General features: G+C 32.6%; 3 protein-coding genes across 14 annotated transcripts; 2 read left to right on the top strand and 1 right to left on the bottom strand.

Moving 5' to 3' along the window:
- Positions 1 to 35,042: 35,042 nt before the first annotated feature.
- LOC126779157 (translation machinery-associated protein 7 homolog) lies at positions 35,043 to 37,471 on the top strand. The gene is made up of 3 exons (XM_050503031.1): positions 35,043 to 35,153; positions 35,878 to 36,000; positions 37,172 to 37,471. Exons 2-3 carry the CDS (start codon positions 35,878 to 35,880, stop codon positions 37,241 to 37,243), a joined length of 195 nt encoding a protein of 64 aa, XP_050358988.1. The 5' UTR covers positions 35,043 to 35,153; the 3' UTR covers positions 37,244 to 37,471.
- A 9,205-nt stretch (positions 37,472 to 46,676) lies between these two features.
- LOC126779062 (PC4 and SFRS1-interacting protein) lies at positions 46,677 to 60,686 on the bottom strand. Its single transcript, XM_050502864.1, has 17 exons — positions 60,639 to 60,686; positions 60,364 to 60,511; positions 59,823 to 59,878; positions 57,635 to 57,794; positions 57,142 to 57,243; positions 56,595 to 56,675; positions 56,326 to 56,498; positions 55,052 to 55,223; positions 54,555 to 54,591; positions 51,743 to 51,907; positions 51,520 to 51,621; positions 50,499 to 50,633; positions 49,880 to 50,061; positions 49,505 to 49,631; positions 48,807 to 48,911; positions 48,074 to 48,615; positions 46,677 to 46,734 (listed from the first exon to the last, which is right to left on the bottom strand). The coding sequence occupies exons 2-17, from the start codon at positions 60,448 to 60,450 to the stop codon at positions 46,678 to 46,680; spliced, it is 2,283 nt and encodes a 760-aa protein (XP_050358821.1). The 5' UTR covers positions 60,451 to 60,511; positions 60,639 to 60,686; the 3' UTR covers position 46,677.
- Positions 60,687 to 61,214: 528 nt separating this feature from the next.
- On the top strand, positions 61,215 to 136,783 carry LOC126779056 (phosphatidylinositol 4-phosphate 5-kinase type-1 alpha). Of its 12 annotated transcripts, none has more exons than XM_050502842.1 (20): positions 61,215 to 61,483; positions 61,606 to 61,649; positions 77,900 to 78,038; positions 102,725 to 102,936; positions 104,237 to 104,401; positions 105,346 to 105,498; positions 106,376 to 106,528; positions 107,511 to 107,656; positions 108,849 to 108,896; positions 110,834 to 110,926; positions 111,747 to 111,879; positions 113,839 to 113,926; positions 114,898 to 114,960; positions 116,922 to 116,996; positions 120,616 to 120,648; positions 122,827 to 123,066; positions 124,740 to 124,959; positions 125,190 to 125,284; positions 125,716 to 125,825; positions 136,712 to 136,783. In XM_050502842.1, the coding sequence occupies exons 1-20, from the start codon at positions 61,387 to 61,389 to the stop codon at positions 136,721 to 136,723; spliced, it is 2,319 nt and encodes a 772-aa protein (XP_050358799.1). In that variant the 5' UTR covers positions 61,215 to 61,386; the 3' UTR covers positions 136,724 to 136,783. The 12 variants fall into 12 exon arrangements, with proteins under 12 accessions (XP_050358799.1, XP_050358798.1, XP_050358801.1 ...); XM_050502841.1 differs by lacking the exon at positions 136,712 to 136,783 and adding an exon at positions 131,932 to 132,490; XM_050502844.1 differs by lacking the exons at positions 120,616 to 120,648; positions 122,827 to 123,066; positions 136,712 to 136,783 and adding an exon at positions 131,932 to 132,489 and having other exon boundaries at positions 124,743 to 124,959.
- Positions 136,784 to 144,179: the final 7,396 nt, after the last annotated feature.

Genomic DNA, 144,179 nt, shown 5'->3' with positions numbered 1-144,179 from the left:
GACATTTGTGTGCATGAACATGTCTGTTTGGCCTGAGTCTGGGTGTAATTATCTGTATAAGTATGTATTTACAAAAGGAAAGTAGTATATGTAGTATCAGTTGTCTGATTTCCATAGCACAAGCTTTGTACAAGCTTAATCTGGGATCAGATGGCCGTGTGTGAAAAATGTCCCAGGATATTATTTCAAATCAAAATATACTTTATACAATTAAAATCTGTGTCAATTGTTGTATAGAAACGTACGGAATAACGTCTTTCCGGATTATCTATTCTTTATGTATATAAATATAGATAAATGTTTAGAAAAAAACAAAACAATAACAAAGCCTGTTTATTTTAAGCAACTACTACTTCCTTGTTAGGCTTGTATTATAAATGGAGACAACAATGATCGAATCTGAATCTGCGACTTGAACATCGCTAGTAAACTATTCTGCTACTCAAATCAAAATATACTTTATTCAAGTAGACAGTTGAGAGCCCTTTGAATCTTTTTTTTATAAAATAGGTAGACGGTCACGTATATGGGCCACCTGATGGTAAGTGGTCACCACCGCCCATAGACATTGGTATTGTAAGAAATGTTATCCATCGCTTACATCACCAATACTTCACCAACCTTGAAAACTAAGATGTCTCTTGTGCCTTTAATAACACTGTCTCACTCAGCCTTCAAACCGGAACATTAAAATACCAAGTACTGCTGTTTTGCGTTAGCATATCTGATGAGTGGTGGTGGTACCTACCCAGAGGAGCTTGCACAAAGCCCTACCACAAATAGAATCGTCATTAAAATAAATTAAATGTAAAGCTATCACCGTTTTGGAATGTAGAACCGGCAAGAAACTCATTAGTTACTCATTTTCGACAATCAAGCTATATATAATTAAATACAAATTAATTATTATTTATACGACATGGAAATCAACCAATACTAACTCGACATTTTTTATCATCTATATAAGCCTTTTAAGGTAATATTAATTTAAGTTTTCATTACATGCGGTTTAACTTATTAATTGCCAAAGCTAATCGTATATTGACGCTAATGTTTCAGAAATGTTTATGCATGTCTGGGTGTATTATCTATATAAGTATGTATTTAATATATATTTTTTTACTTTGGATGGATGGATGGACGGACCGGTTGGCGTGGTTGGCAGATAGGCCTTTCACGCCGAAGGTTGTGGGTTCGATTCCCACCCAGGACAGACATTTGTGTCCATGAACATCTCTGTCAAAATTTAGTTATTTATTTTTTTATTTAAATAAAAGATATATTTTTTTTGTTCTTCGTCAATTACATAATATTTTATTTGAATGTTAAGTAAGCCTATAATTGATATATATTCTGTTACACAAATGGTACGTGGTCACCCAACGCCCATCGACATTGGCATTGTAAGAAATGTTAACCATCGCTAAAATCACCAATGCGCCATCAACCTTGGGAACTGTTATGTTTCTTGTGCCTGTAATTACACTGTCTCACTCACCCTTCAAACCGGAACACAACAATACCCAATATCTGATGAGTGGGTGGTACCTACCCAGATGAGCTTGCAAAAAGCTCTACCACCAGTATTTTTATATAAGCAATAAGAAAATGTTTTTCTTAATATATAAAGTCGGCTCCAGCCACAGTAGGGGCTGAAACTTCGAGCGTCAGCCTAGTAAGCGTAAGATTTCGCGCGTCAAGTGACGTCAGCGTAAGATTTGTTATTTCCACATCAATTCTCGTGAACTCACTCACACACTCACTCCATTTTTTGTGTCCTTTGCATTCCTGAACTATTCGTCCGATTGAAGCGAAAGTTAGTAAAACTTAAGTGAAATTTCCGTCACACAAATATATAACACATTTACAATGAATAATTAAAACAAGTGCAATACATATTATTTATTTGTTAAGTCTTTAAATTATATTATTTTTATATTATGTATAAAAGGGCAAGTATATAAAGTACGCAAAGGCGACCTTATCAGTGACAGTGATCTCTTCCAGGCAACCTCTATAAAAAGAAACATATTTTTGTTTTTCTAACTTAGCAACTACGCAGGAGATATTATAGCGCACAAGTGTGTGCGCAAACTCAGCCGCACTCTCTATTCCCTAGCTCTCGTAATCCGAGGGGACGGCAATCCGACACGACCGGAAAGAGTTCAGGCGCAGGACCAACGGCTTTTACGTGCTTTCCGAGGCACGGTAGTGTACACACTTCCAACTTCCCAACTCCGGGCTGCCACTAAGAATTTTCTGACAGAGAAACCCAATAAATTTTTATTAGCCCGACCTGGGAATTTAACCCAGGACCTCCGGGTCTGCGGCGTAGACCACTAAACCAACGAGGCATAAAAACATATATTATTATTAATAGATAATTTTAATTGTTATTTGGTTTTAATAATGTTTTTTTATTTACACATTCGTTAATACTTGATTGGCTTATGATTTTATTTTTTTAATTTCATAATTAGTTTGTAACTATTTGTCTTCCTAATAATAAATAAATAAATATCGATGCTAGAAAATACACAAATACGTCTAAGCGTTAACAAAAAGAGAACTACCAGTATTAATGCTAGAAGTTCTCGCTCGACGTTCGAATCGTACATTTGATGATGTCTAATCTAATTCAGAATTCCTGAACGATAAACATAAACAGAAACCGACTGAGCCCTTTAAACGTAAACTCATTTAAAAGCCCTTTACCACAGAGTAAACAAATAAAACAATTTCAATAGAAAACGTTCGAGACTTACTTGTCGCTAGACCCCTCATAATGGTCAAGCTTAGGTTTATCGACTACCGAATACAGTGCTAGGCTATGCTTATATATATGGGCCGACATGGCCCAGTGGTTAGAACGCGTGAATCTTAACCGATGATCGTGGATTCGAACCCGGGCAAGCACAAATGAATATTCATTTGCTTAATTTGTGTTGATAATTCATCTCGTGCTCGACGGTGATGGAAAACATCGTGAGGAAACCTGCATGTGTCAAATTTCACGGAAATTCTGCCACATGTGTATTCCACTAAACCGCATTGGACCAGCGTGGTGGAATAAGCTCCAAACTTTTTCCTCAAAAAAAAAGAGAGAAAGCCTTAGCCCAGCAGTGAGACATTCACAGGCTGTTCTATGCTTATAGCTTGTTTGTAGTGTTCATCAGATATTCTACCGCTAAACAGCAATGCTTAGTATTGTTGTGTTTCAGTTTTATCGGTGAGTAAGACAATATAACTACAGGCACAAGGGACATAACATCTTAGTTTCCAAAGTTGGTGCCGCATTGGCGATGTTAGGAATATTTCTTACTTCGCCAATGTATAAGTGGTGGGGGACCACTTACCATTAAATGGCTCATTTGCAACAACCTACCTATATTATACATTAAAAAAAAACATATTTCTGTTTCACAACACCTTCCACTTTTGTCTTCAATCCTTTCATCATTAGAAAGCAATTTTATCCAGAAATAGCATAGACTATATACATAGATTTAAAAATCATTACATGTTTTGTGGTAAACGAAGACCCTGTATAGAATTATGTCAGTTTTATACCAACCAACCCGGACTGAAATAGCATGGCGTATACGCTCTTTAGATTGTACAATTTGGTAAAGAGACCTTGGCACGTGAATACAGCATTACTAAGTACACAACTCTAATTTATAGTTAAAAGTTACGTAACAGCCTGTAAATGTTCTACGGCTGGGTTGCTTTTGCTCGCTGTTCCAATGCGGATTGGTGGATACATGTGTGGTGGAATTAGATATATGCAAGTTCCCTCACGATGTTTTCCATCAGAGCTGATTGTTATTGAATTACTGGTGGTAGAGCTTTGTGCAAGCTCGTCTGGGTAGATACCACCCACTCATCAGATATTCTACCGCAAAACAGCAGTACTTCGTATTGTTGTGTTCCGGTTTGAAGGGTGAGTGAGCCAGTGTAATTACAGGCACAAGGGACATAACATCTTAGTTCCCAAGGTTGGTGGCGCATTGGTGATGTAAGCGATGGTTAACATTTCTTACAATGCCAATGTCTAAGGGCGTTTGGTGACCACTTACCATCAGGTGGCCCATATGCTTGTCCGCCTTCCTATTCTATTAAAAAAAAAAAACTACAAACACAAATTCAGCACAAGAAAATTTAGTGATGCTTGCCTAGGCTTAAACCCGCAGTTTACGGTTAAGTGCCACGCGTTCTTACCACTGGGCTACCTCTGCTCTTTTACTTAAAATCAATCAAGTACAATATTTTTAGCAACATGACGCGCTATATCGTGCTAACATCAAGTGGAAAGCCAACCTTAATAGTAGCGAACAGTAATGAATTTAAACGTTATATTTTAGTATTTATTTCCATAGCAATAAAGTCTTAAGATTTTTGTTAGTGAAACTATTGTGCTTGAATATGAAATGACCTAAAGTCTACCCCATGTAATTGAGCATAGACAATGAACAATTATTTTTTTTCTAGAGCAAGCACTGGCCGTCCGAGCTAATAAAAATCTTTTTTATAATGATCATTCGAATTTAGAATAGAACTGTCACTTTTGAATTTAATCATTATCGTTCCGTAAAGCAATATGTCTTCGTATTGATTGAAGAAGTACAAGAAATAATATAATTAGAAGCAACTTTAATATGTCAAATTATAAAAGAAAGATTAAATATAAATGACTGACTACTAAGTTTCTTTCGGTGTTAACTCGGTATAATCTAAATTGCAAATAATTCTTATCAATATCGATTTACAAGTGCGTAAAACGCAACTTGAATAACATTTTGTTGTTTTTTATAAAAATTTAAGGAAACGTTATTTAATAGCAATTTACACACACAAATGCAAATTTTATTTATACACACACGTTTTTTTAATATATCTTTACAAATTTAAAGAGTTTTCGCCTTGGTTGTTATATGCCTTTTTTGAAATGTCTATATTATTTGATAGGTTATTTAAAATAAATTAATATTTAGAAATTTGAAATTGGAACTTTCGAACATCAAAACTGGACACAAGGGATTTTATTTTATTTTAGGCATTAATCTGTATTAAAATTTCTCTGATTTTTATCTAATCTATGGCGAGCCGGACCTCAAACAAGCTAGGGGTAAGAAAATTAATTATTAAAACACTCATATGTACTATAGAGGGTACTTTATGATATACTCATTCACTGGACGCAGCTGCCATTAAAAATCACATGATAAATAACCTAGGACAATGTTTTGAAAAGAATTACCTAGGTTTTATAAATAAAATAGCCTTTACTAGAATCTGTTCTGTATTGTAACTACTCTATATACAGCAAATATGTGTGTACTTACATAATAATGACAAACTGCAACACACTACAACGATAGATGTGTGTGTGAATTGATATCGAAGGAGTTTCATAAGAAATAGATTTTATATATTTTTCTATTTGTGATATGTTATGTTTAAAACTGTATTGGGCATTGGTATTACACATAAAACGTTATACTCAAATTAGCTTTGAAAATCGGTCTTATACTGTTATAAGAATTTTTACTTCAAACTTGTGCTTATGTTATTATAAAATTAGATTTAATAATGTACTACAGACCGATTTCGCCCACGGCGGCCAATCTCAAGAGAGATTAGCCAACTACGCAGGAGTTATTGTAGTGCACAGACTCCGGGCTGCTATTGAGAATTTTCTGACAGAGAAACCCAATAACTTTTTATTGGCCCAACCTGTGAATTGAACCCAGGACCTCCGGGTCTGCGGCCTTACATCAAGCCACTAGACCAACGAGGCAGTCAAAGTTAGATTTATTGCCATAACAAATTATACATATATTTATAAATACATATATATGTATGTATACTAGCTGTAGCAGCTTATGGGCGGCTTGCGTTGCAATAGCCATTTAAATTTGCGTGTGAACTAGTATCCAATACATATTTACACATTTTTAATAAAGTCACCTACTGGTAACCTTCATAGACATTGGCGCTGTAGAAATATTAACCATTTCTTACATCTACAATGCGCCATTGGGAACTAAGATGTCAAATCCCTTTTTGTCTGTGGTTGTCCTGGCTCGCTGTCCATCTCCAAATCCGGAACACAACAATACTAAGTATTACTGTTTGGCGGTAGAATATGTAATGAGTAGGTGGTACCTACCCATGAAATTACAGAAAGATAGGTGATAGGATCACCAAGTAAACTTGAGCTAAAATATTCTCCGTGCTCATTATATATCAAGTCATGGCGATCGGTTGATCATGCGGATGTGGTGCAGCGCTACCGAATGGTGAGTCACTACAAAATGGTTAATAGAAATGACTTATCAAATATGTTCCAACTTTCATAGTGATAAAGGCTATTCTGTAAGAGCAAACTCGAAACTCACCGCAGAAAACGGTCGTGAAAGTCAAAAAGTGATACGCGATATTGACCAATATAATCATATTATTTCAAGAATACACGCATCAAAATAGTATATCATCATAAGTCGGTTGTCAACATTTCACGGGTGCTTAATTATGTTATTACAGAATCGCACTGCTGTCGTATATTACAATCAATGTATATACGTCCAATCTTGATAAAATTTTATATTAAAATATTATCATTTAAAAATTTGAAAAACCCACTTCACCGTAAACTAACTTGTTTTATAAGCAAGCAAATGACGCCAAATAATTCAACACCACGCGAGTTTGAAACACGCAACCCTCGTCCAAGTAAAACAGAAATAACTTATAAAAAAAACATGTGTAAATACATATTTTGTGTACATAACAATAATTTACATTGACGCCTTAAATTATATAAATTAAAATTAAAAATATCTACAGTAAAAATCATGACTGCGTTGAATGACACGAAAGCTAGCTTAGTTCTCCTTTGAATCGGGTAAGGTTACATTAAAAAGTATACAGTAACAGCCTGTGAATGTCCCACTGCTGGGCTAAGGCCTCCTCTCCTTTTTTGAGGAGAAGGTATGGAGCTTATTCCACCACGCTGCTCCAATGCAGGTTGGCGGAATACACATGTGGCAGAATTTCAGTGAAATTAGACACATGCAGGTTTCCTCACCATGTTTTCCTTCACCGTCAAGCACGAGATGAATTATAATCACAAATTAAGCACATGAAAATTAAGTGGTGCTTGCCCGGGTTTGAACCTACGATTATCGGTTAAGAATCACGCGTTTTTACCACTGGACCATCTCAGTTTAAGAAGTATAATAAGTAAATATAAGTAAAAATTAAGTTTACATTGCATAGTAACTAGATAGTCTAGAAATTGGTTGAGTACAATCAATTGCCTCGGAAAGCCTGTGCAAGCGGTTGGTCATGCGCCTGAACTCTCCGATTGGATTGCCGTTCCATTGGACTATGAGAGTAATAGAGAGTGCATCTATATTTACGCACACACTTGTACACTATAATATGTCCTGCGCACTGGCTAATCACACTTGTGATTGGCCGCCGTGGCCAAAATAGATATAACTTCAATATAAAGTGAACTAATATCCTTCAAATGTCCCATAGTAGGGCAACGCCTTTTTTTAACGCTGAAAAAACGCGTTACGCGTTTCCCCCATGGGAATAGTGGGGTGGTATGGAGGGCTCGCCGGTGTCCTAGGCGCCGAGTGCGCCCTGAAAATCTGAGTACCCTTTCCGTCTTAACGGTGCATGCTACCGTGACGCTCTGACGAGCTGGGCAACGCCTGATGCAGTCTCATGCAATACATGCAGGTTTCCCGGCATGTACCTTCATCGCCAAGCACGAAATGAATAATAAACAAAATTAAGTACAAGTTTGTAATGTTTGCTTAACGGAAATCGGAATGAATCGGAAATGGTAGATTCTGAGCTTAACAAATTGACTATTTAACTTTACACATTATGTATAACATATGTATTGTATATTACAAGTACTTAGTGTTCAACTTCAAGATAATGATTTTGTGTGTCTTTATGTTTTTTTACGGTATTAGGTGGGCAAACTAGCAAAGGTACTCTCAGTGTAAGAAATAATAGTACCATCCCAGACGGCCTTGCAATAAGCGCTACTACCAATTATGTATGTATGTATTTTACTTGTATACTTACTTGTATTTTATAGTCTGTATTTTAATAATTGAGCATCAAAATTTGACGTACCTACTCATAACTTAATCGAAACTCGTGTTATTAAAATATACTCGGACAATATTTAATTAAAAAAAAAATGATAACGGGAAGCCTAGCAGTTGTGAAATTTCGAAATTAATGGTTATGAGAAGAATTTATAATTAAAAAAATAATAATATTTAAATTGAGAATTAACTGAATAAAAGGATGTCGTGCTTGACGGTGAAGGAAAACATCGTGAGGAAACCTACATGTGTCTAATTTCACTGAAATTCTGCCTCGTGTGAATTCTACCAACCCGCATTAGATCAGCGTGGTGGAATAAGTTCCAAGCCTTCTCCTCAAATAGGCAGAGGAGGCCTTAGCCCAGCAGTGGGCTTTTCACAGTATCTGAATAAAAGCATGGAATTTCGCATATAATTTATGTTGTGCTGCGGTGAAGGAAAACATTGTAAGGAAACCTGCATGTATCGAATAAAAATCTGTCTCATTGCATTTGAGCATCGTGGTGGAATAAGATCTAAGTCTTCTCCAAAGGAGACAATAACAGGCTAACAGACTGATATATTTTTTATTATTATAGCTAATATATAGCAATGAAAGCACATACATAGTAAACAAAACACGCACGGAAATGGAAACGTGACGGCGGAGTGTTACGGGATTAGAGAGTGTGATGACGCTGACCGTCACGGCATACGAAGCGGGTACACTGGAGGAGCGCTTATAGATGTTGCGCGTTAATATATATTATTTATATATTATTAATAATAATATCCTGGGACATTATTCACACATAGCCATCTGATCCCAAACTAAACAGAGTTTGTACTATGGAAACCAGACAACTGATATGCTACTTGTCTTGTGTAAATACATACTTATACAGATAATTACACCCACACACACCCAAACAGATATGTGCAACAAAAATGTCTGTCCTGGGTGGGAAACGAACCCACAACCTTCGGCGTGAAAGGCAAGTATCTACCAACCACGTCAACCGGGCCGTCAATACCGTCATCATATTATATATACATCGCTGTCATATTATTTAAAAATATTGTTCGACTTGATTATAATAAAAAATATATTTAAATATTGCATTGTAGCCGTTAGCCACAAATATTGACAGCTATGGATTACCATCATCATAAGTTCCACGATCAATCAACTATTTGTATTGCGAAGTTCCAATATAAAGGGTTGGTGAGCCAATGGCAGGCGCAAGATAAGTGTATTTCATCAAATATACAATTTCGAGAGGATTCAAGCGTTATAAGGATTCGTTTTACACCTTCATTCATCAAATGATCATTTTCATTCATTCCTTTATTGATATATATGTTTCATTCATTCCTGTTAATTAAGAAATTATACATACTGTTGATACTTACTGTTGATAAAAAATAACAATTTTAATATCACCTTCAACGGGTTCGATACATTAATAATAAAATCTATGTGTGATTTTAATTATATTACAAGTAGATTAACCAAATAGATATTATTAATACTTTTTAAATAATGTATTATTTTATCTGTGGTTTGATTTATGACAAGAACATTTCACGAAATAAAAAAAAAAAACGTTTCTGTTGTTGGTAGTTAACATTCATTAATTTACCATCTAAAACTACTTCAACACCTACACCTATGGAAAATGTTTTACACCCTACGTTTCTTCCCACAGCACCGCCATTTTACATAGAAACTGTCATTTAATAAGACCGGTACATAGATACTATAGGACTTAAGCTATGAACATACTTTAAAAATGTAAGAATTCATACTTTAATTATTATTTTATAAGATACTTATAAGATACTTCACGTTTAAGTTAAGCTAACAGCAAATATAGTCAAATGGAAAGAAATTCTATGTATAATAAAATAGTTTTTACTACTGCCTAATAATTTAATATTATTAATAAAATAAAATATACAACCTTCTTTCTACGGTAAAGTTTTTTTTTTTTAATTTTCTACGATTTTAATTGCAAAATATATTCCTTTAACAATAATACTTTTTGCATTTACATTTATAATAAGCATTGGGATATTAAAAATAAAATAAAATATTATATATAGACAATGATTAATATCTTTACTTCCTACCAATTAAAAAAAAAACTGACATTCCAATAGTCTATATCTACCTTAAAATCCCACACACGAGTTAACCATATAAAAAAATCGGAAAACATCTTTCAAAGTAGGGTAAAAAGTTCAATAACCTTTTATACATAGGAAGTTATACATAGGGGATGGGGTCGCTTCACTAATGTATTGTATGACAGTATTGTTCTAGCCTAGAACCTAGCTCTGAATAGGTGAAATGTCTTTAATCTAGGCATTCAAAACGGTGTGAATGTGCGAAGATAGATGAATAGACATTGGGTATAAAGGTCTAATGATTTTGAAAGAATTTTTATTTGTTGTTTTTAATTAATGTTACGCGATATAATATTAATAGACAAAATGATTACGTGATTTTATTCCGTTCAAAAATAAATCTATGATAAAAAAGTTTTGACTAATACAAAGCTTTTTTATTTTTTATTTTGAAGGAGTTTTTTATCGTAAATTATTAATATACACATATATTTACTTGGTGGTAGCCCGTTTGTGCAAGCCCGTTCAGATGATCTATCCTTCCATACACTCATCAAAAATTCTACAAACAACAATATTTAGTATTGTTGTTCCAGTTTAAGGGTATGTGAGCAAGCCTATGTGGCGATTGGTTTTGTAAGAGGATACTATTCCTTACAGTACACTCTATGGGCTGTCGTGACCACTTACCATCAGGTGGCACATTTGCTAGCTGCCTAGCTATCTTTTTTTTTTAATATAAAAAAACAATTGCTATTTTTTTTAAATAATATAATCGACTTGTAACACTTGATATACGGAAAGCTAGCGGTCCCGATGGAATACCAGCCATAGTGCTGAAGAAGTGTGCGGCGGAGCTGTCTCCTGTGTTAACGCGCCTATTCCAACTTTCTGTCTCTTCGGGATGTGTGCCGGAGGCTTGGAGAAGAGCTGATGTGCAAGCGGTCCCCAAAAAAGGGGATCGGTCTGACCCGGCAAATTATCGACCAAAAGCTATCACCTCAGTACTTTGTATGGTGATGGAACGGATTCTAAACAACCAACTGATCCATTACCTAGAAGATCACTTCGTGTTTTAGTAGATGGTTGCGCTTTACAATTCTATGTAGTGAATGCTGGGGTCCCCCAGGGATCTGTGCTATCTCCCACACTCTTTCTTTTGCATATCAATTATATGCTCTCTCTTGGGAACATACATTGCTATGCAGACGATAGTATAGTGCATGGTGGATACCACGGACGCGCAGTAGCTGGGCGGGCGGAAACTGAGGAGAGAAAATCAACCACATGGAAACTCATTCATACTGACCAGGGTTCAAGCCCGATCTATGATTGTCCGTCTATACAATGGTTCAAACAGAATGAGTCTTAATTATCTTTAGTGACATATATTTTCTTTATCTGTGAAAAATAACTTAAGCTCAAAGACTCTAAGAACTTACATCATTTTCTATAATTTTCTGTGTGTACTGTCTGAGAATGTATGCAAAATTACAAGACGACCGGTTGTGTAGTTTAGTTTAAACGTGAAAGCGTACCAAACAAACTCACTTTCAGATTTATATTATTAGTGAGGATAGAAACATTACACTTATTGATTGTCAACTTAAAAACTACTACCGGCTTGGAAAATAAACCTGACCTGAGAAGAACCGCCGAAACAGTGACATCAATTCCATCGCGAACAAAGAAATTTGGCAACTCCTTTCTTTGTCGCACTTCCAAAAAATGGAATTCCTTACCAGCTCACGTGTTCCCCTCCTCTTACAACCCGGGTTCCTTCAAACGAGGCGTGAAGAGGCATCTTGCGGGCCGGCAAGGCAAAGGCGGCTAGTGCAGAACATTTTTCCCGTCTGTACTGGCCGTCGTCACGTTTGAACTCTACTACCACTTATCATCAGGTGGACTAGAGTCATTTGCCCTCCCGGCAAATATAAAAAAAAAAAAAAATCTGAAGAAGAGCGGAGCTGTTTTTAATCAGATTTTGTAGTTGCTAAGAATTTTCAATACAACAAAGAAATATCCCAAAGTCGATCGTTTCGTTTCGAAGATATATCAATCAATCAATCAACAACCAATCATTGTCCACTGCTGAACATAGGCCTCTCCCAAGGTGCGCCAAAGCTCCCTGTCCTCCGTTCGAAGATATATATCATTCATGAACTCACTAATTATAATACTAAATAATAACTAATATATTAATTTAATATTTAAAATTAACCTTTTGCACATAAACCTTCTTTAATATTCTTTTTAATTTGACTTAAAAAAATAGTATGTTTGCTACTGGCTAGGTATTCTAGAACATGAAATGCGTTCTCCAAGACTCGCCAAATTAATCTGTAACGTGAGAATAATCTGCCTCAATGATGCAGCAATTCCAGAGTTGTCATTAATTTACTAGAAACTGGCAACAGCAAAATTAATGATCCTTCAGACGGCACTACCAGTGTGACTATATTAGAAAATGAGTACGTGTTACAGGAAAATGTTATATATATAATATGTATATATAAGCACTATAAATAATAACTATAGGTATAATTAGTAACAGACTGATAGAGCTACTTTTATATGAGTAATATATATTATTTTAATTTTTTTATAAATGTTGATAAAGATCGCTGCTTTTATTTGTTTTTTATTACAAAAGTAATAAATAGATGGGAATACAATTAATTACCAAATAAAAGTTAGTATGTAAATCGATTTCTTTATATATATTTTTTTCTTAATTCGTAAATAAAAGATGTTTTGTTGAATGCAGAAATATTATATATATTTTACTTTTTATTTTATTATTTTAATTTTTTGTTATTTATAATTTATTTTATACTTTTTAAAATAAGAACAATAAGTTCTTATCTTAATGTCTTTTTTAGGATCGGATAATATTCGGTATCAATATATATGATTGTTTATATAAATGAATTCCATCATATGGAGTTTATGTATTAAAAAAATACTGCCCCGTCGGTCTAGTGGCTAAAATTATATATAAGGCCACATCCCGATCTTAGCTTCAAGCCCCAGGTTGAGCCAATAAAAAAGTTATTGGGTTTGGAAGTTGGAAGTGTGTACACTCCCGTCCCTCAAAAAGGACATAGAGCTGTTGGTCCTGAGTCTGTAATCTTTCCTGTTGCGTCGGTTTTACCGTCCCATCCGGATTATGAGAGATTGGTCATAGAGAGTGCACCTGTGTTTGCGCACACACTTGTGCACTATAATATCTCCTGCGCAGTTCGCTAATCTCTTTTAAGTTTGACCGCCATGGCAGAAAGAGGACATCACGTGTGAAATTTTTTTGAATGTTGACTTATTTTATTGTTGTACTGCCATTATGTATTTCTAATTAACCTTTCGCTTGACTTTAATAGAATATCCCACTGCTGGGCTAAAGCCTCTTCTCCTTATTTAAAAAGAAGATTTGGGGCTTATTTCACCACGCTGCTCCAATGCGGGATGGTGGATAACTTAGGTGGCAGAATTTTAGTAAAATAGGACACATACAGGTTTTGTCACGATGTTTTCCTTCACCGTTAAGCGCGCGATGAATTATAAACACAAAACTTCACATAAAGATCTAAAATAAATTATTAAATAAATTAATTATTATTATTAGTAAAAACTATTTCATTATTCATAGAATTTCTTTACACAAATATTTCTGTATCTTAATTATAATTTTATTATTATTAAAAATAAAACAACCGTTGATATATAAAAAGAAAGTAGGAAGCTCTTTAATGTATTATAAATAATAAATGTTTTTTTTTTTAATTATAAAATTAAACCGTAATTTAAATACTATCAACCCACATTCCCTTAAGAGTTTTTAAAAAACATACATTTTTAATATTATTCAGTCAGTATTTCCTTAAAGAGGTTTTAATGTCCTTCCGAAACCACTTGTACTGGAGATCCTGCGACCGCCATCTTGACCTTTTTAGTCTGTGAACATTAAAAAAAATATAAAGAGTTCTTCACTAGAAAATGTCGCCCTTTTTCCGTCGAGGACTGTGAAGGGAATGCGTGAATTAAGTAAAATATATATAATATTTCTGCATTCAACAAAACATCTTTTATTTACGAATTAAGAAAAAAATATATATAAAGAAATCGATTTACATACTAACTTTTATTTGGTAATTAATTGTATTCCCATCTATTTATTACTTTTGTAATAAAAAACAAATAAAAGCAGCGATCTTTATCAACATTTATAAAAAAATCGTGCGACATTATTTTGGGCGTAAAAAAACTAAGACCTTTGTCAGTAAATAAATAAATAAAAAAGAGAATTTCATGCTTAATTTGGATAAAGCCTAAAAATTAAGTCTTATAGCTAAACGCCAAAAAAAGAAGAAAAGGTTTAAATTGTAAGCAAAAAGTATTAACCATGTTAACATAATTATTTAATAAATCAAGACACATGACACAGATAATATTAATTTAATAATGTAATACATTCAAATTGAAGAGTACACAAATGACATCTACGCACTATGGGTTATTGCGTTCACACTAAAGCGTCGTGTTCTATCGTAAAATATTATTTCATATTCCAATAATTCTAAACGTAAGCTGCATGCGTTTCTACATAATTATTTATTATCAGACGAAGCTAGGAAATACATCTGATGCACTTATTGTAAAATTCATAGTCGAGTATCGTGTAAAAAAAAACTTTTTCTTTTTTGATTAGTGGTATTAATCATTGGCAGTATTTTTACATTTATTAAACGGATTATTTACACTTGGTGATAGGGATTTGTAAGCCCGTCTAGCTAAACACATAAAGTTAATATACACACACTTATATAAAATCTGATTGCCTTATATATATATATATATATATAAGGCAATATATATATATACTAACTATATATATATATATATATATATATATATATATATATATATATATATATATATATATATATATATATACTATAACTATATATATATATATATATATATATATATATATATATATATATATAGTTAGTTTACTCACACATCAGATATTCTACCGCTAACAGCTAATATTTTATTGTTGTGTTCCGGTTTGAAGGGTGAGTTAACCAGCGTAACTACAGACACAGGGGACATAACATCTTAGTTCCCAAGTTTCGTGGCCTTTGGCGACGTAAGGAATGATTGACATTTCTTACAGCACAAAATTTGTGTTCGTAACTAATACTCTTATTAATAATATTTAATAAAGTTCACTTCTGAAACACCAGGAGTTCTATAGTGGTGACGTTCGTCTTGCAACTTGCGCGCACAATGGTCACGTGTTCGTGGAATTATATGGTCAAATTATACCACCATTGCGCACCCAACCTGATGGGCGTTCTCTCAAGAGCTCTTACTGTCACTGTGGGCGCCGGCGTCGATGATGAGAAGTCAGTATACTATAACTTATATACTATATATAATTAGCATATAATTTTATCAATCGTTTAATTGTCATCCTAATTAATATATACCCATGAGTTTGTTTGTTACGTCTAAACTATTCGACCGCTCATCATGACATTTACGTTACCAGGGGTACATAAAGTTAGATAAAACCTGGCTCAATTTATATATTTACAAGGTCTACCGTACCGTAACCGTAACAGCCTGTGACTGTCCCACTGCTGGGCTTTAGCCCTCCTTAGGTTTAGGCCTCTTCTCCTCTTTTTGAGGAGAAGGTTTGGAGCTTATTCCACCACGCTGCTCCTATGCGGGTTGGTAGAATACACATGTGGCAGAATTTCAGTGAAATTGTAATAATAATTTCAGTGATATTTTCCTTCACTGTCAAGCACGTGATGAATTATAATAACAAATTAAGCACATGAAAATTCAGTGGCGCTTGCCCGGGCTTGAACCCACGATTATCGGTTAAGATTCACGCGTTCTTACCACTGGGCCATCTTGGCTCTTACTGACTATATACAATAGAATGATCGTTTTTCATCTTATATACATTCTAATTGATTTCTTGTCTCATGAAGAAGAACTCAGTCGATTATAGCGTAATTTAAAGTAATTTATTTTGCCGTCGCGATGAATTGTGGTATACTTAAAAATGGCTTCATAGATTTCGACCAGTGACCTTATGATTATGTAGTTATTTAAAAAAACAACTATATCGCCCCGATTTTGTACTACCCTAACATGAGATTTAAAGAGCATATTTTATTTCACATTATTTATTTTCGATGTAATTAAATGTAAGACTTAAAAAATTAATCAAAGTACTTTTTTTAATTAAAATTAAATTTAATTAAAAAATATTAAACTAGTACTGAATGCATTTCACTATTTGTCGCTCTAAGCACTTAATAATTAAAAAAAAAGAAACGTGTCAAAGATTTTTCTAGTGTTTAATGATTTTTCATTCCGCCCTATAAATAGAGGCGTGTTTTTTACATCACGAGGTGCTGGGCTGCTCTTTGACAGCACCCCTGTTCGATACTAGCTCAGGGTTGGTACAAATACGCACGTTTTCGGTTGAATATATTTTATTAAAAAAGAATTTTGTCAGCTACATCTTAATTGATCCTGTGTTGAAACCCAAGATCAGTCCAGTAAAAATTAATGAGTTTTTCTGTCGAAGATCCTGAGTAGCAGTCCGGAGTCTATAAGTTGTAAGTTTGTACACTCCCGTGCCTCGGAAAAGCCGTATTCTACTGTAAAGCCGTTGCTCCTGCGCCTGAACTCATGGTATGGTCAGGTTGTTGTCCTAACGAATTATGAGAGTGCTTATGTTTGCGTACATACCTGTACACTATAATTTGTCCTGCTCCGTTGGCTAATCTTTCTTTATATAGCCCGCCGTGGTTGAAATCGGTCAGGAGGACATCAAAATTGATTTAAATATATAACAAATGTTCTCAATTATACAAGACACAACATTCAATCATTCACAAAGAAATTAAACTAAAAATCATCAAAATATTCTCGTCGTATTCAATTCCATGTAATAATCATTATGTACTTACATATTCAATCATATTCTATTTATGAATCTTATTTTTTTTATTCAAGATACGTATGACAAAGAGACAATAAATTACATTCGTGTTTAAAAAAAATAGACGTTATATCTTAGAATTACTAAGTACTGTATTACTAACATTAACTATATGGTATATAATAGAGCAGACCTTGTTTTGACTAAAAAATTAACTTCAGTTAAATATAAGAAAATATGTATATTTATGAATTTAAATTAATTATTTGAAATATTAAAAAATAGGATAGAACATAAAAATCTTAATAAATGAAATCTAATCATATGACACAGCCCTAGAACTAGATTCCCCTAGGGCTGTACAACAATAGCGCCGTGGGGTAGTAATTAAAAAAAAACGCGAAACCGTGCTAGGGCGTGAATTTTCACGCGCACTCGACACATGTAGGCACGCATTTCATCACGAACCTCCATTTTATAACATAACAACCCAGATTTAATGGAGTCAATGCGATGGGTCTTATAATTTTTTTTTTTATATCTGTCATTTCATTTGAACATTAATTGCGGGCTGTGGGTTAGAGGACCTTTGCCAAGTAGGTGTAACTTAAAATTAATATTATTATTTTTTATTATTATGAGTTAGGCATATGCTTGACAACTGCCACATAACATGTTGCCAGGTCAATGAAGAAGTCGTAAATATATAAAAAAAAAACACCAATAAAGTCCTACAGCCAACTTTGGCCTACAAGATTAGAGAGTCCAAATAATATTTGCATAATCATTAGTAATGTTTAGATTGTGATGCTGCATGAAAATAAAAACATGGAGATACAACAAAATTAACATTAGGTAATCCAAACAATAGATAATACGCCAAAGACAACACGTCCGTGGAGATAAATGATGATGCGATGCGATGTATGATTAAAGACATTTTTTTAATCTTTCTTCAATGATAACACAAAGACACGAAAGATTTATCATCACCAAACAAATATCTCCGAAAGGGTTTCACTTGAAAAACGTTTTCAAGCTAATGTGTGTTTACATGTAACAGCTTAGCAGCTGTTTAGATAAACACAGATTTCTCTCTTTCTGTCATTATCAATTTGACATTCGAAAGAAGAAGACACAGAATTGTTTAATTAATAAGTTTCAATGTCTTTACATGGATAGAAGAGACACATTTACTAGGTGGTAGGGCTTTGTGCAAGCCCTTCTGGGTAGGTACTACCCACTCATCAGATAATCTACCACCAAACAGCAATATAAATAACTATTATTGTGTTCTGATTTAAAGGGTGAGTGAGCCAGTGTAACTACAGGCACAAGGGACATAACATCTTAGTTTCCAAGGTTGGTGGCGCGTTGGCGATGTGAGGAATGGTAAATACTTCTTACATCACCAATGTCCATGGGCGTTGGTGACCACTTAACATCAGGTGTCCCGTTTGCTCATCCACTACTAATAACATAAAAAATAATAATAAGCAATGATTCCGAGTTCCAGCTCTGGCAAGCATACGTGTACCACTTAATTTTCATCTGCTTAATTTATTTTTGTTATTCGTGCTCAGTGTTGAAGGCGTACTTAAATGAATAGACTTATAATTGTTATTTACCAAATCAAAAACAAAGAAACACAATATTCTTTTTAAATATCAACGTTTTTCTTGATGGACGGAAAGACGTTTATAGTAATATAAAATAGAAAAATAATATTATAACAGGACTTTGGTTATATATTATTAGTGACAAAAAACATTACAAAAAATATATAGTATATATTTTTTGTAATGTTTTTTGTCACTAATAAGTACCCAATTACTGTATATCATAATTATTTTTAATTGAATTTCATTGTAAGTTATATAATAGATCAAATAAAAAAAGATCATTCAATATTACTTTTTATAAAATATATAAAGAACAAAGGCACTCAATATTACAATATTCGTATTTCAAAATTCTTTTATATATAAAAATACGCTATAAAAATACTAAATTAAATAAAGCGAAATAATATATAATATTATAATATTATAACGATATTTACATAAATACATATATAATTAACACCATAACCAGGTTAAGTATAAAACTGAGAAGGTTTTTTAAAAAAATATAACATATGTCCCCTCGGGGTAATGCCCTGTTAAGCTAAGTTCCATTTAGTACGCAAATAAAAAAAACACTACTTTTTTAATTATGTTGAAATTAAACTAAATGTTGCCTGCATCTTTGCTCATGGAATTAGCTTATTAATCCTAATAATATAAAAATAAAAATGCTAAAATGTGTTTTTTTTTCTTTTTCAGTAATAGTTGGCTGCCTTTGTGACTTACGACGAAAGTCACAAAGGCTATATTATTCGTTTAGGAAAATGTAAGGGAGCCAAACTGCGATTTATAACTTTCTTTGTTATTTATTGAGCCGATTGGCGTGGTTGGTAGATACTTGCCTTTCACGCCGAAGGTTGTGGGTTCGATTCCCACCCAGGACAGACATTTGTGTGCATGAACATGTCTGTTTGTCCTGAGTCTGGGTGTAATTATCTATATAAGTATGTATTTACAAAAGAAGAGTAGTATATGTAGTATATCAGTCGTCTGGTTTCCATAGCACAAGCTTTGTACAAGCTTAATTTGGGATCAGATGGCCGTGTGTCAAAAATGTCCCAGAATATTATTATTATTATTATTAATTGAATTTTCACAGGCAGTTTATAACATTAACAACAATAAGTAATATTATAAACTAACGCTTTATCTTGAATGAATTTTAACCGTACGAAATCAGGACGGGCTACTGGTATGTTTATAAGGATCGAACACTAATTGTAAGAATATAATATATATTTATATATTATATCTATGTATTCGTTGTTGTGTGTATAGCAACAAGGATCTTTTGGCAATCCAAATTGACTTATGGTTTAAGGATGAGCAGCTTAGAAAATTTCCTTGCATTTAGGGAACTAATCAACGCTTATTAACAGACGGCATTCATGTATAAAAAATGAGTATAAGAATTAAAAAGAGGCCATAACTTATCATCATTCTTAATATTTCATTTTATTTCATTTGCCTACCAAACCAAATATCTTTAACTATTGTTAAAGTTTTAAAATGTATACTCATATGTCATAACGCTCCGATTTTATTGGAATATAGTATTTTGCTTACAGTAACTATTATGTCTAGGCAAAAGTTCATATATATACAACAAATAAATAATATACACACAAAAAAACCACAATATGTATTTATTTTTTTATAGAATAGGAAGACGGACGAGCATATGCGCCACCTGATGGTAAGTGGTCACCAACGCCCATAGACATTGTCATTGTAAGAAATGTTAACCATCGCTTACATCACCAATGCGCCACCAACCTTGGGAACTAAGATGTTGTGCCTGTAATTACACTGGCTCACTCATCCTACAAACCGGAACACAACAATACCAAGTACTGCTGTTTTTCGGTAGAATATCTGATGAATGGGTGGTACCTATAGCACAAGTGTAAATTTAGGTTATTCTACTGTAATTACATTCTGCAATAATTAAACGAAATTATCGCATGACGAAGTCATCATTCGCATCATCTTCCCCATAATCTCCGTCACTATACTATATATCGATATCATAATTCCAACAAAAGTTTGCCTTCTTTTTTTTTATTCTTTCCTGGCACAAAATTTTTACTGTATGACGTTTTAGCCATTTTTAAGAATAAGCAAATACCCGAAGAACAAAAAATATACCTACTGTATAATATTTCCAATTACATATGTCATCAGTTATCTGTTGCAGCGGCTGTCAAAATATGACACTTGACAAGATGTCGATATTAATTTCCATTTTGACAACGCGTCAAAATATCCTTGTCTGACTGTGTGTGCACGAGTAAACGTGGTTTCTGTGAACTCTGTATATCATATTTATTTTAAATTGAATTTCACTATAAGGTATATAATAGATCAAATAAAAAAAGATCATTCAATATTACTTTTTATAAAATATATAAAGAACAAAGATATAAAGAAAAAAATCGTTTGCAAACCAACCTTAAGTGCACGTGAAAATTCTGTGATGAACGGTATGTCCACGTATCCGCATTGGGTCGTGGTGAGCTATGCTATGAACACTTGACTGGAGAGAAAATCCCTTATAAATTATACGAATATTGTAACTATCGTTTTTGATCTGAATTCTCAATTTCATTCAAAATTTTCTATTTTATATTTCATTCATAACAAAAGCCGATTTTAGAATATTAAAAGCCAAAATAAAATTGGTCGATTCAATCGCGAAACGCTAAAAGTTAGTATAATAGTTCTATGCAAAAATATGAAACAGTTTTGACATGAATGAATAAAAAATGAAGAGAAAAAAAAATGAATATATTTTTTTTAAAGTGGGCTCTAACGATACTCGCTTCCTCTATTAAGAATATACACACACGCCATCATAGAAAAAGCGAATGTTTTATATGGCTTAGGCGCAATAATTATTGTTTTAATAACAATATAATATGTATACTTTTTAAGCTGGCCACTGACCTGCAGTGCTATTCTGTAAGAACTAACCTTATTCGTGAAATATTAAAATACCTTTTTACGGTGATAGGAGGTTTCGACACGTATAAATGTGCTTTAAATATTATAATTATAAATGTCAATATCGCATATTTCTTTAACAAGTTTAAGACTCAGCCCTTTAAATGAAACCTTAAAACCGTTTCGCTTAGATAATAGAAGATTGGAGAATAGATGAATTGTTGTTACCCATCAGTGTACCCAGGTAGGGCCAAAGGGCCTCCCAGGGCAAGCCAGGGCTATACGCAAATAAAATCAATCTACGATTTATATATAACAAATAATATTAAGTAATAATGAAAAAACATTCATTAAATATATAACAATTCGGTTCAATTTTCGGATCGGAATCCAGGGGATCGGAATTGCTATTCAAAAGGGAAATGGTGCTGTTCCACGCAGTCGTGATTTGTACAGTAGTTATTTTTAATTTTTATTTTTATATATTTAAGACTAGTGTAAACCAATTCTATGTATATAAAAATATTTTTTTTGTTATTTAATTATGACTTAAATAAGGCTCTTTTTCTAAATAAATAATTAGTATATAAAGAAATACTTTATCGTGTTATTATTTTCATTTTGGCTTAAAAAGAATATGGTGATCATTTTTGTGTTAATATTCGAGTTCTTTTCCGACCTCTTTCGAATTATCCGTGATTACCTTTCCGTGGATAATCGGAAGTGTACTCTTGTAAAATTAATTTTAATTTAATTAAAATTAATTAAATTAACAATTAATTGTGTTTAAAGTTATTTCAATTAATACGAAATGTTACATAATTTTCGACTTACATTTTGAAATGTCTCGTCAATTCTGATGTTAATAATTGTTGGAATTTCAATTACACGAATAACAAGAATCGGGATCAGTGTTACCAACATCGAAAACGGCGTCAAAATTATCAGAGGCGAAATGATATCATGTTTGTATTGCGTAAAAATTGACACAAAACTAAATATTGTGAAAAGAGTATTGAATACTATTGTAGGCTTGTAATTTATTGCGTGGAATGATTTCAGTGGCGTGAAAAATGGCGGATTTGAAAATGGATTTACATTTGTACAAATTATTTATTTACACATATGTATATTAATATATTTGCCGGAAAGGCAAATAACTACTCCACCTGATGGTAAGTGGTAATAGAGTCCAAACGCGACGACGGCCAGTTTCGGGAAGAATGTTCTGCACTAGCGGCCCCCGCTTTGCCGGCTCGCAAGATGCCTCTCACTATATACCAGGCTGTTAGCACTGAATGATTTTTTCCTGACCGATTACGGTCACGGCGACCATTCTCGACATAAAACAAAACAAACAGAAGGATACATTAAAGTGCGCGCAAAAATAGAAGCAATCACTCTCATCATCTGTTGGGACGGCAATTTGAAACGACGGGGGAGACTTCAGGCGCAGGACCAACAGTTTTACGTGCTTTCGAAAACACGGAAATGATATACTCAAATTATTATCATACTAATAAAGGTTAACAATTATGCACAGCTTAATTTTCATAGTATTATTTAATTACCAATATGCGTCTAAACAATTTTATCGCCTTAATCACTAAAATTTTCAAATACTAATTATTCATTACTTATATAGAATTATGCTATTCTTGTTTTGTTCTCTAAAATAATATGTAAGCTTATATAAATATTCAATCGTTAATTTAATAATAATTTCACAATATTTTAATGATGTTAATGTATTTATATTTTTATGGACTTGTAATTGATAACGATTTATTTATTTAAAGACTATGTATAATGTGACGCTTTTACGAATAATGTGATAACCTATAATTAGTAAAACATTTATCAAAAAACCTTTCAACCTCTGTTTAACTGTCTATCTAATGCTACTGGTTGGTTATCCAATATAAATAAATAAAAATAACAATGGGTAAGTACTTATGTTTAAATAACATCATAAAGTTATACAGTGATAATTATATGTTTATAATACTTAACAGTTTTTTTTATAGAATCCGCCTACCTGGCGGAGCATATCGGCCACCTGATGGTAAGTGGTCACCAACGCCCACAAACATTATCACTGTAAGAAATGGTAACCATCGCTTACATCGCAAATCGCAAACCTTGGGAATTTAAGATGTTATGTCCCTTGTGCTTGTAATTACACTGGCTCACTCACCCTTAAAAGCAGAACACACACTGATTTACCTCGTGTTACGAGCCTTTACCTTTCCTTCAACCAATTTCAATGATTATTACCTATTAATATATAGCAGCAACGGTAAGGTAAAACTTATCTCTCATAGATCCTAAAACATAAACAGCAACGTCCAATATAATATATATTTTATATATAAACCACATTAAATATACATAGTTAAAAAGATATTTTTTTTATGTATTCGGGAAACAAACAGTACAATTGTTCTTAAAACTATAATATTAACATTACACAGCACACATACCTGACAAGTTTCCACTTACAACTAAAACACAATTAGAACAGAAGAAGCTAATAATAATTAAAAAAAAACCATGAGAAAAGGGGAAATATAAACTAATGAATTAGGTTTAGGTATAGGCTTCCTGAAGTTTGCGATTGATTCCGTAAATATATCTATAGACTGCCTCGTTGATCTAGTGGCTTGATGTAAGGCCGCAAACCCGGAGGTCCTGGTTTCAATTCCCATGTCGGGCCAATAAAAAGTTATTGGGTTTTTCTGTCAGAAAATTCTTAGTAGCAGCCCGGAGTCTGGAAGTTGGGAGTGTGTACACTCCCGTGCCTCGGAAAGCACGTAAAGCCGTTGGTCCTGCGCCTGAACTCTTTCCGGTCGTGTCGGATTGCCGTCTCATCGGATTATGAGAGTTAGGGAATAGAGTGCACCTGCATTTGCGCACACACTTCTGCACTATAATATGTCCTGCGCAGTTGGCTAATCTCTCTTGAGATTGGCCGCTGTGGCCGAAATCGGTCTGGATGACATTATTATATCTATACTAGAAAATTTTGTGTTATATTATTGATAATGAACACCTAGTACATAATTTATTGATAGATTGAATAAAACAACAAATTACTCATTATAAACAAATGGACAAGCACATAAATGTACTTTAAAAGGGAAAAAAGGTTCGATATAAAACCTCGCTACTTATTTCATCTCACATTAAATTATATTTTAAAAAAAAAACATGAAAGCACTTCATAATACGCCGGCGACAAACGCCGCGGGCTGTACCGAGTCTGCGTCAATAACATGGCGATACAAGTTGAGGTTAAAAAAAACCTATTTATTTAATACAAATGTGTCCTATTTTGAATCTTACTCCTTTATAATAAGAGATATAACCGAATCATTTATGTACAATTGATTTTGAACTTTAACGCCTTACAATAAGAGCTATGCATGTATGAATTTATGAAAGTGTGAGTTATGAGGGTGCGTGCGTTCGGGTTTGTTTACATTTATAATCGTAACGAAGTTTTTGACGTAACGATAATTTTAAAGGAAAACTTCTGTTTCGTTGATTTATATATATATATATAAATATATAAATAAAATCTAGATGTAAGGCCACAGACCTGAAGATCCTGGGTTCAAATCCCAGGTCTAGCCAATAAAAAAACTATTGGGTTTTCTGTCGAAAATTCTCAATAGCAGCCCGGAGTCTGGAAATTGGTAGTGTGTACACTCCCGTGCCTCGGAAAGCACGTAGATCCGTTGGTCCTGCGCCTCATTCCGGTCGTGTCGGATTGCCGTCCCATCGGATTATGAGAGTTAAGGAATAGAAAGTGCACCTATGTTTGCGCGCACACTTATACACCGAGATTGGCCGTGGCCGAAATCAATCTAGAGGACATTATAATCCTCTAAACTAGATCGCTATATATATCACGATTATGCCGCTATTTAAACGTCATTGATTATTTTAGTTGCTTACTTTAACTGTCCTTTTTTGTGCAGTATGTATGTAAAGTGTATTATTATTATCTTTTATAGTACAATAACATATGCCTGCTATGTAAACAGCGTACATATATATTAACGAAAAAATATGTGTTTCTTGCATCTGTAATAACATTCCGCATCACGATTTGTATTGAAATTATTTACGAGCTGTTTTAACATGGGAATATAAATTTCAAGGTCGACCTTGCAACGTTACTTTGTGTAACGTTCGAGTGAAATATTTTTAACGTCAAATAATTCGCTTCTATTTCGGAATTGCCTGTGCTTAAATTATTTTATATTCATTAGATTAATAATTATTTTGGAATATTTCGCTTCGGTAATATCAATTTCTTACTATAATATATATCTTAATAAAAGAAAACATAATCTAGATTATATTTTAAAAGTACATATTAATATAATATACGTATATATATAACAAGCAAATAGCTGCCTTCGCTGATGCGTCTGTGTAAACATTGGACAATTTGAAGATTAAGGGTCTTCATCATACGTAGGGTTTAATGATCACAAACAATTTAATATATAGGACAAAACATATTAAAAAACCTGTTAAAAATCACACAATGGAAACACGACATCGTCTTTAAAAGTGCGTACCAACTGTGTGTACAACCCTTATAAATACTTCCTATGTGAACATAGACTTATGCGTAATACATAGTCAAAGTATATAATTACAGGCTAGGCGTTAGTTTTTTTATAACGCTTTAGGTTTAAGTGACCGCCTTCAAACAAGTTCTAACGAAGGGGCTACCTTTGCACACCACCCTAATGTCATATAGAAAAAAAAAGTCAGTCATCAGTTTTATTAAAAAAAAAAAGTTTATTTTAAAAAATAATAAAAATAAATAAGCTATTAATTTAAATTTAAAATTATTCGAAAAAATTATCACTTATATTTTAATCATTTCTATAAATATTTAAATCCACATTTTTACTCCATGTTTATTACTGAAATAATCAAATATTAAACCTCCAAGCGTAATTACATCTTTGGACATAATAACTCAAATAAAATTCTCGAACGTATCTTTACATATTTGAAATTAGAAATAAAATACTAAACGTTGATAAATTAATTTATTTATTTCTAATTTTATTTACGTAATAATTATACAGTTTTAAATATATTTTTTCTTTTTAATTTTCTTTTACCAATAACAACTCTTATTAACATTATAAACGCGAAAGTTGTTTTTGTCACAGATTAATAATAATTTTTTTTCCCTTTTCTGGAGTGTATCTACGCTATTTGAGCGTAAAATATTCTGCCAATGTCAATTAATAATATGTTTGTTTATTATCCTGTCATAGTCATCATCAACACATTTGTCATAAAGATACATATATTTTTTTTAATATAAAAATTTACTGTCTTACATATTAACGCTGCTAAATGACTATTTAGTTAAATATTAATTTCTATCTGTTTGTCATGAGAGGTGAATGTTTTGGGATGAGATGTCACGCGTCCACCAACCGCATTAAAGCAGCGTGATGAAATTATGTCCAAGCCTTCTTCTCAAGATGAGACGAGGCGTTGCCGAGCAGTTTGAAGCCCAACAGCGAATGTTTTAAGAATGATACTATTAGGACAATATATATTTTACTTGTTTACAAACGTAGCTCTGCCAGCGTGTTGGGGGGTCTATGTTGGGTATAAAAAAAGCTATATATGTAGGTTATCGTTCTTTGGGAATTCAAGCTTAATTTTTCATAATTTTTCATACATCAAAATCGGTTCAGTTTGACATAGAGTGACAGATTTACTTTTAAACATACGCAACTTACGCATTGATAATTTTATTAAAGGTTATTTTTTTAATAATTAAAAATAGATAAATATAAATACTTTTCAGAAATTATTTTTAATATTACAACTTAGCGATAAAACATTTTACTTTATTTTTAGGATACATAGTTTATACTTTTGCTTATCAAAAATATATGTTTTTTTTTTATTTCAAAGCTACAATGTGGCTTATGAAATGGAACATACGTTATTCCCAAACAAAATTGATGTTTAACATAAAACAGAAAGGATCTCCGGCTCAAATGATTATTTATTGTTGCAACGCCGAACTTCAAAGAACGTTAAAATGAAACAAAACAAATTCAAATATACAAATTTAATTGCACAAATAAATATGTTTATAGATTAAAAGTTATTTTGAAACTTAATACCGTGTAACATAAGATCATTGTGTTATTTTTGGGCATTAAAAACGAGCAACACTGTTTGTAGTATAGTGTAACAAATATTGTATTATTTTGACGATACCGGATCTTCGTATCACTTATAAAACATATTTTTTTCGTATTATTTTGTTTTCCTATGAGGATGACTAGGCCACTGCCTGATTAAAACCTCTTTAGAAAATTAAAAAAATATATATGTTGACAGTTATAAATAATAAAAAAATATCGTTTTTTTTAGCAAATATGTTACTGGCTCAAATGGAATATGTTTATCCTCCATACTAATTGAATATTAATGAGCTAGCTTCAAACAACGTTAAACCGTTGAACCTTGAAGAAATAAGGGATCAATCAATCAAAAAAAACTTTTACAATATATATTATACAACTAGTGTTCGCTGAGTGGTCGAAATTCGACTTTACTCATTGTTAGAAAAAATGAGAAAAAACATATTAATTTTCATATTTCGAACATTACTATTTTATTGAAAAAAAATCGTTTGACACACCGCCATCAATCTTGGGAACTAAATTGTTACGCCCCTCGTGCCTATAGTTATACTGGCTCACTCACCCTTCAAACTAGAACTGTGAACAGTCAGTGATACCTAACCAAATTAACTTGCACAAAGCCCTATCACCAAGTAAGATTAATAGATAAGCTGCCTCGTTAACTAATCTCTTAACTAACTCTTTATAAGAAGACTGACTTTTAAATTACTAAAACCTAATACGTTAATTCCTCAAAAATCGTTGAGTAATAAAAAACAATACAATATTTAATTTTATTGACAAACGCTATTTTTATTTATATTCGTTGATTAATAGAATTAGTTGTTTATTTACATTGTTTTCTATAAAGAGAATATTTTCGATTATTAATAGCTTCGGTTAGTAAAATTATTTTAAAAGACGTTTATTTTTGTGCTGTCAACGTTTAAATAAATAATTTTTTAACTCGTCAACACTATGGGATGTATAAAGTTGTCTCTTACACCTGTATCTACAAAGGCTCACTCACCCTTCAAACTGAAACGCAACCATACAAAGTATTGATGCTAGGCGTTAGAACAAATCATAAATATCCTCAGCTTCGTTCGCGTCATAATTCAGACTCTCTGAATACCAATTTCCATAGGTCTTTCTTAAAAAAATAATGGTTTTTCATATAATCTGCCATCCCCTTCATCATTACATTCGGGGTTAATTTTTCAAAAATCCTCAGTGGTAACCTACTGCTTAAAAGGAACCCGTATGCAAGCTTTCAGGTCAATCAGTCAGTTATTCTTTTATATATAGATAAATATAATATTTTACTGTTTTTAATATTTACATCACTATCAAATGAATCGACAGATACAAAATAAAAGTAAAGTTAACATCTACAATTATTGGTTTACCTATTTTATCTTTTAAGCATAAGATGATTTTTTTTTTATTTAATTAAAATTTTACCAGTTTTTCACAATTAAATAAATAATAAATTTTGTAAAATTACTTTCACCGCGATGTATATAAAATTTTGACATTAGCTCGAGCCCAACGTTGGTCAGTGCAACGTCAGAGTAAACATTTTTATAAAAAAATTGTCTTTCTTTTTGATCTCAATTTCAAGTACATTATTTTCATAATTAGAGTTCACTTTCAAAAAGTTCTATGTATCCTCTGACTTCATACATAATGTCAAAGTAATTCTTTATGTAGTTTTATATTAACGTTTCACGATGCTCTATCAAACGAAACAACAGCGTCATCTATCGTACATTTTCAGCGCATGGAAGGGATGACGCTCACACCGACTCGAACTTTTTTTTTAAATCTATATTTCGTAACCTTTTCAGGTGAAGGTATGTGTATATTAACGTTTTGTACGGGAGGAATAAAAAGTCAATTTTTAGCCATGGGGCGAGAATCAATAAACTCTTTGAAAGCGGTTTAGACTACCGCATTGGAGTTGAATTTTTTTCCTTGTAAGAAGTTGTCCAAATTCCAAAAAAAATGGTAATCTGTTGGAGCAAGGTCCGGGGAGTACGGTGGATGTCGCAGACATTCCAATTGTTCTCATCTAACTTAGTGGTTGCTTGTTGTGCAGTGTGTGGTCTTGCGTTGTCGTGAAGCAGCAGTCGCCTAGAGCGATTGACCAATCTCGGTTGTTTAGCGACTAGTTCATCCTTCATGGTTTGCAGTTGACGATGGATATCTGCCGTAATCGTTTGGCCAGATTTTAGAAAGCTGTAGTGAACGACACCGGCGCTAGTCCACCAAACACTCACAAGTAACTTTTTCTGAGTCAATTTTCGTTTAGAGCAGGATTTGGCTGAGTCTCCGAGGTTCAGCCATAGCAACAAGCGCGTCCGATTATCGTACAGTATCCATTTTTCATCACAAGTAATGATTTGATTTAAAATCCCTTCATTATTGTGTTATATATGTATTTGCAAGTTCGATTCACTCAATTCATGAGGTACCCATCGTTCAAGTTTTTTTACTTTCCCGATTTGTTTGAAGTGGATTAATACAGTTTTATCACTTGGGTTTGTTCTAAAGGCCGAAGTTTAAAGAACAAAAACGTTGAAACCAAAAACGTAGCGTGCTTTCTTTTGAAATACCAGCGCCGTACACATCATTAATCCTTCGAGCTGTTTCTGCAGCACTGGTGCCACGGTAGAGCTCGTAGTCGTAAATATACCGATATTTCATGTTTTCCATTGTGCGGTAATAAGTGACGCCAAAGAAAAAAATAATGAGGAAAAAACAAATGAATGACTGTTTTCAAAATTCAAATGTACCAGCTAAATAAATTTATAAATTTGAATTTGGAATCCTTGACCAAAGAGGAGATATTTCAGATCAAAGTGGTCAGTACGACAAAACACTAATTTCATATGTAAGGACCTAATATTATGAACATGACCTAATATTATGAATAATATTATAAACCTTTTCCTCAAAAAGAGGAGAGGAGGCCTTTAGCCCAGCAGTGGGACACTCACAGGCTGCTACGGAATATTATGATTCAAATAAAAAATGGAACGCCTAATATTAATATTGAAATATTTGTTTTATTGGAAGTTATTGATTATTTATATAATTTATTTAAGTTGCGTAACTTGTGATATGATTATAATAAATTGGCATTCTTAAACTACCCACATATGTATGATATTTATTTTGCAATTTTGTTTGTGATAGAGTACTTTCGATTTTAGTAATAATCGTTTCGATATTAAAATGTATACTTTTGTTCTCTCCCATATAATGTAAGTATTCATTTTAATTATAGTTTTAAGTTTTCATGTAAATGAATTTCATTCTTATCAGAATCTCTATAAATATCGGCTCCACTGTGATAATTATCGCTAAATAAAAAATAATTAAATACTGTTTAATCAGTTGACGTTTTTTTTACGATTACTAATTCTTCTGTGAGTAGGAGTAACTCTAATGGAAATGTGTCGTCGATTGTGTCATTGTGCTGGTACCAACATGGCCGCGGGTCATCCTGACTAATATTATAAAAATGTGAAAGTTTGTTAATTTGGCTTTCACGACTTAACTACTAAACCGATTGTGATTAAATTAGCATATACACTGTGAGGTGGCTGAAATTTGCATACACATAGCCTATCACACACCCCTACCACACAAGCAAGTGAAACCGCAGACATATTTTCGTTTATCATAAATACAAATCCTCTGCCGCGTTTTTCCTCGTATCTTATAAGTATGTGTTGATCTTTCGTGTGGATTTGGATGAAACGATAGTTTACGAACTAATTATCAGGAAACACGTTGAAATTATTTGTGAGGTAGGTGCGGGTATTAAGGCCTACCTAAGGGAGATTTGAAATAAATCAAAAACTGTTTATCGAAATCAAATAATTTTACATAATTTTTAATAAAGTTGTAGATAAACTACTACATGTAAAAAAAATAAAAAAGGCAAATTCTGCCGTAAACAAAAACAAAATTAAACATTTTTAAAAACCTTGTTAGTAGGCCTTATTATACTATGTTAGGGTAATAAGGCCTTAAATTTTAACATGCTTAAATAATCAAAATATACTTGGTACATTTGGTAAATGAGATCAATAATAACAGGACACACTCAGAATAATAAAAAACATCTTTGGTTAACAGCCATCGGGGTACTTCAAATCATTTGTATCAGCCGGTGACAAGCCGAAGCACTCCTCATGATATCACTCATGATGCCAAATCATTTTCAGACCACGATACTCGCTTGGGAGGCATCGCGGTTGTAGTTACTAAAAGAAATAATAAACCAATTAGCACGCAGTTATAAAATAATATAATAGGGACATTCTTCACACAATGCCATCTGATCCCAAACTAAGCAGAGCTCGTACTATGGATATATGGATATACTACATAAACTACTTTTCTTTCGTAAATACATACTTATATAGATAATTACAACCAGACTCAGGGCAAACAGACATGTTCATGCACACAAATGATTACCCTGGTTGTAAAAAAATAAAAATAAATGAAATAAACTGTTAAAACAGACAAATGTTTGAACAAAAAAGGAGAGTCGGTAATAAGGCCTACGAATAAACTCGGTAGGCCTTAATACCCGCTGACACCATGCACAAATAAAGATTAAATAAATAATTATTAGAGTCATGATACATTTTTTAAGCAACAAGTTCATAGAAACCAAGAATAAAAGAAAACTGAAAGGTGAATATTTATAATATAAGTATAATATTTAAAAAAATACTTACGATTGATTCGAACGAATTCTTATTATTTGAGTCGCGCAACTGCTCCTCTCGATGAATTATGTAACATAACAACAAGCGAAAACGTGGCGATAAGTTTGAAGCAACATCTATGAGCGTTAAATACCTACAAGGGTGACTTCAAGCGAATACGATCCGACGATTACCCGACGGGCCTTATTACCCGCACCTACCATATATGACGTCAGTCTGTCAAGTGATTTCGAATATTTTGTTGTTACAAAAAATGACTTATTTTAACTCTCTCCCAATTTCTGGGAGTCAACTAAGGGAAATGATTTACTCACAGCATAACATTTTAGGAGTTTTATTACAATGCTTTCGATACAAAGTTATATTCATTTATTTTTCGCGAATTCGAGATCCTAATTAGAATAAATTCCTGACAATTACAGTTAGGTGTAATGTGTTACCGTGACGCGCGCTAAGTGCATGCAGGAAGCGAACCTTCAAACACAATTTGCCAGCACTGTGCTAGCTTTCATACCGACCCCGTTTCCCGACGATTACATTTTTCAAAGGGTATACCGTTATGGCTTATAGCTAATTTTAATATCAGTTTTTATGGCATGAAATTGCATGTCTCGTTAGTTTACTTATGCCTTTAATACATATTGTATTTTTCGTTAAAATCTCATCATGAAGTGTGTTTCTATTTTTAATACAAAAAATACGCACATACGAGTACCTCGCAGAAACATTTCAAACGGATAGTATTTAAACTACCTGATAAATTAAGATGATCTAAAATTATTAATATACTGTGCCCGCGGTTTCAAACGCGTATAACTTAAAGAAATCACTAAGAGTAGACTTATAATATTTCAGTGTATACAACATTTTTAGTTTTATCTAGATAGGGCAACATGAGAAAAACAGCTTTTCCTTAAATCTATATACATATATTGTTATATTTTTTTATTCCTAATATGTACAGTACAGTTTTTTTTAATAAGCCACTACCCAAAAAAAATATATTACAAACGAATACAGACATAGGCTTACCAGGTCCCCGTTACCAAGGATCGCCAAGCGTCTCCAACATACCTGCGTTCGCTGCATTTAACTCAATCTTATAGGCAACAGCGTGGCAGTCGGCGCGCTCTACATATACACACGTTTAACGGACGAATGTCCAGCATAAGCTGAAACCCTATTTAATCTGTTTGATCATATAGATCTGAGCTCAACTTACATTAATAGAATCTAAATCCTTGATCCATTTTTTAACTTTGTTTTGTTCCCATAAACTTTCAATGATCATAATTTTACAGACTATATTTATTTAGGTAGCTAAAGTTTCAGCCAATTTAACTGAACAGTTATTTTATAGCCTTTTTTACGAATAAATGTTTGACATGATACTTTAAATTGACATAATTTATTTATTTATAAGCCGATTGAAATAAAACAAACACTACATTTTTAGTGTACTTTGCCACAATACTACAGAGAAAACCGCACCCAAATCAATAAAGCCGTTCCTAAGATTAGCGTGCACACACAACACACAGACAAAAAGACAAAAATTCTAACAATCATTGTTTTGGGTTCTATTGCGCTGATAAAGGCCCCTAATAGTTCATTTCATATATCTTCCATGTACAGACAACGATCAGTTGCATTTTTATTATAAGTATAAGAATAGATAAAAGCTGTATCCTGTTCGAAACATGTCTAGCTAATTAAAATATAGTAATTGTTTATGGGAAAATCATCGTCTTTGGTTAAATGAATGAGTAGGGTCTGTGCCGGATAGCTTTATAGAAATTAATACGTATAATTAAAAGATAAACGAGAATAAAGCGCAATTGTGATAATAACATATATCCGTGACTTCAAATTACTTCTACATAAAATAAATTATATTTCGGATGGTGATGTATTATTATCAACATAAATATTGCTCATTTTAAACATTTCAAGATTTACTTAATTTCCCGTAGAAGAAGATCACTGATGAGCAGTATCATAATATTTAAAAGTTTTATAAATCGAGCAATCAATAAAGTCATATTATGTGTAAGACTTAAATATAAATAAAAATTATTTTGCATCTTCATATCTTAGGGACCAATAGTTACAAATATTTAATGTATGCAGGTAATTAAAAAACCGTTAAAAGCTCGCTTACACATATGTAATTGTATCCAACCATTTCGAAAACGCATGACAACTGTAATTATATTATATATTTATAAAATAAAAAACCAATATGTTGACATATTTAATACTGAATTGAACCGAACGTAATATATACACATAGACAATATTAACCAGAGACATACTATTAGGCATAATGCTACTGCCAGTTGTCAAATACAAATTAAAAAAACACAAATACGTCATATAATATAGTGTGCTACTTTTTCGTATTCACTAAATTGTCCCCGGTTTAGTCACAAAACGTAAGTAATTCTTACTTTTAATATTATAAACTCATAAACTTTTTACGGTTAACTTATGTATCTCAACAAAAATTGTTGTATTTATAAAGCTAAAATTAAAATTTTAGGTTATTTCTTTAGTGTAGCTTGAAAAGCATTCGTTCAGACCGACGCATTGCGAGTCATTTACGTCGTTTAATGCCGAATGCCATATTAAACTGATATTATTTTGATACTTAACGTTTTTATACTTTCAAAATATGTCATACATTATCATTATATTTAACTTGTTCTTCTCTATCTTTACGCGATGCATACAGCGACTAGTCGCAATTTTTAATTGTTTTATTAAAAAATAACGTCATAAGTTCCTGACATAACCGAGTGTCCCATTTCCTTTCATTAATCGTTTTTTTTTTTTTTATTTTGAAATACGAGTACTTTGAATTGATCATTTGCCTAAAAAAAAAATAACAGGAATAATTTTACTCGTAATATAGCTAATCTTAGACAATTATTTATGAACAGCATGTTGTAGCGTCAAAAATAGACTTAATAGTTTTATAATTACCCAAAGGTTAATGTAATAAGACTCTCAATTAAGAACCTTTATCTCTTAATGGTACATTGCCACAGATACAGATATTACAGCTATAATTTATAAACAATTATGTCTACAGTCTAGGTTTTGATATTACACAATCTTTTTGAATTAGTATAAACAGTATATTTTTAATATTTATAGATGTCTGGACGTGAAGGAGGCAAGAAGAAGCCATTGAAGGCACCGAAAAAATCATCGAAAGAACTCGACGATGATGACTTAGCTCTAAAACAGAAACTAAAAGAGCAACAAAAAGCTTTAGAAGTAAGTATTGTAAGAGAAAATAGAAAAAATGCAGTTGTGTAAATTAATTACCTAGATACTTTGAAAAAAATTATATTTAATATATATATTTTAAGAAATGTATTAGGTCTTTACATATGAAATTGGCGTTTTGTACGGGAGGAATATAAAGTGAATTTTTTTTTTTTTGTAAAATATATTTAATTAATCAAAGTATGCACCATTGTTATCTATGCACTTTTGCCATCTCATAGGTAGTTCATTGATCCCTTTACTGAAAAAAACCATGGAGGCGAGAATCAATAAACTCTTTGAAGGCAGTTTGGACTGCTGCATCGGAGTTGAATTTTTTTCCTTGTAAGAAGTCCAAACTCCGGAAAAAATGGTAATCTGTTGTAGCAAGGTCCGGGGAGTATGGTGGATGTCGCAGACATTCCAGTTGTAGCTCATCTAACTTAGTGGTTGTTTGTTGTGCTGTGTGTGGTCTTGCGTTGTCGCATGTTTGCAAGTTCGATTCACTCAATTCATAAGTTACCCATCGTTCAAGTTTTTTTACTTTCCCGAATTGCTTCAAATGTGTTAATACAGTTTTATCACTTACCCTGAAGCCTGCAGCTATCTCTAAAGTGCTTTGTGATGGATCCGCTTCCACAATAGCCTTTAATTCTTAATTTTCCACTTTGGTCACCGGCCGTCCACGGGGTTGGTTCTGAAGGTCGAAATTTCCAGAACGAAAACGTTGAAACCAAAAACGTACCGTGCTTTCTTTTGCGACACCAGCGTCGTACACATCATTAATCCTTCGAGCTGTTTCTGCAGCACTTGTGCCACGGTAGAGCTCGTACTCGTAAATATACCGATATTTCATGTTTCCATTGTGGGGTAATAAGCGACGCCAAAGAAAAAAATAATGAGGAAAAAACAAATGGATGACTGTTTTCAAAACTCAAATGTACCAGCTAAATGAATTTATAAATTTGAATTTGGTATTCTTAACCAAAGAGGAGATATTTTAGATCAAAGTGATCAGTACGACAAAACACTAATTTCATATGTAAGGACCTAATATTTGTACAAAATATTTTTTGTCAACCATAAAAAAGTTGTTTCTACAATATAATAACTTTCTAATTTAAAATAAATCAGCATCTGCCTTGAATTATACAAATTTTATTTATTTTTTCTTTTGCAGGAAGCCAAGGCTAAAGCTTCACAGAAAGGCCCTCTTGTTAGTGGTGGAATAAAGAAATCAGGCAAAAAGTGACAAAATATATTTCCATTAATGTATATTTATTTTATAGGTTAAAATTATGGTATAAGAATGCTGAAGAATCTTTAATTTTTGCTCTTTACTTTTTAGCAATGCTATAATGCCGCTTAAAAATAAAACATAACTGCACTGCCACAGTAGTGCCTGTTACAATTGTACATTTTGCATTTTAAATTTTACATTATTATGTATAATTATTATTAAATAAATGTGTCAAAGTTATATTTTGTCTTTTTTATTTAAATTACTTAAATCATTTCGGCTGTATGGTGTTATGCCATTGCCTAATTGCATAAAGAAAATATTTGAACTACAATATAATTATTAATTTCCCTCCATTTTAAAGTATACCGTTTCTCATCACAAATTTTATTTAAAATAATATTTATTTTAACAATTAAGTGAAACAATATTGAAATTTTACGAGGACTACTGTTACTAAAAGTAAGTATGTATATAACATTACTTTGTAAACATATTCATTCATTACTCATAATTTACGCAATGTTAAGAAAGTAATCGTAATACACAAAATTTTATTTCTTCGAATTAGTAATAGTAGTGTAACTTATATTATGCATATGCATAAAAGTAATTCACATTATTAAAAACAAAAAAAGTCCCGTTTTATATTAATAATAATTTTTAATTATTTTATTAATTAATTAATACACCATATTTTATGGGAAAATATATCTTTGGTTATTTGACTGTTTCGAAAGACTTTCCTAAGTCGTTTTGATTTAAAAAGGTTAAGTTTGTCTTTTAGTGTTTTTATTTTAGTGTTTTTCCATTCTGGGAACAATCAGGATAATGTGATAATAGCCCAATAGGGTTGGATTGAACTTGCGTATACCACGCACCAGTCAGTTGACCTATTAAAACTACTTACAAATATAATAATTATTATATAAATATTATTACTACCACTTAAAACTTACACTTATGTATTTTAGTATTATCATATATATATATATATATATATATATATATATATATATATATATATATATATATGCAAAGGCCTTCTCTCCCTTTTGAGAAGAAGGTTTGGAGCTTATTCCACCACGCTGCTCCAATGCGAGTTGGTGGAATACACATGTGGCATAATTTCAATGAAATTAGACACATGCAGTTTTCCTTCACCGTCAACCACGAGATGAGATGGCCTAGTGGTTAGAACTCGTGAATCTTAACCGATGATCGTGGGTTCAAACCCGGGCAAGCACCACTGAATTTTATGTATATATATTTGAAATTATTATTTTAGATGAATTCTGTTTATGAATCTGTAAACACACAACCAAGTGACACAAAAAATAAATATAAAGACAAAGAAGACCTAAAAAAAATCATTCATGACAATGATTTTAATATTGTAAATAGTACCAAACAATCTCAATATATTGATAGCAATGCTATACAAAATACTAGAGAGAACGTAAAAGTTGAAAATAATAGTGAAATATATGAAAATGATAAGCAATTTACTTTTAACACACTTGAATATTCGCCGCGACATATGTTAGCCTTAAAGGAATTCGATAAAATTCATAATGATTTCCATAAAGAAAAATTAATAAAATATGAAAATATTGCACAAAATTTGAATTTAAAGGAGTCTCTATTAAATTTAGATGTCTTAGATTTAGTTAATAATAGTATAAATGTTTCTAATGAAAAAGCAGAAAGAATAGAAAACTGTTACAAATATAAAAATGAATGTGTTAAACTAGAAAAATTAAATAAGTTTTTAAAGTTAAATAAAAAAGACGATAATTTCATTATTAAAAATAATTCGTTAGAATCACAAGTCAGCTTAGATATACTTAAAGCATATCAAGAAATAAATCTAAATATTAACAGGAAAATGATAACTGATAATGACTTAATATCTAAAAAACTTAAAATTATACCTGAAATTAATGACGAAATTAAAGTTTCATCTTTAACCGGTGAATGTTTTGCGCCTAAGGATAATACAGAAATTAACAGATTACGAAAATTTCGAAAAGTCAACAAAAAAACACCTATTAATAATGAAGCATGCTGTGACTTTGAAGATAAAATTAAAATCAATAAGATATATATTTCAAAAAACAATATCGAAATACTTCATAGTATAAAAGCAGATGATAACACTAAAGTTAATTCACCCGAAAACATCTCCAAGGAATCCGATAATGAAAATTCTAACCATACGTATACTTCTGATATAATATCAATCAGTTCAGATGAAGACGCTAAAAATATGACAGCGGATTCGGATAGCGATTATCATTCATCAGATTTCGAATTAATAGATGAGGGTGAAGCTAAAAAAACTGGTTATATAATAAATAACAATACTAATAAACTCAAATATTTTAAAGAAATAGAAAAAAAATCCTCAGATTTAATTATATACGATTACTTTTATTTACCATTTGAAAGTAAATATGGTGCAGATAAAGAGAGCCATGTTATACCTACCGGAGTTGATTATATAAGCTTATTTGGTGGTAATTACACTCCATTACCAACACTGGGTGTAGAAAACAAAGCTATAAATGATGGTACGTCTATGAATATAGCATGTAATGGGATCGGATTTGACATGAGAATGCTTCGAGATAGTCCAGAGTTAGAAGCTTGTGAGTTATAATATTGCTATAAATCAACTGCAGTGCGATTCTGTAAGAACTCACTTGGCTACCCACCCGTGAAACGTTGATAATACTATTTTGATGGGTATATTCTTGTAATGTTAAGATTATTATGGTCAATGTCGCATATCACTTTCTGATATTTCACGAAACTTTTTTGCGAGTTTCTTACAGAATAGTGCTAACAGCGTGGAGTTCACTTTGCTACAAAAGAGTACATATATAGATACATACGCGCACGCGGATCATACTTTTCCTTCTGACACGCTTTACAAATACCATTATTAAAGCGAGTTATTGTATATTTTAACTAGAGGGAAGAATTACATGGTTAGTGAAGCGGTATAATTAGAGGGATTTAATATCATTATTAATAATGTCCTCCAGACCGATTTCGCCCACGACATCCAATCTTATGAGCCAACTGCGCAGGAGATATTATAGCGCACAAGTGTGTGCGCAAACACAGGTGCACTCTCTATGACCTATCTCTCATAATACGATCTAACGGCAATTCGACTCGACCGAAAAGAATTCAGGCGCAGGACCAACGGCACACATTTCCAACTTCCAGACTCCGGGCTGCTATTGAGAATTTTCGACAGAAAAACCCAATAACTTCTTATTGGCTCGACTTGGGATTTGAATCCAGGACCTCCGGGTCTGCGGCCTTACATCTAGCCACTATACCAACGAGGCAGTCGTAATTAGCCGTCTCTTGTGTACAATTTATATCTGTTTGTTGGTGAACAATAAAGAATGATAAATGTATTTATTTAATATTTGATAAAAATATTCCGGTTCATTTGTAGATAGAGAAGAGGCTCAAGAATCCGAACGGAAAATACTAACTCTTTATCCAGTAGAAAATAGGAGAAAACGACGTAGAAGATACTGAAATATTGTATGTTGTTAAATTTATTTTTTGATTGTTTTATTTTGTAGTAAATATATTTTAAAGATTTTTTTTTCTAAATGTCAGTTTTTTTCCAATTTATTATTTCATCTTTAAAAATTTATATATATTTTTACTATTGTTTTTATCAACAACTAATTATCGATTTTACTTTAGAATTCTTAAGCTTTGTTTTTGCCTAAGAAAAGTAAAACATTGAGCAAAAACAATTAGAAAAGGTTGATCTAGAAAGTTCTCATATTTGTCATATGAAGAATATTATATTGTATACTTATAGTGTTGCATGAAAAAAAAATACATTAGTGATTTAGAAAAGTTTATTACGATCTTTAGATATTTACACCTCGTATTCAAATATAGTCGACGATGTAACGTTTTATTAAAACAATGTACTTCTAGTAACTAAACATAATTTAACGAATAAAAACAATGTTATAAAGCTGAACTTACACCTGCGTTTTGTCTCGAACATTATTATTGGACGTAGTTATGCAAAAATTAACTAATACAACATTTATTGATGGAAAAATATATACAATACAGTGGACCCCAGGTAATCCGGCACCCCCTGTAATCTGACATGATTCATAATTTTTAATTATTTTAGTATGTACATTTGTTTGTACACGATTATTTTCTAATGTAAAGTTATTGCATATTTTTTGTAAGTTTTATAATAAAATGTAAGCTCCCTATTGTGTTGTTTAATTTACTAAATTTGACATACATAATGAAATATGATTTGTACATCAGAGTACAATCATTAGATCTGGAATTTGTCGGATTACAAGGTACTCTTTTATAAAAAAATCCCGGACTAGGGGTCTTGGGTAGTACTCTATAATCCGACAAATTCAATAGTCCAACACTGCCCTGCAAAATGTTTGTCGGATTACAGGGGGTCCACTGTTTTTTTTTTTGTATGAATACAAAGCTGTATATATTTTTTAATATATAAAATGTCGATAGCTCGATTTGTTTGCTTTATTATAAATAAGAAAATCTTTCGAACACAATACATCCGAATTGGTAATTTTGGAAAACCTTAACTTCTAAAGTGTGCTCGATATAGTTACTTACAGATGAGTTCGGTCCCTAAGATGTTTTGATCTTTACCAACTTAACATATACATAGCAACATATTATCACAACTGATATTCAAACAAGTATAATTGAAAATTTTGAAATAATTAAATTGATAATTGATATACAACAAGTATTAAGTAGTTAATATTTTTTTTATATAAAATCGTTTTAATACACAGCGCCTTGTTAATTAAAGTAGAACACTAAAGTGGCACATACATATATTAAACAGATACATATGATACAGATAAAGTAATTTTTGCATAATAACATCAAATAATGCAAATGTAATATACATATATTTTTTTTAATTTATTTATAATATGATAAGTCAATGAGCAGTACTTATAGATCCTTAATATATTCCTAAAATACACTAAACGAAAATGTGAGTTTCTTATCTATGATAATTCGAAACGATACCAAATTAACAAATTATATTATACTTATAAATAAAAGTGCGTTGACAATTAATATGATAATTAATTATAATTAAACGTAGAACAATGACGGTTTATTTTCATAGTGTAATTTTACAATATAAAGCTTTATAAACATATTATTCATGCAAGATTAAAAAAAAAATACTGTAAATATATAATAAACGGTATATAATTCAATTATATATAGAGTAAAAAAAGTTTTGTTTATGCCATATAAAGAAAATTTTAGTTGTCATTGTTCTACATCTTTATGAACGTAAGAAAAATTTCATTGTACGACCGATTTTTGTGTTTTAAAAATACAATTTTAAACATACGCTGCACTTTTAGTTCTTCAATTTCAGCAAACTGTACACATCCGTATTAAAAGTAAAACATGAATTACATCTATTTGAATTATTTTTAATAATTAAGCCAAAACATATTTTAGTTAAAATACAAATCCACGTAGAATGACAGATTAAAACTTAGGATATATATTTCTCAGATTTCTATATACAAGTATATATAGACAACTCTAGACCAATTTGTACACAAAGGAAACATTTATCCAAACATAAAAAGACATTAATTTTGTATTTAAATATAAGAACTCGCTTTGTATTACACGCGCGAAATGTTAAAAAATCGATTAACACTGTTTTTATACGTGTATTCCTTTAATTTCCAACTTCCTGAGAAAATGCGTTCGAATGGACGAAGCTCGATAAACTTTGAAATGGCGCTTCAAAGTTGCATCGTTGCAGAATTTACAATAAAATTATTATCGTTCACTATATTATTATGTAATACAATAAAAAATGTAATTTACGTTAATTAAATGAAAAAAAAAAAACAATATTTTTTTAAAAGCCAAACTGCGCTGTTATAATGTTATGTCAACTGTGCCTAGTGCGACATTTTTTTAATTATTCGATAGCGTTGACGTTTTGTATGCAATTCCGATTTTTGTTACTAGATGGCGCTGTTTACATTCCATACAAATCGCACTTAACGTGAACGATATCTGATAAGTAAGCAATATCGTACTGTGCACAATGTATATTTTTGTCGTCACTATAATCGTGAGCGACGATCAGATCAGGAAAGCGTTCTCTCGACGGCCAAGATTAGCTTGGATTTCAGTTCTAACAAGGCACAGATTATTTCGCCAACGCTACATAGAATAGATACGACACGAATGATATTTATCCGTAACAGCCTGTGAATGTCCCACTGCTGGGCTAAGGGCCTATTTATCAAACAAACATAATAATTGGAATTTATTAGTTAGCGTATCGTTTTATTTTATTTTTATTGTAGAATAGGAAGGCGGACGAGCATATGGGCCACCTGATGGTAAGTGATCACCAAACGCCCTTAGACATTGGCATTGTGAGAAATGTCAACCATCGCTTACATAACAAATGCGCCACCAACCAACTAAGATTTTATGTCCCTTGTGCCTGTAATTACACTGGCTCACTCACCCTTCAAACCCGAACACAACAATAACAAGCATTGCTTTTTTGCGGTAGAATACCTGATGAGTGGGTGGTACCTACCCGGACGAAAATTAAATTTAAATGTTATTATTATTATATACATAGACATGTCACGTATCAAATTCTGACATTTCACGATCGTTATACGACTATTATGTAATATGAGTTATTACACCGCAGGAAACAGTCGTGAAATGTCATTAAGTGAAACATTGACCGTAATAATTATAACATAACAAGAATACACGCATCAAAATAGTATATCAACATAAGTCGATTGTTAAAATTACACGGGTGAGTAATGAAGTGAGTTCTTACAAGATAGCATTAGAGGCGAATTTCGAATGGAATCGCGATTGAAAGCATAAATACATTATAACGATTACTTAGTCAAGTGTCTAGTTTAGTCAATCAAAATGTTAATTATTGTTATTAAATGTTTCCATGTCATACAATTTCCTATAGAAATTTCCAGAAATTTTTCATTCAGAAGAAAAAATATTTATAACTATACAAATGTATACATTTTTTTTTAAAAACATAATTATTGTTATTAAAAATCAAGTTAACATTTAGAATATTTTGTATATTTATTCGGTAGCTGTGGAATAAATTAGGAACAAGTGAAATATACTTAATATGACCCAACCAGCTATTAAAACAGCGTACCACCACTCAAAGCCTCATCGAAAAGAGTAAAGGCGTTGTACAATTACACGATACCTTAAGGTAAATATTCGCTTCAAATTTTTCATGATCATATTTTTCTGTAGCAAAACGTCCAACTAAGAAAAGAGTCAAGAATATTCTCAAGTGATTTATGCAAAATAACTTTATCATTATATATCTTACATTATATGAAAAAAAAAATGATTCGCGCGTCAGATTTAAGCAGTTCTATATAAAAAAAAAATTATAATAAAACCGTATTGAGTCGATCTTCGTACAGTTTATGCATCTTTTCACACACTTGAAATATAATATATATATAATTTTATTTGAATATCTTGTTATATCTCTGAAGCTATAAGGAAAATATCAATATTTATGTACAAGAAACGAGTTACATAACATTTTATGTATTAATAATGTTTTACATATAAACTGAACACGAGTTACATACTATTACGAAACGAGTTACATCTTTAAAAAAAAAAAAAGCGTTTAGACATTTCTGTAAAAAGAAGAGCTACGTATCGTTAGTGCATTAATTTGATAAATATCTTATAGCTTAGTCAGTGTGAGCCATGTAAGAGTCTAAAGAAATTAAAGCACATTTTGATAATTTTATTACAAAACAATAAAAACTTCTATTATCATCATATGTATGAATGCATTATATGCAAAAACCAAATGTACTTTTTAAATTTACGAAAAAACGCGTAAAGCAATTCTGTTACTTATATCATAAAGACATGTAATTAAAGAGTAATTCTAAGAATTATAAACAATTTGATCATTGGACGTGATGCTAAATAGACTTTGATCGTGAATATAAATAATTGAATATCGATATAAATACACTTTTTATTGTGCCTTCTGTGATTTGCTCCTTCAAACGAGGCGTAAAGAGGCATCTTGCGGGCCGGCAAGGCGGGGGCGGCTAGTGCAGAACATTCTCGACTGTACTGGCCGTCGTCGCGTTTGGACTCCACTACCACTTACCATCAGGTGGAGTGGAGTCATTTGCTTTCCCGGAATATATACAAAAAAAAGAACAACCTTCAGTTCGAAGAGACAAAAGCTCCTATACTACATACCAAAGGCAGGAGGAGTGCAGATTAACAAACTTTGATTTTACAAACAGTTCTTGATTAATATATCTTTATCTATATAAGCCGAGGTGGCCCAGTGGTTAGAACGCGTATCTTAACCGATGATCATGTGTTCAAACCCGGGCAAGCACCAACGAATTTTCGTGTGCTTAATTTGTGTTTATATTTCATATCGTATTTGACGGTGAAGGAAAATATCGTGAGGAAACCTGCATGTTGTTTCTAATTTCCTGAAATTCTGCCACATGAGTGTTCCACCGACCTGCATTGGAGCAAGCATGGTGGGATAAGCTCCAAAATCTCCTCAAAAAAGGAGAGATCTTAGCCCAGCAGTGGGACATTCACAGGCTATTATTATTATCTGTATATAAAGGATTAACTGACTGACATATCATTGCGCAGCCCAAACAACTGGGACTAGCACCATGAAATCCTTTTCCTCCTTTCCTTTTAAACATTTGGTAAGCACTAAGAAGGAAACTTTGAAAATTTAATCCCTAAGGCATTAAATTCTATAATCCTTCATTAAAAAAAAGAGAATTAGCGAGTAAATTGCTATTTTATAATACGACACTATTCCACTAAACAACTTATTTCCAACTTTAATTTAACTTCCAATTTTCCGATAACGACAATCCATAAAAAACACCATAGATTATACAACATCTCGACCAATTATATCACGTTAGTTCAATAGCAAGGTTGTTTATTTACCTACATCCTGCTGCCATTGGAATCTACTGCAATGACGCTATATATATTTTACCAAGTAACTTATCTTATATGATTCACATATAGAAATATTATTTTTAATTCAAAACGATACATACATACATCAACGATGTAAGCAAAACGAGACATATTAAAAAATACTCTTTCAATATTTAAAAACTATATTAGAATCTAATATATCCGCCATAACTAATGTTATATTATATTTACTTTCTAATTTAACGAGTAATTTACAATTTCAAATATATTTTAATTCGTTAACAGTAATTTTACCGCTGTTCAATTTCATCACCATCAGCCACTCCATGTGGACTGAACTGAGGGACATAATCCTGTACATATCTTATTTAAAACTTTGACTTTCTCTTCGTTGGTGATCTCGGGGGCGGTTCAGTCTTCTTGCTCTGAAAAATAAAATAGATACAATTGATTATTTTTTCAAGGCAGGAAGGTAGACTGGCAGTTGGCTTTGGACAATGGTAAGACCATCGGTCCAGAGTAACAGTAACAGCCTGTAAATGTCCCACTGCTGGGCTAAGGCTTCCTCTCCCTTTTTGAGAAGGTTTGGAGCTTATTCCACCACGCTGCTCCAATGCGGGTTGGTAGAATTCACATGTGGTAGAACTTCAGTGAAATTAGACACATGCAGGTTTCCTCACGATGTTTTCCTTCACCGTAAAGCACGAGATGAATTATAATCACAAATTAAGCACATGAAAATTCAGTGGTGCTTGCCCGGGTTTGAACCCATGTTCATCGGTTAAGATTCACGCGTTCTTACCACTGGGCCATCTCGACTTTTTTTTTTAGTCCACGCGCATTGTGGAAATTGTAACTATTCCTTAGACATGTAAAATGACCTAAGTCATCAAAATTATGTTAGTAATAATTAATTCCTGTAATCTTTTTTTTTTTCTCCAAATGATAATAATGATATAATATCAATTTCATAAATAACATATTTATTTCTAAACATAGAATTTAAAACGGGGAAACGATGAAATTTTATATCTGTCAACTGTCAGTTAAAAAAACATGGTTAGCAGAAAGGGCTAAGATCAGGTTTTTCAATGTAATACTACCAAACAATAGATGTTTCTATATTTATTATCATAGTTCTAATTTGACCAAAGTTAATTCGCCGATAATACCTTATCATTTCTAGTTGTTATTCCTACCTTCGGGGAGTACCCTTTATGCTTTGTATCGACAAGTCAAAATAACTCTTAGACACTGATCAATTTAAATTCAAAATTCGATGAATGCAGTCTCTTGAATTTGAATAAAACTGGTGAAAAGAAAAAAATTTTTTTTTTATATAGATTAGGAAAACGGACGAGCATATGGGCCACCTGATAGCAAGTGGTCACCAACGCCCATAGACATTGGCATTGTAAGAAATGTTAACCATCGCTTACATCGCCAATGCGCCACCAACCTTGGGAACTAAGATGTTATGTCCTTTATCCCAATAGTTACGCTCACTCACCCTTCAAACCGAGACACAACGGTACTATATATAGTAGTAGTATTGCTATTTGGCGGTAGAATATCTGATGAGTGGGTGGTACCAACCCAGACGAGCTTGCATAAAGCTCTACCACCAGTAACACAGTTTAATTATATATTATAAAAAATCAAATAAAATAACTCCTAACAACCAATCTGTATAAAAATTCTGAATAGTGCAGTATAACAAAGTGAAGATATTATCATAATAATTAATTAATATATAACACGTACCTCTCTCGTTCGCTTCGCTCGGGGCTCATCTTCAATCTTTTCCTTTTCTTTCTCTTCTTTATCACTCTTTTCTGTTTTATCTTCTTTTTCAGTTTCCTCTTTTGCTTTATCTTTTTCTTTTGAGGTTTCTTTTTTCTCTTCTTCATTTGAACTTTCCTTTGACTTATCTATACTTTTTGTCTCTTCCGCTGTCTCTTTTGCTACGTTTTCTGTTGAATCTGCTGTTTCCGTTTCTTCTGTGTCTGTGTTATCTTTACTATCTTTTTTATTTTCTTTATCTTTACTTTCTGTAACTGTATCTTCTGGGCTCTCAGTTTCTTTGTCTTCTGTATTGTCTTTGGTTGTTTCTTTTGTCTCTGAATTATTTTCGACTTGTTCAGTCTCGTCTGGTTTGCTGTTTGTATCTGTAGTCACTTCTGGACTCTGTTCTTTTTCTTTCTCTTTTTCCTTTTCTTTCTCTCTTTCCTTCTCTTCTAGTTTTCTAGAAGATTGTCGTTTCAACGGCGGTTTCGATGTTGTATTATTGGTTTTCTTTGTTTTCGCTTAAAAATAAACATTTAATTAGATTATTATAGAATTTATCTATAATTGATATAAAGTAAATATATTGTAGAAATTGATGATAATATTATACTTAAAAACAATAATAGTGAACTGAGAGTCAAAAATTCCAAAGTCTGCAATGAGTCTTAACACTTACAAGTAAAAAGACTTAAAAAAAATTTCAACGCACCTGGTGTAGACTTTGCCTTCTTCCCAGGTTCATCATCTTGCTGTTCCTCTTCGTTCGCCGCTTCCACTGATGTTTTCATCGTGTGAGATGTAGGCACTGACATTTCTGATAAGATATTTTCACAAAATTAGTATTTATCATTTCGAAGTATTAAATAAATTTGTATTTTGTAGTCATTCGGATAAACACAACTGATTTTAACACGTGTTTTATTTGGGTTCATAATTTATCTCGAATCGATGTTTTCAACATCGTGAGAATACACTCACGTGCATAATGTGTCGGATTACACTACGCCATGTGTATCCACCAATTATTAAGAGCCTTTGCCTACCAACGCCGGCCCTGGCCCTTGATCAGGGTACAGCGAGATTGGCTTGCACACATTACACAAATTACATTTTAGTTAATAATGATTACCACATTTATAAAAATCAAACAACACCTATATAACTGGTAATTGTTATTGACATTTTCGCGCCTCTTGCTACCTGGAGCGTAGTGCGATCGCTGCTGTCACTCTACCCCAGGGTACTGAGACTAACTAATAAGTAAGTCAATTCTACCACATATAATCTCCAGTCCAAACCGGTAGTATATATACATTTACTTAATATTGTATATGACAACTCAAAATTGCTTGCAAATACTAAGTAACTTGAATAAAATATATATTTTCAATATGATCGTTTCCTTACCTAACGGTTCGTGTACCAATTCGAGCAGCTCATCGGATGACAACTTCGACGTTACTTTCTTGAACAAAGCGACTCGTTCCATGAAAAATTCCCAAAACGATAAACCTTCTGGTGTTTTGAATAATTCCTGAAACATTATAAGAATATATTAGAAATATACACAAAACAATAAGTTACCAACGGAATAAAGTAAGTAATATTGTAATATATTAAAATTCAATAATATAATTAGAGTAAAGGCCCTCGTTTCGAGTTCGGCGGCACATTTATCTGTCATTCTACCGCATCAATACAGATTGAGGTCGGGCAGCGCGAGGGCCAGTATAACATTGTGCACGAGGGCCGTGACAGCTGCCGGAGGCGGGGAGCGCCCACCTGCATGGCGGCGTAGAGCGCGTCGGCCTGGCGGCGGATGCGCAGCGCGTGCTGCGAGAACTGCAGCGCGGCGCGCTCGCTGAGGTCCCACGACGGCGTGTTGCCCACGTACGCGCGCATGCGCTTCACCGTCTCCAGGCACGTCGGGTGCTTCAGCAGCATCAGCGGCTTCACGTCCAGCTCTGGCCAAGCAACAGAGAGATACCTTTACTGTCCACGTGTATGTAGTGTTCGTGACAACTTAAAATATCAGATATAATATATCTTTTTTGATTGCGAGTGCTCGAAATATAAAACAAATTAACTCGTGACATTTCCATGTCTTTGAGAAAGGTGTCCAGACTTTTTCACAACATTTAATTTGCATTAATATCTAAATTAAATTATACATTAACTGGTAAATTTTTGTAATTAAAATATAAATTATTTAACTTATTATTAAAAACTATTATTAATTTAATTAAAATATGTATGAAAACTCATTCTGATATAACAAAACTGCATGTAAAGATAATAATAAAAAGAAAAAAAAAACAGACAACACCAACTTTTTCCACATATCTAAGACGACAAGCCAAAATTATACCAAAATAATCTTAATAATGAAATATCAACATACCCATTAGTTCATCTAATAACTTCAAGCACAGTTCCGTGTCAGCCTTCTCAAGACACAAGCAGGTTTTGATCTTCGCGTCTAGCTCTATCAATTTCATTTCCGTTTTCAAGAATTGAACGCGTGATTTCTTTTCATCTGTACATGAAATTGCAAAGATACATATAAAATCTATTTAATATTAATGTTAGTATTATTATTACAAAACATTTTCTTTGTATGTTCGTCCTTCAATATAGACTAGTTCGTCGTTCTATATAGACTCTATATTACCCGTAAGAAACCGGGTCAAGTGGGTAGTCGTCAATAAAATTTAAAAATTCTTGTACTAATATACGACATCAACTTCAAAATATGGTCCTTTTAGCCGGATAAACAAATCATAACCCATATATGTACAAATAACAGTGAACAGGCTCGTGATATTTCTATAAACGATATTACGTATATTAATATTAAATATAATTACGTATATTAATATAAACGAAAATATAAACAGAAACGGATAACTAAACGGATGAATAATGTCTCATACGACCAAGAACCAACTACGATAAAAAAAGTATATTATATGAAGGAGCACGGTTATACAACCAAATAGCATTAAGGATGTTCAGTCTTTAGCTTTATACAAAAAAAAACTTTAAAACACCACATCTTAAAACAGTTCTCTAGTCCCTAAAGTATTTGCGTTTGTTATGAAATCGTTTTAAGAGTTTCATTTAATATTATCAACGACTAATTTTCTACATTTTTATTTGATTATTGTATTTTTCTTAGAAAATTTTAATGTATAATTTAGCTAAAGAAAATCATATCAATTGCTATCCAATTGCTATAACACAAACGATACATACTATTGCATCTTGTTTTTGTCATACACACATTATTTTAAATGAAGAGTCCAATTTGTTGTTCTTTATTTTTGTGTACCGTCCGTTTGTTGTATATATAATATTTAAGGATGTTAATATTGTTTTCTCAAATATTTTAAGAAATAAATTCTTAAATCATATAAATCTACCTGTCTCTCTTTCCTTATCCAATGTAGCCTTTTCTTCATCAGTGAGATTCAGGTCCATGACTAATTGAGCTAGCACAGATTGTGCTGTTATTTGGCCCTTTTCTGAAATACGTAACTGTTATCAGTTTACACAATATTCAAATTAAATTAGTTAACAAGCATACATATTTTTAGAAGTAAAATAGTAAATAAAATAAGTTTAACCAATATATAAACAGGTTACCTAATTGCATTTTCAGCGTGAGCGCATTAGAGGCAGCCTGCCTGTCCCACTGCAGTCGAATGCTTTCATTCTTGAAACTGTTTGGTCTGGATTGGAATAGCTTGATACCAATATATTGGCCGGACGGCAGGTATGCTATTACGATGTTCTCTTTTTCAGCGTCTTCTGGTGGGACAATAAAAACTAAATGAGTCTAGATTTACAACAAACATTCGCATGAAGAACATTCAGCGAAATCTCTATCCAAAAAGCCAAATGCTGTATTTGATTCAAATTAGTTTATTGGCGGTTTTCGAAAAAATGTACAGTAAAGTTCTTAACGAAGTGGTACCACAGCATTAGTATTTTTCGTTTAATCAATGTTAGTTATATTTAAAATCACATACAGTACTCATACTACAAACGTTTTAACAGCATTAGGACTTTGTACAGGCCCATCTCTTAATGATGAGTGAGGTCACTAATTATTTTACTGTTGTTCGACAACAACAATAAATTACTAGTACCAAACAGCTATGGTGTTATGCTTACCGGTTTGACAAATTTGAGTAACAAGACCGGTAACAACTAGTTTATATACCATTATAGTTTTAATTATACGACATTTCTTAAGCTTATATTTAAAAAAAAAACTTAATTATTTACCTTTTAAAAGAATCTCTTTGTTATATAAATTTTTAGCAAGAAAATAAAAAAAATAATATTTTATATACTATATTTATTTACACATAAATTCACTTTGGATTATTCATATTTATTAATAATTGATTTTCATTCGGATACATTTCTAGAATTATCTTAGCAGTCTCATTTGCTTCTTCAATTAAATCAGAATCATGTTCAATGTTTCCAAACTCTTTGATATAATCCGAATAATTAAAATTCAATCCCATATCACCAAACAGTGTTGACATTGGTACCAATTTTTTTGGTTTCTTAATAATCTTAATATTAAACAATTTTAAAAAATCATCACCATTAGGTATTTTATTATTGACAGTTTTTTGAGTGAATTCATTGTTAGTATTATTAATATTGTTACAAGTTAAAGAACCTTTTGCGAGTTGAACATTTTCACAACTTTTAATATCTAAATTTTTATACGTCTTATTCAATGATACAACTGAACAAATTGAATTGTTACGAGAAGGTTTATTTATAACGGATTTTTGTGACATATTATCAGAATGTAGTGATGTTTGAGAGGCATATAACAATATATCGTCGTCATTCAGTACATTAAATGAACCCAATATGAGTCCGTTGAATGAGAATTCTTTATTTGAATTTAATTTTGGCGGTTTATATTGATATTCATTATCTGTCGCATGCTGTATTTCTATATCTGTAAATTGTTTATGTAATTGATTTGGATTTAAATATGGTGAAATAATGTTACTATTTTCCGTAATATTTTTATCACATCGATCGTTTTTCAGTACTTCTTTGTTCTTATTTTTTCTTAAATTCTTTACTGACGGTATAAACTTTTTTTTTATTTTTGATAGTTTTCGCTTAGATTTGTCTTTGGGTGTTATTTTTAAAGTTTCGTTAGAATTCATTTCAATTTGAGTTCTATTGCTTTGAGAAGAAAACTTGGTTTCTGAAAGACAATTTTGACTATGTATATGATATATGTATTCATAAAAAAAAAAAAAATATCTTTTTTATGATATGTTTAAGTTGTAAATTAATATGTAACAATATATTCACAAAATTGTTTTTTACAAAACTAGTAATAAATATAATAATTAAACTCTGATACTTATTACACCCGTGTATGCGCAGTTTATCGGGGGAACTGCTACGCAACATGCGCGAGGAGGAAGAGGATTATATATCCTAGAGTTTTCACTTATTACACGATCTTTACGTTTACCGCCAAACAGGAGATGAAATAGAATTTAGTAACAGTACTGTACAGTAACAGCCTGTGAATGTCCCACTGCTGGGCTAAGGCATCCTCTCCCTTTTTAAGGAAAAGGTTTGGAGCTTATTCCACCACGCTGCTCCAATGCGGTTTGGTGGAATACACATGTGAGAGAATTTCAGTGAAATTAGACACATGCAGGTTTCCTCACGATATTTTCCTTCACCGTCAAGCACGAGATGAATTAAAATCGCAAATTAAGCACTCCAAAATACAGTGGTGCCAGCCCGGGTTTGAACCCACGATCATCGGTTAAGATTCACGCGTTCTTACCACTGAGCCAACCCCCTTTTTTCTCAGAAAAAATAATTGTAAGCATAAGGTCAATAATCCTTGCCCGAGTAAGGAACCACGATGTTCAATTACGTTCCGCGCGCTATCCCACTACATCATAAATAAAAATACGTGATGATGTCATAAATTACAAAACAAAAACATACCAGTTTCGATTGCAGAGTGACTATTAAATAAGTTCATTTCATCTCCAAAGCAATGAAAGTCTTCCGCAAAGTTATCATCATATTGACTGAATATGGCTTCGTCCATAACAAATCCTTCATAGATATTAGACATTCTTGTTAAAACTTTAAAATGTTATTAATATTATTTATGTAGTATTTTATATAATTACGATGGTACAAAACAATGTTAAATTCTTGTTTTATTTTCGCGCTAATAATAAAATTTAAAAATCGAATACCTTTGTATTACTAATTTTGTTTGTATTTTTTTTATAATTTAAGTCAAAGATTTTAATGCAACAGCCAAATTTATTTTAGGGTTTTATATTTAATGTTTTTTTTATTATAAACTTTTTTTAATTTGTTTTTTTTTCTGTATAAATAATAAACATGTTTAAATATATAACTAAAATTATCTTACCTGGAGTAAAAGGCTCTTTCAAATCTTCGAGTTCAGACTGTAACAAAAGATATATTCATCATAAATATTTTTAGAAAAAAAAGGAATTATTAACAATAGGAAAATGTTTACTGGACATATATGTACATATTTATTATGGGCTATCTATCTAGGTATGTATACCTATAATATAATAGTTTCCTAAGACAAATTTTATTATTACATACAAAATCAATACCAACAGATACTACCTACCTACCTATCTTTGCCAGTTAATAATTTTTTATAATTATGTTTAAAATAATAATAATAATAATATAACATACATGGTTATATTTTTTGATTTCGGGTAAGTTGTATATATTTAATATTAATATAATTAACATACCTATGTTATTCAATAGATAAAGAAAAACCACTGAATTTCACACAGGTAGAAGATGTGACCAGTAAATGGTACATACCCAGAAGGGTTTGCACAAAGTCCTACCACCAAGTGTATCAAATATAACACATACCTGTGGTACGGCGTTAAAGTGTTTAATATTCTTCTCGGCTTTGTCTTTGGGTGGATCAACCTTATCCTTCTCCTTTTCTTTTTCTTTGTCTATTGGCGGGGAGACGCCGCGTCGTTTCTTCGGCGCTGGTGACGGGAGGGTGGCATTATCTTCGGTCTGTTCGTCTATATATCTATAAAGAAATATTAGTATAGTAAGTAAGACTTATATACATTAACTTTTTGAATATATGGCACTTAACCAACTTGATGCCAATGGAAATCATTAAAGTAGGTGCCGATTTTGCTATCGCAATTTAATTTTCATCAGAGCATAAATTTGCGTTTAGAGAAATTATCTACACTATAATTGTCAAAAACTGAAACAAACGCAATTAAAAAATCTGCCTTAAGTAACAGTAACAGCCTGTTAATGTTCCACTGCTGGGCTAAGGCCTCTCCCTTTTGAGGATAAGGTTTGGAGCTTATTCAACCACGCTGCTCCAATGCAGTTTGGTAAATACACATGTGGCAGAATTTCAATGAAATCAGACACATGCAGGTTTCCTTACGATATTTTCCTTCACCGTCAAGCACGTGATGAATTATAAACACAAAATAAGCACATGAAAATTCAGTGGTGCTGATGGGATGAATGGGTTTGAACTCACGATTATCGGTTAAGATTCACGCGTTCTAACCACTAGGCCATCTCGACTGCCTTAAGTGCTATTGCATTATTTAAAAAAAAAGGTTTTTTTTATATGTTTGTCATAATCGCATACACAACTCAGACTTAAGTAGTTTCATATCGGCATTGACTTTATTTATCTATGGATTTTAGGAACAACGATATAATCTTACTATCATTGTTAAGTCACAAATCCAAAAGTACCATAGTTAGAGGTTTAAGGAACTCAAAGTCAATTTATAGTATACATAGGTGAAATAGAAAAAACATCTTTTATTGTCTTCTATTTCAAATGTTAATTGAAATTTATTTATGACATATAACATATAACATATAAGCACATACATTTATATATTATAATGACTTATATTTTTTTCTTAACATTATCATAACCTAGAACAAGCAGTCATGTAAAGATAATTTGTAGTAAAAATAAAGCCTTTGTTTCTCTTTTTTTATATTGACTTATGATGTCTTGTCTCCCTATCACAGAGTGTCTATAGGTTTAAAAAAAATCTATAACCAAACTTTGCCCCATGAAAGGTGGTTGAACCTAGAACAGGTTCAAAGCTTGTGTTGACAAAACAAATAATTATAATAATTACCGCTTAGGCCTTATTTTTCTTCCACTTCTGCTAACTATTTCGTCTTCTTTCTTTTCATCATCCTTCAAATCCTCTGCCTCATCTCTCTTTGGTCGTCCTCGTGGAGTCTTCGGCTCTTTTGCTTTTAAGGGTTCCTTGGCTGGAGTTTTGGCTGTCGATTTTCGACCCTTTTGCTAGCAGATAAAATAATTTTAAAAAATCAGATTTAACCACAAAATGTTTGATTTTTACTAGGACAAAAAGCTGTTTTTTTTTTAAGTAATACTTACTATGACTGCTTTCCCTTCATCAATAACTAAAGCCCCTGTTTCATCCGAATCTTCGATTCCTGTATCATTCTGTGTTGTGTTCTAAAAATGTAAAGAGAAATTAATTATTATACATATGATAAGAGCAACTAATAAACTATCTTAATACAATTCAAAGATTATAATCTCCTTTGATTGGATTTTTTTTTCATTTAAGAGGAACAAATGGTCAACGAGATGTTAAGTATTCACCACTACCCAAAGACATTGGTACTGTAACAAATATTAACCATAACTTACAACACCAATGCACTACCAACAAGGAAGTCAGATGTTATGTCCCTTTTGTCTGCAGTTTTACACTGACTCGCCTCTTAAATGGTTAAGAGTAGAATATTTGATGAATGTGTGGAACCCACCCAGGCGAGCTTACACAAAACCATATCACCAAGTAAATAAACATAATACATAGAATACTTAAATAAGAAAGATGTGTGGTGATGATGTATGTATGTTTTTTTTTAACATAAACCGGTTATATTTTTATATATTGTATAATGATACTAACTTCCTCAGCCATTGTCTCATCAGCAGCGGTCGTGTCTGCGGTAGAATCATCCATAGTTTCATTTGCAGATTCATTAATAGTGTTGTTAGGAACTTCGGAAGCCTGAAATAAATTTATGTATGATATAAATAACTAATTTTTGCCGTTGTCGGCTAACGGTTGTTCATATCAATTTTGTGATGTTTCATATCAAATTTCATCAAAATTGTTCTAGTGGTCATTGTTATAAACAAACCAACAGACAGATACTTTTATAATATTAGTATAGATGTAGATAGGTCAGGAAGACCCCGACTAAATTTCAACTACGGTGCCGTTGGATTTAGAACTGCCTATTGCAGTCCTGTGTGCCTTTTAGCAACAGCAAGTAAATGTATTTATTTACCCCTATTAATAATATAAATGCAAAAATGTGTTTGTTTAACGAAAAAGTTTTACTTAATATGGTAAAAATAATTAACAAAACTATGTTCTTAATAATATTCAAACTTACTTCTGCCAATCCAACGACCTGCTCCAAAGGAACATTATTCGCAAAATCATATTCAATCTGCTTAACACCATCATTGAAGTCCCGTCGCTTAACCATCTTAGTTAGGAATTTATCTTTATTCTCTGCATAATCAAATATCATATTCGGTGGTAAATTTGCTCTGAAACAATGTTATAATAACATTATATAAATATTTTTATACAATTTAATATTTAATTAGTTTACATAAACTGAGTACATAGCTTGAAAGTTTGTTAATTGAAACACATTAATCTCAGTAACTAGCAGTCCTAACAGAAAAAATTGTTGGCATTAGATCTATTAATACTGATTATCGTTTTTGTAATTTTACTCTGTGACTCTATGGGAGAAGTAATGACAAATAAACAATGCTGACATTGAATTAGAATGTGATTGTTTGTGGCAAAAGGCATTTTGAATATTGAATCTTGAAAATATAATAAATAAAAATATCAGTTTAATATAGATTGACCAACAACTTTATGCAATTTATGCAGAGCATTTGGCAAATCGCATGGCATATATATATATATATATTATTCATTCATTATATATATATAATGAATGAATAATCCACAATTTACAAACAAATATACAAACTCGATATGATAAACAACCTAAATAATATATGTAATTAAACCAAATTGTTTACAATGTAATAGGATACATAATACATACCTTTCGTATCTAATCAGTTTGTATATATATGTATGTATATATATATATATATATCAATAATCAAGACAACTAGAGCAAGACAGTAGTCACCCATAATTTTTTTATTATTTTATTTACTTTTATAATCTAATTAAGTAATGCCAAAACAAGTACAAATTAATCTGATGTATATATTTGGTTATATATGCGATAAATTCAACACAATGCCATCGAGAGTTTAATCAGAAATAAATAGAATTAAAAATAATTTTATGACCATGATGGTTTTATACCAGCTATGTTTCCATATCAAAAATGAAAAAAAAAACATTAAATATTCAAGAATATTAGAAGTAAAATATTTTTTAGGATTTACAAAATATGTGAAAATCATTATTACTAATATCCGTACAATCAATAATTAATTTTATACTGTGCTTGTTGTTATATACAATGAAGTTTGTTTTAGTGTCTCATTTACCAGAAAATTTATATTGCATAACAGGTTGTACTGTATATAAGGCTTTAAAATTAACACTTAAAGTATATAAATCGCCGAACTATTAATATATAAAAATACAAACATACTGTGTACTAGTGACTTTATGTATAGTAATCATCGCATAATAATTATTTAAGTTATTTAATGCATTTCATCTTTATGAAACATTGTATTGTTTAATCAAATCAAAATATACTTCTTTCAAGTAGACTTTTAGGACCACTTTTGAATATTCATTTTACAAGATTAAATTAAATTTAAAGCTGCCGACGGTACGAAATATAGGTTGTATTAAGAACCAGCAAGGAATTCAGTAGTTGATCAGAATCTACCAGGACTACAGACTATGGGGCGCTCTGATTACTATTTATCTTAATTCTACAACCCAAAGTAACCATAATTATCAACACGTCTAGCCTACTGCATCAGAACATACTCATATAAATAATGAATTAGGTTTAATTTATCTACTAGCTGCCTGACCTGACATTGTATGTGTGCAATAAGTTTATTTATTATTGTGACGTGATTTATGAAAAATCGCTACACGATCTACTGGGTACATTCTTAACCATCACGGATCACAAACACTCAAAAGAAAGAAGAATTAAAATGTCATACTTTAATAGAGTATTTATTATAAAAGGAGTAAATACTTGTAACTCAATAATTACAATACGAGAGATATACCCTGCAAAAATTCATCAAAATTAATTCTGTTAAGAGTGTCCAAATAACACCACGAGTGTTTTTATTTTATTTTGTTTTAATTATAAGTCAGATTAAATAATGCTCAACAAAGCAAAGCAATGGCTATTTATTTTTTTAAGTTATTTAACTATATATATATAATGATATGATATCTCTAATGACATTTATATTAGATGTTGATTGCTGATGCCAAAATCTAAATACAATAAATAAATAGCTTCATCTAATTAAATGAATAATGGGGAATATAGATTCAGTATTAGGATTTTTTTTATAAATAAGGATGACAATACTCACGTTTCTCCAGTTCCATAGAAATATACAAAATATCTCTTTCCATTTAGTTTTTGAACCTGTTGAAGAATAATTAATTTTTTTAATTTTTTTTTTTTTTCAACTATATATTATAAAATTTATTTTATCTTATCAACAACATATTCTCATTTAGATATCTATCTTTTTTCTTTTAATATAACCTACTTTGAGTTCTATTTCAATATATATTCAGTCGTCTTTCGTATGAAGTTTAAAAACCATGTATTTGAATTAAGCAATCGCGTTAGCAAAGAATAATTGCAATACATAATCATAATACATACCATTTTGATTAATTACATTAGAACAATCATTTCTAAACATTAATAAACATCAAATGGTTTGCAATGACAATAGTAAGCGAAGCATTCTCGAATACAACGAAAACGCTGTATAAATCTGTTGTAAATCGGGCTAGCTCCGAAGCGTCACTCTCCGTGACTTACCGCGCGAACTCAATCAAATATCAAGAATAAGCGATTTAGAATGTTTTTAATGTAATTTATAGGTAAAAATGACTTACCCTTGCAGGCCATGCTGGGTACCCTTTTACTTTGGCGAATATAAAGTCTCCTGACTTATATTCACGGACTTTTTTACTCATCTTCATGGAGGCTGTGTACAAAATATGTAATACTTAATTGTTGACAATCACCGCTGTATCAAGGACACTGTAATAATAGAACACATGATATTAATTATATTTGTTAAAAACGATAACTTATTTTAAGGATTTAATTGTATTAGTTTGTTTTTTTTAAAAGACGCTGTGATAAGAAATAACCTTAAAAATCTTACCGCGGTAACGAAATGACGGCAAAGAAAAGAAATAAACATGGCGTGCTGCAATGTTGCTATATAAATTATATAATAGTAAAAATCTGACAGCAAATATTACATAAAGTTAAACACATAAGAACAATGATATTATATATATATAAAGATATATATTTGCCTAAAATTTTTTCGAGTTTTATTTTCAAATATTTAAATTAAATACTTATCAGATTATTCATGTTACATAAAATAAATGAAGTTCAATTGACATGCTAAGCAATAAAGTGAATTTCTTTATTTTATAAAGTGAACTAGTAACTATTTAAAAATTAGTTCTGTGTTTTATATTTGATCATTGAAAGTTATTATCAAGAGATGTTTTTGAAAATAAGTGGCTAAGAATGAAATATTAAACTGTATTAATTGATCAAATTCATTTACAGACATATTAAAATAATAATAATAAATATATTTTTACTAATAATATTATAATTTGAAATCTGACAATAATTTTGATTAGGTATGCATTTTTAATTATGTCTACTTTATATCTCTTGATTCTTGAATGGGCAACCCAGTTACTATTAGCAGCCGTGTCAGATGGATGCTTTGGGCGAGCATTTTCGCGTAAACTAATTGATTTATTCTAATTTGATTAATATGAATCATTATGTTGGCGATGAAAGTGTGATGTGAGCCATGCGAAAAAAATATTGTGCTAAAATTGATAAGAGTGACTTCGAAATAGGGGTGTAACTTGAAAACTAAAATGGCTTCAGGAGATAGTGATCATATAGAAGTGATGGATAATACAGTGATGAAGAAGTCAGATGTCGGTACAGGGCATTCGGGCTCTGAAGATGATGGTACGTAAAACAAACTTACAATAGCAAAAACTTTCTATGACATTACTTTGTGATTGTAATTTCGACCTAATTTTACGGCACTTATTTTATATTACTTATTTAATGTTTTTGTGTCATTACAGATCGTGATCGCGCTTCAATCGCTGAGAAAAATGCACCGTACGATGTAAGTGACTCATTGTTGTAACATAATTATATTTTCATTCATGCTGGATGTGTTATGTATGGAGAGAAAGTTTGGGGGTATTAATTAGCATAAGAAATTCATTAGAACGGGAATTGCGAAGATAATTAATATTTTGCTTAGTCTTCGTTACATTTCTTTACATAATAAAAAATTCTGTATAGAGTTGTCAAGTTGATGGAGTTAGTAAGAATTATTTTTATTAGCCTTATAGACAGATACAACACAGAAAATGAAATAAAATTGCCTTAATAGTCTATATCATTAGTCATTCATTATTATTGTATCAAAACAAGAGCATTATAAATTATGCTATCTGTGACTTTTTTTTTTAAATATAACAGTACTAAAAAGGTTTCTGTCAGTATAATTATTGATTTTATTAACATTATTTATATAACTATAGAAAAATTTCTAATGTAATTAACCTTACTTTAATATAATATAATCGCAACTTGTTTAATAAATTAGAAACATAAAACAAAAGAATTATGTATAGTTATATCAAATAGCCTAGAAATTATTCTAAGTGCTATTCAGCTTATAGGTATCAAGCCACTTGGGAAATCAAATAAGAATGTATATTTATTCAAAGGATGATTGATATGATATAAATAATTATGTAACCATCAATTATCTTTTATGAGCTGAATGCAAATTTTTTTATGTAAAAATTAAGTTCAAAATTCAAAGTTTGAATAATAATTTTTTTTTTCTTTTATTTTAAAAAGCAATGATATAGACATAATGCTATATATTTACAATGAACAGAGAAAATTAATAATGAACAAAGACCTTATCAGTTTTTATGTTATACTGTAATCATAATTTTACATATAAATTATTGCATTTAGAGAAATGTTCAATGATATTAGAACATTTTTTATATATAAAATGATTTTACTGTTACATGTATATTTTTTTTAATTTATAAAATAATAACAGTTCAAATGTCTTTAATAGACATACATGTAATTTTCTACAATGATGCCAATATTTTTTTTTTCCTAATCTTAAAGTAAAAAAATAGTAATTAACGTGTGTCTTGCTGTGATTTATTTATACTTTATATTGTATAGTAAAGTAAATCCTTAGGACTTATAAATTTGTAGAGCAATGGATGACTTAATTTATTGAAGAAGAATAGATGCAGTATGTAAAAGAAAATATATTTCTTATAGCAAATATTATAATATTATTATCAGGCAAAGTTTATTTTGTACTTAATGCTGGTAAGTCATACTGCTTGCTCACATTTTATTCTCTAAATTGATTGACTGTTTATTTATATTTTTGTTATGTTCATTTTGCCATGTAGCAAAAAAAAAGCAAACTGTTTTTTTAAATTCAATATGTAGTCTAAGGAGTAAATGGGCCATCTGAAGCTACATAGCTACCAACGCACATAGAAATTGGTGCCATTGAGAGATAAGATATTATGTCTCTTGTACCTGTCGTTACATTGGCTCACTCACCCTTCAAACCGAAACACACTAGCAATAAGTATTGTTCTTATGCGGTATCTACCAAGTATCTATATGAACTAGTTAACTAATCCACCACTTATGTAGAAAATAAAACATACACATTTTACATTAACAGTACATTCTCATCTCATATCTGCTCAACAGATAGGTACAGAAAAGAATGTAGCTAACGCTTGAATGGAGGGGGGGGGGGGGGGTTGTGCAGGAAAGACCTGATTATATTTAATAATTTACTAGTTTCTTCTCAAAATTAGTTTTGCAAACTAGTAAATTATATTTGTACAGTTTAAGAGATTGTTTTCAGACGTTATATAATAAATAATAATAGTTTAATATAATAGCTTAAATATCATTGAAGAATGACCTCCATTTTTGACACCCTTGTTGCAAATTAACAGCACCTAGTTAGCTAATTATCATTATTTAAATTTGAAATAAGGTTTCATTTTAAAATTACTCAAATATACTTTTATTCATATTAATATTATAAAGAAATAGGTTTTATTTGTTTGTTTCGTTTCTTGTTTCACACAAAATTCGGGAGTGGTGCAAAACCGTCATATCAATATGATCTCGCAGCTTTGGACCAAATATCGGCCCTCGGGTATTTGTGGGGCAGGCAGGGTATGATTCTGAAAATTATTTTAATTTATTATAATTTCAGTTCGGATATAAGCGTTTATGTTATTATTTTGCATGTATTTTTTAAATTAAGCCTAATATGCTAGACGTAATCGAAGCGCGCTTTTTAAGCGAATTCTGCCAAAACTATAACTAATACCGAGTAATAAGCTCGAAAGGTTCCTAGGATTGAAAAATGTCTATAAAAAGTCATCGAAATCATATATCTATCTCATATAAATAACTATCTATAAAATGTAACATTTTAACATTTAAAACTTTTTTTAGTGGATGTGGATAATAACGCTAACGTTGTTTAGTATAATTGCCACAAAGATTTTATCGTAATAAATAAGCTATTAATTTTAATTTCATAAAGATAAGTATGAGATATTTAAGTAAACGCGTTTAATAGAACAGTTTATGATGCATTAGCAACGTACTTGTAAATACATCGTTTTGTAGATGTCTGTATCTCATTGGTTAAAATATATCTCGACATGAAATCCTTATCCTATTCTAGTCCGAACTGATGTCTTGCAGACCGATTTCGGCGATGGCGGCCAAACTCAAGAGTGATTAGCCAAATGCGCAGCACATATTATACTGCGCAAATAAATATGCACTCTCTATTCCCACGCTCTCATACTCCGATGGGACACGTCCGGAAAGAGTTCGGGCACAGGTCACAACACTGTGTACAACAAAAGGATTTCAATATTAGCAATAAATTATAACAATAAAACAGTTATTAATAATTATGATAAGGAAATTAATTTTGTGTGATTCATAACAATTTTTTAATTATTTGAGTTATATTTTTGTAACTTAATAATATTCTAACCTAACCAGTTAATATATATAACTAACATAACGAAGATCAAAGTATCACGGCTCCACCTCCAATAAAATATTGGAGGTGGAGCCATGATTCGAAAAACATGGCAAAAAATTGGTAATTTTAGCAAAGTTCTGTGTGTATGCATATATGGTAAACATACAATATATATGATAGTTGATGTTATGAGGAAAATGTCCTTTTGAATAAACTTACCTCGTTTGAACTTTAGTTGACCAGCAAAATTTGTTACGTGAAGTTCAGTTCAGTAGTTAACAAAAAAAAAAAAAAAATACTAAAATGAGTTTTAAGCAACCATTTCAATGTTTATTTATCATTAAAGAATGTGAAAGGAGATAAGACGTTTTTCTTATTTGATGATGTAAGTTTCTTTGATATATAACAGCATGGCTTAAATGCACTTGGTGATGGTGTTTCGTGCCAGCCTCTCTAGGTAGGTACCACTATCTCATAATATATTTTACCAATAAACAGCAGTAGTCTGTATTGTTCTGTTACGATTTAAAGGGTTAATGAGCACTAGCTCATAGCTCCACTACAGGTACAAGGGACGTAACAACTCAGTTCCCAAGGTTGGTGGCGTTGTAATTGTTAATATTTTTACAACACCAATGCGCCTCTGAACGGTGGTGACCTACCTTCAAATGACCCATTTGTCGGACCGCTTATAGATTTTATATAAAAAAAAACCTGTTACCAAGGAAGGTATAAAAGGTGTCAAGGACGGTTGATTTGTGTTTTTAAATCATTTCGTGCTCGGCATTAAATAAGAGCATCGTGAGAAAATCTGCATGTGCCAATAAGTACTGGTGGTAGAGCTTTGTGCAAGCTCAGTGTAATTACAGGCACAAGGGACATAACATCTTAGTTCCCAAGGTTGGTGGCGCATTGGTGATGTAAGCGATGGTTAACATTTCTTACAATGCCAATGTCTAAGGGCGTTTGGTGACCACTTACCATCAGGTGGCCCATATGCTCGTCCGCCTTCCTATTCTATAAAAAAAAAAAAATATATAAGTACCATAAACCTTACCTAAAGGAGAGGAGGCCTTAGCCCAGTGTTGGGACGTTTACAGGAGATTGCTATACTTTTAAAGAAATGTCCAAGATGTTTTCGTTTCATAACCAAGGTTGACATAATGTAATGAACAATTTTGAAGGAAGTGACAGTGGAAATCGCTTCGTTGATTCTCGTATTCACCACATCCAGTCCCCCAAATATCATGTTAATCTCAATAAACAGTGCTTTATAATGACAGTGTGACTTTGGTTTGGTGTACTTACCAGGTAATCACCGCTCCTTAGGTACCGCTATGAATTAATAAAACAATGTATCCATAGTCGGGTTATGCAAGAAGTCAGTCCATTTTCATTTAATATCTGTTTCACACGACTTTTTAAACTAACAAGGATAATACTATATTCCATATTATTAGTCAAGGTTCACTCGCTTCTCGAATTAAAATATTAGTTTATGTTTTGTTTACGAAGCGTAAATTATCTAAAAGATTATAACTAAATAGAAGTGTAAGAAAATAAGTTGTATTATGATATATCGATTTAAAGTTTTAAGTCAAAGTTAACCAAATAAGCTAAGTTTTAACAATAACACTCTGACTCACTCGCGGGTCAAAATTGATAAAACAGTCATTGTTATTTTGATTCAAAAACAAAAACAAAATTTTCGTGTCTAGTGCTTATAATTAAAAATATTTTTTTTTAAATATTTTATATAAATGTCGCCAACTGCTTTACGTCAACGCCGATATATATTGGCACTGTAAGAAATATAAATCATCCCTTACAAAGCTAATAAAAAACCATCAAAGTTGGTATCTAAAATGTCACCTGTGCCACTAGTTGCACTGTCATACCTATCAAATTGGAACAACAATACCAATTATAGTTGTTTAGTGGTAGAATATATGACGAGTGGGTGGTACCTACCCAGACGGGTTCGCACAAAGCCCTATTAAGTACAAGTTGCATTTTAAGGAACATCAGAAATAAATTTATAGATTTGCTAATGTTCGATTTCGGTATAAAGCTTGCGTTTGGAATGGGGATCATAATAACCGAAGGGACCCTGGATCGATCCGGCTTTCATATCTAATATTTTATTAATATTCTCTTCTTTGACTGCCTCGTTGGTCTAGTGGCTTCATGTAAGGCCGCAGACCTGGGTTCAATTCCCACGTCGAGCCATTAAAAAGTTAGTGGGTGTTTTTGTCAGAAAATTCTCAGTAGCAGCCCGGAGTCTGGAATTTGGAAGTATGTACAATCCCGTGCCTCGGAAAGCACGTAAAGCCATTAGTCCTGCGCCGCCGTGGCGGAAATCGGTCTGGAGGACATTATTATTGTGAATATTTTCTTCATCTTTTAATATTACGTGATCGTCCCATGGTATGAAATAATAGATCGAAGTTAGGATCGATATATTTTTTTTCAGAACGGTTTCAGTTTCTAATTTGACAATCAATAAGTAAGTGTAACGCTTCTATATTGAAAAAAGTATTTTGATTTTTGATTGACTGTCATGATAAATTTTATTTAACTAATGATCACTAAAAGTGTAGTTTTAACTCGGTTCCATAACAGCCTGTGAATGTCCCACTGCTGGGCTAAAGGCCTCCTCTCCTCTTTTTGAGGAGAAGGTTTGGAGCTTATTCCACCACGCTGCTCCAATGCGGGTTGGTGGAATACACATGTGGCAGAATTTCAGTGAAATTAGACACATGCAGGTTTCCTCACGATGTTTTCCTTCACCGTAAAGCACGAGATGAATTATAATCCCAAATTAAGCACATGAAAATTCAGTGGTGCTTGCCCGGGTTTGAACCCACGATCATCGGTTAGGATTCCCGCGTTCTTACCACTGGGCCATCTCGACTCAATCGGTTGTGCGGTTTGAAAATTCAGTTGCGAGTTATTACAGATTTTTAATACGAGAAAACATATCAATATTATAAATGCGAAAGTTTGTAAGGCTTATTGGTTTGAACTTTGTCATTGGTTGTTATAAGTAGGCGGACGGGAAAATGGACCACCTGGTGTTAAATGGTCACTACCGTCCACAGACATTGGCGATGTAAGAAGTATTAACCATTTCTTACATCGCCAATGCGCCACCAACCTTGGGAACGATATTGCTATCTCCCTTGTGCCTGTAGTAGTTACACTGGCTCAAACATCCTTCAAACAGAAACGCAACAATACTATGTACTGTTTGGCGGTAGAATATTTGATAAGTGGGTAGTACCTACCCAGACGGGCTTGCACAAAGCCATACTACCGTAGTAGTACTGACCGGATATGAAAACAATTTTACAATAGCGATAGCTTATATCCTGATTTAACACATAGGCTTGTTAGGTAAACATGTGTAACTCCCCTTACACGCAGTAGTAACCAAGGGTCGAAACTAGTGTTATATTATTCGATTGAGTTGCGGTCTGGATGTGAAAACGTGCGGGCGTTTAATATATAAAATCAATTAAAATAATAGAAACGACACACCGAAGACATGGATGATGGTATAAAACCATTTTCCATGAAAAATTTCATATATATACATTATATATACGTGTCAACTTTCGTGGGATCACTCAAAGGTTTTTTTTTTATATAGAAATTAGCATGTCGTGGTTACCTTTTTTATAGAATAGGAAGGCGAATGAGCATATGGGCCACTTGATGGTAAGTGGACACCAACGCCCTTAGACATTGGCATTGTAAGAAATGTCAACCATCGCTTACATAGCCAATGCGCCACCAACCTTGGGAACTAAGATTTTATGTCCCTTGTGCCTGTAATTACACTGGCTCACTCACCCTCCAAACCGGAACACAACAATACCAAGTACTGCTGTTTTGCGGTAGAATATCTGATGAGTGGGTGGTACCTACCCAGACGAGCTTGCACAAAGCTCTACCACCAGTAAAAGGAGTTAAAACTAAACAGCAGCTATTTTGTAAGAACTGATTTCATTAGTCACGTGTGACATGTTGACAACCGACGTATGGTGATATACTATTTTGATGCGTGTATTCTTGAAATAATATGATTATAATGATCAATGTCGCGTATCACTTACTGACATTTCATGATCGTTTTTTGTGGCTAGTTTCGAGTTTTTTCTTACAGATTAGCCCTAAAGATACACCAACATCCACTTTTGTATATAATATAAGAATTATATAAAATAACTTCTTAGCATTAATAATTTCATCGCGTGATGTTTCGTTACTTGAACTATTGTTTATATTTTGTAACGGATTGATTAAAGTTATATAATGGTTTACTAGGTTAATGTTTGTTCTACTTTCTATGATATATATATATATATATATATATGTATAATACTTCATTGTATGTTGATAAAACGCACACACATAAACATGTCAATCACTCGTAACTTAATTAAGATACGCGCTAGTATCGCAGTCATATAGGGGGTGTATCGCTAATATGCAAAATATACTCAAGACTCCTTTTATAGGAGAAGGTTTGGAGTTCAGCACCAAGCTGCATGAGGATTGGTGGATACCCTTGGCAGATTTACAACCGATACTCGCAGGTTTCCTCACGATGGTTTTTTTTTTTCATATAATATATAAACACAAATTGATTGATTGGATTCAATCTCGGAATCATAGGTTCAGTTTTACATCTTTTAAGCACTGAGATATAACGGCTCTTCAATATGCAAGAGTAAACGATGATATTACACGAATGTTTATATCGAGTCATAGTGATTTATCGTTAATGTAATCAATCCTTATCTTTTATAAATATGTATGAATAGGCAGACGTAACACTTGAGTACTTGTGTCTCATCGGTTCGTCTACCAATTTTATATTTACTCATACGTTTGGTAGCTATTTACTTCTGTGTTATCAATACATAAGATGTTCGCAACACGCAGTATCAAATATGTTTTCATCAAATTTTCAATTTCGTCGCGATGGCCCAGTGGTAAGAACGCGTGAATCTTAACCGATGAACGTATTCAAACCCCGGGCAAGCACCTCTGAATTTTCATGTGCTTAATTTCGGTTTATAATTCATCTCGTACTTTTCGGTGAAGGAAAACATCGTGAGGAAACCTGTATGTGTCTAATTTCATCGAAATTCTGAATATTCCACTAACCCGCACTGGAGCAGCGTGGTGGAATAAGCTCCTTCTCCTCAAAAAGGGAGAGGAGGCCTTAGCCCAGCCGTGGGACATGTACAGGCTGTTACTCTAAATTTTCAATGATGATAATGGTCGAATTTCGATTACTGGCCGATCACTAGTCCATCATACAACACCATACTACTAGATACAATCGTCAGCCGAAACCATATAGTCTGCAAAGTTGAAATTTTGAACATAGATCTGTTATGTAACGTAAGAATCCGCTAAGGATTTTCAATTTGTAGTTTTATCCTTACGATGTCGGGATGGACTAGTGTTTAATTAGTGTTTGAGTTCTGTTGTATATTTTTCATAGACCTTCAATGATAGCATTGAGTTGTATTGATGACTAAATTTAGCGACGATGATGGTTCTATGTCATGTAAGCAGAATGACAGACAGACCACGTGCCACGCTACTGGTCATTGGGTCACCACAGTCCATAGACATTGACACTAAGGAATATTGAGAATCCCTTGCATAGTCTATTATTGGGCATTGAAGTGTTATTTCCATTATCCATGTAGTTAAAATGGCTCACTCACACTTCGAACCTCCCGAGCAGTTGGTTAATCTCTCTTGAGATTAAGCGCCGTGGCGAAAATCGGTACAGAGGATTGTTTTGATAAATTATATTGCCATCTTTTACTACTACTATACTCATCTCTGTCTGTATTGATTGTTATTAAAATTTAAATTGTAGTGAACAAACAGCCTCCGATGTTACTTAAGATCGGACGTATTTTACCTAGTTCATCACCGTAAGTACGATTTAATGCCCTCCAAAAAGAGCTAAACATTTCGCTTCACGCAACTAAAGATGCAAAAAAACTGTCACCACAAACTCATATAAAAGTTGCTCAACGTCATTTAAAATTTATTTCGTTCTCTCTCTGTCATTATTGATTTGACATTCGAAAGAGGAAGACAGTTGTTCATTTCACTCAAAGTTTGTAATAAGGGCGTCTTTTTTATCGAATTATTTCTCTTAATGTTTGACGTTACAAAATCGATGATTCGTTTCCTTTTCTATTCGTTTTTTTTTTTTTAAAGAAATTCACGCAGTTTAGCTTTATTTGATATATTTTTATCACTATGCCTTTCAAATAATTAATGTTATGACCCTAATTTCATGACAAATGATAAAAAGTGTACAATTTTGTGTGAAAGCTAATGATGGGACTGGAATAATAACATTACGCAATTGTCAGGATCGAACAGCCGACATGCATAACGCTGGCGACCAGCGGGACCAACCAATCTTTATCTACCAATCTTTAGTTAGGATACGTTCACGATTCTATTACTATTTAACTTCGATTGAACTACAATTGGATCGTCGTGTGATTGGGAAAACGAATATTTACTGGTGGTAGAGCTTTGTGCGAGCTCGTCTGGGTAGGTACCACCCACTCATCAGATATTCTACCGCAAAACAGCAGTACTTGGTATTGTTGTGTTCCGGTTTGAAGGGTGAGTGAGCCAGTGTAATTACAGGCACAAGGACATAACATCTTAGTTCCCAAGGTTGGTGGCGCATTGGTAATGTAAGCGATGGTTAACATTTCTTACAATGCCAATGTCTATGGGCGTTGGTGACCACTTAACATCAGGTGGCCCGGCCCATATGCTCGTCCGCCTTCCTATTCTATAAAAAAAAAAGAATAAACGGCAATGATTACGTTTCGATATGATTCCGATTAAGTGAAATTTTTTTAGTAGAAATGGCAATTTATTAAGCTTATTTATTTATTTATTTGGATCTCCAACAGTTGTACAAAACACACATTCAAAACACTTTTTACATTAACTTAAACACTAACTATGCACAACCGATTACAGGAGAACACACCATTCCCAACCACAATTACAAAATATACAAATTAAAAAAAAAAAAAACAAATTTGATATATTTAAATAAAGAACAAAAACAGAGACAAAAGGTTGTAACTAATTAAATTTTTAAAATTAAGAGGTTATGATAAAAAAAAAGAAGCAACTCCGTTTCAAAGTTGATGTAGAATGATGTTAGAATAGATTTAATAAGACATTAGTAGAAGGTAAACTAAATATTTAAAATTGACAGATGCCATTATCAATAATCAACGGCTCTTAAAAGTTAAAATACAAACATTTTAGACAAGATTATTTTTTTTGTTTATATCGCAAATTTACTTATCAACTGATAATACAACAAAGCTTTTGTGATTATTATATTTTCATTTCTATAGCCGTAATCGTAATTACGGCAAAAGTATAAATATTTCGCTTTAACGCGTTGTTTAGTGTGCGTTTATTTAAACAATGATCTCTCTCATTCTTACATCATTGATTCGACATTCGAAAGAAGACGACAGCATTATTTAACCAATCAGTACCTTACAGTAACAGCCTGTGAACGTCCCAGTGTTGGGCTAAGGCCTCCTCTCCCTTTTTGAGGAGAAGGTATGGAGCTTATTCCACCACGCTGTTCCAATGCGGGTTCCAAGCACAAATTTAGCACATGAAAATTCAGTGGCTTGCCCGGGTTTGAACTCACGATCATCGGTTAAGATTCACGCGTTGTTACCACTGGGCCATCTCGGCTATAATCATTACCTTATACAAAATTTATAATACAACATGAATGAGGATAATATGTATTTGTAAATGACGTTGCTGTTGTTAAGAGCCAATGTTTATTTTTATTATTTTAATTGATGAGCGTCATAAGTCAAAAGTCCAAAATTATAAGAATTATGTGTTTCATATAATATATTTAACAAAAATATAATAATTATATTTTGAAATTATCTCTAGTAATTTATACTTTAAATTATAATACATATTTTATTTTATATATATCTTTATTATTTAATTATGTGATTAAGTGTTATTTTTTTTTATTAATTTAATTTGAATGCGACTTAATGTTCGCTTGTGGTCATAGACAAGATACAATTTTTAATTAATTACCTTTGAGAAAAAGTATTCTAAATTTAACTTTCGAATCGAGATTTCATTTGAGATTCGAACGTATTCGCTATTAATGAAGAAGTATTAGCCTGACCAATATTATAAATTAAAATATTATAAATAGTTGACGAGCCGGTTGGCTTGGTTGGTGGATGCTTGCCTTTCACGCCGTAGGCTGTGGGTTCGTTCCCCACCCAGGACAGATATTTGTGTGCATGAACATGTTTGTTTGTAAATCATGTGTATGAGTCTGGGTGTAATTATCTATATAAGTATGTATTTACAAAAGAAAAATAGTATATGTAGTATATCAGTTGTCTGGTTTCCATAGTACAAGCTCTGTACAAGCTTAATTTGGGATCAGATGGCCGTGTGTGAAAAATGTCCCAGGATATTATTATTATATTATAAATGCGAAAGTGATGTTAGTTTGTTTGTTACACTTTTGCGTCGTCACTACTTAATCGATTATAATGAAATTTTAAATATGATAACAACGTGGTCATAATTACAGAAAAGCACAGGGTACTTAACACCTGCTCCCTATCCACCCTACTAAACACGGGCGAAGCCGCAAAAACTAGTTTCTGTTTTTTGTTTTTATTGAGACCAAGAAAACAACTCTTTTCTAAATATACGTCATAAACAAACACGACCTTGTTACAATTATTTATGTATGTATATATGTATGTGCATATGTATGAATTTATGTAAGAAAACAATGCGGAATAACCCGTAGTCTGGCGGACAGCCAGTTCGATTCCCTAAATGGACATATCGTGAGATCGTGACTCATATATTATTTGCACAAGACATTGACCTCAGTTTTATATAACGATTTTTCTTACATATTTACTTCCCAACTGTAATGATTTATCGTAAGTAAATAAACATACATTATTGATGCTTTGGGTGTGTTTATTCGATTTTATAAGTGAGTGAACCAGTATAAAAATTAAAGGTACTACATAGGTACTTACTCGTAATATTTTACTAAGTGGCAGAGCAAGCCTGTATGGGTAACTCCCACCCATTCATCAAATATTCTACCGCTAAATAGCAATACTTAGTTTTGTTGCGTTCCGGTTTGAAGGTTGAGTGAGCCAGTGTAACAGGCACAAGGAACATAACATCTTCGTTCCCAAGGTTGGTGGCGCATTGGCGATGTAAGGAATGGTTAATATTTCTTACATCGCCAATGTCTGCGAACGGTTGTGACCACTTACCATCAGGCGGCCCATTTGCACTTCCGCCTGCCTATAACATTATATATATATATATATATATATATGTCGAAATCAAAATATGCTCTATCAATCGTTACATTACTGGGATATATTACATTAAAGAAACCCACCCACCCACTAGTTACTTCTATCCACTGATTTATCCATTCCACCCTAGATATATACTTGGCAACGCAATGATGGTGTTAGTAATGGTTTATACTTCATATATACGCCAATCTCTTTGGTTAGCTGTGATTATTTGCCTTGGGGGAGTAACGAATGGGCCCATTTTTCTGTCTGCTTTTATGCTATAAATAATAAAATGCTACGTAATCTTGAATAGGGTCGTGTGTACAAACTTAATGCTGAGTTGAAAGGGGATAGTTATTAAGGATTTATGGTTTACATCGAAGTGAGTTTGTTTGTTAATTACGGCGAACATATAAACACATTCGATCTTACTTAAAAACATTGCTTAGTGGGCGTCTAGTTAAAATGATCTCTCTCTGTCTGACTTCATCGATTCATCATCATCATCATATTCAGCCCACATTAATCCACTGCTGGACATAGGCCTCCTCACAGGCGCGCCAATTCTCCCGGTCCTGTGCTAGTCGCATCCATTGAGCACGCGCCATTTTCCAAAAATCGTCTGACCGTCGGGCGGGTGGTCTGCCCACTGGCCTTTTTGCTTCCCTAGGCCATTATCGCTTCGACATCCGATAAAAGAAGATATTTTTAATTATTTAAGTAATCAGTTCCTAAACGACACTTATAGGCAAAATATCGTAAATGCTTTCAACAAAATATCTTAATATATGATATGAAATGTTGTACAGGATTTATGTTTTATATTCATACTAATATTACAGTTGCGAAAGTGAGGTTGTTTGTTTGTTACGCTTACACGCGTAAACCACTAAACCGATTTAAAAAATTCTTTCACCAATGAAAAGCTACATTATCATCGAGTAACATAGGATACATTTTGTCCCCGTATTTCCACGGGAACAGGACGACAGGACATCTTACATTAGATACAATAAATTTAAAAAAAAGACTTACTTTCATTGATTTCTGTTACTGAGGATAACGTAATAACTTTTACTGGTTCGATAAAGAATTTGAACCCGGAACCTTAAGTTTTCTAGACTTGAAAGCTAAACTTGAAGCTGACTTGAAGTTTTGAACTAACGTAAATCAATTGACGCTTTTCTACGACAGTTGATGACGTCACCATTTCTACGATACGTAATCTACACAAATGTAATATGTATAAATAGTATGTTTTGTATATTGTTTATTTATCCGATTCGAATACTACTAATATGACGGTTATAATATACAAGGGCTTCATAGTAAATTTAATTATTATTTATATGTTTTACGTCTCATGACACATATATATGACGGCGGCAGCGGTGGCTGAGCGATAGAGCTGTCTTCTTCTAAATTCGGTGGTACGGGGTCCATCACGATATTGTATCAATAATAACTTAATGTAGGTATAACAAGGATTTATTGTTACAGATCACAATACACAAGTATAATTAGGTACTAAATAGGTAAACCGATAGTTTCGCCTTGGAGGTGTGGACTGGTCGGTTTCTCAAACGCAACCCCCCATTTCTCGAATGCAAGTGTTTTTATAAACAGTCACCCCACTCCCCAACACGACTCTGTCCACGTGACTTCAACAACGAAAGAAGTCACCGCGTTTACCCGTTACTACTATAGTCAATTCAGCTACTTTTAATTAAAAATATTGTTTTTCCACGACATATATATGTGTGTGTCATGAGACAATAATATAAAATAACTGAATATTTGGCTGTATAATTTTTATCACATGTCTGTCCCGTCGTCATCGGTCGAAAATATTTTAAATATCGTTCAAAAACTAACATTAAAGCAATTTATAAACCGACCGATTCTTTTATAAAATAAATATTATTTATATTTCAATCAATCAATCAACAGCCAATCGTTGTCCACTGCTGAACATAGGCCTCTCCCAAGGTGCGCCAAAGCTCCCTGTCCTCCGCCTTCCGCATCCAGTTGGTGCCCGCCACCTTCTTAAGGTCGTCGGTCCACCTGGCTGGAGGGCGCCCTACGCTGCGCTTGCCGATTCGCGGTCTCCACTCTAGGACTCGTCTGCTCCAACGGCCATCGGTCCTACGACATACGTGACCAGCCCACTGCCACTTCAGCCTGCTAATTTTGCAAGCTATGTCGGTGACTCCGGTTCTTTTCCGGATAATCTCAATTTCTGATCTTATCCTTCAAAGATACTCCGAGCATAGCTCGCTCCATAGCACGCTGAGCGACTTTGAATTTGTGGACTAGTCCTGATTTTTGATTTTTGACACCTTCGATTTGCCGACAATATCGTCATCATAGCAGAGTCGCTGGAACAACTTACCGAAATGCTGCGTAGCCTAGGCGAGTCTTCCCGGTGTGTCGGTCTCGGTATAAACTTGGACAAGACCAAGGTCATGTTCAATAGGCATGTCGTGTCGGGACCGATATACGTCGAGGGGAAACCTCTCGAAGTTGTTAGTGAATATTTATATTTATACGAAATAAATAAAATATATAATAATATCAAATGTATTTAAGAAAAAAACGATTACGGATTTAACGATAAAATTAATACGCCAGCTTACTTTTTTATTGGTTCATAAATTTTCATCAGTCACAAGTCAATGTAAGTTCGGCCTAATTAATAATATCATATATGTCGTTGACCCGAATATTTTGGCATGTGAATGGTTGAAACGTAGGCGGTTAGGGGAAGTTAAACGTCACGAACACGACGAGTAATTTGGTATGAATTCTATTTTTAGGATTAATTTATTTCTGGTTGTATTTTTTTAAAATAATGATATCGTTGTTATGATTAAGTGTTTTTGCAAAATGTTTCGTTTTAAGTAGGCATGTATCTAATTATGTCATGCATCGTTTGGGTACAAAAAAAAAAGTATAATATAATAAAACATGATCAAGAGCAACATTAATCGATTAATTAATATTATAGTAATTTAGTTGCTAAGAAGTAGTACCTAAGAAGCTAATTAGTCAGTAGTCAGTCAGTCAAATAGTCAGAAGGTGATCGTTCTATTCCCAAGGTGTGTTATCATCTAAGTAATAATGCGAACGTTCCTAAACTACTTATGGTAGGCTAATTACTGGTGGTAGGGTTTTGTGCAAGCTCGTCTGGGTAGGTACCATCCACTCATCAGATATTCTACCGCAATACAGCAGTACTTGATATTGTTGTGTTCCGTTTTGAAGGATGAGTGAGCCAGTGTAATTACAGCCACAAAGGACATAAAATCTTAGTTCCCAAGTTTGGTGGCGCATTGGCTATGTAAGCGATGGTTGACATTTCTTAGAATGCCAATGTCCAAGGGCGTTGGTGACCACTTACCATCAGGTGGCCCATATGCTCGTCCGCCTTTCTATTCTATAAAAAAAATAAACGATTATTTTTACGTTAAACAATTGAACATTTTTGAACGTTTTTGGAAACTTGTTGCTAATGCGTATGCGTGTACATTGTCTCATAAATATATAAAAAAATTTGATGTTTAAAGGTAAGATCAACGACCATACTTATAATTGTTTAGCGGGTATGTAGTTAAATACCAATTGCACTCGTCTCTCATCATCGATTTGACATTTGAAAAAGGAAGACACAGCATTGTCTTACAAACCCCACTTAAACAAGATATAAGCCTGTAAAATCGATACACTATCATGAATTAGGATAGCGAACACGTTACACGATAAGGTCATAAGTTAATACATTAATAGCCTATCGTACGTAATGGATAATTCCACACACGCACACACACACACATAAGGCGTAGTCCATGTACTCATTGATGTTTAATTTTTCAGCCAGCAGTGGGCCCCCTGGGGGCGATCAGCAAGGTTCACAAGTCCGATCGTAAGATTGGTCACCGGCGTGTCGGGGAAGGGGGCGAGATTACGTATAAGAAGATTCAATCTTCACAAATTATGGGATCTATACAACTAGGTAAGTGTTTATATATTATATATTTAGTATAGTATATATTAGTTGTATATAGTATTAGTTCCCGATAGGTACAATGTTGGTGTCTTCAAATCCAGAGTAAACACATTTCTTATAGGCAAGCGTGCTACATCTTAGACCGTGTCGATGCTTAACATCAGGCAAGTCAACGGTCAAACGCTGGCCTATTAATAGTAAAAAAAAATACAATACCATTTTTTTTAATCTTATTAATATATCTACATATTACATCTATGTCTCTACCCTCTCATACATCTCGATAAATATATATATGTATATATATATATATATATATATATATATATATATATATATATATATATATATATATATGATGAATCAGACTATAAATGGAAAAAATCGGCTGAATTTATTTAGGATGAGAAGAATTACGAACATACGCACACCTGTTTCATCAAAATCTGTTCAGTAGTTTAGCCGAAAGCGCAACAGACACACAGATAGAGTTACGCATTTGTATAATATATAGTCACCTATATACCTACCTACATATATAATTATACACCTTTCTTATGAATCAGACCGTTCAATGGTGAAGACCGTATGAAAATCCGCTGAATAGTTTTTGAGTTTATCACAGGCAAACAGACGCGACGAGGAACTTTATTTTATAAAATATTGTGATTAATGTACGTGCCTCTGTACTGCCGGATGTATGTTATCTACAAAACAACGTAGAGAATCGTCTAATCTTTTAAATCTTAAATAACGTTAAGTATGTTACGACGGTTCCGTTTGCAATTATAAAAGTAAGATAATTATTATAATCTGTAGTAAACAAAAAAAAAAACATTTTTGCATTCGTAAAATCGATTACGTTCAAATTAGATGTATAAAGTACGAGAAGGAAGATTATTTTTGTGATACTGTCCATTGGCAGTTGACTACTAACCATCAGGTGGTCATTAGCCGGTCTGCGTACCTAATGTCAATATATTTTTTTATATAAAAAATACAAAACTACAGTACAGTAACAGCCTGTCAATGTCCCATTGGACTAAAGCCCCCTCTCCCTTTTTGAGGAGAAGATTTTGGAGCTTATTCCACCACGCTGCTCCAGTGCGGATTGGTGAAATACACGTAGGGCAGAATTTCAGTGAAATAAGACAAAGTTAGGTTTCCTCACGATGTTTTCCTTCACCGTCAAGCACGAGATGAATTATACATAATCACAAATTAAGCACATGAAAGTTCAGTGGTGCTTGCCCGGGTTTGAACTCACGATCATCGGTTAAGATTCACGCGCTCATACCACTCTCGGCTTTTTTACATAATTACATAAGTACACAAAACACATATACAAACGTGTATGTATCGGATAACCGTGAGTCCACCTTCGCATTTAAATAAATGGTTGTAACTAGTCATATTTTTCCAGGAAGTCTTGTCCAGACGTATTGAGATAACAAATGAAAGGATTAAAAAATATATTTTATTTTACATATGTTTTTGTATATATGATGTTCTTTTGTCTATATTTCGGTCATGGCCGCGAATCTCAGAGACGATGGCAAATCGTTCAGGAGTTATTATAGTGCACAGGTGTACTCTCTTATCCCTCACTTCTATAACATGATGGGGACGGCAATTTGTAAGAACCGAAGTGAGATTTTTTAAAGCTTTTTTGTTGTTTTTGTTGGCATAACAACTTCGTTCCCAAGGTTGGTGGTGCATTGGCGATGTAAGGAACGGTTAATATTTCTTACATCGCCAATGTCTATGGGCGGTGGTGACCACTTAACATCAGGTGGCCCATTTGGCCGTCCGCCTACCAATACCAAAAAAAAAACAGGCCCATCCCTTTCCATTCTATTTATAAATATTCAAATTATTATGAATACCTAAGGCTTTACATAAGCCTAATATCAGATACTTAACCTTCATAAGGAACTTGCTCGCTGTTGCAATACGTATAGGGCGAGTTCACGTTGAGTTGTATCGACGTAATTTTTTCTGATAAATGCGTGGTAAACTCGTGTTTGAATTTTAATGTTATAAACTAGTCTGTCCGACTTCGTACTTGTAAAATTACTACAATATTACGTTTACCATTTGCCTCTCTTAAAGTTGAAATCACCAAAGATCTTTTTATCTCTTTCTTTCTTTCGGTCTAAGCGGATGTTAAAGTTATAAAATCAACTTACGTTTCAATTTTCAGCTTTCTAACTACAGTAGTATAGATTGTGCGGTGATAATCAGTCAGGAGAAACGATTATAATAATATTATAAATTTCGAATCAGTCGGCTCCGATAGAAATGTTTATTCAGATGTGCCAGATACAGAAATATTTAAGGATTTTCTGTTACGATTTGTCGTGATGGATATTAAAAGCGCACTGTTCCCTATAATAGGGGGGTATTTTCAAACGTCCATTGTACGGGTTCTTACGAGAATGTCTACGTTTCCGCAATTCCTTATATTACAGATGTCCATGACAGTGTCCGTTTACCATCAGGGGGACCGTCTGTACGTTTGTATCCTTTTCGTCTCAACAACGAGCGCCACGGGATCGCTTTCGCATGCTACGAATGAATAATATAATATGAATAAATATGAATTCTGAGTAAAATAATCATATAAACAGCCTGTGAATGTCCCACTGCTGGATTAATGAAGAGTATCATTTGAGGAGATGGTTTGGAGCTTTTTCCACCACGCTGCTCCAATGCGGGTTGGTGGATACGCATGGGAGAATTTTTAATGAAATTAGACACAGACAGGTTTCCTCATAATTTTCCTTTACCGTCAAGTACGAGATGAATTATAAACATCGTTGACGATCTCGTATCGACTACAAGACGAGGCGTTTCGAAGCGTATGTATTGAGTGTTTACATAATCGCGTTGCGTCTTTCAAACCGAGTTTACAATGGTAATGTCTATAGGCAGATAAGATTTACATCACTCAATGCTTGTTTTCTTGTCCTACTTGACACTGTGGCGATTTTACTCGTTTCGATTTAAAAAAAAATACGTTAGTGCTTGTTGATTCGGTTCGATACTATGTTACCGATATTCATTTCCTGATGATATCCATTCGAAGTGAAAATGAAACAATCGATGTATTCCAATCGGAGTATTTGCATACGATTTTCTAATTGTTCTGCAGTTTTGCGCACTGTAAACAGTTCTTGATGAATTTACCTTTATTTATTAATTTTAACTTTCAATTTCGCGGACATTGAAAACGCAATTTTTTCGCGACTCCATAGTGAATATCATAGATTATTCTAGATCTCGACCGATGGTATCGCGTCAATTGTTATTGGTGACCAATAAAATCGGTGTCAAAATTATTTATTCGGGTTTTCTCCTCTTGTGGTTGTATTATAGCTACAAATTGATTCGACGAAATATTCTTCTTTATGTCTCGCTTCAATTCGTTTAAAAATCTATTCAGACGATTCAAATAGCTTTCGTTATATCGACTCGTGTGAATGCGATTTTATAATTAAACATCAATTCTGGCGATATTTTGAAATTAGAATCTTCTGCACTCATATGTCAATATCCATACTTACATACATACGTACGTACATACATACATACATACATATACATGCCACCTTTCCTATGCTATAACTAGTTTCGGTAGGTAAGAAAAAGAAGCCTAAGACCTTCCTTGGGGTTCAATCTTGCTTCATACCAAACGTCATCAAATTCGGTTTAGGTGAATAGCGTAACAAACCGATATATTTTCTCACGCATTTATACTATTAAAAATTGATTATTTACTTTATTGTATTTATCTTATAAGTAATCCATTATACGTAATATTCTACCGCAAAACAGGTATTGTCGTGTTCCGGTTTGAAGGATGAGTGAGCCAGTGTAATTACAGGCACAAGGGACATAAAATCTTAGTTCCCAAGGTTGGTGGCGCATTGGCTATGTAAGCGATGGTTGACATTTCTTACAATGCCAATGTCTAAGGGCGTTTGGTGACCACTTACCATCAGGTGGCCCATATGCTCGACCGCCTTCCTATTCTATAAGTAACGATAATAACTTAAAAAAGGTCAGTTAATTTTAAATCACTAGCAGGCTACGTCGATTAGTGACAGGGCTTTGTGGATTCTCAATGATGGTAGGTGGTACCTATCTCTGGGCGTATATTCATGTGTTCTACCGCCAAACGGCAACACTTGGTATTGTTGAGTGAATTTGAACGGTGAATAAGCCACTAGAACTACGGGCGCAACGGACATAACACCATAGTCTTCAAGGTTGGTAGCGCATTGACAATCTTAGGGACAGTTGATATTTCCCTAAGGGCTCAACCGCACATCTATTTAAAAGAAATACACTTTTAATTCATCAATCGTATTTTATTTTTTATTTTATTTTTTTATAGTATAGGAAGGCGGACGAGCATATGAGCCACCTGATGGTAAGTGGTCACCAAACACCCTTAGACATTGGCAATGTAAGAAATGTTAACCATCGCTTACATCACCAATGCGCCACCAACCTTGGGAACTAAGATGTTATGTCCCTTGTGCCTGTAATTACACTGGCTCACTCACCCTTCAAACCGGAACACAACAATAACAAGTACTGCTGTTTTGCGGTAGAATATCTGATGAGTGGGTGGTACCTACCCAGACGAGCTTGCACAAAGCTCTACCACCAGTGTATTAGTATTTGTATTTGTATTGTATTGATATGTTGTATTAGTATTTGTATTGATATGTTATCGCGAATTCAAAAATAGCTAATACACGGGACGTATTGCCGTCTCATTCCAACAATACAATCGCAAATTTTAACGTAACGCAAGTGTACCGTGGGAATTTACTTCAATAGATTAGATAACAAGTTACGGAGCATCGAAACGATCGTTTCGTGTGAATGAATTTGTTATTGTTATATGCTGACTAGTTTGGAGGGGGTTCGGGTACCCTATGTCCTTTTCTGTATCGCTGACAACGTGTCTGCAACATTACATGACTGTCGGTTGAGTAGTCAGCGTGGACACCGTCCACTGTAACGAACAAACTGACTTTCGCATTTATACTATAGGTGCTTGAAATTGTTTTGTAATTTGATTGTGTAATTGTGATAAGCTTTTTTATTAAACTGGGTCCGTTTTTCATGTTTATATCGCAGTTGTTTTAGTAGGTAAGAATTCCACATAACCCAGAACCCCACCCCAGGAACCCGGGTATTTTACTGAAGATTTCTACTGCTTAAAAAGGACGTGTTAACAGAAGATGCCCATCTTTAAGTAGTCACCAATATTTCCCCAGGGGTCTACTGTGCGGTCTGCTAGTGCAGAACATTCTTTCCGACTGCACTATCACTTACCATCAGGTGGAGTGGAGATATTTGCCTTCCCGGCGAATAGATAAAAAAATAATATTACATGGAATAAGCTCCAAATATTCTTGAAATGTGAGGAGACCTTAGCCTAGCAACGGGAGATTTATAGGCAAAATATATGACTCAAATAGGCTTCTCGTCATCCATTTGTTAATTCAAGTCAAGCGGATCTGTCATTAATAATTTGCATTGCATTTTGTTTAACATGCAAATTTCTCTGACATCGTAACCTGTTCTAAAGTTCCGAGGTCAAAGTACCTTGTAAATTGTGTTACATAATTGAAAATTTGTCATAGTTAAGTAAACATCTTGAAAATTGTAAATAATAAATCGCACAGATAAAACAAAATAAATAAATTTCGACTGGTAAATAATAAACGGAATACAAATTTGACCCTTATACTTGTATTAATAAGAACTATAGCTGTATAAACAATTAATTCAAATAAATCTCAATGCTAGGTTAAGGTCTCTCCTTTCGAGGAGGTTAAAAGCTCACTCGACCGCACTGCTACAGTTCGGGTTAGCAGATTTATATCCGATACGTGTAGGTCTCCTCACGATTTTTCCTTCACTGCAGAACACGAGTTGAATTATAAACTCACCTTAAGCATGAAAATTCAGTGAAGCTTGCCAGGGTTTGAACCCTCAAACAACAATTAGATTCACGTGTCTATAGCGCAATGATTTTACGGGCCGTGTGACCGCTTAGGTTATACTCGGCAACACTAACAGCAAAAGCTTTACGTTAAATTTTAGGGGTAAATAGGAATATTAGTAATTCCTTCAAAACGACCATTGCTATGATTCTATATTTAAAATTTAAAAAAAAAAAAGTTAAATCATTACCAAATATAATTTTCAATAACACGATTTTATTTTTAGCATAGGTTTACGTGTTCCACGCTACGCTATAAACATTACTGACAGTTCAGATGTTGTAGATAATGTTTAAAAACGGTTGTATGTTTACTAACATTGAATTTTAGTGGCGATTATAAAATATATACTATGCACGAAATAGAAAAACATATATAAGATTATTTAAAAGATAATATTAAGATAAGATTATAAAACAGTAACAGCCTGATAATGTCCCACTGCTGGGCTAAAGGCCTCCTTTCTTCTTTTTTGAAGAGAAGGTTCGGAGCTTATTCCACCGCTGCTCCAATGCAAGTTGGTGGAATACACATGTGGCAGAATTTCAGTGAAATAAGACACATGCAGGTTCCCTCACGATGTTTTCCTTCACCGTAAAGCACGAGATTAATTATAATCACAAATTAAGCACATGAAAATTTATTGGTGCTTTGCCCGGGTTTGAACCCACGATCATCGGTTAAGATTCACGCGTTCTAACCACTAGGCCATCACGCGTTCTAACCACTAGGCCATCTCGACTCTTAACCACTAGGCCATCTCGACTCTTAACCACTAGGCCATCTCGACTCTTAACCACTAGGCCATCTCGACTCTTAACCACTAGGCCATCTCGACTCTTAACCACTAGGCCATCTCGACTCTTAACCACTAGGCCATCTCGACTCTTAACCACTAGGCCATCTCGACTCTTAACCACTAGGCCATCTCGGCTTTTTTATGATAAGAGAAGATAAGATTAGATTATACTTTGAAAAAATTCGAGAATGTATATGTTCGATGTTTTTTTTTTATATGTACTCATGGAATTTTCGTAGACCGAAATGTCGCATTTCTAATACCGTCAATATATTGCGAACACCGTAGAATCAATTTTATTTTATTTTTATTAGGGAAATAAACAGTATAGTATTAACAACATACAATAAATAAATCAATTGATTCCTAGACATTAACCGTCAAATTTTCCACTTGAAAATAGTACCAAAAATAGAACAGCGCAGAGAGAAAACAATCAAACAGTAAGCTCAAATAATATACAATATAATTATCTAAGTTTTACCCGCGTGTTATGAGGAATGGAGGTCAGGCGTTAGGTGTCTTATGGTCTGAGATTATGAGCTTATGTATGCGCACAGTTGGAATATCTTATTACCTAAATGGCATCCCTCGGAGCAATCTTAATCCGAAGATTAGTAAGGAATGAGTGAGTAAGTAAGCCTTTGAGTGTCCCACCGCTGGGCTAAGAGCTGCTCTCCTTTTGTGATGAGTAGCGTTTTATTTACAGGAATTCGATAAGATATCGCAATTATATTTGATATTTGGAAGCTATAAATAGATATATCGTCGCTTATCAGATAAGGAGTAATATTATTATGTAAGAAATAAAACTAAAGTTTATGTCTATGATAACGTCGCGTATTTTTCTATTCGCATTTGTTTTTGTTTTTTTTTTTCTTCAATTGCATTTCTACGTAGTTTTCGATAACATCTATCGTGAATAATCGGCGATTTCTATAATTGCAACTGTTTGTAATTATTAACAAACCGGTGACAGGAAGTCACCAATAATTACTTGTCTTTGGGTGGAGACGTTCGTGTTTCGAAAAGAATATTATCTGAATCGACCTGTATCGTCTATAATGATAAGTGAAAACTGTCTAACTGTGTGATATTAAAGATTTAAGTGTTTACGTTTGTCTTCTATATTTATACGTGAGCGGCTAGATATAAGGCCTGACATCCCGAGTTCCTAGGTTCAAACCCTAGGTCGGACCGATAAATATTTATTAGGTTTTTTCCGCCGAAAAATTCTCAGTATCAGCCCGGAGTCTGGAAGATAGAAAGTGTGTACACTATAATAAACTAATGAGTTTAGAAAGCTGAAATTTTGAACACAAATTTGTTTTGTAGCGTATCAAGCTAAGAAATATTTTTTAGGAATTTCAACTTTGTGGGATCACTTTGTGGGATTTTACACTTACGACGTCTGGTCGAGAAGTAAAATTTTCATATTATAAACTTTGACATTTAAATACACAATTTTTCTTGTCAAAATTTTAGACTAAAACGATTTTGTATGAAATATAAGTTTCATGAAAATCGAATGGGTAGTTCTCATTACTTGAACAGACTTATAATATTAATAATAATATCCTAGGACATTATTCACACACGGCCATCTGATCCCAAACTAAGCAGAGTTTGTAGTATGGAAACCAGACAACTGATATGCTACTTATCTCGTGTAAATACATACTTATATAGATAATTACACCCACGCTCAGGCCAAAAAGATATGTTCATGCACAAAAATGTCTGTCCTGGGTGGGAATCGAACCCACAACCTTTGGCGTGAAAGGCAAGTATCTACCAACAACGCCAACCGGATCGTGGCTCATATTACATTCTATAAATTAAATATCTGATATGGTATTAATATTTATAATGTGTATGTCCATCACCTGTATTAATCCAATGACCGATTTAGAAGGCACTATAGTTATAATGCTGTTAGCAAACTCAAGGCCGGGATGTATCGTTAATTGATCGTATGACGTAAAACATGATATACATACAAATGTACGTATATGTAGAATTTCATTTTCAATTTAATTTGTAAACGTAACTGCACAGACAGGACTGTGTGTAACGCACTCTATAAGGGCTTAATTGTAGGGTATATAGTATACTCTAGCCTTATATGTCAATTAGCTACGTTTCTTAGAAGTTTCCGTTTCATTTATATTTGTGTTTTGTGTTTAGCTTTTATTTAATAAAAAAAATATCTGTAATGGCTTATCGTTTAAAACACGTAAATTTTAAACAAAGATGACAGGTTCAAACCCAGGCAAAACTACTTAAACTAAAATTCATTTCGTGCTCAGAATCATTGTGAGGATATTTGCTTAAGATTAAAATCTCCGACATTTGTAAAATCCGCGTATATGTACCATAGCAGCTCCTCAAAAGGAGAAGAGGTCTTAGTCCAGCAGTGGGATAATAACAGAACGTCAATTTACTTTACTAGATAAACTTTAGGTACACTTTTATTTACTTGGATTATAAAGCACGAGCGTAAAATATTATTAGCCTGGCGAGATTGTACCCGTATAGCGGAGACAATCGTAAAATTCCAGCGCAAACAAAATTACGATCTTCAAGTCTTGGATTTACTCTTATGACTTTACTGTCGTCTGTCAGTTGTCCCTTTGGCAAAAGCGTCGGAAAAAACACACAAGACAATTAAAATTCGTTACACCACGGTATATATATTTATATAATGGTTACGGTACCTGTAAATGAAAAAAAAAATAATAGAAATAAGTTATTTTTTTTTTCTTTTTTACGAGTGCTCATAATGTCTCTTTTTACACGACTTCACAAAAATGCAGCATAACGTTTTCAGAGTTCGCATAAATATGTGAGTTCCATTATTCCACCATAACTATTAAATGCCTGAACTGATTTGGATGTGTGGGGTTCGTTAGAATTCTCACATCATCGCAAATTACACTGGCAATATTATTTTTTACTCTTTACTTTTTTTTAAACTTTTGATATCGTCCTATTTGGTATTTAATGAAATGTCAGTGTATCGGATATCATGCTCCTGGTTGATAGATAAAAGAAGGATTTTGAGGTTATTCATGGAGTAATACTCGTACATACTATTATAATTATCATAATAACTTTTTTTTTTTAATGTTTTGTTTTATATATTATATATGTATGTTTATGTATATATTATTTATATATTTAAAAAATAAAAATTGAGATGATTAGTACACCTCCTTACCGCTTTATTTATTTATTTATTTCATGTCCTTCACCCAAAGGTTGTCTTGAAGAGATCGCTCTTTTAGCGATAAGACCGCCTTTTGTACAAAATAGATTTCGTTTCTTTTGTGTTTGTGTTTAAAATGGTTCTGTAACTCTTTTGGTGTACAATAAAGCATATTCTATTCTATTCTACTTATCTATGAATCCATCCTTAAATTCATCGTAACTTGTAAATGTATAGAAAGATAATTTGTCACTATATTAAATAATCGTATGGACAATATTTCACTGGATTCAAGTGATCCTAAGTAGTTGACTTTTGTCATGGAGAGTAGAGCATTTGGTTTCATATAAAGCACTTTTACGCCAATATAATACGGCCGTAATAATGATAAATATATAATCTGTATTTCCTTTTTTAAATTTAGAATCGTAAGTTTAATCGGGTTATGTAATAAAGTTTATCAATAATAAATCTATGGATTGACATATTTGGATTTCGGAACGTAGATTGGGAACTAACGGCCTCGTAAACGTTATTTAGCGGGTGATTAGTTAAACATTGCTGTGTCTTCTTCTTTCGAATGTAAAATCATTAATGAGGGATAGAGCGAAATCAGTACGAGAGATGGTCGTACAAGAACTTTACAATTGTAATTTTGCGCGATGTATAGCTCGGTGTGTCGATTGAAACGTAAAAAAAAACTATACATTAAATATAGGACAGTAAAAACGACGAGATATTTTGTCTTTTTTTTACAAGTTTCAGACTTTACTGGTAGAGCTTTGTGCAAGCTCGTCTGGGTAGGTACACACTTCATCAGATATTCTACTGCAAAACAGCAGTACTTGGTATAGTTGTGTTCCGATTTGAAGGGTGAGTGAACCAGTGTAATTACAGGTACAAGGGACAAAACATCTTAGTTCCCAAGGTTGGTGGCGCATTGGTAATGTAAGCGATGGTTAACATTTCTTACAATGCCAATGTCTATGGGCATTGGTGACTACTTACCATCATATGTTCGTCCGCTTTCCTATTCTATAAAAAGAAAACATTCGTTGCTATTTTGTCAAAAAAAAAATTCCAACATCAAAAACAACTACACTGTTTAAAAAATGAAAACGGTATCTGCGTTACAAATACTTTATTCTACGAAGCCGATAATCCGTGCTCTATCTCTTATAGTGTTGTAAATATATCGACGCATAATTTATCGACGATGAAAATAGTGAAGATAAACAAATGGGAGTTATTAATAGTTTTGTTAGTAAAAATAGTGTAAATATATTAATAAGCAACGAAAGAATTCGATATATTTTTTTTTTATAGAATAGGAAGGTGGACGAGCATATGGGCCACCTGATGGTAAGTGGTCACCAAACGCCCTTAGACATTGGCATTGTAAGAAATGTCAACCATCGCTTACATAGTCAATGCGCCACCAACCTTGGGAACTAAGATTTTATGTCCCTTGTGCCTGTAATTACACTGGCTCACTCACCCTTCAAACCGGAACACAACAATATCAAGTATTGCTGTTTTGCGGTAGAATATCTGATGAGTGGGTGGTACCTACCCAGACGAGCTTGCACAAAGCCCTACCACCAGTGAAAAAAGTAAATATATACGTATATTTACGTAGTTGTAAATTTTACTAGCTCTTATTAATAATGTATCCTGCATCTATGACAGAAGATCGAAATCAAGTTTTACTTCTGATACCTTCGGAAGCGATGGTATGACATACTAACTTTCATATATGTATATGTACATACAGCCTATTACAACCACAACAGTAACAGCCTGTTAATGTCCCACTGCTGGGCTAAGGCCTCCTCTCCCTTTTGAATAGAAGGTTCGGAGCTTATTCCACCACGCTGCTCCAATGCGGGTTGGTAGAAATTACTATTACAACCACAAGTGTAAATACAAATAAAACTTTGAAATTGATTTAAAGCGATATTATTGGTCGAGATCTATGAATGATATATGATTTTCATTATGGATTCATAAAAAAATGGCGTCTTTTATGTCAACGATGTTGTTATCGAAACTTTTGAGTAAATTCGATATAAATAGAGATATAATAATCAAGAATTTTTTGTATTGTAATATAGGAGAGGTATTATCAAATCTCATGGAATACGTGAAGGAAAACATCGTGAGGAAACCTAAATGTGTCTAATTTCATTGAAATTCTGCCACATGTGTATTCCACCAAACCGCATTGGAGCAGCGTTGCGGTATAAGCTCCAAACCTCCTTCTCAAAAAGGAGAGAAAGCCTTAGCCCGGCAGTGGGACATCTACAGGCTGTTACTGATATTATTAAGTATTCATATGGTTTAAATAGACGAACAGAGCTTGGGTTCAAATCTGGGCAAGCCCTGGCAAGCCCTGGCAAGTCTGTGATTTCAACTATGTCTATTTAGGTTAATATGGATATTTAAAAGTTACCGAAATTAAAACTACCATTTATTAATTTTATGTTACCTCTGCTACCTAATTATTTAAATATTTTATAGTCGTAATTCAAATAGGCATAATGTACGCTGAATAATGTACGCTGAAATGGGAGAATTTGAAGGAAGCCGCGAATTTTACTAGTAGACTATACAATAAACTACATACATACCATATATACTTAAAATGGCTAGTAATAATAAGGTTTTTTTATCAATTAAACAAGTTCATTCTTGCAATTTTCATTTAAAAAAAAAGTTATTGACATTAGTCATTTTAAAATCAGGCAACAGAGTTTTATATATATATATATATAGATAGATGGAATATACTTACTCTACAAAGATTAAAAAATTACATAACACATGGATACAGCCCAATTACCGAGCCGACGGCCGACGGGCCTGATGGCGTGGTTGGTAGATACTTGACTTTCACGCCGAATGTTGTAGGCTCGATTCCCACCCAGAACAGACATTTGTACATGAACATGTCTGTTTGTACTGTGTCTGGGTGTAATTATCTATACAATTATGTATTTGCAAAGAAAAGTGGTATATGTAGTATATCCGTTGTCTGGTATATTACAAGCTCTGCTCAGTTTGGGATCAGGCCGTGTGTGAATAACATCCCAGGATATTATTATTATAATTAGCATACAACTTTGGCGGCCTTATCTCTACATAGCGATCTCGTCCAGGCAGTTTTTTGACAAAATAGCAACGAATGTTTTCTTTTTATAGAATAGGAAAGCGGACGAACATATGATGGTAAGTAGTCACCAATGCCCATAGACATTGGCATTGTAAGAAATGTCAACCATCGCTTACATAGTCAATGCGCCACCAACCTTGGGAACTAAGATTTTATGTCCCTTGTGCCTGTAATTACACTGGCTCACTCACCCTTCAAACCGGAACACAACAATATCAAGTATTGCTGTTTTGCGGTAGAATATCTGATGAGTGGGTGGTACCTACCCAGACGAGCTTGCACAAAGCCCTACCACCAGTGAAAAAAGTAAATATATACGTATATTTACGTAGTTGTAAATTTTACTAGCTCTTAATAATAATGTATCCTGCATCTATGACAGAAGATCGAAATCAAGTTTTACTTCTGATACCTTCGGAAGCGATGGTATGACATACTAACTTTCATATATGTATATGTACATACAGCCTATTACAACCACAACAGTAACAGCCTGTTAATGTCCCACTGCTGGGCTAAGGCCTCCTCTCCCTTTTGAATAGAAGGTTCGGAGCTTATTCCACCACGCTGCTCCAATGCGGGTTGGTAGAAATTACTATTACAACCACAAGTGTAAATACAAATAAAACTTTGAAATTGATTTAAAGCGATATTATTGGTCGAGATCTATGAATGATATATGATTTTCATTATGGATTCATAAAAAAATGGCGTCTTTTATGTCAACGATGTTGTTATCGAAACTTTTGAGTAAATTCGATATAAATAGAGATATAATAATCAAGAATTTTTTGTATTGTAATATAGGAGAGGTATTATCAAATCTCATGGAATACGTGAAGGAAAACATCGTGAGGAAACCTAAATGTGTCTAATTTCATTGAAATTCTGCCACATGTGTATTCCACCAAACCGCATTGGAGCAGCGTTGCGGTATAAGCTCCAAACCTCCTTCTCAAAAAGGAGAGAAAGCCTTAGCCCGGCAGTGGGACATCTACAGGCTGTTACTGATATTATTAAGTATTCATATGGTTTAAATAGACGAACAGAGCTTGGGTTCAAATCTGGGCAAGCCCTGGCAAGCCCTGGCAAGTCTGTGATTTCAACTATGTCTATTTAGGTTAATATGGATATTTAAAAGTTACCGAAATTAAAACTACCATTTATTAATTTTATGTTACCTCTGCTACCTAATTATTTAAATATTTTATAGTCGTAATTCAAATAGGCATAATGTACGCTGAATAATGTACGCTGAAATGGGAGAATTTGAAGGAAGCCGCGAATTTTACTAGTAGACTATACAATAAACTACATACATACCATATATACTTAAAATGGCTAGTAATAATAAGGTTTTTTTATCAATTAAACAAGTTCATTCTTGCAATTTTCATTTAAAAAAAAATTTATTGACATTAGTCATTTTAAAATCAGGCAACAGAGTTTTATATATATATATATATAGATAGATGGAATATACTTACTCTACAAAGATTAAAAAATTACATAACACATGGATACAGCCCAATTACCGAGCCGACGGCCGACGGGCCTGATGGCGTGGTTGGTAGATACTTGCCTTTCACGCCGAATGTTGTAGGCTCGATTCCCACCCAGAACAGACATTTGTACATGAACATGTCTGTTTGTACTGTGTCTGGGTGTAATTATCTATACAATTATGTATTTGCAAAGAAAAGTGGTATATGTAGTATATCCGTTGTCTGGTATATTACAAGCTCTGCTCAGTTTGGGATCAGGCCGTGTGTGAATAACATCCCAGGATATTATTATTATAATTAGCATACAACTTTGGCGGCCTTATCTCTACATAGCGATCTCGTCCAGGCAGACAACGACCAATCTTGCTCCTGATACACGAATCAAAATATTCGATAAACTTGATGTTACCAGTTCATCGATACCGATATTATTGTTACGACCAAAAGTCACGATAGTTAACTTTTCAACTCTACAAGTGAGTTAATTAGCCTTGCCCTACCTCTTACCCTACTACATAACCTTTTATTTAGTGAAGCCTTTCATTAACCGCTATGTATAATCGTATTATCTTTACGTTGCAATTTTAATTCATTTTTATAATTTAATTTTTTTTTTTTTTTTATATTCGCCGGGAGGGCAAATGACTCTACTCCACCTGATGGTAAGTGATAGTAGAGTCCAAACGCGACGACGGCCAGTACAGACGGGAAAAACGTTCTGCACTAGCCGCCTTCGCCTTGCCGGCCCGCAAGATGCCTCTTCACGCCTCGTTTGAAGGAAGACGCCTCGTTTGAAGGAAGCCTTCAAACGAGGCTAAGTTTATTTATTTGGATATCCAGAAGTTGTACATAAAAAACATCGAACACATGCCTTATATCCATTTAAAATATATATGTACTTCCAATTACAGAACATACTAGCCGAGATGCCCTAGTGGTTAGAACGCGTGAATCTTTTTATGTGCTTTATTTGTGCTCACAATTCATCGTGCTTGACGGTGAAAGAAAACATCGTGAGGAAACCTGCATGTGTCTAATTTCATTGAAATGTGTATTCTCCCAACCCGCATTGGAGCAACGTGGTGGAATAAGTTCCAAACCTTCTCCTCAAAAGGGACAGGAGACCTTAGGTCAGCAGTGGGACATTAACAGGTTTTTACTGTACTGTATTGTACTGTACCATTCCCAACCACAATAACATAAAATTTGCTTAAAATTAATTTAACAATAAGTATAGTTAACTAATATTTTTATATAATAAATAATATGCAATGCTATCGAATTCGTAGTAACAGTTGACATCAAACGGCTCTTTATTAAGGGACGCGTGTTGAAATGTACTTCTTGCCTTTAAGCTAATTCAATACTGTAACATGTCGATTCCAAATTACCTTAATGTTTCATATAAATAACAATACATTGAGCAAAAACTTAAAAGATAATTTTATTAACAAAAAACGTTTAACATTTATTTAATAAAAGTATTAATAACGATAAATAATATACCAAGTAAATACTACTAACTACCAATATAACAAGTAAATAATAATTTCACCATTCTAAAATTATCACATTTATTTGATTTATCTCTCACAGTTATCAACTTTTTTTACGCCTAAACCTTCAGAAATATATCGGGCCCTTGGGGGATGGAGGCCGGATTATTTGGGATTCATAGTGACTAAACCACTGCGATGATCGGCCTCGGACCCTTCTCTACAGTTTAGTCAGCCTAAGCCATGATAGCTAAGCTTAAAGCACATGTTTTCTACTACGTATATGAATATATATAATTGTTAATATTAATAATCGGTCATTTTTAAATTTTATTTGTTAATTAATTTTATGAGTTAAAAATAAACTTGTAAATGTAATAAAAAACAAATATCAAAAAGAAATAGAGCCATTACTTACTGCCCGCAATATATTCGCCGACAGTATAGTTATCGGCTCGACGTAAACAAATGGGTGTTGTGGGCGTAACTCTCACATTGCGATCGATTTAATTGAACTCTTGAATATGGATACTGGCAACATTGTAAGATGATACAACTTGGATGAAAACAACATACACGGCCGTATCTATTGTGTACTCGATTAATAAACAAATCTTCGTGGCCCAGTGGCTAGAACACGTAAATTGTAACCAATGGTTGCGAGTTCAAATTCTGGGCATAACAGCTGAATTGTCATACATTTAGTTTGCTTACTTACTTTAGTATAATTCATGTCTTTCGCTGGTGAAGGAAAACGTCGTGAGGAAACCTGCAAGTGTCAGATGAAAATCTGTAACATGTATTCCTTATTCGCATTGGATCATTGTGGTGGAGTAAGCTCCAAATCTTCTCAAAAGGAGAAAAGAAATAGTCCAACCCCGTGACTATAGTGCCAAGTGAATATAGAAGTGGCAGTGAGCTGGTTACATATGTCGAAGGACCAATAATTGTTGGTGTAAACGAGAACTATGATAAGGACCGCGGATCGATAAACACAGCCAGCAGAGAGTGGCTGGACCCGAGTAGACGCGGAAACGGGAGATTGGCTGACTATGATGGAAAGGACTGGAAATTATTAGTCTGCAAATATAATTTTAATACCTGTTTCCTATAGAGTAACAACAACAGCTAGACTCAGGGCTTGTATATTTATTTCAATTGCTAACGTATTCAGCTAAATGTAATACAATAGCAAGCAATCTATTATGAGTGATGAAAAGCATTAACAGAAAGGTCACCAGTGCGGCTTCCATTATGTGGATAATAATTCCATTTGACTATAAAATGAAGATTGCTATCAACCGTGGAACGGACGGTTTGTAACAATTCATTAATTAATTAATATAATAATGTCCTCCAGACTGATTTCGACCACGGCGGCCAATCTCAAGAGAGATTATAATAATAATAATATCCTGGGACATTTTTCACACACGCCCTCTGATCCCAAATTAAGCTTGTACAAAGCTTGTGCTATGGAAACCAGACAACTTATATACTACATATACTACTTTTCTTTTGTAAATACATACTTATATAGAAAATTACACCCAGACTCAGGACAAACAGAAATGTTCATGCTCACAAATGGCTGTCCTGGGTGGGAATCGAACCCACAACCTTCGGCGTGAGCGTCGCTTTGTGCGCGAAGCGTGCCCGTGTTAATTTTTTTCAATTTATTTTAGAAAGGCTGATCATATCGTAGTTATTTTTTCGATTATTATGATGTCTCTAGCTGTGTGAGAAGAAAAAAAAATGTAAAAACATTTTTTCTAAGTCTATAATTACGAACTAAAGTGAGATTTTGTGATACCGGTTTTTAATTAATACATTTTGATTTTTAAATAGTTAAATAAATATTCAGAAATGCTTTCTAAATGATTTCACATTTTATTTAATAAAAGGTAATAAGATAATCATTAAAAAAAAGTGATCCCGTTAAGTTTAATTCGCTGGTTCTCCGGTCCGAGGTACCTCCTCTGTATGATTCGCTCAATCAGTAAGCAACTGTAATGCTATATTGAAAGTAAATCCCGGTGGACGTTGTCCAGGCCTGTGTGACAACGTGCTGTTCTAGAAGCTGATCAAATCTGCGTTGGTGACTTCAATTCATCTTCCGTTGCATAAACATCGTTTGCGAAATTCGCGACCGTGTAACAATACACGTTGTATTATTGATTGATATAATGGATGATATTATATAACTATGCATATATGTAATTGATTTCATTGACAACTAATATAAAACGCGGCTTCGCCAGCGTGGACTTCAGCTTGTGATACGTACATAATGCTTTTTAGTATTACGCATATAACATGTTAAAATGATTAAGTAGTAGCGGTAAATAAACTTTTTTTCTTGTTTTGGTTTCGACAATTCGCAAATGTTCAAATTAACTTAAGTTATTTTGAAATCACAGATAGACAATTTATTAATCTGTATATATTAGGATGTAAATGAGCCATATAAGGTCAATATAAGGATATAAAAGAAATAGGAAGCTCAAAAAGGTTCCGAGTGACAATTAATATTTCGTTTATATTTTGAGACGCGACAGTTATGTTCCCGATTTAAAGCTATAAAAAATATGACCGAATTACTGATGGTAGGGCTTTGTGCAAGCTCGTCTGGGTAGGAAACACTGTAGTGTAAGGGACATAACATCTTAGTTCCCAAGTTTGGTGGCGCATTGGCGATGTAAGCGATGGTTAACATACAAGGTCAATGTCTACGGGCGTTGGTGGCCAATTACCATCAGGTGGCCCATATGCTCGTCCGACTACCTATTATATAAAAAACATTTTTTTGTTAACAAAACAAATGTTAGGTATATAAACTATATATCTGTATTATTAAATAAGAATGTACATTAATTTATCAGTACAATACCATTCGGGGCAATGACTAATGTAAACACGCCGCGTAAATAATATTCTAAAACAAATTAATGATTCAATGTTTTATATAAACGTCAAGGGAAACGGACACACACATACATTATATTTTATATAACACATGCATAGCTGAACTCCCGATACTTGACACGTAATGCAAATGTGTGACATCGATGTGTAAATTAATTCGTGTTATATGTGTGCATCTTTCGTCCGTACATGGAAGTTATGAGGAGGTCTCTGGCGTGGCTCAATGTATTGTAATTTTCTTTTTTCAAAACGGTGTTTTAACCTCTCAATGTCTGCCAGTCAATAGATAGTCTTATCTATATATAATGGATGCTCTTATATCGGCTTGAAATTTAATCGGGTTTGTCTGATCATCATGAAAGGTGTATGTGTGTATCTTTTGATGCGACATCCTGGAGCCGAATTCTACTAATCTATATCAATTACGATACGTTCCCGATTCAATTCCGATTCAACTTTGAATAATCTATATTTATTCGAATCGGAACCGAACCGATGATATGTTAACATATACCGTTATGTCAGAATCCAATTTAATTGTTAACTTTTATGGCAATAGTCGATAATTAAATTCAAGAATAGGAAAACGAATAAATGGCAACGATCACGCTTCGATTCGATTGCAATAGAAAGATAATTTGTAAGTAGAATTGGCTCCTTGTACTTTTAAATTTTCAATCAATCGCCTTCAATAGTACATTTATAACTGAGTGGCACTTAAGTCCAAATGGTTCTCGTTAGAAAACTCTTCTCGTTTTTTTTCAAGTAGATTTTAAGACAGAATTTTTGAGTCAAATGCTATCACCGTCTAGTTACATAGTAAAAAAAATCATATAATTATGAGACGAGGTTAATAAGCATAGACGATGAAAAGTTCAAATCGTTTCAGAAATAATGTCTTTGACAGATAAGATGAGAGAAACAGTGCAGTCATGAATGAAACAAAAAATATGTATGAGATTTTTAAATATAAAAGCTGGCTCAGTAATAATGCTAATTTAAATTGGAGATAATTATTTAAAAATGTTATTATCTTATCTATTATTTGTATAAATAAACTTAATTTAGATTTCATTAGGATTTTAACTGTTATAAATATTCATACATATATACATACCTTTTAACACTCTCCTATCATACTAATGTATAAACGTGAAAGTTTGTGAGGATGGAGGGATCTCTGTTACTCTTTCAAGCAAAAACGACTGAACGGATTTTGATGAAATTTGGCATAGAGATGACTTAACACATGGGCTACTTCACTTTCCCTTTCCACACATTAGCTAAGGAGCTAACCATATTATGTCTGTATAACCACTTTAGTTGGATTAAAACGTCTATATTGGTATTCAGCAAATGTCAAACTTTGGGAAATATGCCATGCAAGGAAACTGCTTTTTTTTTGTTTTTGTTTGTGAGGTTTGCGTGCGATAACGTCTGTGCTATAAACTAGCACCCACTCATCATATTTTCCACTCTGCACTACTTTTTATTGTTGTGTTCCCGTTTGAGTGGTGTGTGAGCGTAATTACAGACACAAGGGTCACAACATTTTGGTTCCCGTGGATTGGTGTTGCATTGGCAACAGCAATATGGTTAAATATATTTTAAAAATCTTAAAAACAAATGAACTCGACCGGTTGATGGATATGTGGCAGAATTTCTCAGAAACCCTGTTCTTGTCGGGAAAATACACTCCCCGCGAAGTTTTCCTTTGCCAATAATTAATTACACTTGTCCGAATTCAAATCCTGAGACGTTAGGCCAAGTCGTTTGACCACTCGGCCGTCCCGGATTAATTAAAATCAAATGAATATGACAACTAGTTGACATTTCAACTAGCCTCGTTGATGTTAATAAATAATATACGATTATTTTAAAACAAGATAACAACAACGAGACGATGAATGTAACAATATTTGGTTTTACGCACGTTAAGTACTTTTTTTATATATATATTTACATAGTTCTTCAAACATTAATCGTAAGACACGTGTCACGCTCCTGCCGCCTGCCGTATCTCGTAAACTGTTTACTCACAAGAATAATGAACAAACATTAGATACTGTTTCGCGAAACTATTATTTCGTTAATAATTTTTTTTTTCCTCGTATCCATATCATTCTAAACACGACGTTAGATGTTCATTGATTCATCCTTACATTAATATAGTGAAAACAAAAAACTGTGTTGGGATAGTTCTTCTTTTGAATTAATGTAAATAGAAAAAAAAAGTGTTTTTAAGTAATTTATTTAACAATTCATCTCATGTTTTTTTGGTAAAGGAAAACATTATAAGTGTTCGAGTGAGATGCTGAAGACATATCGCCATCCGCAGTTATTGACTAAACATTTGTCCTTAACAGGAAGAAGAAATCTTTGCCAAAAATGTACTCTATTCGTTTATTGCCAATTTTAATTATAAATCCTAATTGTTATCACTTATAGAGGAATTGCTTAATTGTGAAAATAATTCTGTTTAATGAGATGCTTTTCCAAATGTGTATTAGTGATAATTTCCACGTATGATGGAATAAAAATAAAAGTGTTAATATTGTTGCATAAATTTGAAGAGAAAATTCTGTCTTCTCGTTTGCGTTGGCCTTGAAGACTCGACTGGTTCGTGTTTTGAATTTTTGTGCTGCTAAATGTATTCGAAACAAAAGAAGAAGGCGAGGACAAGCGCTATCATTCAGCTGTAAAAACATAGATAAACTCTCCAATCACTCGTAAAAGAATTAAAACGAAGCAATTCACATGGCTAAAGGGATATAGCTCAAAAATCGCGTCAGAATTTTTATCATCGTGACCTTCGAGACTGAGAGATTTTTGAGACTGTTAGAGACATTCGTGTGATTTATCGTACAGTAGTGTTCAGTGTTTTATTAGTGGTTCTAATCGTTATTGGTGAACGTGTATCGAACTCGTCATGGGAGATATATTGTCCATGTCGGAGTCCTACGAGACTCCTTCGGTTTTAGCAATGTCTATACATAAAGGTAATTGATTTCACTAACCTGCCTTGTTATATGTTCCGACTCGGTGGTGGGGCTTTGTGCAAACTCCAAGACTTCACCCACTCATCAAATTTTCAGAAACAGGACTGTTTAAGTGTTTTTGTGTTCCTGTTTAAAATGTGGATGAGCATAACTCCTTGCTTCCCAGGGTAGTTAGGGTAGAAATGGCGGATGCGTAGGTGATGTAAGAAATGGTTAATATTTCTTAATGTCATGTCACGTCTATACTTTATTAAGTTTTTTGGCAATATGAATATTTATTTTATCTAATATTAATATATTTGTAATACAAATGATATATCGATTTATACTATATGCTAGCTGTCTACATATGAAGTTTAGCGATGACAAATCTCACACACTGAAAGTACTCTCCTCACTTATTCATATATATAATAATAATAATGTCCTCCAGACCGATTTCGGCCACGGCGGCCAATCCCAAGAGAGATTAGCCAGCTACGCAGGAGATATTATAGTGCACAAGTGTGTGCGCAAACACAGGTGCACTCTCTATTCCCTAACTCTCATAATCCGATGGAACGGCAATCCGACACGACCGGAAAGAGTTTAGGCGCAGGACCAACGGCTTTACGTGCTTTCCGAGGCACGGGAGTGTACACACTTCCATCTTCCAGGCTCCGGGCTGCTACTGAGAATTTTCTGACAGAAAAATCCAATAACTTTTTATTATCCCGACCCGGGAATTGAACCCAAGACCACCGGGTCTGCGGCCTTATATCAAGCCACTAGAGGCAGTCAATATATATATATAGTAACTGTTATCCACCCTCTTTACTAAGGGTGTCTTGACGAGCTATAAAAAAGTACCTTTAGTCTTGTTCCACGCTCTTATTCCAATTTATCAAATTTGATTGCGCTTTCACCCAGCACTGGTTCATTTGCGAATATTATTGCTGGATTATTAAATTATTAGATTCCGTCTATTATTTCAAGTGTTGTGTAACGAAGATCAGTACATACAAACTTTCACATACAAAATATAAAACTGATTCGAAGCGATATTTTTTTCGATTACGTAATTATAACTTGTGTAATATGTAATTCAAACAATACGTTAATCTCAATAGCTCGATGGAGCGATTTCGATTCGTTGTTGCTTTTTTTTTTAAATATATAATCCTTGTTGACTTCCCAAGTGACAAAGTTTTGAGGTTCCTAGAGTTTGATTATGTTTTTAGAACGGTGTGTGTGTTTGTGGACCTCTATGTGTGCGCGTGTGTGCCTACCTGCATGTATGGATACGTACGTGCATGTTTGCGTGTATGGTATACATAATAATAATAATAATATCCTGGGACATTTTTCACACGGCCATCTGATCCCAAATTAGGCTTGTACAAAGCTTGTGCTATAGAAACCAGACAACTGATATACTACATATACCACTTTTCTTTTGTAAATACATACTTATATAGATAATTACACTCAAACTCAGGACAAACAGACATGTTCAAGCACACAAATGTCTGTCCTGGGTGGGAATCGAGAATCGAACCCACAACCCTCGGCGTGAAAGGCATGTACCAACCACGCCAACCGGCTCGTCAAATAAAAGTGAACGTATGTGTGTGAATGTGAAAATACAAAAGTACTATTTGATTCTAATTTTTTTTACTTTTTATTTGTATTGTTAGTTAAAATTTTTGCTACTATTTTATTGCACGTCAATTTAATATAAATCCAAGAGAACTCAAGCGCCATAATATTAGGAATATTTCAAAATCTCATGGCTATCATATAAAGATCTTTAATGTTATTTACCTACTGGTCATAGTGCGGAGTTTTGCTAAGTTTTAAGACTTTTTTTCATTGTGAATCGTTCAACATTGATGAGTTTGTTGGCATTTGACATTGAATTTGATAACCTTGACTAAGTCGAACTACCGGTAAATGTTTAAAACGTGACATTCCAATAATAATGAAACAACGGTATTTCTTTTTGATATTTATAACTTTGCAAATTTAACGGCATGTAGTTCTTTGATAGGAACCTAAAACTGCACACATAGACTACAATCACGCAACACATACAAATGATACTTAATAATTGTATTGTTCTCATGAATGATTATCGAAATTTATATCGTTGATAATATGTTCCTGTGTACAGCTTGCAATATATTTTTTTATATCCATTGTATTCTTAAATTGCAAGGTTAACATTGCAATAGTAATGTAGGTTCGCGAATATAACGGGCGCGTTCAATGAAACTAACCCGATGTGATGACCTAGTTAAACATGTCGGGTTATACGTTTGACGTAAAATGACAATTCGTTCGTTTACAGTCGAGCCGGTCCAGAAGAATATGTGAATTTTAACAGAAGTTCGTGTCCAAACCAAAGCGATACCACTAAATTTTCATATGTTTAATTTGTGTATGTGAACTCTTCAAGTGTCGCATGAAAACTTGACACTTGTGTGACCACCAATCCGCAATCTCCTCAAAGTGAAAAGGATGCCCTAGTCCAGATGTGCGACATTAACAAGCTGTCACTTCAGTTTCCTTTATATTTTCCAGGTATCCAGCACGCAATTGGTGGTCTTGCCTCGAAGCCGGAACGTGATCTGCTTATGCAGGATTTCATGACTGTCGAAACGACGAATTTCCCGTCCGAAGGATCGAACCACACGCCCGCTCATCATTACTCCGAGTTCAAGTTTAAAACGTACGCCCCGATAGCCTTCAGATACTTCCGAGATCTGTTCGGAATACAACCAGACGATTTCCTTGTGAGTATACATACATATTTCATTTATTAATTTGCGAGAATTGATGACGTCATTAAGTTATCTGTGCCATTCTAAGTGGCATTAAATTAAAAATTAAAAATTTGCTTTATTCAATTTGGCACTATACATTTTGGAATCGCGACTATAAACATTTTTTTTTTGTATAAATTAGGCAGACGGCGAATGGGTCACCTGAAGGTGAAATGATCACCATCGCCAATGGACATTGGCGATGGAAGAAATATTAACCATTCCTTGCACCGTCAATGCGTCACCAACTTTGGGAACTAATATGTCCCTTCTACTAGTTGTTGTACTGGCTCACTCAATCTTCAAACCGGAACAAAACTATATATACTAGTATTGCTGTTTGACGGTTGAATATGTCATGAGTGGTCGGTACCTACTCGGACAGGCTTGCACAAAGCCCTAAACTACTACCACTAAAAAAATAAATTAAAATATAAATAAACACCAGCTCGGGTTGTAGATTTTACGAAACTCGTTAGTTATTATGTTTCGTCAATCGCATCATATATAATAAAATCATATACAATTAAATTTATACATCCTGTTTGATAACGTACTCTAATCCCAAGCACTTTTATCCTCTATATTATAATCTATTACAGAATAATAATATGGTTTATTTTTTTATAAGAAATATTTATTTGTTAACGTTATCCCTTAGCAACACATTACACTGACTGACACTCCTTTTCGTACTAGTATAAACTAGTACTTTCCGCCTGCGGAAATTTCCCGCGTTTTGATGGAGGGGGGGGTTCAGGTTAGATAGCCTATGTCCTTTTCTGTACTCTTGACAACGTCTATACAAAACTTTATAATGATCGGTTGAGTAGTAAAGTCATCAAAGCGTAACAAAGAAACATATAAATAAATAAAGCTCTCTTTCACATTTATAATATATTAGGAAGGATGTTAGTATTATCAGTATTTTATTACTGCTGTTGGACTAGTGGCTATCCGAAAGTGCTGATGATCCCGAGGTCTTCGATTCAAACTCTAAGTAGAATAGCCAGTTAAAAGAGAGATTTTCTAGGCAATAAATTTTCGGTATCAACTTTAGTATGGTTGGTCCTGCGTCTGAACTCTTCGGTTTTGTAAGATTGCTATCCCACGCATTCTGAGAGTGAGGCAAAAGAAATTGCACCTGTGTTTGCGCGCATACCAGTTGCTATTCTCTATTGAGAACGGTTACCATGATCGATGGTCAGAATGATTGTACCAAACATTCTCCATGCTGTAAAATTGTTGATTAAAAATTTTAATTTTCTAGATGTCAATGTGCAGCGCCCCGTTACGCGAGCTCAGCAATCCCGGCGCATCCGGCAGCATCTTTTATCTAACGAACGATGACGAGTTTATCATAAAAACAGTTCAGCACAAGGAAGGCGAGTTCCTGCAGAAACTTCTGCCCGGTTACTACTTGAATCTCGATCAGGTAAGAATTTTTTGGAATGGGGGTACTCGATCTCTTATTGGAGTTTGATAAAAATTGATGACAATTCCACATTTTCTTGCTTTATATTTTAAATGGTACATACGTTTTGCAGCATAAGTTTATATAAATAAATTCAGATTAGAAGTTAGCTAGCAGTGTTCATTGTTCCATAAGTTCCTCAGAAAATATGTAACCGTAAATCCTAATGGGTTTGCTGATGTCTCGGACTAAAAATAATGAAATGGAGGCTATTTATGTATCGTACACATTAGTGCACTATAATATCTCGTTGTTTTTTTTAAAAATAAAATAGACGTAATGTGATAGTGGTCTGGAGACGTGAATGTTAACCGATGATTAGATGCTGGAAGAACATTCCACATTTTTGTTGTGACATGTAGAAGACTAATAGGAAGGCTTCTTCGCGTCTATGTGACAAACCGTGGAATTTGGATTCGAACTGCGACGTCTTACTGTTTTTAAATATTTATTTATTTAATAGGAACACTAACAATATACATATACATAACATTCACAGAGAAAAAATCAACTTCTGATATGTATATCAATTATAAGTGTACACAACATTCACGAAGTATCGCGTCAACATAAAATACATTAAAATATAATTATTATAGACCTATGCTTTCTTCTTTAACACAATATAAAAAAAAACATCAAAAAAAAAATTAAATAAAACTACAACAGGATCTCAACGCACTATTTTGATGATGGACTCGCTGACAAAAAAATAATCCATGAGTTTTTTTTTAAAAGTAATGAAGCTGTCATGAAAGATGTCAATGCCATGTATAACTTTTGTCAGTTCATTATGTCGAGCACATATGCGCACTATCGGAACCAGCTTTCCAAGACGAGTATTTTGCATATAGAGGATATATTATATTGCATGTTCTAATGATATCAAATCGTTCGTTCCGCAGAACCCCCGCACGTTACTACCAAAGTTCTTCGGTCTATATTGTTATCAGTGCAACAGTAAGAACGTGCGGTTAGTCGCTATGAACAACCTGCTGCCCTCTTACGTGAAACTTCACCAAAAATACGATCTCAAAGGTTCCACGTATAAGAGGAAGGTGAGTGAATTATTTTATACCTCTTGTTTTATCAAATTTTATTTATCACCAGTTGGTATGTGTGAGTTTGTTTCCGTACAGATTGATACACTTCTACATATAATATGTTTTTTTAATGGAGAAGTTCTTTGGCGCGATAACTAGATGGCGCTGCAATGAATCAACTTCTATCCTATTCAACCAATCTCCATGATGTTCGGTATATATGTATAAAAACACAAGATAACGTGTCGGATCTCTCTGAGCTAAGATCGAACCTTCAATCTATATAACGGTCGAATTAATAATATATATATTTTTTATATAGAATAGGAAGGCGGACGAGCATATAATAAGTGGTAAGTGGTCACCAACGCCCATAGACATTGGCATTGTAAGAAATGTTAACCATCGTTTACATCACCAATGCGCCACCAACCTTGGGAACTAAGATGTTATGTCCCTTGTGCCTGTAATTACATTAGCTCACTCACCCTTCAAACCGGAACACAACAATACCAAGTACTGCTGTTTTGCGGTAGAATATCTGATGAGTGGGTGGTATCTACCCAGACGAGCTTGCACAAAGCTAAACCAGTAAATCAGAATAGTCTCACAAACTCACATATGAATTGTTTGTTTATAAGCTATTCTAATCGACATTTTATGTGTGAACATTTCCGCTGTTACGTGGTACGTAAATTTCTGCTTGCGGTCACATCTGGTCGGAACTAGATGAACTATCTCATTATAACCTGAATATATAATCGTTTATGCAATTATAAGATGCTGATAAGTATTACGTATTTTCGTTTTGTAGATTTTTAAATTAGATATAACAAAAGAAAACGTCTCCTCATTTATTGCCATAGATCAAAAAGTTCTATATTTCTTACAGGCAAGTAAAACAGAAAGACAAAAGAGTTCACCAACGTACAAAGATTTGGATTTCATGGAACATCATACGGAAGGTATCTTCTTAGAGGCTGACACTTACACGGCTCTCATCAAGACTATGCAGCGAGACTGTCGTGTATTGGAGAGTTTTAAGGTTATTTATAATTTCATATTATCTAAATATGCATACAAATACTTGTATTTTTTTTTTTTTATATAGAATAGGAAGGCGGACGAGCATATGGGCCACCTGATGGTAAGTGGTCACCAACGCTCTTAGACATTAGCATTGTAAGAAATGTCAACCATCGCTTACATATCCAATGCGCCACCAACCTTGGGAACTAAGATTTTATGTCCCTTGTGCCTGTAATTACACTGGCTCACTCACCCTTCAAACCGGAACACAACAATACCAAGTATTGCTGTTTTGCGGTAGAATATCTGATGAGTGGGTGGTACCTACCCAGACGAGCTTGCACAAAGCCCTACCACCAGTGAATTCATTTATCGTTAATACTATATATATATTGAAATGAGTTATAGTCAATTCTAATGTCAGGAGCAGGTCCGGTGGTAGATTTTAATTTATTTTATCTTGTTGAATGTCGATCAGTGCTCGTGACAGTTGAACGTTATATAACGTATTTGAATAAAAAATACTTTCAATTCTAACGCTAAAGTTCACGGCAAAAAGTTTATTTCTGAACTGATCGATAGCTCCTAAGATTAGCGCGTATAGTACAGTAACAACCTGTGAATGTCCCACTGCTGGGCTAAAGCCACCTCTCCCTTTTGAGGAGAAGGTATTGGAGCTTATTACATCACGCTGCTCCAATGCGGGTTAGTGGAATACACATGCGGCAGAATTTCAGTGGAATTAAACACATGCAGGTTTCCTCGCGATTTTTTCCTTCAACGCACGAGATGAATTATAATAACAAATTAAGCGCATGAAAATTCAGTGGTGCTAGCCCAGGTCCACCACCACCACTGGGCCATCTCGGCTCTGCGCGATTCAGTGATAAGTGCGTATGAACGAATAAACTAACTATACGATTTTATAATATTAGTATGAATATGTAAATAAAACATAGAAATAAATGTAAATAATATTTGTTAATTTTTGTTTACAGATAATGGACTATTCTCTCCTAGTCGGCATCCATAATCTCGACGAGGCTCAACGCGAGAAGACGGAGGCCCGCAAAAGGACAGACTCCGGCCAGAGTGACGATGAAGCTGAGGGGGAACCTAAGAAGAGCGGACTCAATAGGACTAGGTAATATTCGTATATATTTCTAAATTTTTTAATTAGTTATAGTATAAATTAAGTAATTCAGTAAGTAAGAAAGTCAGGGTAGTGTACACTTACTAATATGTAAATTAAGGCGCATATGTAATATTTAAACTGGGATGAATGTGGTGTTGCGTGGTTAGTACACTTCCTGAACGAAGATTGTGGTTTCGAACCCAGGCAAACATCACTGAATTATCATGTTTGATGGACTCATTGGTTATACCAACCAGCAATAGAGCAGCGTAGCGTTTAAACATTCTCCTGAAAAAGAGGGGGACGCCTAAGCCCAAAAGTAATACATTAACAGGCTTGCATTTGCACCTTTGGGATCATGGTAAGCTGGTTTACCATTAGATATTCGATTATGTGCATAATTTCAGTAAATCATTAATTTAATTTATATATAGAATGGAGTTCCATGCGGTATCAATTGTCTACTACTTGACACTAAGAAATATTTTATCATCCCTAGGGTCTATTTAAAAGGCCGAGATGGCCCAGATTCATTATTATTATGGCCAAAATTGACCAATCATTATGATATAACGATAATTGTTATTGCCCTTAAAAATGAGAGGCAGAAAACATGGTGGTTTCAATGAAAGACCTCTGTATGTTAATGGTATTCAAGAACTTCTAGCGATGTGAATGTGACACATTCTACCCAAAAGTTTCAGGCTATAATGGTACCCACTCCTAACACAAGGATACAATAGGAAAAATAAGGATATTAGTAACATTGTAAAAAGGGCGTTGTTGAAATTTTTCCAAAACAAAAGAGTATTATCAACACTCTGTATCATAAAAAAAAAAAAACAAATTAAATTGGTCTTTTAAAATTCGAACGCTTTGTAATGAGCCTCAAATGGAAACATACTATATAAGTGTACATAATAATAATATCCTCGGACATTTTTCACACACGGCCATCTGATCCCAAATTAAGCTTGTACAGAGCTTGTGTTATGGAAACCAGACAACTGATATACTACATATACTACTTTTCTTTTGTAAATACATACTTATATAGACAATTACACCCAGACTCAGGACAGACAGACATGTTCATGCACACAAATGTCTGTCCTGGGTGGGAATCGAACCCACATATATATACATATATACATTATAAATGATCAACGATGGTGACGGTACTGTTTTGAAACTTTTCCAGATTAGAGCAAGCCAAAGAGGATTTTAAGACGCAAGTCAAACGAACACAGTAAATATATTTTTATATATGCGTGTTTTATATTGTTACGTCCTCATAGATGAATAACTATTGCCTGTTCTTTCTAACGCACTAAAATTTCGTATTGTCTTTCTCTGTCTAACATATTAATAATAACCTTGAATATGCATGTTGTTTATATAAATTAGTTTTTAATTATAGGAACGGTTCTAATAATATATATATTTATATAATGAGTTTTGTATATAAGAAGAAAGCGAATATTATTGCTAATATGCAAATATTATTCATATGTCTATTTTGATGAGTCCCACACTGTTTTTTCAATAAAATATAATAAATAAATAATTGATTTATCTTAATAAATGAATTGTTTCAAAACATATTTGATTTGTTTTAACGTCTGGTTAAGTTATCTGACATTTTACTGGTCGTAGAGCTTTGTGCAAGCTCGTCTGGGTAGGTACCACTCACTCATCAGATATTGTACCGCAAAACAGCAGTACTTGGTATTGTTGTGTTCCGGTTTGAAGGGTGAGTGAGCCAGTGTAATTACAGGCACAAGGGACATAACATCTTAGTTTCCAAGGTTGGTGGCGCATTGGTGATGTAAGCGATGGTTAACATTTCTTACAATGCCAATGTCTATGGGCGTTGGTGACCACTTACCATATAAAAAAACCATTACCAGTTAAGAAGTATCTAGTAGCTTAATTAAAATAGTCTTAAAAAAAACAGAATGTTCTATCATATATACATACTGGACTAATCCAAGCGTAATTAAAGAACAGACAGGCTACTATTATCTTATTATTAATAATTGATAAGACAATAATAAAATAATACAATCTTTACAGCCTTACTTATAAACGTTGCCTAGCGACTTAAGTTAAACACTGATTTCTCTCTTTCTGACACTATTTATATATATTGAATCGACATTCGAAAGAAAAAGACAGCATTGTTTAGCTAATCACCCGCTAAAAATGGTTTATAAATAAGGCCTTATATGTTTTAGTGTTTTTTTTTTTTAATTAATTGTATTAAAGGTGTAATTAATAATAATAATAAATATTAAACTATATTGAGATTAGTTTTAGTATCAATTAAATAATAGTTGAGTTTTATTTATATTTTTATTATAATTAATACATGTTGTAATCGATCTATACTGGATCTAGTTTTATTATATCCTGTCTTAAAGTATTTGATTTATTACATAACATTTAATTATTGACTGTAATACATTTTTTTTTTTGAATTATATAACCATCATGTAACTCATAAATTAAATTTACATATTATTCCCAAATTAAATTTTCGATATATTAAGTTTCATCAGAATAGTAACAGCTATTTTCCAGATATATATATTTTTTTATCACTTTGGATAAAATATATTATTGCAATGAATTGTAGGAAAGTTTTTGAAACGTGATCTTGAATATAAATTAGTAGAAAATATATGTATAATGCTAGAAATAATTATTTCATTGATGGAATTAATATTACTAACTTAGGTAGCATTTAGTATTGGATATAATTATAAATTAATGTGATACAAAATGTATGAGGTACTCGAATGATGTATATGACCGATTTAATATGATATTAGTAATCGAATTGTAGATTTTTAGTGATTATTTATACCCTTTACTATGATATAAACCCCATATGACACGGTTTTGTTTTGTGCATATGTTTGAAATATATTAAAGCATGTTAGATTATATTTTGTGCATCACTTAAATCCAACTTACTAACGATAATTCTTTTAAATATTTTTTTCTTCAGCTCCAAGTATTGTCTTTTCATCTTAGAAGAATAAGTTCTCTTTTTATGTTATGTATGAATTGTATTGTTTGAATGTGTGCTATGTGTGTATGTGTGTGTGTTTGTATGTGTAATTAATATGTTTTAAAATAAATCTTTTAATGTTTTTTTTTTTTTTTGTTTTATAATTTCAGATCTATAAACCGTCAGCGATTAGTCGCGCACTCGACCGCAATGGAGAGTATACAAGCTGAAAGTGAACCCATCGACGAAGAAGAAGATGTTCCGTATGTCTTTATATTTTATTTTTAATTAGTGTTACGTTCGAGTAACGGTTACGCCCGCGTTAAACGTCAACGTTCTGCCCCTCGGGTTGTACCGTGATATTGTAATATTGTTAGGGATAATCTGTGCATGGCCTTGGCAGCATACACGTAACTGTCTTTTAATTTTTGCTATTTGACGCGTTATTTTAACTGTTATCTGTCAGTGTTTGATCTTTAAACGATTTTATCAATTATACATTCTTATTATTGTAATTTGAATTGCATTTGTTTTGATAGAATGTCCTTATAATCGTAATTAAAGTAATTATTAAAAATTTTTAAATGATATATCACTTTAGTTCTAAAAATTTAGTATTACATAACATTCTCAATAAATAATCCATCGCACGCAAGATTTTAACAAATCAAAAATTTATGTATCAACAAAAGAATTGATAATAATAATCAAATCGGATATAAATAATGTAATACAAACATACATAAAAATAATACACAAATAATAATACACTTATTATTTATTTGAAACGAAGTCCAATATTTGGCTTTTGTTCCTATATGTACGGTTGACAAAACAATACGGTGACATTTGTTTATGCCATTCCATTGATTGTAACATGTAATTACCTGAACTACTCATAATGGTGCAGAAAAAACAATCCACCAGGAAAATAATTCCTTCAGCTTGCCATCAGGCAAATAGCCTTCCGGAAAACAGACAAATGCTTCTTTCAATATAGAGTTATAAAACACAAAACCCTGTTCCTAAATAAATGGAATAGTTTAATGAGTATACGATTGTGATGATGACCCTCTGTTCCAGACCGGGCGGTATTCCGGCTCGGAACGCGCGCGGCGAGCGTCTCCTCCTGTTCCTGGGTATCATCGACATATTGCAGTCCTATCGGCTCCGGAAGAAGCTGGAACACACCTGGAAGAGCATGATACACGATGGCGTGAGTCAATTAAGCGATTCTTAACGAACTTAACCCTTAACCAATCCAAACCAAAGGTTTTTTTTTTATATGACCGTACCGTAACAGCCTGTGAATGTCACACTGCTGGGCTAAAGGCCTCCTCTCCTCTTTTTGAGGAGAAGGTTTGGAGCTTATTCCACCACGCTGCTCCAATGCGGGTTGGTAGAATTCACATGTGGCAGAACTTCAGTGAAATTAGACATATGCAGGTTTCCTCACGATGTTTTCCTTCACCGTAAAGCACGAGATGAATTATAATCACAAATTAAGCACATGAAAATTCAGTGGTGCTTGCCCGGGTTTGAACCCACGATTATCGGTTAAGATTCACGCGTTCTTACCACAGGGCCATCTCGGCTTTTTTTTAAAAAAGCCAAAAATGTAAAATTTTAAGTATAAGTTGTTCGCACACTATGCCCAATTAATGATCCTGGCAAAAAAAAAACCACAATATTTCTTTATACAGAGGTTGCCTAGGAGAGATCACTAAGTAATAAGGCCGCCTTTGCATACAAATGTACTACTTGTTATTATATGTTTGTAAATTGTGTGCAATAAAGAATAAATAAATGAATAAAAATAAAAAGCTATTATGGTGACCAAAGTGATTATTTAAGCAAAACATCTATGATTTTTTTGATAACACTGAAATTTGACAATATTTATCAAATAAAAAAAAAAGGTGCGAGTGCCAAGGTAATCACGAGAATATATATATATGTATATATAATTTATTTACCATTTAAAATAACAGTACAATATTTAACACAATGATAGCAGCTAAAAAACCACTAAGGTTTATACGTGTGCCATCAATAGTCTACACTACAAATTTATACATTTAAATACCATCCATTTTCCCGCAGATCTAAATACGTACACACACTTAAACTTAAAAAATATTTCTTTAGTTTATGCCTAATGTTTTTTTTTTTAAAATATTATAACATAGATCCGAAGGTAGTTTGTTAATTAGTCTGTTTAGTTAATATGTGTAAACACGTGGGCTCGTGTTACATGTACCGATCTCACACACACATTAACACTTACAATAACAAATCTTACGTCAAGTGACGCTCAGACTCTCAGTCAGTTACAGTGTACCGAGATTTAAGATACACAGATTAAAAAGAAGATCGATTTACAAACAGACAAGAGAAAGGTACTAAACCGTTTTGTCTTTGCTTATGTAAATTAAATAAATAAAAATTTTGAGTATGTTCAACATGAATACAAACAATATAAAAAAAACAGCCGGAATGGTCTTTCGAATCGGCTGGTATTTTTTTTTAAATCATACCCAACTTTTTGTAAGGGGGGAGGGGGTTTTACTGGGTATGACCGTCTGGGTAGGTACAACCCATTCATTGTACCGCCAATCAGCAATACTTAGTATTGTTTTCCAGTTTGAATGATGAGTTATCCAGTGTTACTACAAACACAAGGGATATAGAATCTTAGCTCCCGAGGGTTGTGGTACATTGATGACGTAAGCGATGTTTTATATATCTTGCAAAGCCACTGTCAATGAGTGACCTTTTTTTTTTATATATAGAATAGGAAGGCGGAAGAGCATATGGGCCACCTGATTGTAAGTGATCACCAACGCCCATAGACATTCGCATTGTAAGAAATGTCAACCATCGCTTACATAGACAATGCGCCACCAACCTTGGGAACTAAGATTTTATGAAGGGTGAGTGTCCCTTGTGCCTGTAATTACCAGCGTAATTACAGGCACAAGGGACACTCACCCTTCAAACCGGAACACAACAATATCAAGTACTGCTATTTTGCGGTAGAATATCTGCTGAGTGGGTGGTATAATAGTAATTAGTGTCCCTTTAATTTTTTTAGGTGTCCCATTCGCCAGTCTGCCTATTAAAAATAAATTAAAAAAAAAAACTTTCAGAGCGTAACAAGTCATTTTTTTTTCAGGACACGGTCTCGGTGCATCGACCTAATTTCTACGCGCAAAGATTCTTAGACTTCATGGCGAGAACAGTATTCAAGAAGATACCTTCGTGTAAGTACATACATCCTTCTCTCTCTAACAACAGGATACGAGGTATATATTACCGTCTCTTTTTATGTGGTTTTCGAAGTTGATCACGCGACTTGTGCGTTCAAATTTCGACTCTATTGTTATGAAAATAAAGTAATGTAACAAAAAATATAGGTTGTAATGAAATTGGCATTCTCTTCTCTTCAAAAGCTTCTTTATTACGTCTTTTAACGTAACTTCATTTCGCTATGAACTTTTATAGAACAGCTACTCCAGTACTGTAGTCGATCGACCCTATTTCAATGTTGTTAGAACTCAAAATCCATTGAATTCTATTAATATTATCGATATTTAGAACATTATACTAATACGTAAAACGCTGAATGGTTAAAATTTTAAGACTTTCTCAGACTAATGTCACTTACATATATTCCATTAAGGAAATAATTTTGATAATTTATATAATCAGCAATCATTTTGCTATTTTAAAGTCTTAAAATTTAACAGACTCATATATACAGCGTGTTTTATTTACGGAGCAGTTTTTTTTTAAAACACGCTGTATATTATATCATTTCATACTTTGTCATTAAAAACTAAAAAAATATGTATTCACCGTGAGACGGCTATATATTATAATGTAGAGACATAACAATATATAGCTCTCTCTCTCTATTTCATTTATGTCAGAGTGAGACAGACAAGATTCACAACGTCTCTTGTACGAGCTTGTGTAACAAATGATACCAATGGTAATTTTTATACTGGTGACAGGAACTTACCATCAATTCACCAGATTTTCTGGTGGATGAGTGAGCCAGTGTAATTGTAGACAAATTGAGACGCAACGTCACGAGTCCCAATTTTGTCGATGGCAATATGAATAAACTGTTAGGTTGTTTCTATTATTATTTATTTTAAAAAAATGATTCGAAAATAAGAAATAAATTTCTACATGAATTGAATTTGAATATAACGAAATTGTCTATCAGTGGACCTTCCGGAGATCAAAGGGAACCATCGCAAGTTCAGAACGCTCGTCACCAGCTACATAGGTATCGTTGTGTGTGTCGTAGATTGAAAGGGTGTTGGTGGATTTAAGAAAAAAAAATCTGACATTCGATAATTTTTTTTTTTTTTGTATTCGGAACAAGAAAATGTAAAGCCCAATGAGAAATGAAGAAATAATTAATAATTTTTTTATAAAGTTAATATTTTGAAGTATTTAAAAAAAAAACAATATTTGTTAAAAATGATAAATGATTAAAATTTTACTTATTTAAAAAACGTTAATACACCAACACTCACAGTAAAATATGAGTAGGCGTTCACTTTTGTCGGTGGATGTGATGTTTTTTTTTTATTAACCTTACAAATAATACATTTTATTTTAATTACGTTCGAGAATTTTAAGAATTGGGCATGTTTTGTACGACCTTGTTCAGTTTCGTTTTTTTTTTTTTTTTTAATTATATATTTTTTCAAATTGGCAAATTTTTTTTTCGCATGACATTTTTTTAAGTTCACATGAAAGTCATGCACGCCCCCCGTACTTATATTGAAATGTTTAAATCGAGAATAATTTCTGTTTCCTTTTTTTTTCCCAACAATTGTCCGAAATTGGATTATGGCGCGCGTCCTTGGAGGTTTGAGTAAGTCGTGATGGAATACAGATAAACGAATGGAGCATGTTTTACGTTTATTATATATTTTGTGACGTTTTAAAATTGTCTGTTATTTATGTGAGAAATTGTTATAAACTTCGAATTATGAAATATATACACACAGATTACATAATAAGAATAATGGTTGATTGGTCATTTAAAAAATGATAACAAGGCGATGTGTTCTTTTTTTAAATTACATTTCTATGTTGAGAGATTTATTCAGCACTTATTTGAAGACTTTTTTTTTTAATTGATGAAATGATCATGAAACGTTTTTGAAGTCTGAATTTTTCTCTAATTACATATTTATAGAAACGAATTATTTTCATCGTATTTGATATTATTATTAATCACATAGTAATAATTCATCATATCAATGTCATGTTTTATAACAATTTCATGTAAACGATTTTAGTGTCTCCTGAAGTTTCTATCTCATGTAGTCTACATATAGTTATTTCATCCCCTTTTAATTTCGTTATATGTGTAGTTAGAACATGAATTTAGAGTCCCCTTTTTATCTGATATATATATATATATATATATTTTATTTAATAAATTTAAAGAGATTTTTATTTTTTTATGTTTTGTCATAAAAAAATATTTATTGTATGTAATTAATGGCATTTATTTTTACTAAATCTTTTATTATAAGTTTTTTTTTTTTAACTTGGAAATTAATTTTAATATTTAATAAATAGACGATACATTTTTTTTTTTATAATTTTCTGTGACGTTAATTGTTTTTATAATCTGTTGTAATTTCCGCGTGATAATTGGCATAATATAATAATACTTTTAAAACTTCCTCTTTAAATCTTCTAGCATGATTTTCATCAACAAAATTATCTTCTTCCTTGTTCTATTCTGTTCTTTATCTTAGAGGAGCTTGAAAACGTTTTTATTTTTTCTTTGGCGAAGATGTTAATGATGTCAATTGTGCGCTTTTTTTTTGAATTATGAAGCTTTTTGATTATTCGTTTTGATTTTATTTTTTTAATGTATTTTACTGTTTTAAAGTATAACTGTGGTATGATATATAGAATAAATTATTTATCTTATTAAATTCTAAAATATATATAGAAGTTTTAATGTAAAAAAAATATATTTTCTTTTTTTTTATTATAATATATAATCTTTAAATATGACGATGAATTTGACATTTGTTAAAAAAAAAAAAATTGTAAAGTTGTCGAAGTTATTGCATAGATATTTTTTTATTGATAACGATGTAATAAATAATTTTAATTCTATTAATAAAGTTAATTCGAATTTATAATACAGAGCCACAGTTATACTTTAAAATGCGTCACTCGTCTAACATTATCTAACGTTATATTTTCCTACAGCGTTGAAACATTCGCCGTCGAAGAGGAAAAGTATCGCAAGGCCGAACAGACCGCAGGAAGATATCGATAACACAGGTATGTACTTCTCTATGTAACTATGTAAAAGTGTATTGTTATTTAAAATTAAAAAAAAAAACAAATCGAAAATTCGATGCGGAATCTATAAAACGGTCGGTACGTTTCGATGCATGCAAATTATGTATATTATTTATGTCGTTTCTTATGCATGGTATATATGTTCCTTGTTTAAAAATGAGAATACACTTTTTTTTTTTAATTTTCTATATATAATAGAGTAGCTAGATGCCCTAACTCCTAATAGTGAATGCGAATATATTTGGTTTTTTTTTTTTTTTTTTTGGTACCTTAATATTATTATATACATTTCAGTTTATTTTGTTCCCACCCTCCCCCTTAACTTCCTTTCCGGTGTTTGTAATCCTTATAGCTGTTGTGTTTTATTATAAGTATATATAAAAATTTTCTTTAAATAAAAAAAAATTAAAAAATCGGTACGATTTCTACGAATTTGATTCTGACGTGTTTAAGAAAAAAAAAATGTTCTGTGCTATCTGTGCTAACGGTGATGGTAGTGTCCCAGACGACGACCGGGTGTGTGAAATAAACTGAAATGTACCAAAAAAAAAAGTGTTAAAAAATTAATTAACGAGCCGGTTTGTACGCAGGGGGTAAAGTCATCGGTCGACCTATTAAGGACTATAACCCAGATTACCTGAGGCAGGTCAGACTGTCGCCTAGATCATCAGTACGATCTAGCTTGAGCGATTTCACCGATACCACGATATCGACATGGAATCAAAGAAATCAAATACCAACTGAATATCCCTCCGTACTCTCAGATAGACATAAAACGCTAGACAGAGATAGGCTACCGTTTCAACGACGCATCGACTTTGATACGTCGAATCTAAACCCCAGGGAACCGGGGCCCTCGTACGCTGATAATGTCTACCGATCGTCGGTACAAGATCGTATGGAATCATTGTCCGATCAATTGACGAAAGTTTTGAGTACGGGAGCGGGAAGTTCTCACATAAACGGTAGCCTCGCGGATAGCGGTATTCAAACCGACAATGCGAGCACAAGCGTACCGCAAATATACGTCGCCGATGCCCAAACTTACACCCCAGTCGTCAAGATATTAAAGGACGCGGCGGTCGATACACGAAACGAAAAAAATCTCCAGGACATACCGTTCATCGATGACGACGATGAAGAAAAGTCTTGGAGGAGACGATCGAACCTCGAAAAGCACAAAAGCATGTCGAATATTCCAGAACGAATCGACGAGGTCAGTTCCAAAGAACATTCCAACGAACGCCTTTCCAATAGCCTCAACAGAGCGAAGTCCCCGACATTCGTAGAGAAATTTAAGAAGTTCTTCATGGACATTGGATTCGTTAAATCCGACAGCGCGCCGGATACACAAGCATCGAATACACTACCGAAAAGTTTGAACTCCAGCTACAGGACGCGCAGCGCTACACCGACGACAAGTGACTCCAGAGAAGCGTCTACGTTGCCGAAGGATATGCGTTTCCGTAAAGTGAGATCAACTCAAACGGTCTACATAAAACCTGAATCTCCGATAATAATACGTAGCAATGATGATATCGTAAGAAAAGAACACGTCTCGGTTGTACAGTTGAATGGAGACGAACACATAAATGATTCGAAATCAGAAGCTTTTATTAAGGAGGTGGTTTTTGTGAAAACTTTGGAAAACGCTGCGATATATTCAGGAAAAGACAGCGGGAGCACGATTATCGTAGTACCGCCGGCGGATTGAAACGAAATTTAAATGAAATTTTGGTCTTTGCAATCTTATATAGCTTTATATAAATAAAGCTTTGAAATACCTGAATACGAAGATATATAAAAGACAATAGTTATTTAATATATAAATGTTTATATATTTGGGTTATGTATATGTTTTAATGAAATACAATGTTCTGATCAAATTTTCTGTTTTATGAATTGAGGTCTTGTGTACTGTAATGGTTCTCTTCGTTGGTTTTCGAGCAGAATCGGGTAGTTTTATTTGTAGCAACTCCAGTGATAAATTTAACCTTTATTGCCTTTGAATTAGAGTCGATATTCATTTGTATCGTTTAACGAATAAGCTTAAATAAGCCCTATGTCCAGATGGTAATAAACACTTATAATTTTTTCTTTGAATATTATTTATTTTTTTCATAGCATTTTATTAATATAATGATAATTAAAATTATTTAGTTTAATAAAGTAAAAAAAAACAACTTCAAGGTCTGGTTTATTACGTCACAATTAGTTTTATATTTAGAAAACAATTTATATAATAATTAATGTTTATTTGTTTGTGTCGTCAATCAAAAGAATATATTATCAAGAACTGATAGATGTGTGAATTTGATTTTTCAATGGTTTATAAATTCAAACCTAAGTACGGTCAGCATGAAAAATATATAACGCGTTTGTTAAGTCAAAAGTTCGTATGTGAAAATTATTATGCGATTTGTAACTGCAAAATGGCTTTAACAATAGGTACGCGTGTGTTAAAATTAAACTCAAAACGCGCTTTAGTACATATTTATTTCAAATTATATCGCATATACTTTAAAGATATGCTAACATTTTTAATATTGAAAAAAAAAAATGTATGCTTGCAAATGAGATTAAAATTATCCGCTTAAACCGCGATAGTGTCACAAAAATAACATTCGTTACAATATGGCTTCAGGTTTGACCCTAAAGGATCGCGTTTGTGTATATTTGTAACTTGGTAACACTTTTCGGATTTTATTTTTTAAACGATTCCAAATGTAAAAAATAATTATTTCGGATTTTCTAATACTAATCTATTTAATTATTTTTGTTGAAATTTAAAAATCGATTTCGAAACCGACAAGAGTTTTTGAATTTGGAATTCATTTTAAATATACTTTTTTAATATTGGTTTATTTTTTAATGTCTTCTTGGATGGGAGTTAAGTGGAATTTCTATAAATGAATCAAACGCGGTATCGCTATGAAAGTGTTACTTGTAATATATGTATATATAGGCATTCTTACTTAAAATTTCTAAGGACTTTGTTGAATCGAATATAGCATTATAATGTCTGTAATTTATTAAGATTATCTGTATAATGGTTATCTAATTTATGATAAATTCTAATAATTTATTCTATAAATAAATTTCGTTAGCTGTATTCCTCGTGTAATGCGACATTATTAATCTGTGACTGATATTTGCAATCACAGACTATAAATTAAATATGAAATTCATAATCAAGTTCCTTGTCAAAATAATTATTGCTAATTATTATTTTATCTACTATATCGTATAACTCTTCACCTTCATTTATGTTGTTTCTTTCTTTCGTATATGAATGAGAGGGACAGATATGCATCGAATAAAATATTTTAATAATTTGTTTTGCAAAATATAAATATGTAATGTAATAAATTCATTAAATTGTCATAATTATGTAAAAAATAAAATGTAAAATAAATAAATTTGATATAAATACGGTCTATTATTTATAAAATATTTTCCATTACAATCATATTATTAATGTGCTTATTATATGCACAACTTTATGTGCTTATTATATATCATTCACGTGTATTTTTTATCTGTATTTATATGACTTCATTATAATTATACAAAATTTTACACGCATTCGAACGGATAGGTGCTACTACATCCAGTGCCACCATGAAAGCAGGTGAGACTAACAGTAAATGTTGCAATATGACAGGAACGTATAATTGCCATATTAAAAAAAATATAAAAATCTCCAAATTATATTGAACTACAACAAATAACATATTATATTGTTTTTAACAAAGAATATGTTTGTATGTATTTTGTTTTTTAAATAAAACTGTGGTTAAACATTTTTTTTTTAAATATGATTATTTTAAAGTATGATTATTTTAAAATCGTACAGATTAAAAATCACACATCTGCAATATTTCTAAAAAAGAAATATTTGCATTAAAAAAATCTAATTCTGCTGTAAATCAAAGGCAGTGCCGCTTAGCCTTTATAATTTATTTTAAACATGCCTTTTGCTATAATGACGTGTATGTATTAACTTAACTATTGGCTTTTATTATGAATATATATCGTGCAGAAAAAACATAATATGATATTGCATATAAATTTGATTTTCAAAGTAAGGTAATTGTAATTATCAACTAGCCGTAACCGCCTGCTTTACTATGACTTTTTAGGGCTTGTGTACACGGAACCCGCTTAACCATGTAAAGACTATCGTCCCACTACCACAGCCATTATTGTACATATAGCATACAAACATTAAGTTATTTTTCTTATTTTAATTCAATATTTTTTATTTGACGGACCGGTTGGCGTAGTTGGTAGATACGTTTCACGTCGAAGGTTGTGGGTTCGATTCCCGCCCAGGACATACATTTGTGTGCATGAATATGTCTGTTTGTCCTGAGTCTGGGTGTAATTATATATATAAGTATGTATTTACAAAAGAAAAGTAGTATATGTAGTATATCAGTTGCCTGGTTTCCATAGCACAAGCTTTGTACGAGCTTAATTTGGGATCAGATGGCCGTGTGTGAAAAATGTCCCAGGATATTATTATATTATAAAATGTTCATGTTGCGACATGACTAAGAATGATATGACTAAATCAAATGTGAGTAGTGCGTTAGTTCAATGATGGTGCGGTGGCAACGTGGTAGCGTCCATTCTATATCGTTACGCGAAGCGATGTCTACAAAGCTGTGGTGCCATACATAAGCCCTAACGGAATAATTAACTTACCGTAACAGCCTGTGAATGTCCCACTGCTGGGCTAAAGGCCTCCTCTCCTCTTTTTGAGGAGAAGGTTTGGAGCTTATTCCACCACGCTGCTCCAATGCGGGTTGGTGGAATACACGTGGCAGAGTTTCAGTGAAATTAGACACATGCAGGTTTCCTCACGATGTTTTCCTTCACCGTAAAGCACGAGATGAATTATAATCACAAATTAAGCACATGAAAATTCAGTGGTGCTTGCCCGGGTTTGAACCCACGATCATTGGTTAAGATTCACATGTTCTTACCACTGGGCCATCTCGGCTCTATAATAAAATAATTAACTTGTCTTCCATTAAAATCGTTCCCGCGAAATCAGATTAGATAAGACCAAAGTTAGGTTTTCCAAAACTCCGAAATATTGCTGAATAGTTTTCCAATAAAACACATTTCCTCTTTAGTAGGACTTCTGTAAGAACAAACTCGATATTTCGCAGTAAACAGTCCTGTCAGAAAGTGATATGCGGCATTAACCAAGAATAAGCGCATCAAGTATATGATGAGTTCTTATAGAAAGGCACTGCAGACCAATTTCATTTTCAGTACACAATAATATTGATACACATTTAGTACGATATTGAGATAGCGTTAGCAAAACAAATAGTGACTGGTTTTTTTTTACGATTAGGATATGCTGAGTGTATTATTAAAATCAATTAATTACACATTTCATAAATTGTCATAATTCTTTTCTTTCCACGCTGCTATGACCTATTGGATTTATTACTATTGGGTATATAACTTTACTTATAACCTTATCCTTTATTGCATGCTATATTATATACTTTATTTATTTAATATTCACAAATCTTAAAAATGCACCAATAATAAATACGATACATTCGCGGTCAAGCTCAATACAAAAAATATAAATATAAACATGCTATTTTTGACATGTAACCTATCGCCAAACGCTTACAATTTATCTTAAAACGTTTTTTTTTACGCCGCGCTTTGTATAACTTACGCTCCTTCCTGTGCCAATTTTTATTTATATTATGTACAATGTATATTTAATTATTAAATAAATATATACAAATTTTTCGAGTGTTTTTATACCCTGTAGTGTCGCTTACCGATGTCACAGCTCAAATAACGCCGACGTCAGTTACGTCGCCCGTTTCAACCGCCGCGAAAGTATCCCAAGCGGCAACTAAGACGACGCTGGCTGAACCGGACGTAGCGTTTCCAGCGGTTCTCAAAGGCTCTCAAAAACAGAGAGTTCCCCCACCCGTCCCGCCACGTGGTTCGCCGAAAACGAAACGAGGAGGGGCCAATTCCCAAACATCGAGCCTTGATACAAAAGGTGATTATCAAACTTTACGCATATCAGTCAATGATACACCACGGCAAACACCCATCACGAGTAGTAACGACGATTTTGGTTTTTATGGGCATGATTTGAGATTTAGAGAACCTGTTGCATGCCGCATCCCACCTTCTATATCTGATCATTCTTTTAAAGTTAATGAATCGTCTAACTCTTTCTTGGGCTATGAAGATGAAGGTGACAGACAGAATCATTCAGGAAAGGACTTGATAGCTCAATCAACGATGATGTCTAAATTTAATATATATAGAGCAGTGAGAGAACATTTAGATACTGGTAATTATGATGACGACTCATTTACTGAATCTAGTGATGAAGTGATCATGATTCAAGAATTAAACGATGACTTTATTATTGATACTGTATCTAGTCCTTCGCCAAAGTACAAAAGCGAATTTCCAAAAAATAAAAAATCTTTCAAATCAACGTTTAAAAATAGTTCACCGGTAGAAAGTACGAACGGTCAAAAGTCAAAATCCAGTCTAATATCTAGAATTAATACATTAAAAAAGTCTCTAACGGTACAAAAAGATTTACAATTTGCTGAATCTGAAAGGATGTCTGAAAAGAATAATGAAAAAGGCGGTTTCATATCTGGTATAACAAAATTCAACTTCAATCAATCTATAAAAGATAAATATCGTGGAATGACTCGAACCAAATCTAAACCAAAGATTGAAATAAAAACGTATTCCGAAGAGCATCATACTGTTAATAAAGATGAAGTCATTTGTCATAAAAAAGCGAAAACAAAAATAGATTTATTCCAAAAGCACATTTTGAAAGTTCAATCCGAATCGGACAGCTGTTCTGTGTCGTCATCGCGTGATAGCATCCTGTCGACTTTCGAAAGAGGTGACATTAAACAAACGAAGAAAATATTCGAACAGCCACAGAAGATCGAAAGTTCAACGACCGTTCCGAAAAAACCTAATTACCACAAGAAAAAAAGAGCACCCGATCCCTTAGGATTGAAACAGAACACTGGGAATGTACACGACAAAATACGAAAGTTTTCAGTTTCAATTGTACCTGAACAACTACCGCCTCCGGTCACGCCAAGAAAGAAAGAAATTGACAATAGAAAAGATGGTTTCATACAAAAATTCGATACTAAGATTATTTATGAAATGAGAAAAGAATTCGAGGAAGTTCTATAGTTTTTAATAATTAGAATGTTCTAAAAAATCACCGTTATATACATTCAACGGCGCGAAGAAGGATCCCTTTACAATCACTTGTCAAATTTGTTATTAACAAATAAACAGCATGCTTTGTCATATTATGATTGTATTTTTTTGTTTCTGTAGCTGTATTAATAACTCATGTTTAATAAGTACGATATTTTTAAATCATATTTAGCTTTAAAATTTTTTTTAAGCTTGATAACTGCCACTATCATAATTATTATTTATTATCTGTATAGCCATTTTATTTCTGTGTGTTTAACTAATAAAATCATTAGACTAGTCATTGCGCATCATTGTTTTTTTTTTGCATTACATTAGTTCTTAAATCTGTTTTTAAATTCATTTTATCTTACACGATATATCTAGGTAATTTTCGCATGATACCCAGAAACTGTCAAACTAATATCCTTATCATAAGCGCATTGTGAAGCTAGCCTTAGTAACGCTAGTTGTTTGTAGTAGCTGCGCCGTTGTCCTGTTGTTCTACGCCACCACCGCCGTTCGAAGAGGCGCCACCACCGCGGACGAGTCGCACCAACTCGTCTTCTACAACATCTTCCAGCGCGTCAGGTCGAAGGCGAGGCGCGTCTAGCGCAGCTAGCGTTATGACGACGTCTTCAGCCTCGTCTTTGGCGCTGACGCCAGCAGCGCTGAGCAGTGCGAGGAGCAATGAAGCTAGGTAACTTTTGTTTGTTCGTTAATATGGCGGAAGGTATAGCTGTGTTTGATGGAAGACGGTTAGAGTTAAAAAGTAACACCAGCATGAGGAAAGATGAAATAGATTGGGAGGTATTATGCTTATTCATTAAAAAAAATAAAGCTAAGTTAATTAGTTTTCGTTTAAACTTTTTGTTATAATTATATAAAAAAACAAATGCAGATAAGTATTCATAATTTAATTTTTTTCAGCGTATGTTGGACGCCTCCAGCGTCAGTGGAAGGATCGACCCCCACGTGGACCGAAGGCACCCCGAGTTTCACGGAATCAAGTAGTAGTGAACAAGGTAAATTAATAAAAATAACTTAACTCTCAACAACTCCATCGTGCCATTTTAAGTAAAATCAAAAGCACAAGTTTTATATTAGTACTCATATCGTGGTTATTTACTCATTGCTTCTTATTTAGTTATTGTGTTTTTTTGTATTGTTTTGGTATTTATGATTGGTTTTTTTTTTGTAATTGGAATCTCAGTTGAATAAGTAAATGTAACAAAGAACGTCTGTAATACCTTGCGTGCTGAGTTAGCCTTTAAGGGCATACAATACGTTTTTATTTTTTTCTTTTCGTAAATAAGTTATAATACTATGATAATATTGTATGCAACGTTGGCTTCTAATTAAAATAAATAAATTCGAACTGATAGTTCCGCTAAATACTCATATAATTATCTCATTAAACCGATACGCATATTTAACTAATAATATCATGTTACAGGCTACCCCATGACGCCAATGCGTGGTGCCACCCCCGGCTCGGGGCGACGCTCCCCGCGCCCGCCACCACCGCCGCGCGCCACTCCCATCAACTGCCTCACTACTGAAGTGGTGAGTTTTGACCACAATAGCCAGATAAAGTCCGTTTCAATTCACTTCTGTGCAACATAGAAACTGATTATGATTTGAAACAGACTATACAAACGCAATTTAAGTTATAACCGGCTTAAACTAGTTTTGTACAGACTAAACAAGCACACAATATGCGAGGTATGTGATCACACAGCTTCATATAACTAGATCATGCTAACATTACATGCATTTACAAAGTAGAGTAATAACCGGTTATAGATATTAACTACATATCGACGAGAATCGTAACCAGTTATTACACAATCTTAAAGCAGCTTCGATGAACCGGTTAAAACTACTTTAAACTGCTTTTGTAAAAAGGTTACAAATTAAAAAAAACCGAATTTGACATCTCGTTTAAATAAAGAACAGAACACAGAAATATTCTATAATGACTTTATTTTGTTATTAGACATATTTCACAGAAATGTAACATACGAGTTCAGACTGGTTTTAACCGGTTTTTCGGTCTGTATAGTTTGTAATTTAATGGTGGTGGATTACTAACAAATCGCAATCAATATCACTTTCAGCACATTATGCAAAACGTGTCTAATACATATACATATATTTTAATAGTAACGAAGGAGAAACATGCACGCAATGCGACCTTTATTCCTTTAAATAAATAATGTATACTTTTTACGAATATATTTTTAATTAAACTTTTATATTCAATAAGAATAATTATTTGCATTAAATAACTTTGCAAAATGTGCCAAAATGCATATTTTATTAAAAAATCAAGATTTATTGCTATGTGGTATGGAAAACGCTTTATATAGTCGAAATATTGGCACATGGACCGGAACTTTTGAGAAAAAATAAGGGAGACAATAAAAACACTTTGGTTGGCGAATCAAAAACCAAAAGAATTTTTATACAATTTTGACGTAAGCTGATATAACCAACGCCTAATTGTTACATACTAATTGAAAGGTATTTATTTTTTATTAAATAAAAACTTTTTATAAATAAAACGTTACTCGTACAAATTTTTTTCTCAAAATTTCACCCGTTTAGAATTATTCAAATATTTTTGCAGTCCCGCTTGGACTATTAAAGTTAAACTGAAATTAATCATTAATAATTGATTTTTTTTAATAATAATGCGTTACATATTAAAGAAAATTTCAATAGAATTTATATAAAAACAACAATAGGAAAATTTTGATAGAAAATCGACTGTTATTAATAAAGTAGAAAACCCAATGACATTTTATCTTTAGATTTGTTAATTTATTTCAAAGCGATATAATTTTATAAAAGTCATACTATTTTCTTATGTTATGGTTATGAATCTTAACCGATGATCGTGGGTTCAAACCCGGGCAAGCACCACTGAATTTTCATGTGCTTAATTTGTGATTAAATTCATCTCGTTCTTCACCGTATGAAGGAAAACATCGTGAGGAAACCTGCATGTGTTTAATTTCATTGAAATTCTGCCATTCTGTGTATTCCACCAACCCGCATTGGAGCAGCGTGGTGAAATAAGCTCCAAACCTTTTCCTCAAAAAGGGGAGAGGAGGCCTTTTGCCCAGCAGTGGGACATTCACAGGCTGTTACGGGATACTATTTTCTTTTCAAAATAGAACATAAAGACAGAAGTTTAATTTTGCATATAAAATACACAAATAGAGATATATTGCCCAGATTTATTTATTTATTGGTATACTTTCCGTCAGATGAGCTTCCTATCCGCTTGCTCCCCTCTAAACTAAAAAGGTTACTTTCACGATCTAGAAATTTCAGAAAGTATGCGACATTGAAAATAATTAAAATATTTTCATATCATCAAAACATCGTATCACCGTTTCGAACATTTAATAGGAAATATGTAGTGAGTGTTGTGTGAGTGAGCCAGTGTAATTACAGGCACAAGGGACGTAACATCTTAGTTCCCAAGATTGGTGCGCATTGGTGAAATTAGCGACGGTTTACATTTCTTACAATGCCAATGTCTATTTGCGTTGGTGACCACTTAACATCAGGTGGCCCGGCCCAAATGCTCGTCCGCCTACCTATTCTATAAAAAAAATAATCGTAGTATCAAAAGAAATAATTCTTCATTCAAGGAGACTAATAAAACACTTGAATTGTCATGTTCCAGTATTTAATTCATTGTTCTACCGAGATGAACCGGTAAAATACTCTGTAGTGACTTCTATATAACATTGAATGGCAGCCACCAACACACACAGATTAAAAAAAATCCTAAATTAGATGACTCAATTTTTTTTTTCATTTAGTAGCATTTTATCCTAAAATCATATTAGTCATTCTCAAAACGATATATTCAAATAAAAATATTTAATTATAAAAACAATTTTGTATTATCCACAACCCAGTGCTTATCCAAAATTCTTCACACAATATTGATACGGACTTAAATCGTACGCGCCAATTAATATATGACAATTGTCAGTTCTAATAACGGGATATGTATTATCTATCGTCAATTATAATAAGTATAACGATAAAATGTCATCGAGAATTCTTGTCGATTTATTTTTACAAATATAAATTTTAAAAAAAATCCGTTCATATAAATTCTATTGAATTTCACTAAAGTATACTTATGTAATATTTTACTATAATGCTAAACTTTTTTGGACGCTGCTTTAATGGTGGGTAGATGCAATTAAAACAAAGAGTAGACTTCGATTACAAATGATATGATACAGTATTTATTAAGCAATTATATAATCGCTTAAAAGTTTTTTATAAACATTTGAAATTAGCTTTGTAGATTCGTTTTAGTGTTTGGTAAGCATTGTAATTTTGAACACAAAAATGGGTGCTTCCGTTTCAAGGAGTTCGATCCAAGGAGGTTTTAATGGCGTGGTTTAGGTTTTTATAACTGGCAATAATGAATGATAATATTCATGTATAACTTGTGAGTGTTGCCATGTGGCTTAGGTTTTTAATTATATTTTGACGTTTTATCGCCGAAAATATCCGGCTTCTATATTTCCTTGTTATATTATTTTATTCCTTAATTTGTTTTGAGACTGAATCATTCATAAATATGAATAAAATACCAATAGTTTTGCTGGATATTTTTACATAACTAAAAATAAATTAAAGATGTTTATTTTTTGGAATTATTTACTGTATTTTCAAAATATTTTTGACACGTAAAAAAAAAAAACAACTGATGTATTTTTAAATCTAATTAAAGTCTGCAACTAGTGGAATTCCAAGTGACTTCGACTGAAATTAAACTTAACCAAATAAATTATTGTTTTAAACAATTGTTTTGTAATAATTATATAGTAAATCGTGTTTTTCGTAGATAAATAAAATTGGCGCCAAAGTAAGTTTTATTGTTGTTTTTTTTAATAGTAATTGTTAAAGGCGCCAAATTAAATTTTATATTTATTTCGTTCCTTCTTAACGCAATTATCATCTAATTTGCATAGTACAAATTCGGATACATTTAGCTTAATATTAATATAAGTAACAAATTTCAAAAATGGTATATTCTTGGCAAATATTTTATTTATCAAGTAAGTTATTTTTTTTTAATTTCCTTGCCAAAACTTTTTAAAGTATTTACTGTAACTGTGTCGTCAATTTTGTTTCAAATAAATACATGTTTTCTACTCGTCTGGAAATTAAGATTAAAAATATATATTCCGGCTATATTTATAGCTTAAAATTATGTAAATCTGGTAACACCTTTATATCCATCTAATATTAACGCCTTTCACATTTCATTATGCTCTTGTCTAGTATTGCACAGAGAAAAAAAATTATTTATACATGGAATTTTAAAGCAGAAATTAGTAAATCCACTGTAAAGTTCATCGTGTTTTATCTAAGTAAAAATAAGTTTTACAATCAATGTAAAAAATTTAAATGTCTATGGAAGCAACAAAAACCTCTGACAGTTATATTCAATGTTGCCAACGTATAGTCGACCAATGTTGTTAGCTTAGAGTCTACGTTATGCTGAATCCATATGATCGTCAAACTTTATTCGAACTTTAAACCAGATTCGGTCTTAATAGGCAAATAGTGATTAAAAGCATAATAAATTTGTTAATATTAATAATAACATCCTCGATAGATGGCGGTAGTGTGGTCAAATTCCTTTGAAACCGTGTCGGTAAATTCATACAAAAAAACGTCGACCCTTTGACGATCAGTTCGGAAGTTTAACGATCATGTGGAACTGGCTTAAGTGTAATCGCAGTTTTTAAAGGTTGTTCGAATTGAAAGCAATTTATATTCGCTTAATAATATAATCGGCTTCTCGTGAGTGTTTATGAATATAACGTTTATACTTGTAATCGTGTGATCTGTAAGTGAAGGTAATGTTTTTAATTATGAATATAAAGGCAGATATATTCTGATATTAAGCTATTACATACATGTTAATAGAATGCCTTTGAACAAATAGCCATAAGTCTGTATTTTAAATTCACAACAACTAGAAGCTCAATTTCATTGGTCAATGGGAAATGCCTAATAAAGACCACACATGGGGAACAATTTTCATTGGCTGATATTCGATACGAAACGCGGGAGATTGCGCATTACATTACGCTCGCATTGCAAACAAATTGCCTATGCAAAAAAAAAACGTTTCACTTCGCATAACATTTAACGGTCATCGTTCATTACGCATTGTGGGGCATCCCCGCAAGTGCCGGCCTTCGACCAATGGAAATGAGCCGTAGAGAATGTAAGGAGGTTGTATTATCCCTAATAAAGTTCCCATGCAACTTCAATGTTTATGCAATAAAAATATGACCAACCGATGCTTACATACTTCAAATACTTCCGAATACTTACAGATCATAATTTCATTCTTTCTTGTAAGGTGTGACCTAATTAATAATGCTATATAATGTTCATATCATGTTAATTCATTCATTGCTTCTAAAGACTAGGGCTTTTATATTTTAATATTTTTTTGAACCGAAAAGAACACACCGAAAAGACAGTCATACTTTATAAAAAAATATATTTTCATTATTATCAATAAAATTGCGTAGTTATCTCTTTTATAATAACAAAAACACAAAACAATTATTTGAAGGAAATTAAAAAATATAAATATTCAATTTTGTTTTTACAAATACATCTTAAACCCAGGTCACCCTTAGAAGAGAAACTGAAAGTGTGTGAAAATTGTTTTGTTATGTCGTTGTTACTATTAATACATTGTATATTTTGTTGTTGTTAACTATTTAAGGTGATCAAAACGTAGAATAAATATTTGGAAGTAAAACATTGGTTTGAAATTACTTTGGGCATATCACAACAAGCGCATCAAACGATTCGACTTTTATATAAAATGGGTTCATTAATTTGCTTGCATGACATAAAGGATAATTTTAAAGGCTTGTAGGGTTTTACGACGAAGCTTTCTGCATGTCTTATTTTGACATTATGTCTGAGGTTGCCATATGTAAAAATAAAAACAATGGTAGAAGTAGACATAGCAGTCATATATTCAAGGTAAGGATTATTCATTTTATTAATAAAATTAGTCTTTACAAGTATCTAACACTAATTAAATTATACATAACTTAATTGTTCATTATTTCATTTACATTTGGATTTATACTAATAATAAAAATACATATATGAGTACAATAAATACCCGGAATCTTTAACACTAATCACCGTCACTTTTATTCTATGACTTTTCTTCTTAATGTATTTATTACCATAATATCGTTCTAGACAATGAAAAACGCCAATTTTTTAACTTTTTCTACAAAAAATTAAGAACTCGATGAAATAAAAAATTTAGTACAACGCATTTATGGCATTGATGATTATTTAAACATGGTTAATGTTTTAATACAAAAATCTGGCAATGATTTTTATAACGCGTTTATTCGTTACAGACAAATAATTAAACAGCCATTGTTATTTTGCAGTTATTATATTCAGTCATAAATTACGTTCATAATCTGTTGTCTACAATGTTAGTCTGATTACTAGATACATACACTTGATTTAAAAAGAAAAAAGTCTTAGAATTTAAGTCCAATAAGATTTTAAAGATGGCAATTTTTTGCAACACTTTTTTTAAAGAGGAAATTTTATACTTTTTTTAAAACAGGTTGAAATCACTCATCTTGCATCTGAAACGTCAAGTATCTCAATATCAACATACGAAGTACAAAAACAAATGCAAAGCGAAGAAAAATATAGCTAATTTTAATAAATAATTGTGTATGTATAATGTAACTGAAATTACTCATAAACAGATAAGCAATGTTAACGCCAAATTGATTTAAAATGCTTATATTGTTACAATTTGATACATAATATTCCAATTTATACTCTCATATAAAAATAATCTCAAATATATTAAGTTAACTTAACGATAGAAAGACTAAAATTTACCTGAATTAATATTACAAAGGTTACAATACATTGGTGAACAAGTAATTCGATTACATTGCATGGCATTCCTCTACGATTTTTATGTAATGGCAACACGTCAAGCTGCATGCACTTTTTTAATTTAAATTTAAGTGGCCAAGATTTTGGAGAAAATGAAAAAAAAAACCACATATTTTGCAATTATTAAATATTACTAGTCCTGATCGTATCGAGTAAAAAGTGCCCTTTTTGTGCTAACTAAACCTTTTGATGTATGTCATGGCGAAACTTTTTATAAATATCAGAAGTTCTATCAATTTCACTGCAATTTGTCCATAAATTTATACTTTTGTTTAAATTCAGTATTTTTTTTTTTTATAGAATAGGAAGGCGGATGAGCATATGGGCCACCTGATAGTAAGTGGTCACCAAACGCCCTTAAACATTGGCATTGTAAGAAATTTCAACCATCGCTTACAGTGCCAATACGCCACCAACCTTGGGAACTAAGATTTTATGTCCCTTGTGCCTGTTTTTACACTGGCTCACTCACCCTTCAAACGGTAGAATATCTGATGAGTGGGTGGTACCTACCCAGACGAGCTTGCACAAAGCCCTACCACCAGTAAACCAGTAGTGATTATTTCTCTTAATTTTTATACCTAAAAATACAAAAAATTATAAATTTATATTTGCTTAAATATTTAAAGGTATTGTTTCGAGAACTAAAACATTAAGTAACTGTAAACAAAATTTATAAAATTACTATTCAACTCGATTTCAATTCAAGTTTAAATGCATGGTGTTGAGTTTAGTTGTGCGAAGGGGACACATTCTACTTTCCAATGTTATCAATTCTGTTGTAATATTGCTATCTCTCTCTAGCATGATGTAAATAATGTAAAGCGCACAACACGAACCAACATCACATATATACATTGTTATATACACTATGTATAATGAAGGGTAATCGCTGCTATTCAAAATTGGAAACATTATTTATAGTATTTATATTTAAATTGAATAATGAATAGATTATGTATAAACGAATATGATGCTAAGATGCAGTATTTTATTTTTATACTTTTTTTTTTAATATAGCTAATATGTAATTTATTCGTTTTATATTTCGTTTTTCTATCAGGTGGCCCATTGAGTCATTGGTAAGAAAATTAACTTGCTATTGTAACAGTATTGCTATTATATAAAAAAAAGATTAATGCATATTAAAATTGATAATAAATAAATAATCTTTATGACACAATAAGCTCCCTAGAAATTTATATTATTTGTTGATGTTTATAAATGATGTACCTTATAATAACAATAAACTTAATAATGATATAGGCGGCGTTTTTAGACAAATACTAAAATATAAATGGTATAAACATTTTAATTGCATTCATTTATTGTTTCACAGATTAAAAATAAATATAATTAATAAAAGTATTAATGTACAACTTTATGTTATATCACAATTTCATATTATTAATATAATCAATCAATTTTTCAGACTTCTAATCTTTAACACCAGACTAGATATATATTTAATTTGAACAAAATATAAATGACAAATGATTACCATATATAAAAAGGAAAGCTGAAAATCTGTTTTATAAGATAAAGTCATCACGAGATCATGATTTTTCCAAGCGTATAACTTCACAGCAAATAAAATCACAATGTAAGAACAGTACTATACAAAATACCATTTCTTAATAGTACATGTACATTTTTTTTATCTATCTATGTATATCTATGAAGTATCACGTTTCAAATAATTAAATATTCCATCATTTTTATTTAGTTAGTTAAGATATGGATACAGTGTTGCGCTTTAAGACATTTTGTATTCAATCAATTTTAATGAATTTCCAAAATTAATTTAAAAATAAAATGTCAGTGATCAAAATGTATTTAACATTGTAGAGAAGATTTCATCATTTTACATATTTTCCATTTTGTCATTTGTCTTGTTTACTTTTTGTTCAAATGAAAATTGATGTCATACTCATAGGTTAAGAATCAACTGCCATACTATTAAATTATTTATCGGAAAAGTTAATCTTATAATTTTTATTATTATTTGTAAGTATTTGCTGCTATAACTTAGCTATTTAGCTTGGATTATGTTTTTAAGTTTAAGAAAACCTCCGAATCTTGAATAAGAAACTTTGCCCTGTTGGACATTTTGTGGCTGTTATTTCTACTTCATATACAAATATAAAAAACCGATCGATATTTCTATTTTTTTATTCCTTGAATACTCTATTAGTTCCATGTTTATTTTTAGTTCCGTAATATTCTGTAAATTTCATTGTAATATTCTTAGTTATATCATTTATTTTTATATACTGTTTTAACTTTATTTTGAATCTCAGTTATTATTATAAAGGTATTCATCTTTTGAATTATTATTAAAATACAAGTAAACATATTTGATTATCTTTGACAATAATAATGTTTTTTTTTTATATTATTTAACAATCTTGGGCACTCAATTATACTTCCAATGAATATATAAGTTTATATTGTGATTGTAATTCTCAAAATGATATAATTTATTTTTTTAATATTGATATTTATATTACATAAACTATTTCAAAATACAGCTTTCGATCAGATAAAATTTATATACATTGAATTGTCATCTTCTAATTAAATTAAAGTATATGGAGGCTATATTTAATGTGTTCTTTAAAAGTGATAGAAAATAAGGCCCTAAAGAAACATACTAATGACAAGTTCATGAAGTAGTTTTTAAAATATATACATATTATATTGTGTGGTCTTTTAAATTAGCACAAATTATATTCTCGAATTCAAAACTTTGTTAATAATAGCATTGCATTTTATGGCTAACTGTATTTTTATGATAATGTTTAACGCAATCTGTCAAAGTATTATATTTTCGCTCATAAAATATGTTTCTAAGCGAGAACGATGACCGCATTTTTTTTTTTTTTATTGCAAAACCATTTTTTGGAAAAAATCTCATAATTTATTTTTGCTCAATTTTTTTTTAATTATATTTATATTAAATATCACGTTTTTCATAGATAAATATTTTGATAAGTCGTTTTTTGTTTATAATATCAATTTCATAAAAAAACTCTCGAATGATTTCATAGGATATTAGTATTTATAACTGCATTTACAATTTTATGCTTACAAATATATGAAGAATATATTTTTGGGATTCATATATTATCCCAGGAGCTTAGGCTAGTATTGTAATATAAGCGTTGGGAATTATTCTAATGGAAATTTGAGTGTAATCTTTAAAATATTCCACCAAAAATTGTAACGGTTAGTTAATCTAAGTTGTAAGTAGCAAAACTTTACCATAAAAGTAACATAATCGCAAGACAGTCTTCGCTCGTTATTAAAAAAAAAACTTTCAGATATCTATGTTTCCATTAGAATATAACCAATCGAGTTGTTCAAATGTAGCGTTATTATTGTTGTTTAATCTGTAATTGTACAGTGTTTTGTATTATCTGTAATGTTGATCGCTAGTGCTGTGTTGTATCTGTGCAAGAAACGTACTTACTATTTGTATATCAAGGGTTTCAATTAAATGTGTATTTAAAAGTGTAATGAGTTTATTTTTAATATACTCCCTCTGTCCTCGCGGCATCTAGGTAATGTTTTGTATGACCTAGGGTTTAATTTTATTAAAATCTTAAATCTGAATACATCTACAATTTTATGGTTTAGTAATGAAAAAAAAATTAAAGAAATATTATTCACAATAAACAAATTAAAAACGCATATAACTTTAAGTAATGCACAATAGAAATTGTTAGTTGAAAAAAAATTCTAATAAGAAAATATAAATTCATGTAGCTTAGTGTGGGATTGGCTTTATTTATTATTATGACCAATATCATGAATAAAAAAATAAGAAATATTTTACCGTGTTATTATAGTATGTACAGATTTGCACACATTAGTATTTGTCTGCACTAAATATCACCGATATTAAGTGTTTCTGTGCTAACAAACATGGTGATTGGCTGAAGGTAAGGAATTTGTTTGTGTCGATTTTAAATATTATTTGTCGCCTGCGCTTAAAACATATTAAAAATTATGTTTTCACAGGAAAATTAAAACTAAATAAATAAAATTCAAAATTGAAAGCATATACTTAATAAAATATAGTAATATATAACGTTATGCACTTCTAAATTGGATCTGGGTGTTGCCACACCAATCAATCTTATTGAATGGTGTGGAGATTTACAGACGAAAACACTGGTTGATAAAATATCAATCGTCGATTGTTTGACGTTTCCTTTGATTTGGTATATGCATATATAGGAAGTGTAGATCGACGTCAGCATTCTACCACCGATCGATTGGTCTGGTAACACCCTAAGTTCTTCATGACTGTACTCTTTTTTTTATAGTAGCAACACATTATATCACACTCAATTTGTTTATTAAACATTATCGTAATTTTAAATAGATAATATGAATTTTCTAATTTTAGCGTTTGTTTCATTTTTCAGACAAGATTATAAGGCCGCTTTTATTAAACCGGCAACATTATAATTTACACCAAAGAAAAGGTAAAATTGTTTGTATTTTCTTCAATTTAAGAAGAAAATATTTTAACGACAAATTATCAATTTGAATTATCTTTAGGAATAAGTAGTTTTATTGTTTACACTATATTTAATGTCTAAGTATTATATCAATGTATTTTTTTCGTACTAATAATTAAAATATTAGTGAGACTGTATAATTTTTAATAAAATAATTTCGGAACCTAAATATTAATTATTTTGCACTTTTATACAAATAAATTTTTTTAATGAATAAAATATTTCATTTCTTACATTTTTCATGACACTAAAAAAAAACCTTCCACGACATTTTGATATATATTTATTGAATGAAAAAGATAAATAGACAAAACATTTAAATTACATCGAAAACCAAATCATTGGAAAATAGACATTACACTATTTTCATTTATCGAATCTGTACGCATAGGTTTTTTCATAATGATAAATTTCGCTTTCTCGACCGCAAATAAACTTAGGAAGCCTGGCGATCATATGATATTCACCATTAGATATATTTTTTTCGGCATAAATTTCTAAAACTGCCTTTTTTGTTTCATTTAGCTGTAACACATCGACTGCATTTATGTTGGCAATTTTTTTATTAACATTTTTTATATTCGAAACGGATTCGAATTTTGAATTTGTTTCGACGATATTTTTAACATTAGTAGATTCTAGAACGGATCGTCTATCAGAGTCTTTTAATTTAGAACATTTAAATTGCTTTTTATGTAACATATTTCTATCTATTTCTTCATTGAAAAGTTCATTCTTAGAAGCTGCATATGTAGAATTCGTTTGTTCTGAATACTGTGTCTCAACGGCGATATTAATACATTTTTCTTCTTTAACGTCACAATTAATTTCTTCATGTATTTTCCGAATGCCTCGACAGCAGCAGGGAGAACATACATTCTGTGTCAAGTTCAATTTCGTAGCTAACTGAGTACAAACACAACCGACATTTTCTCTTGCCCTAGAGATATTACTACATGCACTGTTATATTCTTTGGTGGGGTATATGACCTCCTCGATTTCGAACTTACTAGATACTTTCGTTGATATCGAACTTTTATCTAAATAATAATTGGTCATGCTATTAGATTCCTTAAAATAATTAGTTTTTAATGACGAATATTTAAGATTTTCATCTAATTGGTTGTTAACTTCGGAATCTTCATGATCGCTACTATCCGATGTTAGAACATTTCGTAACAGTTGATGTATTTCTTGTATTTCGTTCTTGTTTTTTTTTAATTCACTCGCACGTTCGAGTAGTTCTTTGAATATTTTCCTTTTCTGTTCTTTGTTATATTTTTTACACTTTAAATTGTTTTTGCCTTTTATATTTTTACCATCTAAATTTATATGTTGTTCCGAATTTATTATAGAAACACTCGTGGCCGATTTATTATCTTTTTCATCATTCGTCGCGTCTGTTTTTTCTAAACTTGTATTTATTTCAATTTGGCTGATTTCGTTGCTCGTTGATATAACTTGGGACTTATTTTTGTTAACTCCATCTATATCTGACCGAGTTTTATGTTCGATTAGAGAAGGCTCATATATGTTTTTATCGGTATCTTTTGTATGTTTATAATCTTTAGTTGTTAATAGTAAGCTATGTTTACTTAAGTTATTATTATTATCAGAAGAATTAGCTAAATCTATTGTTGTTCTATGCACGGAATATTTTTCTATTGTGTCGCTGTAACCAGTAGAAACTGTTTGAAATTTTTCGGAAATCTTTTTAGAGAATTCATCTGTAGCAGATAAAGTAACGTTTTGTTTGTTTGTTGATGTCAATTTGGTTGATGCCTTATAATTCTTAATCATAATTTTTATGTTAACGTCTCTTTTTTCTGCAACTTCTGGTAATAGTTTAGATTTATCTTGTAGAATATAAATTTGGTTTGATGATTTGTTTGGATGATGTAGAGTATTAACTTGAGCATCCTCTTGTTCTCTCGTTAATGTTTCCATAGAATTGTCTATATTTAAGTCATTCGTCTCCTCTGCCTGTCTAAATTTTAAATTTAGATTAATCTCAATTATGTTTGATAGACTTGTATCGCTTTTACATTCGGTTATTGCCTGAAGTTTTTCATTTAAATTCATTTCCGCATCTGACGTTGAAATTCTTTGAACTTGAGAATCTCTATACATATCTTTTACAAAATTCATTCTGTTTTTGTCAATTTTCTTATAGTCTCGTCTTTCATAAAGAGTTTGACCGTCTTCATCTTGTACTTTAATATTACACTCTTCTCTTATTTCTTCCGTACTTGGTGTTGAATGTCTAAATTTTATCATTATATTTTCCTTAGAATTGAGGCGTATAATATCGTCGCATTCATCTTGAGGTAAGCACTCATTTGAACGGCTTCTCGGCATTGGTAACTTTTTCAGGTGCAAACCTGGCATTTTTGATGCACACTTGTTGGGTGTCGGAGCAGAAGCCAAAGTAGGGGGAGGCGCTGCGGGACATGGACGTTGTAATTTTTTTTGTACTTTACGTCTATTTGCGCAGTCTGGTCTACAATCTTTTTGGTTAAAAGATGAATTTGAAACCTCCTGAATAAGGCGCTTAAATGCTGTAATGCATTTACTTGAGCATTTTTGAGTCGCACACGGTGCTGGAGTAATTTTACGAATACATCCAGATTCCTTCGACGGTGTATTCGATAGTTGCTTCTTAAGTGGCCAAGGAAAGTCATGACTGGAACTTTTATTACATCTTTCGCGTGAATTCGACTTACGAGGTGATTTTTCTTTACATTTTGAAACTGAATCATGTGATGTAGATGCTGGTATACATGGAGATTTTTTGCTAACGGGACACTTTGGAATATTACACGAAGACATATTTTTAGGGCAGACACAGATATGAGATGTTTTAGGTGGGGAATGAATTCGTGGCGGAATAGGTTTCGAATCAATGCATTGGTTGGGCGATTTTGAAAGAAAAGTTTTGGAAGGTGTTTTTGATGGTATGGCGCTAGAAGATTTCTGACATGGAGGAGAAACAGGAGGGCAGGGACCTTGACAAGATCTAACATGATTAGAGGGTGTTGGTATGTGACAAATTGGAGATTTTTTTTTAGAACATGGCGGATCTTTTTGTTTAAGGCACGTCTTTTCGCATGGAGGATGAGATATTTCACATATTGGTTGAGGAAAAACATTAACTTGTTTTGATTTTTGTGAGGTAATGCAGGTATCACAGCTACTAGCGCCTTTGAATGATAAAATACCTTCCACTTGTATATCTGATAATTGTTTTTTTAAAATCTCGTCGTCTTGCAACAGTACTTTTTTCTTACATTTTTTTTTAGACTTTCGGCATAACTCCAAACTAGATTCATGGTTCTTAGGACAGTCAGGTGAAAAATATGGCTTGGATACGTCACCATTCACTCCCCATTTTGATTTGTTACTTGCTGCATAAATCTTTCTTCGCTTGAAAACTTCTAAAGAATCCTTTGGCGACACTCTTTTCTTAAGAGGAAAATGTTGTGTCAAGGTTGTTTCAAAACTTCTCTTCATTAATTTACTAAAAAAATTACAACTTTTCGAATCTTCTAACTTTTTTCCATTTTCAACTATCTTACAATGACTGCAAGAGGAAGTTTCACAAGAAGATATAATTGTGGATGACTGATAATCACCATAAATATTAGAACATGACTTCGAATCGTTGCCCTGGTTTCTAAAACTTCTTATAGAATTTCGACCCGGTGATCCGAGTAATTCGTTGTTGCTAATGCACCAGGAAAGTAAGTCTATTCCTAGTGGAGATAAATCTCTATAGTAATCTTGTAAAAAACTCTCGGCAAACTCACATTTTATAGACGGAGGTAATACGTGAGATGATTTATCGTCTAAACTATTATTTGTTTTTAATCTGTAAAATAAAAAAAAGAAAAGTTTATTAATAATATTGATTCAGCTTAGCTATTTACATATATTAATTAATTTTAATATGGCTACAATTGTCTGTCTAAATTCCGAGTCTGACGCCGTCAAAAACAGCTGTTACCGAATGAAGGGGCTTAACATCTACTTCACCCTCATCCTAGCGATGGCAAAGTTCATGCGAGCACTGCCATAGCGATCAGATCTAAGAATAAGGATCTTAGAATAGCGAATCATAATTAAGAAGACCCCATCATGGACTGGCTGGCCGAATGCAAACCCGCCCAGGCATCCAGAATCGAAATAATAAAAGAAAACGCAATACAAATAATTATTGTGATGCTGCCTAGAAATAAAAATATGTAGTCACGTACACCAAACTATAAACCGATAGAAAAATACAATGAAGGCACGGACACATCTCTGGTGACTAAAAGATCACATTAAAAAGCAATTATAAAAGAAACGGTAATTTCATTCACTTATAATGTAGATTAGAATTATTATATAAAGTAACTACACATGGCCGCAGCTGTGTCCGGATGGAATTAAGTTTATGTTTGTAGGAGTCTTATTATTACTGACATAAAATATAGCGTATGTTACTTCTGGATGAAGTAGCTTTTACGTGGTAAAAGAAAATCGATGTAGTCATTTCAGAGTTTATCGATTATAAACGAATGTTTCTTCTTTATAATATTGTAATATATATATACCGTAACAGCCTGTGAATGTCCCACTGCTGGGCTAAAGACCTCCTCTCCTCTTTTTGAGGAGAAGGTTTGGAGCTTATTCCATCACGCTACTCCAATGCGGGTTGGTAGAATTCACATGTGGCAGAATTTCAGTGAAATTAGACACATGCAGGTTTCCTCACGATGTTTTCCTTCACCGTAAAGCACGAGATGAATTATAATCACAAATTAAGCACATGAAAATTGCTTGCAGTGGTGCTTGCCCGGATTTGAACCCACGATCATCGGTTAAGATTCACGCGTTCTTACCACCATAGAGCCATCTCGGCTTTTTTTAAAATAATAATAATTTTATTTTTATTTTTTTAATGTTTGATAAGTTTTCATTGATACTGGCATTTATGTTTTGTGTAATAGATTATATATGATAAAAAAATAATAATTTAGAAATGACATTTAAAAAAAAACGATGTTTTAAAAAAATTATTATTCAGTAAGAAAAGTAATAAAGAATTGTGAGGAAAAACGGAATAATAAACTTTAAATGTTGTTTCTTTGTATACAAAGCAACCTCAAGTTTATTTATTTCTAATCCTTAAGATAATAAAATAATAATAAAAATTTATATTTAAGACATAACTCACATTGGTTTCTTTATATCCCTTATATCTCTTTGCGTTATTATTCGGACACTGATGACGTCACGTGCTTTTGGTATATAGATATTGCTAGGTTGTACGTTTGTGTATTCGTCTTGTGTTTCAATATTATGCTCTATTATTTTATCTTCGTTTGCGTTATTATCTTTAATACTAAATGTGACTTGAATATCTTTTGTTGCGTGCTCTTTTGTATCCGTTTCATTCTTGACATTCCTTTTATTTAAATATGAATCTGAATTCAATTTTTCATACTCAACTATATTGTAAACTTGTTCATCACTCGTGTGATTGTTTTTTTCGTCACTGCTTGTTTCGGAAAAGTAATTTTTCGGTATGTCTATTACGATGTATTCGGAACTTTCAGTGTCAACATTTTTAACAACATTTTTTGAATGTAAAACAAATTCGACTTTACGGGAAAACGCTTTAGATTTCTCGATAATCCATTTTTGATCGGAGAATGTAATCTCTATATTATTATCCTTTTTCTTCTTTGGGTAAAGCATGCTAGCTGAAGTTTTAAGGACAGGTTTATCTGTTATTGTTTTTTGTATCATCCACGCTTGTATGTTTTGCTGCATAAAATTTACTTGTGGATATATAAATGACTTGCAATGAGACGATTCCCCTGTTGTAATTTCACTTTTTGAACTGAAAATAACACCAGTATTCTTGTACACACAATCCATCAATTCGAAAACCGTGCTGCTACTGGTAGTGTACATGCTGTTGTTCCATCTTATCCTGACGCTGTTTCGTGAGTCATTTTTTTTGGATATATAACGCTTAAACCAATCTTTTCCAGTAATATAATCCTCAGAAATGTCATTAATGTTTTCAACGGGCGTTGCAGGCGTATATTTATTTACCGAACCAATTTTTATCATGAGTCCATCTCCAAGTTCACACCGGCCAGCTGTGACACCCTGTTTCGGCCTAAAAGATTGTTTTTGTTTGTTTTTATTTTTCTTTCCAAAAAATAAAAATCTTTTTCCTTCCCCTTTTTCCTTTTTATTACATTTATCTTTGGCTAATTCAAGCCGAAATTTCTTCTTCTGCTTTTTCGATGTGGTCTTATGTGAACTTTCTTCGAGATTGAATTTCTTACCCCACAACCTAAACATGTCTTTTACATCTTGGCAGTCACTGTCTCCAGCATCGGTAAGCCGATTCGGTGTTTCCTTTTCATCAATACCTGATTTGCTATAAGAAGGGTAAGACATTGGAGCATTACATGCATTTACCATTGACGGCATCGGACTGTAAACTTTTATGTTTGAATATGATCGTGATTCCAGTGAAGGCGGGTCAGAAGCAATTGATACATCTTTTCTACTTGGAACGCTCAATTTGCTGGAATTTTTTATTGTAATTGATTTTTCTTTTTTATTTAATCCTCGTCTTAACGCCTCAAAGCGTCTACGCAATATCGAAGCGCTTTTCAATTCTGGTATGGATTTGTTTTTAATATTTGAGTTACTACCTTTTCTGTCTGTTGTGAAAAGCTCTCTATACTCCCTTTCCAATTTATTTTCGATAAAATCGTTCGAAGTTCTAAATTTATCGTTGCTTGGGTTTTCTAGATTATGCACATGTTGTAGGAGTGAATCTGAAGATAAATTTCTGCCTTCGCCTACATTTGCATCTTCTTTAACAATAATATTAGGTAGTGTATCCTTAATTTTACTACTTTCTACTAACATTTTTTTCGTTGCACTGTTTTTTTGTAATGTAATATTTTGTAATTGTTGTTTTCTATCAATTCGTGTCGTTTGTGAAATAACATTACTCCTTTCAAAAGCTGAGTATATTGGACTGGTTGAATTTGATATTTTCTTAATTATTGGAGACAGTTTCTTGCTCAACACATTGACGTATTCTGTTACAGCTCCAACACACTTCGATGAAGTTTTTCTTTTATTTAAATAAGTACTCTCACAATTACCGCTTTCGCTATTATATTGTTTTCCTTTACGAAAAAAAAACTTTGAATTAGTTTAAAATCAAATTCAGTATAACAAATCATGTCAATAAAAATAGCATTAAATTTCTGGTATATTTAATATTCAATAACATTCGCTATTATAAAACTTACTCTGTTCAAATGATATATTAGATAAACCGACAGCCTTCTCC

Source organism: Nymphalis io, chromosome 28 (assembly GCF_905147045.1).
Source record: "Nymphalis io chromosome 28, ilAglIoxx1.1, whole genome shotgun sequence".
Taxonomy (NCBI): domain Eukaryota; kingdom Metazoa; phylum Arthropoda; class Insecta; order Lepidoptera; family Nymphalidae; genus Nymphalis; species Nymphalis io.
This window is presented reverse-complemented; position numbering and strand designations above follow the sequence as displayed.

Bases quoted from the DNA above. Each gene is read 5' to 3' on its own strand.
- LOC126779062 (XM_050502864.1), bottom strand. From the start codon at position 60,450: ATGAAGATGAGTAAAAAAGTCCGTGAATATAAGTCAGGAGACTTTATA. The intron at 50,062-50,498 runs GTATGTTGATAT...TTGCTTGGCCAG, and splicing joins GTTATTAGATGAACTAATGG to AGCTGGACGTGAAGCCGCTG. The intron at 48,616-48,806 runs GTGCGTTGAAAT...TTTATTTTTAAG, and splicing joins GAAGGCAAAGTCTACACCAG to CGAAAACAAAGAAAACCAAT.
- LOC126779056 (XM_050502834.1), top strand. From the start codon at position 61,387: ATGGCTTCAGGAGATAGTGATCATATAGAAGTGATGGATAATACAGTG. The intron at 61,484-61,605 runs GTACGTAAAACA...GTGTCATTACAG, and splicing joins TTCGGGCTCTGAAGATGATG to ATCGTGATCGCGCTTCAATC. The intron at 113,927-114,897 runs GTAAGTACATAC...ATTGTCTATCAG, and splicing joins ATTCAAGAAGATACCTTCGT to TGGACCTTCCGGAGATCAAA.
- LOC126779157 (XM_050503031.1), top strand. From the start codon at position 35,878: ATGTCTGGACGTGAAGGAGGCAAGAAGAAGCCATTGAAGGCACCGAAA. The intron at 36,001-37,171 runs GTAAGTATTGTA...TTTCTTTTGCAG, and splicing joins AGCAACAAAAAGCTTTAGAA to GAAGCCAAGGCTAAAGCTTC.